The sequence below is a fragment of the Hypomesus transpacificus genome, chromosome 26 (genome assembly GCF_021917145.1).
Source record: "Hypomesus transpacificus isolate Combined female chromosome 26, fHypTra1, whole genome shotgun sequence".
In the NCBI taxonomy this organism is placed as follows: domain Eukaryota; kingdom Metazoa; phylum Chordata; class Actinopteri; order Osmeriformes; family Osmeridae; genus Hypomesus; species Hypomesus transpacificus.
The window spans coordinates 1,824,305-1,968,483 of NC_061085.1; the positions used below are offsets into that span (position 1 = coordinate 1,824,305).

Here is a 144,179-nt window from a genome sequence, read left to right on the forward strand (position 1 = left end):
AATAAAAATATATAGAGAGATATATAGAATTCCACATGACTACATTTTTAGTTAATTCTATGAAGCGCAATTTGTATGTTATGACATTAGCAGCAACAATAGCCTAATTGTAATGGTAAAATGAAGTAGTCTGTTTTGTAAAGTGGATACACAAATGCTAAAGGAGGCCTATTGCTGAAGTGGTGAGATGTGTAAGCATTGGAATGTTCGGAATGTTGACGGTAACTGACTTGAGTAGACTGTGTGGCGGCCTGCGTAAACCCTTCACATTGTTCTTTATGTGTATTATACATATTTGAAAACTACAAACTATCCTGAATACAAATCTGTTTAAATCACTCAGATATCTTTATCACAACTGAAGTTACATCATTTTAAAGTTGACCTGTGTAAAAAAGTGATAAGGGAGAAAACTGCTTTTAAGATTCCACTCCGTTTCATAATTCGATTTGACATGGCTTGAAAATCTTGCTAGCTAATGTCCAAAAAACGTAAGTAATTATGCACTACATTACAATGAAGTTTAGGGTGTTAACTATACAAAACATCAAAAATCTCAATTTTGACAGAAGACTATCTTCGATCCTTTATGGCTTATAGCCAACAATGAGCGGCCACGACATCCGATGGGTTTCCGCAGGACGCCACACATATGTTGAAGCGATTGATCATAAGAGGAGGATGCGATATTGCACCTTCCAAACATCCTGAAAGATGTATTCTCGGATTACCAGGTCATCTCAATACGGCCAATGTTCTACAACTAGAAAAAGCACTTTCTGACGAAATGCAAAAATTAAGACTAAAAGTTAAGAGATTAGACTCTGACAAACAAATGTGGGCTAGGCAAAAGATTGCATTCCACAAAGAGTTAACAGAGCTGCAGAGTCAGCTCCAAAAAGACAAGTGCTATAGGACTAAACTAGAAGAATGTTGCATCAATGTAGGTTATCCTATAGCCTCGCTCAAACAAAGTATTGATGATTCTGTGCACCGTGATGTGACATTTCCAACGGTGATATGCTAGCTTCAGCAACTTTCACCCCTGCCACAAGGGCCAGGGGCAGACGTGTCAAGAAATGGGAAGACAGTAATGTAACATCATAAAGTAAGCGACAACATTTAGTCATTTTACATGTAGCCTAGCCTTACACTTCATATAATATATAATAAAAGTCCTTTATAAAGTCTGAACATCCAGTTGTCAAACATCTCATGAATTAACCTTTTAATCAAGAATAAACAATTTGCAACTGTGTTAATCAAATTGTGTATATAGACCTTCACCATTTCATCTGTTATTATAAAGTGTGACCTTTACAATGTAATGTCCTATACCCACTACTTCAGAAGTTATTAGCTACCTATGAATTTAAAAAGTCTAGACTGATTTTGATACGCTACAGCTAAGTCATTACTTTATCGAAGTAATGACTTCCCTCAATAAAGATATAGTAACATTAATTCATTTTCAATAATATCGATAATGTCGATAGAGAATAATTAGGAACAGCAGTCCATTTAATTTCTGTGATGCAGCAGGAGGTTGCGGAGAAATGGTAGCCTATGTACGTTTACTAAAATATACTGACTGAGCACCTCGAGTGGAGTAGCTAATGTCAACCGCGGAAAATCAGTCTTGTTGCCAAAAACAGTGGCAGCGATAGCCAATGGCGAGGGAGCAACTTCCAATTAAGAAATTATTGATAAAAAGGGTTTGTCTTCTTCAGTTATTTGGAAGTGGTTTGGCTTTTTGAAATCCGACAAGAGCAGAGCTATGTTCGGTGCAAATTGTGTAGTGAACAGGTGGCTACCAAGTCTGGTAATAGGCCTACGACAAACCTTTTTTACCACCTGAAGCAAAATCACTCGTTAGAACATGCAGAAAGTGTGAGTTTGCGCCAAGTTCAGTGTTGGGTAAGTTACTTCAAAAAAAGTAATTAATTACTAATTACTTCATCAATATTGTATTTAAAATACTTTAGTAATTACTTAAGTTAATTAGCTTTAGTTAATTCAATTACTCAATAAGTAATGTAATGCATTACTCCTTACAATCCCTATAAACCTTGACTGGATGGACAACAGAAAGGAAAGTCTTTCAAGAATAAATACAAGTCAAACTTGCCTTTTAGTTTTTTTAAACATAGCCTACTAATACTTAACATTTTAGTAACACATGTAACCTTCTTTCATCTTTAGTTACCAAACAATATGTGCATAACACAAAAGCTTAACTTTAAGTTAAACATGACATCACAGCAAGGCCGTAGCCATGGCGTCAACATTGGGGGGGACAAATACATTTTTTTATGATAATTTCGGACAGCGTGCGTGGTTGCCTGTCGTAGCATAGCAACCCATATTTTTTACCCATATCACCCTGCCCTAGCTACAGCACAGATTACTTCATGTTCAATTCAAATTACAGTCCACATTTCTACTATAATTTATTGCTAGTATTTTTGTACAAGCATTCATGGTGTATCTGTTCCAGCAGATTCTTCAGGCGTTTATCAGTAGAAGTTCTTCAAGTGAATCCGGAATTCTGCTTTTGCTTTATTTATTTATTTCCTTCATTACCGTCAGTGTACATGTTGTCCCTGTTGTCCCTGTTGGCCTGTATGACAAAAGACATCAAAAGTGAAAAATTCAGCATTGTGGTATTTGATGAATGCTAACAACAATATTAATTTACACAAGAACACTTCTTATTGCGACTAAATGTGTATTTACTCATCCATTTACCAGATGCTAACAGATAATTGCACTGGCTCACCAAAGCAGGTGGATGGCCTTTGTTGACTGTGTGAAGGATATTGTTGACCCACAGTATAAAATGTCAATTTCCACGAACCAAAAACACTTACCATTAATCTACGCTGGGCTCAGTCTATGGAGTAGACATGAAACAGAAGGTGAGAAAGCATGAAAGTGTTTATTTTTGTGTGGCAAATCTAGAACTTGGAAAAGTATATTATCTGAAGATGTGCTGTCAAAAAGTGAAGTTAATAAATATATATTGTCACAAAGAAAGCTGTAAGGTTAAATGTGACTTTAGGCATATCTTACATAGACATTTTTCCACTAATAATAATGTCAATATTAGCATGTCAAACCAAACAAAATAAATTGGTTGTTAAAGTACACACAAAAAAAAATTGTATTCAAGATTAAAATAGTACTTCCATATTAATTATGATAGATTAAGAGGAACTTCCACTAGTGGATAAAGGTTGTTTTTTTTCTGTCATCTGGGGATTTAATATATTGACAATGGAAGGTTTATTTGTGGAGGGAGCTGGGGTCTGAATTGTTATTTATTATGGGAATATGCATGTGTACTGATTTACCTACAGGTCCAAGTCCTATTTTTTATTTATTGTAGAACAGTGATTCCCAACCTGTGAGAAATGCAGGTGGGCCGCCAAACCATTGAAAACTAAAATATGAAAAATGAATAAATATCAAAAGATTTTGTATTCAGACTCAAAAGGGCTTTCTTTAAGTATAATGTTGAATTCTTTAAGTATAATGTCGAACCACGCTAAAAAGTTGTAAAATAATGATGTTATAAGGTTAAGTAAAAGTAACATATTACGACAGCTACATTTGGACTAATGGATAAATTATGACTTTTCAAAGAGACTAATGTAAGTAAATATTACATAAGCGAATCTGGTAATACTTTAGAACGAAGAAAGTATAAAATGAATATGAACAGACAGAACTACAATTCCCAGAATTCCACCAGAGCGTTTTGACGACAAACATGTGCCATAATTGTAGTCCGCTTAGTCACATTCATGCAAGTTGCTACTGCTAGACTCCATGAATCTCTCTCTCTCCCTCTCTCCCTCACCCTCAGCCTCACCCACCCATGTCTGGGAGTAAGATACAGTAGTATTGGATAAGAAGGTAGAAGAACCTAGCCTGGAGATGGAATAAATACAAGGACATCCTATTTAATACATATAGGCTTTCATAGATCGTCTAGTGATGGTGACTGAAGATTTTCCGCTATATCCAAAACTTTTAAATTTTTTCCAGAATTGATGCTGAATTTCTGAAAACTGGATGGACATAACATTAACCCATTTTGTTGTGAATTATCAAGGAGACTTTCGTGTTTTGGGGTTGAAAAATATTCAACCATATAAGAAAATATTAGACGATATAAGAAAAATCTTCTGTATACAACGGCATCCCACCCTTCCTTTATCCAATGGGAATGGTGTTCAAAGCGTCCAATATTGCCGCGGATGGGTTTACATTGGAGTTAGTTGAAACCCCAAGACATCTCATACCAAAGGGTAACCTGTGCGTCCGGATCCGATGCCTAGGGCCGCGACAAAGCGTCGGTATTTGACGAGTTGGGCATGAGAACGGGTTTTTATATGGCTCTTGGATCACTATATGAAAGGGGCGATTGTAAACTACTGCCCCTTCTGCTTGGTCCAGGGTGGCTCATTATTAACACACACGGCTTAGCATTTCATTAAGCAAATCGAGTAATTCCAACCTTCTAAACTAGCCCTACTAGTAGGTCAGGAGGTGCCCTACTACTTGCCCTACTAATGGGTGATTTGTGATTTTCTGCGAATAAATAGACAGATTCATACTGTATCGGGTGTACTGGGATATGACATGCTTTCGGGCAATGATTCGCTTTATTCACTGCCATATAGGCTATATTAGGATAATAGCAGTCGCCCCCAAAAATTGCATTGTCCGAATAAAGCTAGATTCGAATTGATACCACAATGGAAATTTACTGAGTTTGACTCAGCAGGTGGGTTAATTTACCCGGGTATTTTGCATAACCTGCTTTCTGGAATACCCCCCTGGACCTATGTGTCCGTGCAGCAGTGCCTGTTTGACAAACTCAGAAGAGCGCGCTGAAATGGAATTCGGAATGCATATAGGTTTGGGTTTTCGGTTAAACACTTTTACAAGTGTTGATTGGGATACTGCATTAATTTTCCGGGATTATCAATCTAAATTAATGCACTGACTAATAAAGTAAATTGTTAAAACTCAAACTTCTGATTTTACTGGGGCACAGCAGATTTATACTTTTATATAAAATATACAGAAATATCAGTTGTAAAAATGTCTGTAAAAAAACGGACCCATCTGCAACCGACGCAAGCATACCCCACAATTTCCCCAGAAATTGTACCCTCTCTAGTTAATATTATCCTTCCAATCCGTTCAATGTGAACTGCAACTGCAATCCCAAAAGTGTAACACAACACAGCAAGAAAGCAAGAAAGCCCAGGCAAGCAAAACAGACCATAATCCACCAGTCTTTCAACTCGGGAAAGAATGAAAAACGGTACAGGACATTAAAGGAAAAAAAATCGAATTTAAAAGGGGTAAATAAATAGTTATGTAGACACAAAGTATGTGTAAACTTCCTGATACACACCATTTAGACATCTGCCCCGTACTGCAGGCAAACATATTTAGTAAGGCCTTTATTTCCGATAAAATAGTAACATACATGTCAAATATTCAAATGGAAGTAGTTATTTGACCATTCTGTGTCTGTTTTTAATAGAGGGGTTTTCTCCTTAATCCAGAACAGGGGTTTTCAACCGGGGGTCCGCTGCCCCCCATAAATCCGCAACACAGATTTTTCTAGATCTGTTTGAGTTTTTTAAGCACGCACGCACACACACACGTAGGCGCGCGCAGCGCAGGCACATCAGTAGGCCGCGGATTACTTTCTAAGAATGGTGGTCCCTGGGACAAAAGCCAGTTGAAAACCCCTGATCCAGAACATCAAGATGTTTTTCCTGGCGGCAAAGGTTATGATGTTAAAGAGTCTTCTATGGTCTTTATTCAGGATCTTTGCAGTGTGAAGTCCTGGAATAAGTGTACATGGATCAGGATCCAGATTCATATCTAGAACATTTTTAATTTAGTGTACAATCAATTCCCAATACAATTAGTCAGCCAACAATTTATACAGACATACAGATTTAAACACTATGTTTTTCTTATAAAAGTATTTCACATAATATTTGACCCAGTTCTAGTGCTATTAGGACTACTTAGGTGATGAGAAAAAATGTGTTATTGTTTTACGTACTGATGTATCTGTGCTGGGTAGGCCTTTGGCAGTTTGCATCTGTGCTGCAGACAGAGTCTTGTTTTTCACCAGTGTTTGAAGGACTGCAGCCAGAGAAGAGAGAAAATACATACATTAAGTACATAAAAGACAGTTTCCTACAAAATTTGGCCATTCTGTTGGCGGCATTGTGGCACACAGTAATAGCACAATAGTTAGGATGATGGAAGAAGGTACATCTTTGGGGGTTATGCTGCGTTCCATTTGCCTATGGAGTCTGAACTGGAATTTTGTCACACCCGAGTTAACCCTAGTTGCTCTCTTTCCAGAATCCAAAGTCGGGTTCCTCCGACTTTCCGAGTTGGGATGTAGTAGCCTCTGTCCTCACTCTATGCTTCAGCTTGTGCTGTGAGGTGTCAGATGGCTGAGAGGTTAGGTAATCGGGCTACCAATCAGAAGGTTGCTCCTAGTCTAGGTTCGATTCCTGGCCGTGCCAAATTAAGTTGTGTCCCTGGGCAAGGCACTTCACCCTACTTGCCTCGGGAGAATGTCCCTGTACTTGCTATAAGTTGCTCTGGATAAGAGCGTCTGCTAAATGACTAATTGTAAATGCTTCCTGTAATGTAAGCTGTCAATCAAGGTTGGAGGATTTTTCACCGCTGCCCCTCTGCTGCTGTGTGTGAAGTTGTGTGTCAACTGGAGGAGGCGAAGATGGCACTGTTGATATCGATACTATTGCAAATGAGTATCTAATCCAATTAAAATGCAATTGTACCGATTAGTATCCGAGCATCGTTTTTTTGACAACTGTATTTTAATTGATTCCACTAGCATTGCTTTGGTTGACCCTTCTTCAAGTTGAATTAGCTTGCGATGTTTTTTTCTATATTTTGACCCGTCTTAATGTAGTTAAGATATAACATATATAACATAAAGTTTAGGTTATGTTTACTCAAATATAAATTAATATCCTGTGCTCATTTACAAGTAAATGCAGCCATGTTGTAAGGCTCACACGATCTATGGTCACACTACAATGGACAGATGTAAGCCTGTCTGGATAATTAGTGTCCAATTAAGATAACAGATGAGCTTTGATCATGCATTTCAAATACATTTATTAGGGTTCCTCCGGTAGTATTCCTATTATTATTATTTTTCTTCTCCGTTAAATGGCTCAATAGCTCAAAATGTCCTGGACCCGATTTTTTTCCAATTTGGCCCAATGATTCAACAGGTCACTCATTACTCCCAGACGGCTAGTGGCCCATGTACGCCCATAGGTGGCGCTATAAAACACGCCCAAAGTCTATGTTAAGTCCCCAGCGCCCCATTATTCCAAATTCCAGAAAATTGGTATACATGCCTTATTCCTCATGGGGAACAAAAAAGCCTCAAGAACCCAAGGGTCCGCCATGATGGATTTTGCTGTACTGTCCACATTTGGTCCAACCTTCAGAACCCTTCTCCTTATGAACCATAGATCCAATCGACTTGAAATGTGTTACCGGTGTGTAGAATACATGTCTTTACATAGGGTGAAATGGAATAAGAAATGCAATACAAAATGGCTGAAAGGGGTGTATTTATGTAAATGTCCACATTGCCTCAATATCTTTGTGTCAATAAATCGAATATAATTTTGACTCATGGTTTTTCAAACCCAATAGGGTTCAAGACGACATCACTCTGAAGTACCATAAACAATTTCACCTTGGTATGTCTATATATGATTGAATTCAATTGAATTGCTCCACAGGGCCCGCACCAAATTCTCACAGGCTCATCATGCTCCTTGACACTAGGGTGACCACGTGTCCCGCTTTGCGTTGTGTCGCACAGCATTTTCACCCCTTGTCCCGCATGTCGCATATCGCATATGCTGTGCAATACAGCGCAAAGGGGGACAGGTGGTCAACCTACTTGACACACGCGCGAGCTTGGCGAGACGCACACACATCCTTTTCTGGAAAGGGTGTGCTGACCAAGCCCCCACCCTTGGTCTTTAGCTCCTGTTTCATTTCGCTTCCAATCGCAGCTTGCCGTTACGAATACAAATAATTTGTTGGCGGCCATTGTTGTTTTCAACTGGAATCGCCTGATAGCCGTGTTGGAGGCAGCCACAATCGGTAAGTCCTATTTTTACCCATTTTAAGCTAGAATCAATTATTGGGTTTGTGAAAATACACTGCTTTTGAATTATGGTGAAGGTTTGAGCACTTTGAGACCTTTAGATCGTGAGTTTGAAGTGACAGAAAACCAAACTCGAAAAGTAGCTAGCTTTTTCCCTCTGTGTAATTAGTGAATCATGTAGCATCTCGGCAAATTCATCAAAAAGGTAGAGGGCAGCTTTTAGGAGAACAAGCGATTCCCCACAGACCTGTAGGCTCAGAATTTTGATTTGGCTCGTGAAAGTCTTTGTAATAAGCTGTGCGCCAGGGAGGCCGCATAGGCGTAGGCATCCATGTTTTGGTTGCATCATGTTCATAAGTTCACCATTTTACAGTTCAGTCGACACCAAAAATGTTGAGGAGGGTAGCTTTTAGGAGATGTGGGAATTGTGCTTTTAGCCAGATGCTCCGATTATTTTTCTGATTTGTTGAAAACTTGCAAGTGGAGTGAGACTGCGTCCCGGCGGTACATTGTTCTAACTCAGCCTCAGAGATAGACTTGGCTCACTCACTGGCAGTGTGTAAACAATAGTCTTTCACTCAGTTCAACTCAGGAAGGGCTGCTTTTTGTAGACAAGAGCCTGCTGAAGATAGCCAGTATATATGATCTTTCAAAACAAGCCTATTTGCCTGAGAAAGCGACCTACGTTAGCCAGGCTAGTTTCACTCGGTCAGCCTATTTAAAGGTCTCTGACAGTCAGAATCACTGTTTACAGGCAAAGGTCGAGCTGGTCTTTAGTCAGATGTGTATATATTGACCAGTTTAGAGCTAAATACTCTTGCTAGAGCCTGTGTTTTGAGTGACTTTGCATGGGTTTCCAACACATTTGGATTCAAGTTCAAGTATTGCCAGTGCATTCCACAGTCAAAACTGAAGTCTGTATCACGTGTATATGGGAAAAGCTTTATTTTTCACCCCTGACATGGACCCTTTTTTCACTTTTACAGGTCATGCAGAGGCCTGCTCAACAGAGTGCAACAGAGCATAATGAGAGCAACAAGAGAGGATGCTGAGTGTAACAGAGGATGCAATAGAGAATGCTGAGCGCAACACAGACCCCTTGCTGGACTACCCCTCTCTACCTGGGCAGCTTCTCTTCAGCCCTGCCCCAAAGACAGCTTCATCCAGCTGGCCTGCCCTGCCTGCCTGCCCCTGCCTTGATATCTCAGAAGATCACAGAATTACAGCTGTTTAAACTTCAGCCAAATCTTATAAAGCTTGCCACAGAACAAATAGCTTACTTTTCTATAGAGTAACTGACCACAATGGTTCTCAACACTGAGAATAGCTCAGTAGGCTAAGACAGTGTACTGCAAGGAGCAAGGTCACAGATTCGAATCCACCTGCAGTTTTTTGGCCAGTCATATTTTTGATTATCTGTTTAGTTAAACAGGATGACATCATTCTGATATACCATGTTCAATTTCACCTTGAAATGTCAACCGTTTCTTAACTTTTGTCCCAAAGCTAATACTCAAATCACAGTTGGAGCACAGCTAGATAATCAGCGTCAGTGCCCCTTGGGTACCCAGCATGCAGTGCGGTATGTCAAATAGGCAAAGACTTAGGAAAATAGTGCGGTTACAACAGCCGTGCGAGGGATTTCAGTTGTTGTGTTTGTTCAGTTAGATGTTTGTAATATTGTTGTTTAACAGTTAATATAATCTTGTTGGTCACCCTGATTGTGCATGTTTTGTATTTTAATAGGACCAGAGAGTCCAAGAGTGTATGCATGGAACCTCCCGCCTCCCGCCTCATGCCCTCCCGCCTCATGCCCTCCCGCCTCATGCCCTCCCGTCTCATGCCCTCCCGTCTCATGCCTCTTCTTTTCCAAATAAAAGCTTGTCTGGTCTGCTATTTCTCCCTCCTACTTTGGTGTTTTTTTTAATAGCTAGACTACAAACTAAAATCCATTCTACAGCTGCAGCCTGGAAGGCCCGGTTGATTTTAGGCGCCACAACGACGGTTGAGGTTAGGATTAGTTTAAGGCCAGGAGTCGTAGCAGAGGTCGAGGTTAAGGTTAGGCACAACCACGACGGTTGGGGGACAATGATGGTCGGTACAGCACACCGTGCATTTTGTCACCTGCGGTGTGTTCTTTTTTTTAAAGACACTGATGTGTACCTTAAGGAAAATCACAAAAAGAAACCATCAAAGTCTGCAACCATAAATTGCTCTAGGTAACGTTAGCTAATATTCGTTAACAAATGTAAAAATATGACTGAATTACAGCTGTTTAAACTTGGGCCAAATCTGACCATGCGTGCCACAGGAGAAACGGCTTCCTTTTTGTATTCAGTAACTGTACACAGCAATTCCCAGCGCTGACAATGGCTCACTGGGATAAGACGGGCTCCGTTGAAGTGCAAGGTCGTAGGTTTGAATCTAGCCAAAGTCTCAGGCATGTCATGATACTGGTTTATCTGTTTAGTGAAGCCAGGTATGCGACAGTAGCTGTCGAGCAGTATAATCATAATGGCCACGATAATGTTTAATTCTCAGGGGATTTATACTCACGCCAACCACTCTCCCAACTGAGCTGTGTGGCACCTCTTTATTCACCTAGGCAATACCATATGACGTGCGTCACAATCAATTAACATGCTCACCCGGTTTTCCCCCTTTGACACCATATTGACATGACACATTTCACACATACATTATGTCTTTATCAAGCAATGTCATAAAATCACTTCATACAATAGTTCTTTAAAACCCTGAGCACCCCTGCTCCCCGGATCGCTTTCCGCCCCCTGTACGCGACACACAGAAACACCTGTTGAAACTGGTCAGTTCCACGAAATCGGCCGAGAGCCACCGACCCATGTGACAGACGCATTAAGCTTTAGGTAGGTAATAACTTTTGCCTTTTCAGATTTTAAAAGTATTACCTTAAACTAATAGCTAATAGTAGCGGTCTGAAATACGTCTGTTGATTGTTTTAATTCCATACATTGTGTTGCATATTCATTAGCTTGTCTTCCAACATTGTGGGACCAGTCCTAACTTTAAACTTTGATTTCCTCCATTTACCGCATTACAGAAACTCAAAATCCTAACTCACATATGTTTGAATTTGTGACACGCTCTGGTGAAAATGGGTGGTTGTCGGAAGAGGTAATTTCTCATATTTTTACATATTGTGAAAATGTAGATTGTATCTTTCAAATGATGTGTCATACATCGAAATCTGAAAATAGAAGATACGCGTATCTGAATGTTGATAAACCTGGAATGCTCTAAAAATCCCCCCTTCACAGATTCTCACGCCTTCAGACAGGCTGTGATTGTCGAAAGTAACTTCAAGTCTTGATAGCAACCGATATATCTAAAGATTTGACGGTAATATCAAATCATTCCGACATCTGTGGGCACTGCACTACTGTAATAAACACGACCAATCATTAAGGGGTACCCTAACCATTGATTGGACGGGCTACCTGTCTGTCTGCCTACCTACCTGCGAGGGCAAGAGGTATAAATGAGTCAAGTGACTTACAATAAATTAGTAAATTAGTATTCTACAACATCTTAGAAAGCTAAAGGAGGCCTATTCTTGAGGTGGTGAAAGAGTTGTGTAAGCATTGGAATGCTTTTAATGTTGACAGTGATTTGAAGGGAACTTGAGGGACCAAATACAGCGTTTCCCACACAGACTAATTTGTGGCGGTGTGCCACAGAATCAACACCGGCCACCACATATTGCGCTTCGTAAAACATTTTTTTATCGCTATTTAGGTTAAAACACGCAGCGTATTCGTTTAGATGCATTTCCTTTCCCCTGCTCTCCCTCCGTCTCTCTGTCACTCATGCGTCTTTCTCACATATGCAGTCACAACGTCAGCACACGTTAGCAACAATGCATACATACGCCGTTCTAGTAAGACCGACAGCTATATCAGCGAGCCTTCAGCATTAGTGCCATAGCTAAAAGTCGAGGAAGGTTGAGGTTACTTTTCGCTAGGTACCTTACTCGAAGGTTCCCCTTCGTTCTTTTGGTGAGAAGTCTCAGGAGTTAGCTACTTACCTGGCGTCATGGAGCCGACCAGTTAAATAGCTGTTTAGCACTAGCGTTGCTACATGCATAATGCAGAAATGATATGTTAGTTGTGGTTAATTTTGTGAAGGTGTGAATCATTTTGGATTAATATTTAATGCAACAAATTATTAACAAATTAACTGTGTAACAAATTATTAACGAGGGAATTATTACGACCCCCCCCCCCCCCGGTCGGACAACCCCAACCACCCACCCCCCACCTCCCTCCCCGCCACAACTAGATTTCTAATCTGTGGGAAACACTGAAATACATTGATTCACTCCACAATCAATTCTTAGAAGGGGGGATGGAAAATTGCACCTTCCAAAAAGCAATGAAAGACGTAGGCTTTTCACGTTTACCAGTTCAAATTCATCCTGTGGACAATGCCCAAAATTAGTCTATTCATTCTATTTAGTTCATGGATGTATACTAAAACGACCGTGTGACAAAAATGTAAGCAGAAGGTGTGTTCAGTTGACAAAACTACTTGTGAAACATAGGAATGGGATATTGCACTTTGTACAGACAAACACAGCATACATATGAAACATTACAGCTATAGGCTGATCGACCTCAATGGAAACTGCGCTAGAAAGATATAGCTTACTGAAGTTGGGAAATAGGGGTTTGCTTCTGTTATGACATACTCTTCACTGTTGATTATCTGTCCCTCTAGTGGTTGTAGATAGGCTGCCAACTTAGGCCCCGTTTACACAGAAGAAAAACGCATATATTTTCATGCGGTTTGGCCTTTCATTTACACGAAAACTGAGGTTTTATCACGGAAAACGATCATTTCTAAAAACTCTGGCCAAAGTGGAGATTTCTGAAAACTCTGTTTTTGTGTTTGCGTGTACACTAGCTTAAACAGAGTTTTAGGTTCTCAAAGCTCACAGTATGGGACTAAAAAAGCATCACGTCATGAGAGCGTCCTGTTTATAGTAACACGTGCGTTCGACTTCATCCAGCGCCGGCGTCGCCTGCAGCCCGGCTGACTTGACGCAGCCAATGGCTTTCTCAGCTTCAACGCAGCCGGCTGTCGGCACCGCCGGTCGTGCATGAAGTCGAACACAACGAGCATAATGGGGTCATTTATTTGTGAATTGCGTTACATTTGTGAATCACAAAGTACATTTGTGAATCATTCAAACAAATGAACCTCGCGCCTGAAAGGTAAAGGAAGTCGGTCGTGTTATTCGTAGTTGTTGATTTTGAAAATTGTTATTGGTTTGCATGGCTTTATCCTTCACATTACACTGCCGCCTACAGGTTTGGCATAGTTATGATGGCGCTCGGGGGCGTATATGCGGGTTCATGTAAACAGAAACATTTTTGAAAACGTACTTGTGTGTACAACGTTATTTTAGAAAACGTAGGGGCAGAAATATTTGTTTCTGTAAATACCCGGCTATGTGTAAACGTGGCCTCAATTTATCAAATGCCAAATTTGTTTGCACAAATAATGCGCTACTGCTCATGCGTAACCCAAGATCCATACTGGTTCCAGTGTTACAGTAAAAAAGTGGAAGACACATTTTTCAGACAATCGCATTGTTTTCTTGTTTCTCGTAACATAGCAACCATGGTAAACATTTTTAGCTTTCAGTTTTTAAGATGGAGGAGAAGCTAATCGCCTGTGTGGCTGCATATCCAGTCCTGTACGATATGTCCCTGTATTTGTACAAAGACATTAATACAAAGAATGAGGCCTGGCGCAGGGTTAGGGTTTTTTGTACTTTCAAATTCAGTCTCTCGTCACATAACGTAACCTTGTTCTAGCTAGTTACAGTGGTAGCCCGGCTGGAACTCCCTGGTCGTATCAACAGATTAGCAGACTTCAAGTAAAATAATAAAAAGTTTTTACACATGTCAACGTGTACGATAATTAAACAGTTTTGTATTTTGTATATAAGTTGTATTTTGATCGATGTTGCGATTACGTAAACCCAAGTCTGCACGCTTGGCCATGACAACTACAACAGTGACTTTAGAGAACTACATTCTACATAATCTGTTTGAAACGCCCCCCAGCGTGGTGAACTGTGGGAAGGCAAGCGATGGCAAGCGATTTGCGTCGCTGCAGTGTGAACGCAATGGGACGTATGGCACTGACGCATCGATGCTTGTATGCTTCTGTAGGGCTGTTTTGTCAGGTGATCTCAACAGGTGAAGAGGAAGGTGGCCAGAGTAAGAGTGAAATTGGCCGGGTTTCCCAGATTCGTTAAGAAGCTCTTAAGCGCTAAGAGCTTCTTAGGAGCGCTGTGAAAGAAGGACGTGTTTCCCAGAGTCATTCTTAGCTTAAGAAGATCTTTCACTAAGAAGGAAATGTAAGATCAGCCGGACCCACTCTTAACAGCCTTCTTGGCGACCAAGCGCTCACTGCAGCCGCGTCAGGGAAAGTTATATCTGACACTCAAAGGAATACTAAAACCATGCGTGATGATAAATGTGCGCCCACAGCTGCAGAACACTGACGCAAGAAAAATAATAGCATAAGAAGAAAAATAACGACATAAAAATAAAGAATTGCCCATGTGTTCCTGTAGCTACATAAATAAAATGAATCATCATTACTATCACTCATTACGTTTTCACAAACATTCGGTATCTGCATAAGTTTACGTTAGCTATAAAAACATCAACAACTCTGTGGTATTTCACAGAAATCAGGGAAACTGAAAGGTGTAATTGATTGAACTCGGCTAGAACCTCATCAAGAGAGGCTCCACCTGCCGGCGTTGCTGAAGTCCACGCGAGTGAGACACCATGGCTGCAATACAGCATATTCTTGCTGCTAATCAACAGCGTCGCCGTGCGCGAAGCCAGACAGTTTATATAAATGCCTATGTGCGTCAGCACTTCTCCCCACTGAATGTGCTGTCAGACCGGGCTGTCCAGTCCAAGTACCGGCTTCCCCGTGTGGAGATCCAACGCCTCGTCACGCTAGTGTCACCACACATCCGGAGGGCAACCCGCTGCAATTTTGCCCTCAGCCCGGAGGTGCAGCTCCAGGCCGCGCTGCCGTTTTACGCAGTGGGGAGCTTCCTGGAGGTGGTGGGGGACGGCACCGGCCTCAGCAAGGCATCGATGTGGCAGCCGTGACACCGATCCTCCTGCGCCATGCCTGGACACACATCCAAATGCCCACCACACGGGAAGAGGTCCGCCAGGTCCACAGTGGATTTCATGCCATGGCTGGGATCCCTCGGGTAATCGGTGTCGTGGATGGCACACTGATCGCAATACACAATCCCTCCCTGGTGGATCCGTGCTGGATTGGGAGGAAACACTACACTGCCATCAACACCCAGGTGGCAGTGGACCACGATGGCCTCATCAAGGGACATCGTTGCCAGGTGGCCAGGAGGCACACACGACAGCTTCGTGTGGGCCAACTCAGCTGTGGAGCAGATGGCTGGCAGAGGAGAATTCGGCAGGAGCATCTTCCTCGGGGACAGTGGCTACCCTCTCCGGAGTTACCTTGTGACACCGATGATCAACCCAGCAACACCACAGGAGGAGAGGTTCAATGAGGCCCACACACACACACACGAGGACCCACATTGAACGGGTGTTTGGCAGGTGGAAGGGTCGTTTCCGATGTATCCATCGTTCGTCGGGGGGGCTGCGCTTGTCACCTGTAAAGTGTTGCCGCGTGATTGTTGTCACAGCCATGCTGCACAACATTGCAGTGCGCGTTGGAGCAGATGAGCCGCCTCCTGAGGATGAAGATGGGGAATCGTCGGAAGATGAACCCCCAACCTCGCCCCCCGCGAATCCCGAGCAGCACTCCACCAAGCTGGAGAGGAGCTTGTCAATCTGTTTTGATGTCCATCAGCCCCTACCCCGTCACCACCAGTCACCAAGCACTGATATCAGCACCACCCTATTCCCAACAATAAACCACCTACCACTACCATCACACAACCCATATCAACTATCATGTATAGGGCTCAAGGCCGTAGCCATGGAGTCAACAATGGGGGGGACTAATTAAATTTATGATAATTTCGGACAGCGTGCGTGGTTGCCTGTCGTAGCGTAGCACATTTGTATTTTCATATTAATATATTGGGGTGGACATTTTGACCATATTTGAATATTGGGGGGGATGTATCCCCCTACATTTACATTTATTCATTTAGCAGACGCTTTTATCCAAAGCGACTTCCAAGAGAGAGCTTTACAAAGTGCATAGGTCACTGATAAAAACAAAAAGATAGCCCCAAAGCATTGCGAGCAGCCAAAACAAGCACACATTGTGAACAATCCAAAAATACGTGCCAAAGGGAAAAACCATAAGAGCATGTAGTTAAGCAAGTTACAATTTAAACAACATGAATCTGTAAGTGCAAGTGTACCTGAAGAAAAACAAGCAACAGTAAAATAAAATAAAAATATATGATTAACTAAAATAGAATACAACAGTTTAAATCAGCTACCACTAACCAACAAGAGCAGGGCAATTCCATGCAAAGGTCACCCTTACCATAGAAAAAAAAAAGTTGTGCCCACACAAATATAACTGTTGTTAAAATGTTCACTTAGTTCTACATTTTTTTGCATGTAACCACTCCGATCTAAATTTATAGACAATTGCAATATTTTACATAATATACAAGTTGTGCACTCATGCAAAAAAAACATTTGTCAAATGGCCGTTTTGTACCATTTCAAGAACGGGGTAAATGGACTCCAGTTTTCAATAAAATGTTACCATTTAGCATTTTCCTGATTGAAAGGAAATGATAGAGCATTGTGTATGCTCAGCTTGAGTTAAAAGCACAACTCCTTAAATGCATTAAGCCTCTTGTTTATGAGTCAGTGAGTTCCATGGCCAAATCACGTCCGTAACGATTTGTAGAATACGTTTATGCCTATCAAACAGTGCCGATGCTACAACATCCAAAGTTTCTGTGCAAAGCTTATTTATACCAATGGTTGTTTAATTAAAAAATCTTGCCCCTTTGTTACTTTTAAAAACTTTAATGATGTGTTATGGACGTGACGTTACGGACGCTACACAATGTAAATCTTCACAATACACTGTTCACAACACAATGGAAATGTTCTCAAATGAAACGGCAAAGCTAACAATCGTGTTTTCGGCTGTTATAACCCCTTTCACCGACGTGTTTCAGTGAAACAGACATTCCAATCATGATTATAGTCGGAATCATGGGTAACATGATATAGCCTAAACATCTTCAACGATCGACATCTGCTCCAGTGATACTGACATTTCGAGTGGCCTAATTGTCTTGCCGTAACTGTCTTTGCCATAACCTCGATCCCTTCTCCATGTTTGTAATATTTACTTCCTACTAGAGAGGCAAATCGAAAGTTCTCGAGGGACTTCATTGGTTTAGGCATTTAAGGCTCTGTAATTTGCTCGCGCTACCTGTCCGATCAAGCTGAGGTAGAGTGGACAGCTTCGATTAAAGATGTCTTAAAGGGGTCATTGACTGTGTTTTGGGGGTATTTCACACAGTTTATTTGTAACTCAATGTTTTTAATTTCAGTGCTTAATTCATAGATTAATGTTGAAAATCACTATTCATGTAAGCGTTTTATGTAATTTGCAGAAGACTGGTCCAGACGCGTCACATCCATGACGTTCAAACGTCATATCCGAAATGCTGGTTTCCCAAAAACGACAAATATTTTAAAAAATACTTTTTTTGTGTTCATTACTCAAAATCATTTGTAAGACTGTGTGAGAGTATTCACAGCTAAAGATGATTAGTGACCATTCTGAACTTTTATAATAGTAATTTGACAACAACTCCATCTAAAAAAAGATAAGGGGTCCTTTTCTTGTACCCAGAGCAATTGACTTTGTACACTGACGCAAGTATCATTCCTATTTTGCACTCAACGGAAAGCAGACTTTTCCCTTCACAGACGCACGTCGGTAAATTAGGGAAAGAACTTGCGCTCCCAGTGCAGTTCAGCGAAAAGAGGGGGCGTGTTCCGGCGCAAACGTTCCTTGGTGTTATTTAGCAGTTTGCAAAACACAATTCCGCCACAGACCAGGAAAAAGTTAGTCTGAAGTCAATGGCGCGTTATTCAGATGCTATTTTAAGGGTGCATGCTTGGCCCGTGCGCACTACTGGCGAGACCAGGTTCCTTTTCCTGCAAGCTACGTTACATTTCTTCCATGTCAATGATTGAAAAGAGTTTCATGAGTCTCTGTATGTGAATTTGATTTTTAACAATTGTGGCAAATTCCGTTATAATAGCAATCCGCAAGATAACAAGCGCGCCTGCTCTTAAAGGAAATGTGAGATGTTGCTCTGATTGGTTTATTGCACGTTACGCCCAAACCACACCTATGAGTAATGTAGCTACTTCAGACCAACCCATTTTAGATTTGCGCTAGACGCAGAGTCATTTATCCCGCCGGTATAATAGCAACAGCGCCGGAGTCCTGCCCACAAAGTCACTTGCGTTTCACTTTTTTATACTTACGTTTCAGATTGTTAAAATAGGGTTTTTATTATTGCTATTTTGGTGGCCATCTTGAAAATCTCCAGTGACATTTCAGATGGTTTTCTTAATCTTAAAACTATTTCACAAGTTATTTTAGATGTTGAGAAAAGCGCTGTGAAAGTTTGATTCTTGATTTCCCAACAGATTCTGTGTGTATTTCAGACACGTCACATCCATAACAGAATAATGTCACATTCATAACGCAGGTTTTTCCTCATAAAATTCTGCATAAAAGACTAAGGGCCGGTTTCGGAGACAAGGCTTAAGCCTAGTCCCAGACTAAAATGCTGTTTGAGCTGGCTTAACTGAAATTCACTTGCACAGACGTAGTTTAAAATATTCGTGGATTAAGCCTGTTCTGGATTAAACAAAGCCGATTGCAAAATTGAGCATTAGAGCTACTCCAGGACTAAATTGGACTGAATTGAAGCTTAAACTAATCTGCCAAGGAGGCAGGTTTAACTCCCGCTTAGTAGGCTAGGCTACTGTTTGTGAAACTGAGCTTGGATTGTTTGGGAGCATGGACTATTTGGAATATCTAAATGAGGACCAACATGCACGACAAAGGCCAGCCAGACGAATACTGCTGGATAGGAGTGATCCATTGAATCAGTTTGATGAAATAACTTTTCAAGACCGCTTTCGTATGCACAAGGAAAATGCACTGGAGATAATTACTTTGCTTGAGCCTAGACTTTCCACTCTGTCTCAAAGAGGAAGGCCTGTGTCCAATCAACTGCAAGTTCTGATCACTTTGAGGTTCTTGGCATGTGGAATCTTTCATCGTGAAACTGGTGATTTTTTGTGGTGTCAGTGAACCAACTGTATGTAGAATAGTTAGCAAAGTCTGCAGTGCCATTTGTGAACTGAGGAGTCTTTACATCAAGTTCCCTGATGCTGCTGGGCAAGCCAACTATAAAGTGCATATTCTATGAATATGGGCACTTCCCAGGAGTGATTGGCTGTATAGACGGATGTCATGTTCCCATCAAGTGTCCATCAACTCCTGATGCAGAGGAATACAGGAATCGTAAGAACTGTTTTTCAATCAATGTTCATGGTGTATGCACTCCTAATTTGGAGTTTTCAAACATTGTTGCCCGTTGGAAAGGTGCAACCCATGATTCAATGATTTTTCTCAACTCTTCATTGTGTGCACAATTTGAGAGAGGACAACATAGTGGACTACTACTTGGTGATAGTGCATATGGTCAGAGTAACTATTTATTCACACCACATCTAAATCCCACAACAGCTGAGCAGCAAAGGTACAACAGAGCTAGTACTAGAGGGATGATCGAGCGTATGTTTGGAGTAAGGAAAACTCGATTCCAGTGCTTACGAAATACGCTTCGTTTCAAGCCAAGAAGATGCTGCAAAGTGATCATTGCTACAGCTGTGCTGCACAACTACCTGAAGCAGCATGGCTGTCCTGATCTGCTAATGGAAGATCAGGATGATGCAGATCCATGGTGGCAGAGGCAGCCAATGACCAGCGAGGACTTGCACACTGAGCTGCTTTCACAGTGCAGCACTTCAGCATTTAAATATGGAATGTATTCATTATGGTATAGTTTTGCTTGCATACTGTTTCTGTACAAAATTACAATAATGTAGCAAAAGTAAACGAGTGAACCAAGGCTGGTTAAAATGTAGTTTGTGATGATTAATACTCACTCACGCCAAATGACAATACATCTATTTTTATTTTTCACAATTCCTCATATTCACCATGGCTACTGGTATGCAGAATTATTTTGGAGCATAGCCCTCTCTCCCAATTTCATATCCTGTTCAACCTCTAGAATTCTCATTTTCATTTCATGTTCTTCTTTTAAATATTCAATTTTACGCTCATTAAATTCTCTGGCTAACTTTTCATGCATAGTTATCTTTTTTGGTCTCTGTTGGATGGTAGCAGCTTCATCTCCCAGGGGTGCCATAGCAGATGTGGAGGGTTCAGGCTCATTGTGAACTGGCTCTTGATTGGTTTCCTTTGGAAAAAAAGACCTCTGTTTCAAACTCAAATCAACTAATATGGTCCTGTAACCAATTTACTTCCTAAGGTATATTTACCATTTGTGCTCAGTTCTCGATGTTCACTGTCCAAATGGTCATTGTCTGGTATACCATCCAGAGGTTGCTGGTGCTCTATTATACCAGACAGCAAGTCACCCAATTCATTAACATGTGTCCTTTATTGGTGGTCCACCACCTGTAATAAATCGCTCTCTTCTGCTTGCTGCATTCTCTTTTTTTAATCCCAGTTTAATGTTCTTCCATAGAACCTTTGAAGGCAGATATCGTTCATTAGTTTTCTTTTTTGATGTCACAAAAATAGTAATATGGGAAATCTGAAATACTGGTACTGATAAGGCATAATAAAAATAAGTTTGTCTCCTGATAATTTAGGTCATGGTGGAGAAATGATTTTATTTTATATTTCTTTCCCCCTCACATATAGGTATGGATTTTCCTTTGTGCAACATATCTTACTCTACCACCATGTTTAACATGCATATGCCCCTTTAAAACAGGTTACTATCCTTTTAAACAGGATATTCATTCAATGTGAATGCTACAAGCAGCAGGAGTATTGTATTTGGGTAGGCCATAAATAAGCAGGGTATAGGCAACAGGAAACAAACACATATTTTTGTGCCTAATAATGAAGATTAACTCACCTGCAGTTGTTGTACTGTTCTTGTGGTGACATCTTCATTTGCATTGAGTTCATTGCCAATTGCAGTCCAAGCACTTCTTTTCTTCTGTTCAATAGCAGCAGTATGGATTTTGCTTTGAACTGGATGGTTCGATACAATTCGTTTTAGTAGTGTTTTTTCATGCTCATTATAATTTTTGGAATTCTCTTTGCCTCTGCCATTGTGTTGTCTCAGAATCCACTGCAACAATGGTGTTTCATACTCCATTTCAGGTTTTCATGAGCACAATTGGACCAACAGCCTGTGCTTCCACTTAGTCTAATGAGGCTTGAACCAGGTGTTCTCATTAAGCTTACTCCAGAACTCAATAGTCTCAGACTAACTAAGTAAAATGTATGACATGTTCATGCAAGCCACTTAAATAGCCAGGATTAACTAGTCTGATTTAGGCCTACTCCAGTCTTGATTTAAGCCCTGTCTCCGAAACCAGCCCAAAATGTTTTAAAAATTGCTATTTTTATGTTCACCTAAAACTCCATGAGCATATCAATATCAAACTTTCTACATTAGACTTAAGGGTTCACAGAGTTACAGAAAAAAGTACAGTCTCCAGAAAATTGCTGTCATTTCTCGTCACATCCATAACGCAGGTGTTTTTGTAATAATTTTGTGCCCGAGAAATATTTTTTGCAAAAAATTGTTTTCCTCCTTTCTACCCATTGAGTACTTTCAGAATATGCATGACTAATTTAAATATTGTAAGAAGCTTTGTTTTACTGATACATTTTTCTTGTCATTTTGAGTACAAATGTCACATCCATAACTCTGGAATTGCCCAGCAACAAGTCTCTAAGCAAGAGTCATTGTGATCCTTGAGGAAACTAGCATTGGGTTCAGCAAACCATTCCTAAGTACCGTTGTACTCCCCCTCAATATGTATTATGATTACGGCCTTGATGTAAGCTACATAAAAAATTAGCATCTCCCTAAAGCATGACTGGACAGTTCAGAAATGGTCAAATGTGTGTTCAAACCTATAGTCTTTTTCACAGATCACATCCTTAGGATGTAAGCTTTCAGAAAACACAGGGTTTAGGTGGTTGAATTAGTTTCCCTAAATGGCACAGCCCAATTTATTATGCATGGGCAGCATACTAATACGGAGAGAAGGACGTGTCTCTTGTCTCATTAGATAACATCCTGAGGGTATAAGCTTTCAGAGGATATCTGGTTTTAATGGTTGAATCAGTTTTGCCTTCACAGACTAACATGTAACTAGCTAGCAATGAAATTCTGCGAATTGGCAAAATTACACGTTGAGCAACCTTGTTTCATTTGGAAGACAATTCTGAAATAAAGGGTTTTTCTTTCTTCTTCTTTTCGGTCTTTAGAAAAACTAGCATGTTTTCTTTTGTAGCTACTTGGAAAAACCATCCTTGTCATCTGTCTCTTTCTGCCTGAAACAGACGCCTAGGTCTGAACACGGCCAAAAGCACAACATATTTCAGACCCAGATTAAGAAATCAACAAATGTTGTTCCACTTGTAATGGGTAAACAAAGTATGGTATTGCCTAGTGCTAGATGTAGGTAAAAAGCTTGCTTATCTCAGAGCTGCCAACTGTTACGGTTTCGCCGTGTAACACACGCATTTCAACCATTTGGCGGGGGGCGAGTTACCAAATATCTCACACCAAGGTTTTTTGAAAGTTGGCAGCCCTGTTATCTAGCTAGCTAACATAATGTTTGCATAAGGATCTTTGTGACTTAACTAATGCTATTATTGTCAGAAAATGTCTCATAAGGGTGCTTTGGCCACTAAAGGGAAAACTTGGGAAAAAGTTACTTTCCTCTTCCTCAAAAAAAAACCTCCTTATGTCCATCTCGTCTGTGGAACAGTCATCTCTGAAGTGCTAGCTGCAAGTGCGATGCGTCTATCAGAGAGTATGGGAGTTGAATCTGTGTGCGTGATGCTGTTTGTCTAGAAAACGCGGAGTGGAATTCTATTGCTATGGGTATTCTCCCTAATGATAAAGTGGAACGGATTTGATTGTGAAGCAATGGAAAGATCACTGGACTAGTAGACCAGTCATTCACTAATATTTTGATAGCAAATGTGGGGGGGTCCAAACGACTTTTTTTTGGACCCCCCCAAGTTACATTGCGGTGACGCCCATGCATGTAGCCTTAATTACAATATTAAATAACGTAGGGTAGCCTACCGTTGGAGACAACCACTACGCCTCATTCAGCCAGTTTAAACGGCTGCTAGATGACGCTGTTCATTTTCAATGTGCCGATAGTTCGGCTCTTTGGGCCGGCACAATCCGGAAGAAACCTAGCCTGGCTGCCAGCTCCAACTTCTCCCCGCCCACTAAAAAATTTGGTCGGGAAGTTGGGTCTGGAGGGTCTCGTATTTAGCCTGGCTGCCAACCCAACTTCTCCCCGCCCACAAAAAAATTTGGTCGGGAAGTTGGGTCTGGAGGGTCTCGTATTGGGGACAACTAGGCTACAGAAAATCAGAATCGGGACGGACCAATGAAATTGCCAGGGCGGGCTTTATACTATGATGGACAGATGATCAACAGTAACGTAATCAACAACGTCACGAAAGAGCGCTTGGGTTGAATTCGTTTTCAACAAACAACATATTACGTTGCTCTGATTGGTTGTAGGTCTATCCAATTGTGCGAAGAGGCATTTGTTTAACGAGTTCGGTTGAAACACGCCCCGTAGTCACAGCCCAACGGAGAGTTTTCAGACTCATATTCTGACTAGAATTATGAGTATGACAACGTCAGGCTAGAAGAAACCACCAAAGCTTCAGAAGGCATTGTTTGCCCATCCCTAGCAAATGTGTAATTGAGGGCCGAACTGCGGAGGGATCTTCTACACTACGGTATAGGCAAACATCAGCCATGCCCGTCGGGTCAATGTTAGCTAGTAGGGACATCAACATTTGTTTTCTGGGCACTGTATAGACCTACCTAGTCCGATGTTATGTTTCATTTAAATAAAATAACACAACACTCAAGTGCAGGGATTTATAATTATTACAATACGGATTTGGCTAAATAATAATGACTGATAGAGGAAACTCGAGCGATGCCTGGTGCTGCTTCCCTGGCAATGTGTTATTTGTCTTTAAAGGTCACATGACATGAACACTTCACTTTTTTTATTTAACATAAAATTATTTAACATTAATATGAGTTCCCCTATCCTGCCTTTGGTCCCCCAGTGGCTCGAATTTTCGATAGGTGTAAACCAAGCCCTGGGTGTTCTTCTCCGCCTTTGAGAAAATGAAGGCTCAATTGCTCTGTTTGAAAATCTCCTCCTTGTGACGTCACAAAGTGCCAGGCCTCTCTGCTTTGCCCGCCCAGCTAATCTGGCCCGCCCATGAAAATGTGAGTTACAATCGTGCAAAGGCAATTGCGATATCGTTTTTTTCCTGGAGAGACATCATGGCTATCAAACGAACGAAGCAGAACAGTTGCTCAGTATTTGGGTGTACAAATCAAAACAAAAGTATTTTTTTAGTTCCTTCATCCAAGCCTCTGCACAACCAGTATCTTAATTTTATTTTCGCTGGAAATGCGCCGACACAACTTCCCAAAGTTTTGTATTTCTCCGCCAAACATTTCAGCCACTACTGTTTCCTCAACTTGAGCCAACACAAAGCTGGCCTTGCTGAAATTAAATTCTGGATCATTACTAACTCTCCTTGGTCAAGCTACAAACCTTGGACTAGTAAGTTAACGCTATATCATTTTGTTGCTTTACTGTATATGGTTACCTAGCTTGCTACCCTTAGAATGTTGTGTCTGTAACATTAGCTCTGCAGCTAACAGCTGAGTTACTGTTGCTAATGTAAAGGTAGATGGCATCAAGTGTGTGTGTGAATACAAACGCTGTAACGCCAGTGTTGTACACTTCTTTGTTATTTAGATAACGGTTCTGCTGTTGGTGTTATGGCGCGCGATATCCGCCTTTCTACTCATTGAAATTACTATGAGTGTGCACCCCTGCAAACCAGGGTGATCAGATGAGAATGGCTAAATTCGAGGCATCTTACAGCAACGGGGGCTACGAGCCCAGTGGCGGTTCTGGCACATTGTGCGCCCAGGGCGAGTTTATCACTTGCACCCCCCCCCCCCCCCCCCCCCCCCCCGGGAGGAAGAAATCGTGTACCGCCCCCTACCCCGTCGGCCGCCCCCCGACAGCAACCTCAGAACGAGCACCGCTACTACCTGGCTGCGACAAACGAAAACGAAACTGCTGCATGGCAAGCAGGGGTGCCTGCAGCTGCCTGAAGGGGGCGCCGATATGCCAATTCCCCGCAAACTGAAATGATCGATAAGAGAAAACCGCGCAGAGATTTCTTTTTTTTTTACATGCTCGGATGCGATACATCCGTTGTAAACATTAGCGCATGTTGCCGCCCCTCTCCTCCTCATTAGCATTTAAAGCTACAGACACAGAAACAGCGCGTTTTGAGGAAAGCTCATTGTGGGACTGCTCGTAGTGGCTGTAATTATGCACCAAGGCTGAATTTCGGGAAAGATACTTCAGATACAGTAATAGGGAACCACTAAGGCCCATATAAAAGCATCCAAAAACAGCATATCATGTGACCTTTAAAGAGTCAATTGCAAGAAAGTTTCCCAGTGCATTGGTCGTTAACATGACAAACAAGGTTACCATATTCGGTACCGACTATTGTGTTGGGATGTTGTTACCTTTTGGATCAACAGGAGGATTGTCGAAATTTGGAGAAATACTCAAAATAATAATTGTGCATGAAAGCCCTGTCTTTGTTCTGAAGTTGCTGAGTGGGTGGTACCATGAGCACTTGAGAAGCTTCAAAGTAGAGCCCACAGCCAAGATCGTAGTCATTCAGCACGCAGAAATGAAAGATGCACACCCTTTGGCTGCATACAATACAGCAGATGGTCGAATGGTGTCCCTAAAACACTTCATTTGCACATCAGAGTAGGTAGGTTTTAGACTTCATTGAATTATTCTGTTATCATGCCATAACAATCATGTGTGTCTAACATTGTTTACATTTCAAATTTTAACATACTACAATTTTTTGTCTTTCTTTCTCGCTACAGGTGATGACAACACATACTCCAAACATGTCAGTTGTGTTGCGAGTCATTCTTGAAGAACATCCGTCCGTCCGTCATCTACCGCTTGTCCGGGGGTCGGGTCGCGGGGGCAGCGACCTAAGCAGGGAGGCCCAGGCTTCCCTCTCCCCGGCCACTTCCACCAGCTCTTCCTGGGGGACCCTGAGGCGTTCCCAGGCCAGCCGAGAGACATAGTCCCTCCAGCGTGTCCTGGGTCTTCCCCGGGGCCTCTTCCCAGTGGGACGTGCCCGGAACACCTCACCAGGGAGGCGTCCAGGAGGCATCCTTATCAGATGCCCGAGCCACCTCAGCTGGCTTCTCTCGACGCGGAGGAGCAGCGGTTCTACTCTGAGCCCCTCCCGGATGATCAAGTTTCTCACCCTATCTCTAAGGGAGAGCCCGGACACCCTGCGGAAAAAGCTCATTTCGGCTTGTATTCGCGATCTTGTTCTATCGGTCACTACCCATAGTTCGTGACCATAGGTGAGGGTAGGAACGTAGATCGACTGGTAAATAGAGAGATTCGCCTTTCGACTCAGCTCCTTCTTCACCACGACGGACCGATGCAGAGCCCACATCACTACGGACGCCGCACTGATCCGCCTGTCGATCTCGCGCTCCATTCTTCCCTCACTCGTGAACAAGACCCCGAGATACTTGAACTCCTCCGCTTGGGACAAGATCTCCTCCCCGACCCAGAGATGGCACTCCACCCTTTTCCGGTCGATAACCATGGCCTCAGATTTGGAGGTGCTGATTCGCATTCCAGCCGCTTCACATTCGGTTGCGAACCGCTCCAGTGAGAGCTGAAGGTCACGGCCCGATGAAGCCAACAGGACCACATCATCTCCAAAAAGGTGCGACCCGATCCTGAGGTCACCAAACCGGACCCCCTCAACGCCCTGGCTGCACCTAGAAATTCTGTCCATATAAGTAATAAACAGAATCGGTGACAAAGGGCAGCCCTGGCGGAGTCCAACCCCCACCGGAAACAAGTTCGACTTACTACCGGCAATGCGGACCAAACTCTGGCACCGGTCGTACAGGGACTGGACAGCCCAGATCAGGAAATCCGGTACCCCGTACTCTCGGAGTACCCCCCACATGAGCCCCCGAGGGACACGGTTGAACGCCTTTTCCAAATCCACAAAACATGTGTAGACTGGTTGGGCAAACTCCCATGTAGCCCCTTTTTAAAGAGGGGAACCACCACCCCGTCTGCTAGTCCAGAGGCACTGTCCCCGATGTCCACGCGATGTTGCAGACTCGTGTCAACCAAGACAGCCCTACAACATCCAGAGCCTTAAGGAACTCCAGGCGGACCTCATCCACCCCAGGGGCCCTGCCACCGCGGAGCTTTTCAACCACCTCGGCGACCTCAGCCCCAGAGATAGAAGGGCCCCCCCCGATGTCCCCAGACTCTGCCTCCACGTCGGAAAGCGTCTTGGTGGAATTAAGGAGGTCTTCAAAGTATTCCTTCCACTGATCCAGGACGTCCCCCGTCGAGGTCAGCAGCGCACCATCCCCACCGTATACAGTGTTGACAGAGCACTGCTTCCCCCTTCTGAGTCGCCGGATGGTGGTCCAGAACCTTTTTGAAGCCGTTCGGAAGTCATTCTCCATGGCCTCGCCAAACTCCTCCCATGCCCGGGTTTTTGCCTCCGCGACCGCCAAAGCCGCGTTCCGCTTGGCCTGCCGGTACACATCAGCTGCCTCTGGAGTCCTACCAGCCAATAAATTCAGATAGGCCTCCTTCTTCAGCTTGACGGCATCCCTCACCTCTGCCAGCGAGGTGACGTTCCACGTCCCTAAAGCTAGCTTCTGCAGCCGAGGATCGGACCGCCAAGGCAGGGGCAACTGAGAACCATTGTTATTTTTCTTCATCGTAGGTTTTTGAAGAACATGATATACGAAAAATAAAGCTTCCATCCGGAATTCCAAATACGGTGGAAGATCTTGTTTCAATCATCGTTGAAACATTCCAATTACATGGAGAGTTTGGATTATTGTACGAGGACCAAGATTTTGGAAACCAAGTTTTCAGTGTCACCTCAACAGCCGACCTGTACGACAAGGCCACTGTGAAAATTGTAAGAAAAGAGCCTCTGATCACCCTTGACCTGTGTCCACTAGATGAATCGTGTCTGTCCTCTACCCTGAGTTCAGCAGACAGCTACCCTGCAGATAATAGTTAAGTAAACACCAATGCTGTAGATGACTCTGCATCATCCATTTCACAAGACACCATTCTTCTCCCTGAGTCATGCCGCTCTGCTCCATGGGCAGTGACGTTTTCCCGCGATGTTGAACTTATCCTCGCAGAGGCAAACAAGACATATCATGCCAATGGAACACACTTCCATGATGACAGTGTTAAATCAGCAATAATGCAAGACCTTGCCAAAGCCATATTCTCTTACTCAGCCTACCCTTCAAGTCAGCAAATTTGCTCAGTGGCTGAAGCCCTTGTTGAGAAGTTTCCATGCCTTAAGGAGCTTGGGTCCTTTGCAGGGATGTATGGTTGGCAGCAACGCCTCAAGTATAAGATGCACAACTACCCTGCCAAGCTGGCAAATATGCCTATCCTGAAATAGAAGTAAACACATTAAAGAGGAAGCAAATGAGCGATGCAGCCCCAGCCCAAAATGTTAAAAGGCCCAAAAAAGCTGAGGTGAACTATCTTCCTCCCCACCCTGTTGGAGAAAATGATGACACGTTGGAGAAAGAGAGGCTTGAGTTAATTGAAGAAAGGAAAAAGAGGAACATAATAATAGAATTTAAAACCTTTTCAATGCGAAGAGTGGAGGTGGTGACCCTCAGCCCAGCTGTCAGTGTATTCAAAGAGAGGTGGCCTGGATTATTCAGTGAGGCTCAAGTAAAAATGTTTTGTTAATATTTTTCAGTTCATCTCATTTGTCTACTTAAACTTTGTTTTGGGGCTTTTAGAATTGGTAACTATCATTGAGAAAGTTGTGTGAATTGAGAATGGCCGGGTTTCCCAGATTCGTTAAGAAGCTCTTAACGCTCAGCGCTTCTTAACAACGTTCTAAGAGCGTTCTGGGAACCTGGGAAACCCGGCCGATGTTCCTTTACTCATTTCCTAGATCAAAGAAGAGTTCCGATGTATAACAATTTCCCTGGAACAGACGTTCATGCTGAAGCTTGATGGGTACACACCACGTCTTCTGCAGTTGATGCGGGCCAAAGGAGGAACTGCTGGTACCAGGATGCTAAATCATTTGAACACTGTTTATGAGGTATAGTTGTTTTTTCACAAAAAGTGTTAAGAATTTGCAGATATAAGTTAAGTCACTAAAATGCATCTATTTACAGTCCCAATATGTCGAGCAAAAGAGGGATGCAGTTGTCTGTTGCCTAACTGAGTACCTTGGGGAACGTAAAGAGGAGCTCTTCCAAAGACTGCCAGGTATGGTATTAAATTATCGATCGACTAAGGTATCACATGGCTTGCCGTGATGTAATTGTTTAGTCTTGGATACCAGTCACACATGGATATATATGCGTAGATATGTCATCGGCCACTGGTGTTTATTGGAGTGATATGTCAGCAATGTGGCCATTTTAGGACTGACATGCCACGCCTCCGCAAGTGTTGTTTTTGTGTCTTTTTTTAAGATGGAGGACGTACATGAGGGCCACATGGACCAAACAATGAAGGTCCTTGTGATCCACAATCCAGCAGGTGAGGAGGATCCAGCAGAAGTGTCAATTGTAATAGAGGGAAACCAAGTGCACACGTGTGGATACCGAACCAAGGCATGTGTGCTGTTGATGGGCTTGATCTACGCCCTCAACCTTGAGTATCCGAAGAAGCTCAAGTATACTTTTGAAGTGTTTCAGAAACTTTTTTGGGAGCTTGATGGAGCAAAACTGCTCAAGAAGGTCCAGAGCGTCAAATAAGCTACTGATTGCAGCACAGACTATTTTCTTCTTCGTCCCAAAGGACTTTTTGGATCTTGGAACTTGCGTTTGATTTTCTTCTATCTTAAATGGGTTAGAAATGTACCTCATTGCCTATGTAAAAGCATGTCTCTCGAAATGAGTTTAAGTGAACCTTGAGTTAAATGCACAAAACTCACATTTGAAGTGTTAACAATGTTTTGTGATTCAGTTTTCCAGTTTAGTTGAAACTGTTGGTCAATAAGACCGTGTTTACTATAGGACTGAATAGTTGTATTTGTCATTGTTCAGATACACAACGAAATCTGCTTGTGCAACCACAAAAAAAAACTAAAAACTAATGCTTACATACACCCTTCAACCACACTAGAGCACATTGAAGCATGCTTGCAACCCCACACTCAAACATGAATATATTAACAACATAAATTGGGAGATCATCAAGACATCATATATATTATATTATTTGGAAATACATCAAATGGATTGCACATATAATTTACTTGAATGTGGAGAGGGCTTTTTTTGAACATTTGATTGAATACAAAAAAATGTGTTCAATCATATCCTGTGTCTGACAATATTTTTTTAGGTACAGCTTACTTTCCCTGAATAAGTAATGGTTAATAAGTCATATAGTTTGATTGTTAATAACAATTATTAGGTATTAAATGGTTACAATCTAGAGTTAATATTACCTACTTTTTGTAAGTAATCAGTTGTATAAAGTATTGATAAATGTTAGGTAGACTTTACCTAATTTCTTTTAGTGTATCATAGTTGTAAAATGTAGGTACACTTTACTTTAAACATGTGGTGAAATCTACATAAACAAACAGAGTGCAAATTGTTACCTCACATTTATTGAGTAGATTCTATAGGTTGTTTTTACAGTGTTGTTGGTTCGATTCCCGGCCATGCAAAATGATGTTGTGTCCTTGGGCAAGGCACTTCACCCTACTTGCCCCGGGGAGAATGTCCCTGTACTTACTTTAAGTCTGCTAAATGAATACATGTAAATGTAAAAGCCAGATGTAAAAGTTTGGAAAATGCTCTTTTACTCAATTATACCTCACAATATTTCAGAAATGCTATTGTACACAATTTTATTGCGTGGGCTGTTATAATGTTAGACAGGAATTAGAAAAGGGGACTTTGATTGTGAAGGAGGAAGTCGTGTGCGGTGAGTAGAGACAATAAAGTGTGGCTGGCCGATTCAAGGAGTCACGGAGCCCTGTAGTCTGTCCGTGTCACTAATTATTATATATTATAAGCCTTCAACAACGATCGGTTACACTATTGTAAATCCAATGATCATAACAACCCCCACCCATGCCGTCATCTCCTTTTATTAAGCTTACCATATTGTAATCAGAAATGGTTTAGCTTACCATTTTCAAAATAGATGAAAACTATCAAAGTCATATAATTTGATTAGTTTTGCTAATATGGAAAATGCATTTATTAGTTATGTTTATCCGTTTACAAAACATATTTGCATTTTGCAATTACAATTATTGTTCCCACTATGTCATGACATAAGATTTGCGCTTACCAGTCAACACATACACGTGAAGCTAATGCATTTAATATAATTCACAAATATTTTTGTCATAATTTTTCACATAATTATAGACTACGATATATAAACTATACATATTTAGGTTAAATAAATGTTGTCTCAATGACATACTTGTTCAAGGGAATCCTTGCGACATCTACTGAAAGGTGAATTGCAGCCTTGAATGGCAGGGCGAAAGATTTCCAAATGTGATACAATATGTCATCAGTAAAGATGTATGCTCAAACAAGGGAAACACCACACTGCCACATCTATAGAGGATGTACTGAATGTCCTGCACTCCTGTGCACATACCCCTGCTCCATCCCCAGACAAACTAAAAATAACTCCACATGAGGTAACAATGGTAACATTGTTTATTTCCTGTGCTAATGTGTGGGCTGTGATTTTTATGTCCACCGCCATGTTACCCTTTACATATTAAGGGCATTGTGGGAAGGAGCTAGTAAGAACTGTGTACAGTGAGACTCTCGCCAAACTCACCTAGCAAAGCTTTATTGGAACCAATGACACAATTTTTATACCTTCTCTGGTTACGGTTTCTGCTGCATTCCTGGCCTTTCCACTCAGGTCGCTGACCATGCTGTCCACTGTGGCCTCGTGGCGCAGGAAGATAGGTCTTACTACACGGTTGTACAGAATCTGAGACCCGTTCCATGTTACTGGGGCCATGCACCACAACAAGAACAAGCACTAGACAAGAATAAGGAGAGACACAAGATAATACACTGAAAAACCAATCATTACTTGTCATTCTAATGGCAAAAAATAATACATTTATCTACACCAACTAGATCCTTTAATTTGATTCTTTGGCAAAGAGGCCTGAGGAGCTAGCCTGACGTTGTCAAACTCATAATTCTAGTCAGAATATGAGTCTGATAACTCCGTTGGGCTGTGAGTATGGGGCAAACAAATGCCTCTTCGCTCAATTGGATAGACCTACAACCAATCAGAGCAATGTAATATGTTGTTTGTTGAAAACGAATTTAACCCAAGCGCTCTTTGGTGACGTTGTTGATTACGTTACTGTTCATCATCTGTCCATCATCGTATAAAGCCCGGCCTGACAATAAATAGTTTTTCCCCAAACGAGCCACCCCAGACCCAACTTCCCGACACATTTTGTGGGCGGGGATAAGTTGGGCTGGCAACCAGGCTACTGAGGAGCACAAGCCTGAAGTTTTCAATGTGAACACATCTCAATTTGGTTGTGATGTAACTTAAATAGATTGATATTGGCCCGCCCTCTGTCTGAGTGGAGATTTGCAGAAGAGAGTTGTCTTATCCAACCCAACTGTTTGACATACAGTAAGAGAACACTGGTATGTTAGCTAACATCTTTGCCAGAATGATAGACAACATAGCATCAAAGTTTTTTTTTACAAATACAGAATTAGGCTATATTTTCGTAATTATATTATTGGTGAGGGTCTATCTTGTTTTGTGGGCATCATGGTAGGCTAGTTGATTTTGATTCATAAAAGGTTTTTACAGTCGCTATGACAAATTGCTTTGATGCCATTTTTTCAATCCTTCTAACAAGTTTCCTAAACTCTTGACGCATCAACACACCTACGACACACAATTGGCAAAACAGTTAATTTCATGCTCAAAATCACACATTGTAAACTAAACTCAAACACTAATTGACATAACACAAAAATTCCCCATCTCAGAGTAGCTTTATAGAATGTATGGTTACTGTATTGAAGACAGAAACATAATTGATGCAGTAAAGGCTTCATTTGCAACAGGACATTACTGCAAGAAATATGCAATATAGCTGCCATTTACAGTATTTCATTATCCTAGCTCAGGCCCTTCTCTGAGCGCCACCACGCATTCTAAATCCTCTCCATCTCCCTTGCCCTTGTCCCTCTCCCTAATGCAGGCAGCCCAAAGGGGTCCTCTTTACTGTATATACCATATGGTCATGCGATTAAAAGAACCTCAAAACCTGGGTGTTTCCTAGTTGGGAATCAGCTGTGATTTACAGTATTTGCATAACTTCAACCAGCTGTTTCTCAGTAGCAATGGAATAAAATACAGGGGATATATTTATGTTTCAATTCACAATATATACAGCTGTTCACTTTGACTTTGGCCAATAAGTTAGGTTTTGAACATGATGTTATCTGTTCTGACATACAGGGCCCTATCTTGCACCCAGCGCAATTGACTTAGTCAACAACGCAAGTGTCATTCCTAGTTTGCACTCGACGCAAAGCCGACTTTTCCCTCCACAGACGCACGTCGAAATGACTTTGCGCTCCCGTGGGCGGTTCAGCGAAAAAGGAGGCGTGTTCTGGCCCAAACGTTCCCTGGTGCTATCTTGCAGTTTCCGAAAAATTATTCCGCTACTGACCAGGAAAAACGTGGTCTAAAGTCAAAAGCACATTATTGAGATGCTATTTTAAGGGCGCAAGCTTGGTCCGTGCCCACTGCTAGCGAGTCCAGGGTCTTCTATCTGCGAAGCTACGTTACATTGTTTTGATTTATGGCGTGTTACATTTCTTCAATGATAATAAAAATATTTCCATAAGAAATGTCTATGTATGTGAACTTGATTTGTAACAACTGTGGCAATTTCCTCCCATGACTGTTTAACCAAAGCTAATTTGGTTAGGTTTCTTCTCCCATGCCCATCAGAATCAGAATTTGGTTTATTCGCCATGTAGCCTATGTTACAAAATTACGCAATTTACTGTGGCAGGAAGGTGCAAACAATAAACATATACGGGTATAAATTAAGTACAAAAGTACATTAGTTAAACCAATTCTAAGAACTAAACAATAAAAAAATCTGCCAGCCATCTGAGGGAGTCAGATCGATTCCCCGCCGTGCCATTTGACATTGTGTCCTTGAGCAAGGCACTTCACCCTACTTGCCTCGGGGGGAATGTCCCTGTACTTACTGTAAGTTGCTCTGCATAAGAGCGTCTGCTAAATGACTAAATAAACCGAATTCTGATTCTGATGGAGATGCGAGAAACAAAACCACCCAAATTAGTTTTGGTTAAACAGGGGTGGAAGGAAATTGCCACAATTGTTACAAATCAAGTTCACATACATGGAGATTTCTCACGAAAATATTTTTATAATCATTGAAGAAATGGAACAAACCATAAATCAAAACAATGTACGTTGCTTTGCAGAGAAAAGACCCTGGCCTCACCAGCAGTGCGCACGGATCAAGCTTGCGCCCTTAAAATAGCATTAGAATAACGCGCCATTGACTTTAGACCACGTTTTTCCTGGTCAGTGGCGGAATTGTTTTTCTGAAACTGCAAAATAGCACCAGGGAACGTTTGCGCCGGAACACGCCTCCTTTTTCACTGAACCGCCCACGGGAGCGCAAAGTCATTTCGATGTGCGTCTGTGGAGGAAAAAGTCGGCTTTGCGTCGAGTGCAAACTAGGAATGACACCTGCGTCGTTGACTAAGTCAATTGCGCTGGGTGCAAGATCGGGCCCTAAGTCTTTAACTGTTATATGTCAACAAGATTCAACAAAACATTTTCACCTGGCTATAACCAACGTTTAGATCTGTTTTGGTATTTATGAAAATTACCACATACCTAATTAGATTATGCACCATTTGCCCATGTTAACAAAAACATTCAAAATACTGTTTGTCTTAATGAAAGTAATCAACTCACTAATTTCATGGTAATATCTAAAGGTTAAAAACTTTAGCCTATTCACATGAGAAAAAGAATGAATAGGCATATGAATAGGCTATATTTGGGTCTTTTTCTAAACTTTCCCCTAATGGGATTCTTCTGGGCTTTTTTTTCCTTACTCAGGACATAGAGGATACAAAATCAGTTGAGTTTGCTTCTGTTGCAATTTGTTCTAGGTTGACCCCCATTGTGGCTTAAAATGACTGGACTAACAGTATATTTGTGCAAGATATCACCATATTAAAACAATGACTGAACTATTACATTGAACTCGCTTTTTTCTAGAGAACCATATCATGTCACATAGCAGCATCACTCAGATGATGGTGTAGTAATATGTCTAAAAGCCTTTTATTTAACAGTTCTTATATATACAACTGTTTTATATAAGGCTATGTACTGTATGAACTGTTTAAGAAAATCTTTTGTTTTATGATAGATGCAAAAATAGGCTTTATAAGCTGTGTATTGCACAGATCATAACTGTTACCAAGCATTAATATGATTCTACATAACAATTTTTCTCCTTATATAACAACACAGCTTACCTTGAAGGCATAGTAAAATGGGAACCAGTAGAGGAAAATATCTGAGAAGAATTCTCCCAGACTGAAGATTCCGTAGACCACCCAATACGTCAACCATTTTGTGTCATCCTCTTTGTTTTCGCTTTCAATGGCTTTAATTCTACAAAGAAATGGTAGAAACAACAACCAAAACTGTTATTTTACACTAAATTCTGGGTAGTGTACGTCGCTACAGGCACCAGTCAAACTCGCTAATTGCAAGCAAATTTTACCACTGTGCCATTGAGCGACGATCAAATAGTGTCTATGTTCATCTCTTTCCACCATTCCTTTATGTTGTCAAATGTTCCTACCTATCAAAGAACATAAAGTTAGTAAGCTATTACTACATTTGTATAAACAGCATGAACATCTATCCAATGCTATCCAATTACATCCAGAGACTTAAAAAGATAGGTCTGGATAGCTGTACCTTTAAGAAAATATTACATTACAGGAGCTGTGTTTGGTTTCATGGAATTTACAGTCCCATCTTAATTTAAATTCAGCCGGTAAAAAAAATACATCTGTCTGAACTGTGCTGTAATTAGATGTAACTCATTATGAATATTTTCAGAAGGTATACGGACAGGAAAACACATAATGGACATGGTCCATAACTCGGTGCATTGGCGTGCCACGCTTTGTAGTAGTAGCCATGTAGTTCCCTGACAACCCTCCTTGTAAGGTTTCATGAAAATTATTAAGTGTCCGTTCCTTTTATATTCTGTGTTGTGAGAAGTGTGCTGCATGGCAGGGCACTGGTCTCATACATATAAATCTATACTTGATAAAGGAACCAACATCTCATTTTGTAATTTGGGGAAAAAATCCTTTTAAGTGACTGAAGATGAATATGTTCCCTGTCAGGATTGGATGGGGTGGTAAACTCTGTCGTAGCTGCTCTGGATCCCTGTGTTTTGCCTGTCTGACCCAAGGCCGTATTCATAATACATATTAGGGGGGACACATCCCCCCCCCAATATTCAAATCTGGTCAAAATGTCCCCCCCATATATTGATATTAAAATATAAATGTGCCACGCTACGACAGGCAACCACGCACGCTGTCCGAAATTATCATAACAAAATTAATTCTTCCCCCCCAATGTTGACTCCATGGCTACGGCCTTGGTCTGACCCATCAAATTTGTATTAAGTTAGTCATAAAGTTTTTTTTACATTTGAAGAAGGAGTGCACCCTCACCATTTGCTTCTCAAAACAGCTCCCATTTTCAAATGAACTTCTGATGCAGGAAGAAATAGGAAAGGATGTAATACCAGTAACATTAACCTTTTGCTGAGTGAGTTGCAAATATTTCCAACGATCCCCACAGCGTAAGTAATTTTTCAGAAACATTAGCAAGCTAGCATTATTACATTTACATTTAGTCATTTAGCAGACAATACAGTAAATAGGTAATTCTCCCCGAGGAGAGTTTTATTTTTTCCCATTATCGTCCACCTAGTTCTCGACGCTCGTTAGCAATGTTACCAAAATGTCGTTATAATACAAATTAAAAACGTTAGGCCTATGTCACAGCATTATACTTTAATATATAGATACACACCTATATTATAACATTCCGGTATTGAAATCCAATCCGGATATGCCTAGAAATGTTACTTTCCTGTTAGCCAGGGGGTCCCATTATCGTCCACCCAACCACTTTCAATGGAGAATTGTCAGTTTGACGCTGCGGAAGGCAGATGCTACACATACGGTTTGAGAGCGTATTTACATACTCAAATCTCGAAGTAAGAAGCTGTAATTTGGTGTGCAGCATGTGTACATATCGATGAGTTACTTTCTTTCGTTGCTGCTGCATATCTTCTTTAAGGAATTAACGGAAGAAACGGTTGTGGACGATAATGGGGCCCCGAACGTTGGAGATTTAGAGTGGACGATAATAGGGCCCTTTACACTACAGATCTCAATGCGGAAACACGCTGTGTTTTTTCTATTTTCACTGCATTTTAATATAGCCTATAAATTGTGAATTTTAATATAACATTTTTAATGATTAATCGAAAATCGATCGTTAATTCTCCCGACGATCGATTAAGACAATTTAGTCGAATGCCCATCCCTAGTACCTGTGCCAAACAAAAATCACAACAGAAAACAAGAGCAGCCTACCTAGGAAAAAGTATGTGGTTACTGGATAGAAAATCAGAAGGATATGTAGGCTATCCTATATTATAAAGTCTATTTATCTCAGCTTTCGGAGGAAATTAGTAAAACTGCTTCGAAAGTTAGGGTGAGCCCTGTGCCCATAGTTGTCTGCAAGTTTCTTCACTGTGGGTTGCAGAGAAGTTAGTTTCGGCCCTGGAAACTAACGGCCTATATCGGCCTGTATCTATCAAACATACAATGTTTGATAGATACACATAAATGTATGACCATGCTTTGACCCGTCGAACGCAAAAATGTCATCGAGGGTAAACTCAGAATCCGTGATTTATCATGAATAATTTTGCATTAATTTGAGCGCAAATACAATTTTGGGACTAGTCTACATATATAATACAAACATTGTTTCACTCCTACATTTTTGGTAGCAACAATTCGTGTTTTCGTGACTGTGGTAGGGGCATGTCCCTATCATCCCTATTCAATTCTATGGCCAAACGCCGTTCCAAAGAAAACTGAATAAAAGCATTGTCTTTCGCATTTGACTGAAAAAAAAGCTTTAGAGGATGGTGGAAAAATCAAGTCAAATGCAAAAATTAATCAAGTGTGGCAAAAAGAAAACACACAAACCACCCCCCAAAACACCTCAACACCCCCTTTAAATTGTTTTGCTTCCAGCACCCCCTGATGTACTCTGAACTACCCCTGGGTAAGGTTCCGCCCCCTTTGAGAAACTGTCCATCATCTCCATGTAAATCATTTTTTATATTGAGTTGATATTTTTGAGTAGTCCACTAAATGACTATCTTTTCCTTTGGATTATTGCTTTAAAAGGGGGTTCAAAATAATCTTCACTAAATGGTCACTAAACCATGACTAAGGACAAGCTAATTCGATGGTACTGATAGTGTGTTATGACATATGCTGTCCCTTATTCTACCTGTTGCCTTTCTCAGCATTTCAGGATACATACACAGTTGTATACACCAATTAGCCATAATATCATGACCACCTGCTAAAAAATGTTTTAGGCGCACCAGCTAAATCTGCATTACATTTTTGAACGTAAAGATTAAGTTTAATTTTGACACAGTCGTGTGAAAAGGGGCTGTTGTCGGCATTCCGTATTGTCCGCTAGACAATTGTTTACAGGTCGAATTTTCTCGCATATTACAACATCTTAAGTGTTGAAGATGTGACTCTATAATAAACAACATGTTTTGGATCACTAAATACTCATTTGTTGTTGTTTACCTAAGCTTTGAGTTGAGTTGTGGGAGCATCAGGCGTGATGTGATTTGATACAATTGTATCACGGTGCAGACGGTTTTTCCCTGGTTTATAGCGCGGGGGTAATGTTACATATGTGTTTTTCTGTACAAAGTATGATCCCATCCCCCCAATCAAGCAGTGAATCTGCAGATTTTGTCTTGAGTTAAGTAGGCCTACCCTTAAATATAATGTTTCACAAGTTGTGTCAACTTTCAAACATGCATTCTGCATGTTCGGCGTTCATTTTCATCATACAGCCTTTGTTTTAGCCTACATCCACAGACTAAATAGAATGAATAGGGCTAATCTTGCAAATTTACAATCTGCACCTTCACAATCTGTCGAAAAAGGATAAATGACCTCGGCCGACACATCCCCTTTTTATCAGACCGTATCACAATTGGTTGTAAAACGTTGGATAGAATGGTCGCAATTTAGAGCCCTGGGAGTACGCTGTCCGTGGAGCTCACTGCTAAACCTTGATACAAAAAATGTATAATCAAATAATGTTGTCTCAATCAGTGTATCATTACACTGTATTCATTCATCAATTGAGAAAACAAAATCAGATTTTTCAATTGAGAATCCAAAACCAAACTAGAGAGTGGGTTGTGCTTGAATCGGTTGCAGCTGCTTTTTACTGACATTTTTACAACTGATATTTCTGTATATTTTATATAAGAAAGCATACTTATTATTTATAAAGATAACATAGATTTAAAAGTATACGTTTGTTGCTGCTGATTTACAACTCAAAATACTAAGAGTGCAATGTAGAATGAAACAGTTCTCATTCCCCCTGCAAGAGGGAATGGTGATCGGCTATATAGCAGCGTCATAGTTGAATCAAAACGAATAAATTGGGAAGTCCGGTGTAAAAATTGTCTTAATCTGTATGATTTAAACGTCCCTTAAGTTTTTTCCTTCAAGTGATATTTTCAGGCATTTAGCCTACTCATATTGCACATGAACAACGTTGTCACCAGCAGTATCTCAGATGGAATCGCGATTCAAACAGTACCATCTGCTAACTGAAAATATGCCTCCAAAAACATAAATAAAATGTTTAACATATTTTCACATATCAAGGTGAAAGTTTGCATGGTACTTCAGGGGGGTGTCAACTTAAAGCCTATTAGGTTTGAACCATCCTTCAAAAATACATTTGATTTAGTGACACAAACATATTGAGGCAATGTGGACATTTACATAAACACACCCCTTTTAGCCATTTTGTATTTAAAGGCCATATATAGGTTAACCACCACTGTCGATTAATGGGTACATAAAGCACTCAAGATATGTATATTATACAAGAAATCTCAAAATGGTGTCTCAAAATGGTGTTTAAGACCAGTTTGTGTCATTTTTTGTGTTAGCTTTAGCATATTAGCGCAATTCGACGATAACGTCATGTTGGGGAGTCATGGAGCAGAGAAGCTTCAGTCTAGTACTAGAACTATGGCGACACCAAGGAGAATGAGTACCAAGGAGAATGAGTGGAGAGTTGATGAAGTGTCCTCCTGGTGAGTTGCTATCATTTAGCAACGCAGAAACGACCTCTGGAGCTCGTCTACAAACAGCAGTGCACATATACAATTTATTTTTACTGTCAGTGAATAGAATCGAGTGGAAGTCAACGTTTACTTTATATATAGTGATCATTCAGGGCCTGATATTACTTTTTGAGGCACTACACTAGCCTACATTTACGTTTCACTTTTCCATGCACCAAAGTCACGTCTGTGGTAAAAATTGTGCCTTTGACCAACGAAGATGAGCTGTAATATTATACAAATGATAACAATTGAGGTGTTATAAAAAACGGTATTTGTTACATTAAACATTTACACAATTTGAATGAAAGACTTTCTGTTATGTACCGTATTGCAGCTTTGTCCCAATATCTCTACAGACCGTGCAGCTAATTTGACTTTAATGGGGGCTTATTACTTGAAAGAGGAATCATTTACTGAGTCTTCTCAGTTACATTATCAGGGCTTGGAAATACTGTCACTTGCTAAAGTAGGCAAATGGCTAGTAGTAGAACATAACATTTGATAATAATTACAGTCAATCAAACAGCTGCAAGACCCAGTGAAATGTTATATACAGCTAGCAAATTAATGTTAGCTAGCATCGCTAACGACATTGGCTAACTCAACTTCGGTAAGTTATCCTCAGTATTTGCAAGCTGGCAAGTAACATGCAATTTTATTTTGTTTGAGTTTAAACTTGTCCAGTGGGGCAAGTACATTCTCTTCCACTTGCCCTACAAATCCACTTGTCCTGGACAATCATGTCGTTGTAGTTCAAATAGACTACCGGGTAAACGTAGCTCTATCTAGATCTAGAAGACATCATGCTAGCTATGGGCTAGCTATGGGCTAACTTGCCAGTCCCACCTGTAAAATCCCCCCAAGATCATCCCAAATTAAACATTTTCCCCGACAATGTAAAAACCTTGTTTTTTTTTTGTCCCACGTTTTGATGGTACTAGCAGAGCCCATATTAGACATTCTCTGGTACTAGCCTAGTGTTTTTTCTAATCGATTTCAATGGTCTGAAAGCAGACTTTTGTCTGTTGTCTCCCCAACGTGACGTCATGCAATACATTGTGGGGGATAGAAAAATCATTGCAAAAAGTAGGTACTTTTTCGTATTATATTGTGTTTTGTGACACCCAACAACATCAAATACAATGGATAACAGTTTAAATGCTTATTACCAACAAGCAAAAAAAAAATTAACCTGCCATATGGAATTTAAATCAATCGTCTCAAGTAAAGTTTTTAAATACATCAATTATACATATCTGTACAACATTTCAAGTCAATTTGACCTTGTGTTTAAAAGGAAATACATTTCGAAGGTTTTCCCAAATTATCACTGTACAGGAAAATCCATCATGGCGGACCTTATGGGTCCTTGAGGCTTTTTTGTTCCTTATGACAAATGAGGCATGTACACCAAGTTTCAGAAGAATTGGAGCAATGGGGTGGAAATGCCATCACTTTGAAAATCAGAGTTTAGGGTGTGGACTGTGGCGCCCCCTACGGTCGAACGTGTCCTATATTTGGTGTGGGGGTACCCACTTGGATGTTGTATTATTGTGCCAAATTAGAAAATGTATGACCAGGGACTTTTTGAGATATTGGGCTGCAAGGAGAAGAACATTTTTAATAAGAATACTAACAAATATAGCTGCAAGCAGCAATGAAGGAGCCAAGCAGCATTCGATATGGAAATTCGGTAGCTAAAGAAGCAAAGCAATACTTGTAATAAAATATTAAGTTTTTTCTTTTATCGCGTTATACTTTTCGGCAACGCAGTGGCGCTACCCCGAAACGTCTGATTACCTTCAAGGAGTTGCGCAAAAGACAGAAACCGAGTTTTGTAACGATAAGCCGATGCGTTCGGGAAATATGTCATTTTGAGACTAAATGCGCTGGCTAGATGTAGCAGCGTTATATCTACAAAGCACAATAAATCTGACTCTTCTTGAGTATAAATCCTCTGAGAATTAAACATTACCGATATCATTATGATTATACTGCTAGACAGCTGTGGCGCACCTGACATCACTAAACAGATAATCCGTTATCACGATATGCTTGATGACAGTGGCTGGATTCGATCCTACGACCTTGCATTTCAAAGGAGCCCATCTTATCCCAGTGAGCTATTATCACTGCTGGAAATGCTGTATTAGGTTACTTTCTAAAAAAAGGAAGCCGTTTCTCCCGTGGCGAGCGTTGTCAGATTTGACCCAAGTAAAACAGCTGTACTTCAGTCATATTTTGACATATCAAAGTGATTGTTGTAGGAAAATGATTAGCTGACATGTTCGTGATGACATTTCCAAAGTTTCGTCTCCATACGGTAAACCGTCGCAGAGACAAGGCCTCACGTCCGCTTGGCCTGCTCTTTGTCAAAATCGTTTGCGCGTTATTCGTGAACGGTTTGACTTATCAATACAATTCTAACAATTTTTTGTCGACATAGTCTGAAGATTATCTGTTACAATATTCATGAAAATCGAAGCAACGGCCAAGGAGGAGTTCGAAAAAGTAGGCTTTTCAGAAAATACAAATGACGGAAAAACCATCATGACGACAATGACATCACAAAGTTCAGTCGAATCGTCAGCATCTAAGGAATCCAATGATCCCTCAATTAAAAAAGTTATGGGCGTAAACACACTTCCAACTTTGACCCCTTGGTGGCCCTTTAGTGCTTCGGTGGTTGACATGAAACTTGGTGACAATAATCAGGAGACCGTTCCTAATCAGCATGCCAAATTTCAAAACTTTGCACCAATCGGTTGTATGGGCTGCCATAGACTCCTAGTCCTAAGTATAATAATCAGAGCTGTCAAACGATTCAAATATTTAATCGCGATTAATTGCATTAATGTCATAGTTAACTTGCGAGTAATCGCAATTAATCGCACATTTTTTTCTTTTCTAAATGTCCCTTGATTTCTTTTTCATCCATTATTTTTTCAAATTGTAATGCTCTTATCAACATGGAAAAGTGGTTCAGATTGATTCATGCAAAAGTTTTTTTTAAATTGAAACCAACATTGCAATCGCCTGGCTTTGACGAGCGGGTGGAGAATTCGCATCAGCTGTGTGCTTGGCCATCAAAATTGTATTTTAGACTCCACAACGTGCTGCGATGATAGCTCGGTTCACAACGACAGAACACACTGATCACTTTGGTCTTGTCAATGGAACCATTTGCCAACCTTTTAAAAGTAAACTTTCCATTCAGAATCTTGTTGGCATCCATTTCGGCGTCTGGCGCTGGCAATCAACTCAAAATGTAACGTTAGCCTACTACCAGAGAATGTCTAATATCCGTAAAGGGGCTCTGCTACTACTCTTTAGCTGGCTCGAGCCCAAACAAGTGTGTGGTGTGCCTGTTGTTTTGTTTCCGGTCTAGCTAGATCCGGTGCGGTATTGTAGTTTTTCTAACGCCAGTGGTTGTTGCAACGGAATGTGAAAAAAAAACTACAAAGTTTGCTAGGTCAAAAAGAGCGTTAATCGCGCGATAAAAAAATTGACGCCGTTAATTTGGGTTTGCGTTAACGCCGTTAATAACGCGTTTAACTGACAGCACTAATAATAATACAACTAACAATTCCAATAGGTGGAACAGCTTCGCTGCTGCTTGGCCCCTAAATACAATAGGTTCCCCCTACTGGAGGAACCCTAATAATAAGAATAAGAACACTAACAAAAACAATAGGTTCCCTCCTACCGGAGGAACCCTAAATATAGCTACAAGCAGCAATGTGGAGTATATCAGGGGGTGCGTAAATGCAGGTCTACCAGAGGTCATTTTAGGTCATTTCAGATGGCTGAGCGGTGAGGGAGTCGGGCTAGTAATCAGAAGGTTGCCGGATCGATTCCCCGCCGTGCCACATGATGTTGTGTTCTTGGGCAAGGCACTTCACCCTACTTGCCTCGGGGGGAATGTCCCTGTACTTACTGTAAGTCGCTCTGGATAAGAGCGTCTGCTAAATGACTAAATGTAAATGTAGACAACCCAGCAGTCAGCCTACACATGAGATTGACAAAGGGTGTGAAGGGACCGGAAGGGATATCTCCCAGGGAGTTTGGGAAATCGGGGGGGCAGTCGGACCCACAGCAGAGGGAGCCACCACAGGCAATCTGCGGTGACGTCCAACTCCAAAACAAAACCCTGGGTCAGCAAAGAAAGATGGAGGGAAATGAGTCACGAGGAACGTAACATTTTGAACCAGCAGAGAGCTGCTTGGGATCAGGCGAATCCCCAGGCACAGGAGCCTCAAGTACCCCCAAACACAAAGTAAAAGAGCTAATTGCTAAAAATAGCTATATGGATGGTGGTTGGCTAAAAACACTAGTTTGGGTGGGACACGAAGTAAAGGAATTTGTTGTTGATACCGGGGCTGAAATAAGTGTAATCCAACGTCAAAGGGTGAAAAATTTGACTGGGAACAGGAGGTAATTTTTGCAGACGGAATGAAACGGAAGGTGGATTATATCAGGACGGTGATTTAATTGCAATAAGAGGAAATAGGGTCCTATTAGGACTAAGGGATCTGAATAAGTCAATACCTAGAGCAAGTGAAATTAACTCAATTGAACAAGGCAACATGTGGTCAAAACCGATTGATAACGAAATGGTTATGGAAAATGTCATTAACGAGAGCATAATGGCAAATAAAAACGAGCTAAGACGCATACTAAACAAAGGTAGTTATTTGGTAAAGAGAAAGAATATTCAATCAGGCCCGAAGAAAAAGACGAGATTTGGAGAACAATAAAATAACTTGAAAAGTTAGGAATTTTGACTAAAATGAATGAACCTCCGTGCACCATGTCAGTATAAGCAATTCCTAAGCCAGACGGGACATACAGGCTGGTGCATAACTTAAGAGAACTAAACAAAAGAAGCCACAAGGACCACAGAATATTAATAGATCCACAAAATGCTGTAAGAACAGCGGAAAAAAAGAAATACAAAACTTGCATCGATCTAGCGAATGGGTTTTGGTTGGTGCCGATATGCTAACTATCATCATTAAAAACATGTTTCACATTCGACAGACAGGGATATATGTGGACAAGGCTGCCACAGGGATTTTGTAACTCACCAAATGTTTTCCAAAGTATGGTAGAACAGACATTCGAAGGAGAAAATATTATTATTTATATTGATTACATATATTTTTCTCATGATACGGAATCAGAACATTTGGAATGTCTATACAGGGTTATAAAAAAATTGCCACAACGTGGTTTTAAAATTGGGTTAAAGAAATGTGAGATCGGGGTTACGGAATGCAAATATTTGAGGTTTCAAATAGGAGGGATTGACGATTCTGATTCTGACATTGACTCTCCCTCAGAAAATTGTGAAGTTAGAGATTAGTTAGAGATAATCAAATTACACCTGAAATTAATTATAGGCCAGAATCCCTGGTGAGTAAATCCCACCCAGGGAGAGGGAGCAGGACCGAACTCAGGCCCAGGAGGAGCTCGGAGAGTACCATGGGTCTAAGGATGGTCTGCCATCTAGACGGATGGGGAAGTGGGGCCCTCCGAGTGAGAAACGAAAGAAGTAACTTCTCTGACAGTTTTGTTAGAGCGGGCACGCAGAAGAGCCAGCCCTGAAAAATAACAGAGTAATAAGGACGTTTGCAATATCGTGGTAGGTTGGGTGCAGGGATTCTCCCTGGTGGGAGTCTCTGGCCAACTCAGAACTAAACGTGTGTTCTCCGCACACACGGCCTATGTAGATTTGTGAGACCCCGAGCGTGAACTGGGTGGCGGGCGGGGTTTTTCGGCTGATCAGCACTCTGATACCAAATCAGAAATGCAATACCACCAAGATCCACAAGGGCCTTTGCTTCGACATTTTGGCCTGATAGGGTGAAAATGCCATCCTTTTGAAATGGGCAACTTTGAGGTGTGGTCTACAGCAGTGGTTCCCAAACTTTTCTGGCTCACGGCCCGCCTAAACATATCTCTCTCCATCCACGGCACCCCTATTTTTAACTTTTTACTCTCAATCTCCTTTGTGTCATATTTGTACTTTATGCCATTAGATTTAACCTTGTGATATGTTGAATAAGCTTTACCCGCTTTTATTATAGGCATTACATTGAGAAAGTGAGGTTTATCTCACTCATTCAATTAAAAGGGTTAAAAGTTGGGCTGTCAAAGTTAACACGTTAATTACGCGTTAATGCAATCTCACTTTAACGCAACAAAAAAATAGTGCCATTAACGCAGGTTTCTTTTTGACCCTGGGAATCAACTGTCGTCACATGACTTCGACTGCCGACAGTAGCTGAATAATAGAGAGGGCTTTTAGATGGGAAGTTTCATTTCAAAAAGTTGCAAGACGGCTCGGTTGACAAAACTAAGGCTGTGTGTACTGATTGTCAGGCTGAGTTTAGTTATCACCGGAGTACTTCCAGCCTAAACTATCATATGCAAGCAAAGCACACAGTTAGCAGCGTTAGCAGCGTTAGCAGCGTTAGCAGCGTTAGCAGCGTAAGCAGCGTTAGCAGCGTTAGCAGCGTTAGCAGCGGTAGCAGCGTTAGCAGCGTTAGCAGCGGTAGCAGCGGTAGCAGCGGTAGCAGCGGTAGCAGCGGTAGCAGCGGTAGCAGCGGTAGCAGCAGCTTTCGCTGCGGTAATGTATGGCAGACAAGCGCACTGCTGACTGGGTTCAACAAAATAGAAACTATTGTTCAATATTAAGGTCAATCTGTAGTTGCTAAAGTATCTAAAGTATGTTTGAGTGAGATTTTAATATTATGGAGCAGGATATGGTAGTAGGCTATGAGACAACATGTCTTAAATGTATTTTGTAATCCAGAACAAGTCTAATTTTGTGGATGATTATTATAGGCCTACAGCAGTCCATCTGAATTTGTTTTATGGACATTATCATCCAGTTGGGCCTATTTGAAGTTTTTAAGTAGGCCTACACCATTTTAATGTTATATGTTTTTTTAAATCAATTATTGGGGTAACATTTTAACAGATTAAATAGATTGAATAATTTTGCGATTAATTGTGATTATTCACGATTAATCAAATGAAATAATGCGATTAATCGCGATTAGATATTTCAATCGCTTGACATCCCTAGTCTAGTTAAAAGTATTAAAGAATGAAAGACTGAGATACAGAAAAAAGTTTGAAATTAGAAAAATGAGCAAATATAGTGAGGAAGAGTATATTGCATACCAGTTATCAATATCATAGCAGACAAAAGTATGTCAGCAGTATGAAGGTAAAAAAAAGTTTTGCCATGAAACCAAAATGGTGAGACAGTGTTAAAAGTATATCTGTCATTTTTATGCATTGCAATATTTTCTTGTGGAGAAAAATGAGTGATGAAAAGGGTATCTTATTTTATTAAATTTGCTTGCGGAGAAAAATTAGTGATGAAAAGGGTATCTTATTTAATTTCATAAATGTGAAAGCGTTATGTTAGAGCTCAATGCTCTTAAGACTGTCACCCCCATCACCCTGTGCGACTCCCCAGTCAACACTGTGGAGTCCTTCCGCTTCCTGGGCACTATCCTCTCCCAGGACCTCAAGTGGGAACTGAACATCAGCTCCCTCACCAAGAATGCACAACAGAGGACGTACTTCCTACAGCAGCTGAAGACATTCAACCTGCCAAAGGCAATGGCCGGGTTTCCCAGATTCGTTAAGAAGCTCTTAACGCTCAGAGCTTCTTAGGACGATCTACAGCGTTCTTAGAATACTCCTAAGAAGCTCTGACCGTTAAGAGCTTCTTAACGAATCTGGGAAACCCGGCCAATGATGGTGCACTTCTACACAGCCATCAGAGTCCATCCTCACCTCCATCACCATCTGGTACACTTTTGCCACTGCCAAGGACAAGAGCAGACTGCAGCGTATCATCCGCACTGCTGAGAAGATGATCGGCTGCAATCTGCCTACCCTCGAGGACCTGCACACCTCGAGGACCCTGAGGCGAGCAAGGAAGATTGTGGCCGACTCCTCCCACCCTAGACACACTCTGTTTCAGACAATCCCCTCCGGCAGAAGGCTGCGGTCCATCAGGACCAAACAGGGTTTTTCCAGGGTCAAAATGGGTCTTCGGTGCTCAATTTTTTTTTATATATATATATATATTCCTTTTTTCTAATCAATGTATTTATTCCCAAGTGTTTTGCACCCCCCCCATGCCTGGCTCTGCCCTCCTACGTACTTCCGCTCAATTTGGATTTTGCTTCTGTACTAGGTCTGGGATGTCGGTTCTGAAGTCAGTTTTCAGAAACACATTTTTTGTAGGTCCAATCAGCGAACAGAGGGAGTGGCTGAGAACGATGACGTTAATGTCGTGCACTTGTTTGAGTAGTTCAGTAATGGCGGCGGAGAAAGATGCGAGCGAAACTAAAAAAAAATTTGGGGGCAATCAATTTGAGCGCAAAATAGTTTTTTTGAGCTCTATGTAAAATTAACCGCCGCCGTTTTCCAATTGGTAAAAAACCTTGTCTATGAAGGTGATGTCTTTTTCATTCTGGCTCCAAATTGTCGACAGGGGAAACATAAACATGCATGTAGCTTGGCTAAGTACTCTAACCAAGTTTGAGAGCGATGCCTAGGCCCTTGGCTGAAAATGCGCATGGGGTACGTTTGCAGAACAAGCTGCATTGGATTGCTGTCATTCAAACCATGCTTGCTTTCACCCACAGCAGCGGTAACGTTGGTACCGAGTTTAATATCCCTTGTCGCAGGGGCAGTAGTAGATGGTTTGGGGATCAGAAATCGATGCATGATAAAAAGGTTTTTCTTTGTAGGTACCAACACGCACGCAAAGAACAATCCATCGCTAACGAAGCTAAAAGACTGTTAATGTCTTTAACCCGTGTATCTTCTATGAAAACAAATACAGATTACAACTGAAACTGAAGTATGAAATTCCAGGGTCTAACATTAAACACCAATGCTGCACTTTACTATTCGTCAAAAGCCCTCCACAGAAGACCGATATACAATAACTTCGAGACCAAGTGAGTGGCAAGAGATTCGAGGTTGATTTCACTTTTTTCTGTAAACGTGGATGCGGAGCTCTAACCTACGTTGCCCATTATCAACCAGACAATCACTGGGGAATCTTTTAAAAAGATTGGTTGAAAATTACTGAAAGCACTAACAGACTTTTTCATAGCTTCAACGTGTAACTATTTGGGCTTAAGTCAGAAGCGGCAGAAATCTGGGGGGGCGCGGCAGAAATCTGGGGGGGCACAGCCCACCCCAGCCCCCCCCCTGGATCCGGCCCTGAGAACATATTCACTGACATGCATTGCACGCGTGATGAACACAGGTTTTTTTTTTTTTCTTCATCGCTGACTTTTTTTGCCTTTGGCGCTTGGGATTTGTCATTGGCGCTCGGGAAAGCGGCTTTGGCGCGCGCCAACATTTTCTCTATGTAGGAAAAACCATGCCAAAACCTCACGCCACACAAACAGTTTTTTCCCATCCGCTGCTGGCCTCTCCAACAAGGTGAAGGACTCATACTGACTTGACCACTTATTACTTTATCTGCACAAGACACCTTGCCATATTGCACTATGTTGCCCTATTTGTACTATAGCCATTTTATATTTTATTTCATTCCAACCCTTTAAAAATGTTTGCCCCTTAATATTAGTTAGACTTGTACACTTCTTATTTAAGATTCTTATATGTTTAATGTGTGCACCTTCCTGCCACAGTAATTTCCTTGTCTGTGTGATGTTTCTTGGCGAATAAAACCCATTCTGAAAAGTATTTGTAATCGAAAGATGTTTGAACAGTGGAACAGTGAAGAGCGTTTGCCAATCGGATTAGTTCCTTGTTTCTTGTAACGTAGCAACCGTTGGTGATTGTCAACATTTCTAACCTAGAATCTAGGTTTTAGGTTCAAGGTGGAGGATAAACTAATCATGTGTACAACCAGTCCTGTTCAGACACTTAATTTAAATATGACATCAAAATAATACTCCATAGTGCAGGGTTGCCGATGTTGTCGTTGTCCCTGGTGAGTTTTTATACTTTTAAATTCAATCTGGTCACATTACGTGACTTTGTTGTGCAACTGCAAAAGCTACTCTAACTCAGAATGCTGCAAAAGAAAAGCTAAACTACTGTATTGTGGGTGGTAAATAAGATCATGCTACATCTAACCAGCGGATCATTTATTGCAAGTGTGTCAAAGTGGTATTTTTACAGACTGTATTAACAACGTAGGCGTGAATAATGCATGCATCGTCATTGTCGTCCATCTTTAGCCGAAGAAGCTAAAGGAAAGAGAGGATGCAATGGGAGATTTCCTAAAGTAAGCTAGATACTGCTTCAAATTGAAAACGGAGACAAACTTTTGATCAGTTCTTTAACCTCTGTTGTCAATATCGCAGATAAGCATTTGTTTGTAGGTAACGAACGATAGACGTAGCTAGCTATGTGACCTGGTTTTGCCGTTCTATGGCAGCTATGATGACAGTCGTAGGTAGCACGTTGTAAGCACTCGTCTCTATAATGGCCATAACTTTAACACAAAAGATCATATTTCAAATCTGTCTGCTGTTCTACATTGCCCACACAATTATGTATATATATCGACTCTAACATGGCCTCTATCTTGTATTGAAAGTGCTCGAAAAATAGCTCGTCTAATGTATGGTGGATTGAGAAAACATATTTGCTGAGCGAGCGGATGACGTGGGAGGATTCCTACTGTGTTAAGATTTACTGCTTCAAATTGAAAACGGAAAAGATATTTAGAGTAAAGACAAGTTTCTTAACATCTGTGTTCAATATCGTCAACTAAAAGTAACAACTTTTCAGTTACGAAGCATTTGTTCGTAGTCACGCCAGCCGCAGTAAAACACTTTTCAGTAGCGGTTAGAACCGAAACTGTACTGTCCTGTAGCTAGTGATCCAGGACAGTGTAGCTAGTGGTCCAGGACAGTGTAGCTAACCGAAACTGTACTGTCCTGTAGCTAGTGATCCAGGACAGTGTAGCTAGTGGTCCAGGACAGTGTAGCTAGTGGTCCAGGACAGTGTAGCTAGTGGTCCAGGACAGTGTAGCTAGTGGTCCAGGACAGTGTAGCTAGTGGTCCAGGAAGCGCCTCCACTGGTACATGACAATAGCTAGTGGTCCAGGACAGTGGTCCAGGAAACAGCGCCTCCGCTGGCACAGGACAGTAGCTAGTGGTCCAGGACAGCGCCTCCGCTGGCACAGGACAGTGGTACGTGACACCGCCGGAGACATTATTGTGGCGGGTAAGGCGACATTTTCTGATTCTGATTTCAGATTTTAACAATCAATTAGGTTTTGAAATAAGGTCAAAATATAGGCAAATTAGATAGGCTATTTGACTGTATGATATGTTTTAACACAAATGGTATATTTGTCCATAGAAGTGTGGCGATTTGTAAGAGCACAAATCCCCGCTGTCCTGTTACCGTTGTCTCTGCAGTAGTGATGTGTCGTTCGTGAACGATTCGTTCATTTTGAACGAATCCTTATAAGGACTCGGGAGTAACGAGTCCTCTCAACGAGTGATTCGTTCATTTCCCGACTAGGTCTTTCTACGAGTCTTTGGATCATTTTTCACGTGACCTGCATAGGCTCTGTAGCTAGAGGAAACGAACGATTAGTTCCTTTCCCGACTCGGTCTTTCTACGAGTCTTTGGATCATTTTTCACGTGACCTGTATAGGCTGTAGCAAGAGGAAACGAACGATTCGTTCCTTTCCCGACTCGGTCTTTCTACGAGTCTTTGGATCATTTTTCACGTGACCTGCATAGGCTCTGTAGCTAGAGGAAACGAATGATTAGTTCCTTCCCCGACTCGGTCTTTCTACGAGTCTTTGGATCCTTTTTTCACGTGACCCGCATTGTATTTTTTAGTAGAGGAAACAGTTTCCTTATTCCCTTTCGCGTGGCCGCTGTTTTAGTAAGACGTGAATGAATGATATTCGCTCAAGTCATCATACTGACTGGTTTTGTTATTTTCACTTTACATTTACACTTACAGTGTAGTGCAGTGTAATTGTTTGACGTGATAATTAAATGCTAGTGTGATAATACATGACCAAATCATACAAACTCATGATACATTATTTTAATGCAGGAATTTATTTTGAAATAGTATTTGCTGGTGCACATGTCATGCACTAACCTACAGTGGACGTATAGGGGCTATACGTCCTTTGCAGTGGACGTATAGCCCCCAACCCCCCCCCCCCCCCCCTGAAATGAACAAATGACTCGAAAAAAGATTCGTTCATTTTACTGAACGAGATTCAAAGAACCGAATCAGTAAAAAGAACCGAACTTCCCATCACTACTCTGCAGACTGCCACTGCTGCACGACACTCACATGCTATTAAGCCAATCTCATAAAATATATTTTTAGCACAAACTGTATATTAGTCTATTGTAGGCTATAGGCCTATGTATTTGGGTTCGGGTTAGAAGCGTCGATTACCGGTCGTATGTTTACATTGAAGAGTGAAAAATATTTGCACTCGACAAAAATTCAGGAGCTAGCTTTCTTGAATTTTCATAGATATGTTTTATCATCCAGTATTTTTCATTTTCAAAATCACACTGGGAAAAGCAGTAGGCAACATGAGTGTATGGCGGCTGACCTGAATGTCTTTGTTTTCCAGAAGCTGGGGACAGAGGGGTAGGAAATGTATTTACTGAGCATATGCCTGCATGAGGGAGTATGTGTTGGTTGTAGGTGTTGTGATTTTCTTATATTTATTCCACCTGCAGTTCACTCTATTCAGAGGTAAAGACTCTCCTCTGGCTACAGTGTGAAGACTGCAAAGGATGGCTGCACACAGATTGTGCTGGTGTCGCAGAGCAATCCATCAGAGATCCCTACTGGTGTGGTTGCAAGAGACCTTTGCCTTTGAACTTTGATGGGTATGTGGCTGGTTTGGTATACTTTCCTACTTTCACATTACAAATTAAATGGATGTCAATGACTTGTTATTCTTTGTAGGACACTAAGAGTTCTGCAGCAGGATGGAGTGCAGGGTCTCATTGGTGACGATGAGCTCCAGGTAAATCTGGTTCATTAAACAATAGTAATCAACAATAATAATAATAAACACACATTATTGTATTGGCTTGTGTGTCTTATGGTCTGCAAAAATATGTCCTCACAGAAAATACATCAAGCACTGGTGTCTGATGAAATTAAGTCGAGCCGGATGTATCTTTAGAGAAATCCCGGAACCTCATTGAAACTGAAGCAGCTTTTAAGACCAAAGTGTTTCCTTTTCAATGAAGAAAATGTAAGTTTAATGCATTTGGTTATTAACAAAATATTCCACAAGTGACCGGACACACTTGATTTTCTGATTGATGTGATGAAGCCTGAAGTAAGGAAATATCAAGTCAATTCATTTCACACCTTTTATGTAATGTATATGTCTAAATTGGCCCTGGTCAAAATAATTGTAATAATATATTCTGTTACCGTTGTTTTTGATGAGCATTTCAATTGTTGATGTCTTTGTTAAGGTCACCATCCACATCATCAGAAAGAACGACAGCGTTTGCCGGTTAATGGCTGAGATGTGCCTTGCCTCAGGAACTGTGTTTGAGTGAATATATAGTGTACTACAGTGTTTTGTACATGTACAAAAAGTGTTTTGAATTGTATTATTTATGTTTTCAAATACATCTATTTTTATTGAAAATATTAATGGTATGTGTTGATTTTTATTTTATTGAGAGAAATGCTTGTAAACAAAGAAAACTAATGTAACCTGGCTGTGCTGACTGACAGGGAACTGCAATTTAACAGTGTATTGGAAAATGAAAATACTCAAACCTTGTTATTATAAACACATTCATATTTCATTTTGTCTTTAAAATAATAAAGAAAACATAATTCTTCATTATTTCCATATGAAGAACAATGTCAATAAATGACACCCCTTGACTGCAAAATGTAGGTAACCTATAGCCTATGTTGACTTTAATCATTAAAATTAATGATATACACGCCGTCACTAGGAGGCGCTGATAACAATAATGCAATAATAATGTCTCCGGCGGTCGCTCATGTGCATTCAGTTACTCTGAATAAAATACGTTTTTACTAAGTCAATACGTAACAGTCTGCTTTACATTACACACAATGTAAAAATTGACTACTTTGTATGGTAAGCTTGTAGCGACACGTCAAGCATGGTTTAGAGACAGTTTAACTTATATTTAAAAAAATAATAGTTTATAGCCTGTTCTCCCATTCTAAAATGTTATGCGACAGTCAACAAAAATGCTGCAAGACAACCAATGCAACTGTTACGAGACAGTTGCGTACCACTATCAACAGAACAGTAACTGTCATGTACCAGTGGAGGCGCTGTCACGTACTACTGTCCTGTGCCAGCGGAGGCGCTGTCCTGGATCACTAGCTACTGTCATGTACCAGTGGAGGCGCTGTCCTGGACCACTAGCTACTGTCCTGTGCCAGCGGAGGCGCTGTCCTGGACCACTAGCTACTGTCATGTACCAGTGGAGGCGCTGTCCTGGACCACTAGCTACTGTCCTGTGCCAGCGGAGGCGCTGTCCTGGACCACTAGCTACACTGTCCAGGACCACTAGCTACAGGACAGTACAGTTTCGGTTCTAACCGCCTCTCACACTTTTGTGACCCCAGTTTGGCTGTTCGTGATGGTGTTGAGCCTTGATTTTTGCAGATTTTTGTGAAACTTGCTTAAAGAAAAATTATCTAGCTAGATTATGTACACTTTAAGCTCAATGTACATAACTTGTTTGGCCAATTTGGTCGAAAAAGTAGAAACCGTTTTTAGTTGTGGAGAGCCATCGCGCTAACTTGGAATTGCGTTTTCCCACTCATCACTTCAGTGGTCATAACTTGATCACTTGGTCATAACAAAATAGTCTATCTTAGATGTCTGCTGTTCTGAATTCACAACAAAATTACGTTCATTTTGGGACCTCCTGTGACATCATGGACGCGCTTGCTGTAGCTTGGCTCCGCTGGACGTTATTAAAAATAAGAGTGACAACTAAAATAATTTGACGCTGAAACATAAAAAATACACTCACGAAATATGACTTCCTCTGCTGGGCAAAGGAGACTAGAGAAACTTGATCCCTCACGAGGATATAAACTAAATCCACCGAGCCCAACTAGCAAGAACACGGCTAGTAGCAACATGTGTCAGTCGGACTCAACGGTACTGGAAGAACTGAGAAACTCTGAAAAGACAATCAAGACAGTCATAACCACACTGAACTGGCCCTCGGCTGTGTGGAACAATCTATTTTGGACATAAAAGACCAGCGGGTGGAACACGAAGACAGAACGGGAAGAATGGAGGAGAAAATCAGCACAGCTGAGGATACGTAGATGCGCCATCGTAGGGCATTGAGGTACCTACTGCACCGTGATGTTGAGCTCTCGACACAGTGTGGTGACCTCCAAAACAGGCTGAGAAGAAATAATATCAGGATCTTTCAAATACCAGAAGACAGTGAGGGAAGGCATATGGCTGGTTTTGTTTAAGTTCACATGATATGCTGTTTTTAGATGCTTTTATATAGGCCTTAGTGGTTCCCTATTACTGTTTCTGAAGTATCTTTTTCGAAATTCTGCCTTGGTGCATAATTACAGCCACTACGAGCAGTCCCACAATGAGCTTTCCTCAAAAAGCGCTGTTTCTGTGCCTGTAACTTTAAATGCTAATGAGGAGGAGAGGGGCGGCAACATGCGCTAATGTTTACAACGGATGTATCGCAATGGCTCGTACAGGGGTGGTTTTAGGCACGGGCAGACCGGGCAGCCGCCCGGGGCAGAATTTTTTCATGTCGCGTGGGGGGCGCACGAGCATGTAAAAAAAAAGAAATCTCTGCGCGGTTTTCTCTTATCGATCATTTCAGTTTGGGGGGAATTGGCATATTGGCGCCCCCTTCAGGCAGCTGCAGGCACCTCTGCTTGCCGTGCAGCAGTTTCGTTTTCGTTTGTCGCAGCCAGGTAGTAGCGGTGCTCGTTCTGAGGGCGCTGTCGGGGGGCGGCCGACGGGGTGGGGGGCGGCACACGATTTCTTCCTCCCGGGGGGGGGGGGTGCAAGTGATAAACTCGCCCTGGGCGCACAATGTGCCAGAACCGCCACTGGGCTCGTAGCCCCCGTTGCTGTAAGATGCCTCGAATTTAGCCATTCTCATCTGATCACCCTGGTTTGCAGGGGTGCACACTCATAGTAATTTCAATGAGTAGAAAGGCGGATATCGCGAGCCATAACACCAACAGCAGAACCGTTATCTAAATAACAAAGAAGTGTACAACACTGGCGTTACAGCGTTTGTATTCACACACACACTTGATGCCATCTACCTTTACATTAGCAACAGTAACTCAGCTGTTAGCTGCAGATCTAATGTTACAGACACAACATTCTAAGGGTAACAAGCTAGGTAACCATATACAGTAAAGCAACAAAATGATATAGCGTAAACTTACTAGTCCAAGGTTTGTAGCTTGACCAAGGAGAGTTAGTAATGATCCAGAATTTAATTTCAGCAAGGCCAGCTTTGTGTTGGCTCAAGTCGAGGAAACAGTAGTGGCTGAAATGTTTGGCGCAGACATACAAAACTTTGGGAAGTTGTGTCGGCGCATTTCCAGCAAAAATAAAATTAAGAAACTGGTTGTGCAGAGGCTTGGATGAAGGAACTAAAAAAATACTTTTGTTTTGATTTGTACATCCAAACACTGAGCAACTGTTATGCTTCGTTCGTTTGATAGCCATGATGTCTCTCCAGGAAAAAACGATATCGCACTTGCCTTTGCACGATTGTAGCTCACTTTTTCATGGGCGGGCCAGATTAGCTGGGTGGGCAAAGCAGAGACGAGGGCGGTAGCCTTCAAACAGAGCAATTGAGCATTCATTTTCTCAATGGCGGAGAAGAACACCCAGGGCTTGGTTTACACCTATCGATAATGCTAGCCACTGGGGGACCAAAGGCAGGCTAGGGGAACTCACATTAATGTTAAATAATTTCCTAAAGTGAAGTTTTCATGTCATGTGACCTTTAAAGGCCTGCTCCAGAAGGAACTTAAACTACCACCAGACTTGGACATTAAGATTGAAAGAGCACATGGCGGCTAAGCCTAAAGATCCAACAGCCCCTCCAAGATCAATAATAGTGAGGTTTCTGGACGCAGCGGTAAAGGACTTAATCATAAGGCAGGCATGGAGCCAGGGGCCAGTTCTCTTTCAGGACAAGCGGATCTACAGTGCCCTCCAAAAGTATTGGAACAGTGAGGCCAATTCCTTTATTTTTGCTGTAGACTGAAAACATTTGGGCTTGACATCAAACAATGAATGTGAAACCAGAGATCAACGTTTCAGCTTTTATTTCCAGGTATTTACATCAGGATCTGATGCACAAATTAGAAAATATCACCTTTTTGTTCGAACCCACCCATTTGTCACGTGAGCAAAAGTATTGGAACATGTGACTGACAGGTGTGTTTTGTTGCCCAGGTGTGTCCTATTACATACATTATTCAATCAATAAATACCACTGAATGTCTACACTCAGGTTCAGATTGGGTAAGATAGGTTTTGTCTATGCAGACTGTATTCAGAGGTGAAAACAACATGAAAACCAGAGCGCTGTCTTTGGGTGAAAAACAAGCAATTGTGAGTCTTAGAGAAGATGGAAAATCAATCAGAGCCATTGCAGAAACATTGGCCATAGCCAGTACAACCATTTGGAATGTCCTGAAGAAGAAGAAAACTACTGGTGTACTAAGTAACAGACGTCGAACAGGTAGACCAAGGAAAACATCAGCAGTTGATGACAGAAACATTGTGAGAGCTGTAAAGAAAGACCCTAAAACAACTGTTAGTGAGATCAGCAACAACCTCCAGATGGCAGGAGTGAAGGTATCACTATCTACTGTTCGCAGAAGACTTCATGAACAAAAGTACAAGGGCTACACCAGAAGATGCAAACCACTCATTAGCAAGAAGAATAGGAAGGCCAGGCTGGAATTTGCCAAAAAGTACAGAGATGAACCTCAAAAATTCTGGGACAAAGTTTTATGGACTGATGAGACAAAGATTAACTTTTACCAAAGTGATGGAAAGGCTAAAGTTTGGAGAAAGAAAGGAACTGCTCATGATCCCAAACACACAAGCTCATCTGTGAAACACGGTGGAGGTAATGTCATGGCTTGGGCTTGCATGGCTTCTTCTGGGACGGGCTCATTAATCTTCATTGAGGATGTAACACATGATGGCAGCAGCAAAATGAACTCGGAAGTCTACAGAAACATTTTGTCTGCCAATTTAAGGAAAGATGCAACCAAACTGATTGGCAGAGCCTTCATCATGCAGCAAGATAACGACCCAAAACACACTGCCAAAACAACAAAGGAGTTCATCAGGGGCAAGAAATGGAAGGTATTAGACTGGCCAAGTCAATCTCCAGACTTAAACCCTATAGAGCATGCATTTTACCTGCTTAAGAGGAGACTGAAGGGAGGAACCCCACAAAACAAACAACAACTGAAAGAGGCTGCAGTGAAAGCCTGGGAAAGCATCAAAAAGGAAGAATGCAAAAGTTTGGTGACGTCAATGGGTCACAGACTTGCTGCAGTTATTGAAAGCAAAGGATTTGCAACTAAATATTAAGTCTTATTCACTTAAATATGTTTTAAGTATATCTGTTCCAATACTTTTGATCACATGACAAATGGGTGGATTCAAACAAAATGTGATATTTTCTTAGTTGTGCATCAGATCCTGATGTAAATACCTGGAAATAAAAGCTGAAACGTTGATCTCTGGTCTCACGTTCATTATTTGATGTCAAGCCCAAATGTTTTCAGTCTACAGCAAAAATAAAGGAATTCGCCTCACTGTTCCAATACTTTTGGAGGGCACTGTATTTTGATCAGGACCCCGATCTACAGAAGAAACGGATGAGGGTCCACAAAGTTATTAAGCAGCTTAAAAAGAAGGGCACACAGGCAAGGTGTTTGTATCCAGTGCAATTGAGAATTAAGCTGAACACCGGGGAGAAAACTTTTGCATCCTTGACGAGCGCCGCAACGCTGCTGAAGGAGCTGGGGGTTAACGGAATTAGCAGCCAATTGTGGAAAGATTTTGACTGGAAGGTGAAGATCAGATATTTTAATACTCCTTTTATCATCTCTTCATTTGTGAAAGGTCCCCATGGAGTACTATGTTGGCGAAACTGCGGAAATATTGGAGATGCCACACAAATTTTCTGGCCAGTAATACAATGATTTTGGGTCAATATTAAAAAGGAAATAGTATTTTGGAAGTAGATGTTGTTCCAGAACCTATGTTGTATTTGTTGAGAGCCATACCTAAAGATCTGTATAATGCAGATCAGCAATACGTACTGAGGGTTCTACTGCTAGTTGCAAAGAAAATGATTACGGTGAACTGGAGAGATGTAAAATCGCCTAATATCGGTCAATGGGTCTAGACTCTAGAGACTGAAACATTTTTACACGATGGAGCGAATGACTGTAAGTCTACAATTAACTGGCGAAGATGGACCTGTATTTCACGATATTTGGGTGTCTGATGGATGGAGTGATGTGATAAAATACTGCCGGAAAGAAACACCTCTTGGATTTCCTCTTAGATACAGCTTGCTTAGCCATCATTGACAGATATCGTCCCCTTTGCCTGTTGTTGTTAATATTGTTAATACCTCTGTACTTTTTATGTTTATTATGATGTCACTTAGCACAAGTACTATGTCAGGAAATGTTATGTTATGTAAAATGTTTAAAATGCTTAAATAAAAAGTTTAAAAAGTATATAGGGTATATGAGGCGCGAAGCAAGATGGCTGCAAGGCACTGAGAATTGAAACCCCCTCTTTATTTTGTTTAAAAGTATTTACACATCACACTGATATACATTTAGGTCAAAGAACGCTTTATTTTCATTATGACTTCCAAGAAAGACCCAACTTCGACCAAGAAAGACTCGAACAAACAAATCAAACAGCCTAACGATTCTACGGAGGATATTGCCATGCTAATCAAGCGTGCAATGGCGACCGAGATGGAATCATTTCAAGAAACTGTTGCATTTATGCTTAGCGAATCGCTAGAAAAGGCCATGGATCCTATACAAAAACACATGGCGGAGAACGGCAATATTCTCCGGGCGTTAAAAGAGCAGGCCGAAATTCACGCTAAGAAATTCAGCACAGTCTTCAACCAAATGGATAATATATTGATGGGGGAAACAAAGCTTTCCGAAGCGATGGGGGAAACAAAGCTTTCCGAAGCAACGAGCTATTTGACACAATTGTCTCGAAAAAGTATCGCTTTTTCGAAGCGTTCGATACATCTTCTCCATAGGGACATCTGCTGATCAGTTTATGGTATGGCGACTGTATCGAGCGAAGGAAGAAATCAAGTGACGTCAAGTCCTCGAGACGACAGTCTCACAATCGTCATTGACATCTTGATAAATAAAGGTGATGTGACAAATATTTCGATTTGCAAGTGTCAAAAATATGTTATCATATATCTTGTTGTATTATAAACAACGTAACGTCTTTGCTACTTTACGTTTATAACATTTATTTTTACGTTCTTATAACATTGATTACATGAAGTGCTCAACTAAGTATGGCCTCGTGGTAAGAGCGCAGCCTCTCACTCAGAAAAAGTGAGATTGCATCCGCTCACCCCGTTTTAGTGGAAGTATATGCTAAATGAATACATTGTTATATGATAATGTAGGCTAGCGGTAAGGTTTTGGAACTTGCTTTTGCAACCGGGAAAGGGATGGCCACATTTGAAGGCTGGTAAAACTAGAGAAATATGTAAGCTATGTGCTTGTGTACGATCTCATATCTGTATCCATCTCTGTCTATATAGCTCTGGCATATGGAAGCAAATCGTGACCAAAATTCAAATGAAAATGCATTTCCAGAAATGCATTTTCATTTTAAGAATGTGGCTGCATTATTTGACTCATAAATCAAATTAGTATTCAATCATCCTATTTGCATTTTCATTTTCTTCTTTAAGACTGCTCATTCTTTCCCTTAATTAAAATGAAAACGAAAAAGACATTTGAAATTTAATTTTCAAAATATGCCCCAGCAAATAGATACCAAAATTCAATTTGAAATGTAAAATTTGAAAATGAAAATGCATTTCCAGAAATGCATTTTCATTTTAAGAACGTGGCTGCAAAATCGTGACCACAATTCAAATTCAAATGCATTTCCAGAAATGCATTTTCATTTTCAAGAACGTGGCTGCAAAATCGTGACCACAATTCAAATTCAAATGCATTTTCAGAAATGCATTTTCATTTTAAGAACGTGGCTGCAAAATCGTGACCACAATTCAAATTCAAATGTATTTCCAGAAATGCATTTTCATTTTAAGAATGTGGCTGCATTATTTGACTCATAAATCAAATTAGTACTGATTAGTACTGAGCGGACATTGCATTTTCATTTTCATGTTCTGCCCGCAAAGAACTGCCCATAATTCGAAAACGAAAATGCATTCTGAGCGGCGCAGTAGAGTGACGTCAGTAGCCGCTCTTCTTCAGCTCCCTGCTGACCGAGCTACCCATCTTGTTCGGTAGGGGGCGGTGTGCACATACGCATTGCATTACATGACAAATGTGCCGGGAAATTGATTGAATTGCCGGGTCTTTAGAGGACGCATCACAGATCATGGCGCTCCCTCAAATTGTGCAGACACTGATAGAATTAGCTGAGCTGGTAGAAACTAATAATATATCTGAGTCTGATGCCCGTGACCGAGTAGAACAAGTCACAGAGAGCTTGGCTGCATACTCTGCCGTCACAGACGTACACATTAATGAGGTTGCCATAGTAAACCTCTCTTCAGTCCTGGAACGGCTGGATGCTGTGGAGCCTCAAATGGGACGGGGACGACCAACCATCCACATCCCGTTCGAGTCCATCGAAAACTATTTATTAAATGGTCTACTTTTTCCTGTGAAAGCAAGCTGTTTCACCTTTGGCCTGGTTCAGACAAAATCTGAATTTCCGCAATCTGAATTTGAATTTCCGCAATCTGAATTTCAAGAATCTGAATTCCTGCAATCTGAATTTTAGAATGTTTTATTTTTGGATCAAAATAATTCAGTTGTATTAAATTTGGCATACAAATAATTCAGATATTATATATTCAACAGCAATATATTTCAGTTTTATGAAATTCGACACACAAATATTTCAGATCTTTCATATTCAAATTCAGATACTTTTGTCAGCTTTCTAGCTCCATAAATCCGTTGCTTTGCATCCTCCGACGGATGGTCTGGTGGCCGACAACAGCTCCGCTATGTCCTTTATTTTCAAACAATTTAATAAATAGTTTTCGATGGACTCGAACGGGATGTGGATGGTTGGTCGTCCCCGTCCCATTTGAGGCTCCACAGCATCCAGCCGTTCCAGGACTGAAGAGAGGTTTACTATGGCAACCTCATTAATGTGTACGTCTGTGACGGCAGAGTATGCAGCCAAGCTCTCTGTGACTTGTTCTACTCGGTCACGGGCATCAGACTCAGATATATTATTAGTTTCTACCAGCTCAGCTAATTCTATCAGTGTCTGCACAATTTGAGGGAGCGCCATGATCTGTGATGCGTCCTCTAAAGACCCGGCAATTCAATCAATTTCCCGGCACATTTGTCATGTAATGCAATGCGTATGTGCACACCGCCCCCTACCGAACAAGATGGGTAGCTCGGTCAGCAGGGAGCTGAAGAAGAGCGGCTACTGACGTCACTCTACTGCGCCGCTCAGAATGCATTTTCGTTTTCGAATTATGGGCAGTTCTTTGCGGGCAGAACATGAAAATGAAAATGCAATGTCCGCTCAGTACTAATCAGTACTAATTTGATTTATGAGTCAAATAATGCAGCCACATTCTTAAAATGAAAATGCATTTCTGGAAATACATTTGAATTTGAATTGTGGTCACGATTTTGCAGCCACGTTCTTAAAATGAAAATGCATTTCTGAAAATGCATTTGAATTTGAATTGTGGTCACGATTTTGCAGCCACGTTCTTGAAAATGAAAATGCATTTCTGGAAATGCATTTGAATTTGAATTGTGGTCACGATTTTGCAGCCACGTTCTTAAAATGAAAATGCATTTCTGGAAATGCATTTTCATTTTCAAATTTTACATTTCAAATTGAATTTTGGTATCTATTTGCTGGGGCATATTTTGAAAATTAAATTTCAAATGTCTTTTTCGTTTTCATTTTAATTAAGGGAAAGAATGAGCAGTCTTAAAGAAGAAAATGAAAATGCAAATAGGATGATTGAATACTAATTTGATTTATGAGTCAAATAATGCAGCCACATTCTTAAAATGAAAATGCATTTCTGGAAATGCATTTTCATTTGAATTTTGGTCACGATTTGCTTCCATACTGGCAATCTATCTGTATCTCTGGCTCTGCCAATGAATGTATTCTATAGCGTCTGTAAATAGGCCTGTCTCCTCTCTATAACCTACGAATATTAGTGATTTCTGATGTCTTTTAAGCGTTTGAATAAAACGCCGTTTGTCTCAGCTGCTCGTGTGACGTCTGATGCTTCGGACGTCACTTCGACACTTCGACTTTGATCACGTGGTTTTTGCCCATTTGAAGCCACGCTCGACACGTTTGTATCGGTACCAATTGTTTCGAAAGGTCGATACCGCTTCCCGAGCACAGTATCGAGCGTAACATCACTAATAATATACAGGTTAGCTTGCGCAAGACTGAAAATGAGACGAGTTCCTGTGTTGCATAGGTTACAAAATTACAAAAAAAGTTTGACGATCTAGAAGACCGTTCTAGGAGGAATAATGTGAGGCTGGTGGGTCTGCCGGTGGGAAGTGAGAGGGATGACCCAAGAGGCTACCTTCAAAAAATGCTTCCTATCTGGATTCCTCAGCTAGATAGATCTGTCCCACTGGAGATAGATAGAGCACACAGGATCTACTCGAACAACACGGCAAGACCGCAAACCATGATCTTTCGACTACTACGATACACCGACCGCCAGGTTATCCTGGAGGGAGCGAGGAAAGCGAAACCAACTCTACCTGATGGCACCAAGTTACAGTTCTTCGCTGACTATGGCCCCGGGACGATGCAAGAAAGGCAGAAATACAGGGAGATTCGGGCTAAACTGTGGCAGAAGAGGATAGATGCGTATCTCATATATCCTACGATCCTGAAAGTAACCTACAAAGGCATGAAGATGTTGTTCAACTCAGCGGAGGAAGCGTAAGAAGCCCTGAAAGTTACAGTGCTAGCAGATGGAGAAGACGACGCATAGCTGGACTCACTTGGTTCACAGGAACAGGAGACAGAGACGGCGCAATGAGAACTTTGCTTGGATGGGTAGGCTAATCTTTGGGCATTGTATTGTGCTAACTTTTCTGTAGAATCCACCTGGAAGATTACTTCGCTAATTTGTAGTACAGTAAGTAAGGATGATGCAACAACTAAATTAGTATAGTCATAACTTTGTTCGTGGCTAAGGATACTCGTTTAAAGTTTATTGCTAAGGCAATATTTTCAGTTAGCTTGGTTAGTTATCTAGCATTCATGGTACACTCTTGCGAGAGTGATGCCTAACTTCAGCCTATTAGGGCAACAGTTGGAATAATTTCAGGTTTCCATAAATATATATATCTTGGTTTGATTTGGATTTCCAAAATGATTCCATACTCTTTCAGTAGACCTATTATTTTTATAAGACTATTTGCAATGATAAATATGATAGTTAATAGTTAATAGTTAACCTCTCCTGTTGGAGAAAGGTACGGAGTTATATGTTGTTATAGGTGTACCGGGGTTTATATGTACTGTATGTGCTTGTGTGTATGTATGTATGTATATATGTGTGTGTATGTATATATATATGTGTGTATATATATATATTTTTTTTTGCATTAATTTTTTTCCTTTAATTTGTTGACTTATTTTTATTTATTTTTTTGAGATGACATCGATGTTCCCAGTTAGAGGGGGGACGAGCTGAACGCCTTCTACGCTCGCTTTGAGAGAGACAGTGACCCCCCTGCAGTGGAGCTACCTGAAGGCCAAGCCAGTGGTGTGCCTACACTAACTGTAGCTGAGGTGAGGCTGTGCTTTAAGAAGATCAACCCTCACAAGGCACCTGGCCCAGACGGCATATCAGGTAGGGCCCTCAGGGGCTGCGCTGACCAGCTGGCAGGGGTCTTCAGTGACATCTTCAACCTCTCCCTTAACCTGTCTGTACTCCCCACCTGCTTCAAGAGGACCACCATTATCCCTGTGCCCAAGAACACCAAGGTCACATGTCTGAACGACTATCGCCCAATAGCACTGACCTCTGTCATCATGAAGTGCTTTGAGCGGCTAGTCAAATCATTCATCTGACCCTCGCTGCCCCCAACCACTGGACCCTATGGGGTTTGCATACCGGTCCAACAGGTCTACAGACAATGCCATCGCTCTAACTATGCACACCGCTCTCTCCCACCTGGACAAGGGGAATACATATGTGAGGATGCTGTTCATTGACTACAGCTCTGCATTAAACACCATCATCCCCTCCAGACTGGTCTCCAAGGTTGTGGACCTGGGACTGAGCACCTCCCTCTGCAAGTGAATCTTCCACTTCCTGACGGGGAGGCCACAGGTGGTGAGAATCGGTGACCGCACCTCATCCGTTTTGATCACCAACACAGGCACCCCCAGGGCTATGTGCTCAGCCCTCTCCTGTTCTCCTTGTTCACCCACGACTGTGCGGCAACGCGCAGCTCCAACCTCCTTGTCAAGTTTGCTGACGACACAACCATCGTGGGCTTCATCTCTGACAGTGACGAGTCAGCCTACAGAGAGGAGGTTGACACCCTGACATCATGGTGTCAGGACAATAACCTCTCTCTTAACATCAGCAAGACCAAGGAAATGATTGTGGACTATAGGAGGCGGCAGGAGGAGGAGCATGCACCCCTACTCATCAATGGATCGGAAGTGGAGAAGGTCAGCTGCTTCAAGTTCCTCGGGGTGAACATCAGCAATGACCTCCCCTGGTCTGTTCACACGGACAAGGTGGTCAAAGCGGCCCGTAAGCGCCTCTTCTTCCTGAGGAGACTGAAGAAGTTTGGTATGGACTCAGTCATCCTCACTAACGTTTACAGATGCACTATAGAGAGCATTCTGATTGGTTGTATTACAGTGTGGTATGGGAGCTGCACAGACTGGGACCGCAAGGCCCTACGAAGTGTGGTCCGTTCTGCTGAGTTCATCATCGGCAGGAAGCTCCCAGCCCTACAGGACACCTACCACACACGTTGCCTAAGGAAAGCCGGCAGGATTCTAAGAGACTGTTCCCACCCATCTTCAGTCTCTTTACCCCGTTGCCTTCTGGCAAGCGTTACCGCAGCATCCGGTCGCGCACACGCAGACTGGACAACATTTTCTACCCAAGGGCCATTAGGCTTCTGAATGGAAACTGATATGGACATAGTTTTTCTGCACACTAGTCACTTATACACTGTCACTTTCAGCTACTGGTTGCTCTATCAGTAACTTGCACTACTGTACCTCACTGTACCTTGCCAACAGGCTCCTGTATGGTCATTGACATTGCACTATTGTACTGTACTCCACTTAGATAAGAATAGGTTATAGGGTTGGAACAGGTTTCTGGGGCATTTAGGGTTAGTATAGTGTACTATCTATTGTTATCTGTAATTTAGGAAGTTTTAGTATTAGGGTTAGTAAAGTCTATATTTATTGCTATCTGTATATGTAGGAAGTTTCACTTATTTAAGCTCAGCATTGATGTAAATTGTGTTCCGTGTACTTATATGTTATGTTATGCCAGGTGCTTGCATTGTCTTGTCTTAAGAATTTCAGTGCCCAGTCTAACCTTGTGTTGTTCTGTGTACCTGACAATAAAAGACTTGAACTTGAACTCGAGTGTTCAGTTCTTGACATTGCTGAGTGACACTCACGGATGGCACATTCTAAGGGGATGAATGGGAGGGGTTCGGGGTTAGGGATGGTAGGGGGAGGGCAGCGCAGGGGGGGTTAGGGATGGGTTCCACCACCAATGTACTAATGTCCCAAGTCAGCAACACAGACAAATAACTTTTTTGTTATGTCATTCAATGTTAGAGGTCTTAATTCTCCCTACAAACGCTCTAAAATACTAGACTTCTTACGCAGAAAAAAAGTAGATATTACACTACTTCAAGAAACACACCTAAAACCTGATGATGTTAACAGATTTCAAAATCGATTCTATAAACCAATGGTAGCTGCAACTGATGGTACTGGCACAAAAGGAACCTTGATTTTAATGAGACGTGGTATCAACCTGACAGTTGAAAAAACTGGCTCTGACAATTGTGGAAGAAATTGCGATTTCCTGTGTGCTTACATTATTCACTAATCAATAGAACTAGTCATTACATACTAGTTAGTATGTTCTCATGTAAGCTTGCTATTAATAATAGTAGATTGTGTCTATGTGTCAGGATTAATAGATGTTCGGGATCAGGAGAAAGTACTGCTGAACTGTAGTCTGAGAGTTGTCATGTGTTGGGAGCAGTGAATCTCTTTCTCTGAGACTGTTGTAACGTCATTACTGCCTGACTGTCACTATCTATGTTTACATTCTTGTGCCCTATAAAAGATGGTCCTCCGGCCTTCAGAGCTGAGAGAGACATCATTGAGACCTAAGCCTGGTGTTGTGTGGTAATTTATTGTCAGAGGTCTGGTTTTCTCTCCCAATCTGCATATTGATAAATACTTATTAAAATCCAGAACTCAAATGAACTTAGTCACTCCGTTTATGAAGAGACGGACAAAACACTTTCTTCATCACAATGAAGGACGAATGGCATTTTGCTGTACGTCCATTCGGGGTAAAAAGGTTGCCTTTGTAAGCCTATATGTCCCAACTGCTTTTGAACCTGACTTTCTTCCCTCAGTCACCTCACAATTACTTAAGCTGAATGATTATCAACTGTACGTTGGGTCAGACATGAACGCCGTTATACACTGCAATCTTGATAAGTCCTCCTCAGCTGTATCAAGCTCCCAAGATTCAGCCTCCAAAGCACTTAACCTCTTTATATCCGACTTGAATCTAACTGATGTGTGGAGGGTGCACAACTCCTCTGTTAAAGACTACACTTTTTTCTCCACGAGGCATAAGACCTTCTCACGAATAGACAACATCCTTGTTTCATCCAGTCTCTCACACCTAGTAGCTATAGAATTCTTACCCAGACACCTATCTGATCACAACCCAGTGATGTCCACTTTTCATTATGGAGGAATCAAGAATAGGTTCAGTAGGTGGAGATTTAATGCTTCCCTGTTAAAAAAAACGAGCAATTTATATTAAAATCAGGCCTAGAGGAATTCATACATTTCAACAAAGATAGTGTTTCAGATAAGACGGTGGTTTGGGCATCTATCAAGGGGTTCATACGGAATAATGCAATACGGTTCAGCTCCTATCTACATAAAAGTAGATTACAAAAGATAAATACCCTAGAGGAAGAATGTAGGCTCTTGGAGAATGACCTTAAGGGAAATTACAATTTAACAACAGAAAATCAGCTTAAAACAAAACAGGCAGAATTAAATGACTTACCGAGACGGAGGGCAGAATACATGATACACGTAACAAAGCATAAGTATTACGCAGAAGGCAGCAGGCCAAGTCATTTGCTGGCATTGACACTCAAGCAGCAGGAAGCAAAAAGAGCGATACCAGCTATCAGATGTGCTAGGAAGGGAGTGGTGACATCAACAGAGGAAGTCATTGAGACTTTTAAAGATTTCTATCAAGACCTCTATACAGGTGGACCAACACCTTCAGAAAATGACTGTCCAACTTCTTTAGTGGGCTAGAGCTTCCTTCATTGACAGCAGAGGTTAGCGAGGATCTAGATTCTGCCATTACATTAGAGGAATTACTTAATGCAGTAAAAGCTACAAATAGAGGCCGTACTCCCGGCATAGATGGGATAGAGGTTGAGCTGTATCTTGAACTATGGGACATTCTTGGACCAATATGGTTGGACACTTTAAATTATGCTATTGAAAAGGGTGCCTTTCACAGGGACTTAAACACAGCCCAGGAGTGGGTTGCACCAACTAGTCTTTGCTAAGACTGTCTTAAGTCCTAAGTCAGTCTTAGTTAAGAACGGTCTTAGGCCCATATCTAACGCCTGTTGCACCAACTGAATTTACGACCAGTCTTAACTAAGACTGGTGGTAACATGCGCGTTCATGAAAGTGCCCGTTGAATTCTAGAATGGAACGTGCGTTGCCATGATACCCATACATTTTTACCATGATGATACCAGGGATGCCAGACGCCTGGCGGAAGCGCTGCTTGACAGCGATTGCCTCGGCCTCGTTAGGCAAGTTGACATAATGCGGTAGGCGTCTGGCATCCCTGGTACCCTACGAATAACTCTACGAGCTGTAGATTTATGCACGCCGATCATGTCCCCCACGGTGTTTTGAAATGCAGCGTTTGCATAAAACCTCAGTGCAATTAAAAGCTGTAACGTTGGCGTCAGGGCAGCATTTCGGTCTGCCTGAAAGCGCAAATCGTCAGACAGTTCGTCCACTAGAGAAAAAATCTCAACCCTACTGAAACGAAACCTCTGAAATAACTCCTCATCATTGTACATATCCAGCGGGTTAGTTCTGTCTCGCACTACTCTCTCACGTCTTAAAGAGCGTTCATTTTTACAATCTATAAATTAGACGCGCCATTGTTATAGGCTACTTGTTGTTTTAACTGCACTCAACGGTTTTGTGAAAATTAGCCTACTATAGAAACCAACACAGAAAACGTTCTGTTTTAACATAAGACTCTTCTCCACAGGGCGTAACATTTAGGACTAGACTTAGGGAAAAAGCAGCTTAAGTCAGCGTGGTGCAACAGGCGCAACATCATTTTAGACATAGAACGTTGAGTTTCGCCAGTCTTAGTTTAAGACTGGTCCTAAATCCTGTTGGTGCAACCCGCTCCTGATCACAGTCATTCCTAAACCCGGTAGGGACCCCTTGGAGTGTGCAAATCACTGCCCAATATCCTTGATAAATGCTGATCTCAAAATATTTTCCAAAGTTTTGTCCAGAAGACTTGAGTGAGTAGTAGGGGAAATTATTAGCCCAGATCAAACTGGTTTCATCAAGGGGCGCTTGGCCTGTGATAATATCCGTCGGCTATTACACATACTTAGTGCATCCCATAAACTACCACCAGACAGTGGCCTGCTTTTTCTATACGCTGAAAAGGCATTTGATCGCCTGGAGTGGCCATTTCTTTGGAGGACAATGAAATAATTCAAATTTGGTGATAAATTCATGAAAATGATTCAAACACTTTATGCCAATCCTTTAGCCCGAGTGTGTGTCGGGGGAGGTATGTCAGAGTTGTTTGACATAAGACGGGGCACAAGACAGGGGGACCCCCTGTCTCCCTTACTTTTTACCTTGTCCATAGAACCCCTGGCACACTTGATCAGAAACTCTTCCACGATTTCCCCTATTACAATTGGTTCAACATCACATTCAATATCACTTTATGCTGATGATACATTGGTTTATTTGGCAAATGTCCAGCAAACACTTCCATGCATCTTGACAACACTGGAGCATTTTGGATACCTGTCAGGGTATAAGATCAATCTTTCAAAATCTGCCCTTATGCGTATTAATACAGATAAAGATAAGATATCTCTCCCAGCCAAGATTAATGTCATAAATGTGGTCCTATACCTGGGTATTAAAATAAATACCTCCCCTATGTCTGTGGCAAAACTTAACTACTCAACAATTCTGGAAAAAATAGAGGAGGATATAAATAGATGGAAACATTTGCCAAGCTCAGTAGCTGCCCGTATTTCAGTCATCAAAATGAACATTTTACCCCGGATTAACTTTGTTAACTCAATGGTCCCAATGGTCCCACTTGCACCTCCAGTGGGATACTGGAAAAAATTGGAGGCCTTACTAAGAGGTTATGTGTGGAATGGTAAACGACCACAGTTAAAATGGTCAGCTCTTCAGGTTGATAGAATGAATGGGGGACTGGCGTGTCCTAATTTCAAATTATACCACTGGGCGTTTGTATTAAGAAGTTTCAGGTACTGGATAGATGAGGACTATAATTCCGCATGGAAAAATATAGAAGAAGAAATAATAGCACCTGTTAGATTAAAAGACTTCCCTCTCACAGGCGTGCATATCAAGAGATGTACTTTACATTATGGTCCAATTTTGACATATATGATTCAAGTGTTCAGGGCAGCAGAAAAATGTATAAACTTCAAAAACATATGGTGTAAATCATCCCCATTATGGAATAATAGTCACCTTTTGACTGGGGGAAAACCTTTCATTAACAAACAATGGGAGGCTAAGGGCATCAACACACTGCAGGACATTAATGGGGCTGATACAATACTTAATTTTCAAGAGTTGATATCTCAATACAATATTGATAAGCATTCTCTTTTCTTTTATTTTAGAATAAGATCGGCCTGTAGGGCCTACAGGGTTCCTTTGGGGTCAGAGTTAAAGGAGCATCCCATTCTAAGCTGGCTACAACAGTTCCCTAAGCAAATAGTGTCATACCTCTATGATAGATTCAACTCCCCAAAATATACACCCACACCAGGAATGAGAGCCTGGGATAGAGACATAACGAATTTGGGAGAAGAATCAGACTGGGAAACCATGTGGGACAACGTCTCTGGTGCCTCAAAAAATCCAAATCATAGATATATACATTTGAAATTCTGCCATAGGGCATATTTAACGCCAAGAATAAGACATCTGATGGGATTTGCCCCTGACCCATATTGCTCTTTTTTGTCACGGCCACAGCCGTGCCCCCCTATTGTTTTTGGTTTTGCCCTGCCCTAGTGTTTCCCTGTCATTGTCGTCACCTGTCTCGTTCAGTTGTCGTTAGTTTCATTGTGTTCACCTGTGTCTTGTTTGTTTCTGTGTATTTAGGTTCCTGCTTTGTGTCCAGTCTTTGTCTTAGCATTACCCTTTGTCACTGCGTGTACCCTGTCTGTTTCCTGTTTTGAGAATTAAACCTGTGTTCCTCGCTATGCCTCGGTACTCCCCTGCATTTGGGTCCAACCCCACCTCACGTCGTGACACTTTTTGCCCTCATGGAACCCTGGGCTCCTTTTTACATGTAATATGGGAGTGTCCAGAGGTATCTAGATTGTGGATAAAGGTGATCGAAATTATTACGGACGTAACAGGAGTTCGGTTTCCTATGGACCCTGCTGTGCACCTGTTAAATGATGACTCCCGTCTTTCCCTTGTAGGGATGGGCATAATTAATCGACGATCAATTATCGATCATTAAGAATTTCGTCGATGACATTATTTGTTCATCGATAAAACTAATGAGTGTTCCGTTGCATAGTTGAGTCTTGAAGGAATGCAATGGATTTCGCTATGTGGCAGGATTTAAACATTTTACCAAACAAAGCCAATGTTTGGAGAAAAAAAACGCCACAAGCCTACTCAGTTACGAGTTTCCATGTATTTCAAAAGTAAGCATGAAGAGGTCACAGCGAAGTGTGGCGTGAGACCATTTTGACTTAAAAATTACTTTGTTCATTGCCAACACTGCAAAGCTAAGTATAAATACAACTCCTCCACGACTCAAATTATGTAGCTACCACTTGAAGAACGTAGCTACATCCGACCCTGGTTAGCGGCGGTGCATCCTTCTCTCTGTGTTAGCACGGAGGAGCTGCGATGCACAACGAGCAGAGACAATTACCCAACGGATCTGCAAGTCCATCGAGATGGATATGCTATCCTTAAGTATTATTGAGGGCAAAGGTTTTTATGAAGTTTTGTTAATTAGCCGGAAAAAAAATAGGGTCAGTTGTGTTTGAGCACCGGCTTCTAGCTGTCGGCTCTGCTTCTAGGAGTTACAGAAATAGTTGTTCTTCTTGTAATACAGATCTCAATGTGGAAACACGTTGTTTTTTCTATTTTCACTGCATTTTGATATAGCCTATAAATAGTGAATATTAATATAAAATGTTTAATGATTAATCGAAAATCGATCGTTAATTCTCCCGACGATTGATTAAGACAATTTAATCGAATGCCCATCCCTATTCCCTTGCGGCTTGCAGGCCTCACTGCGGCCAAAAAGATTGTGGTCCAGCGCTGGAAATCCCCCCATGACATTTCTATTGTCCACTGGCTGCGGTCATTTTTGGACATATCTTACATGGAACTGTCATCTGCAAAAGTTAATAATGCTCAGTCACATAACTAGCAATATGGGAGAATTTGATATTCAAGCTGAAGGATCTACTGTTGATGTAGACATGATTTGTCTGTGACTGGCTCAATGGTGGTGGTGGTGTGGGGGGGGGGGGGGGGGGGGGGGGGGGGGGGGGGGGGATGGGGGGGTTGTGTATATCTATATCTATATGACATGTTTCCTGATATGTTTGGTTGTATGTCTGTGATATGGAAATAAAAAATGAATGATAAAAAAAGTTTTAAAAAGTATATATATGTTCATTTCATACACTCTAACCTGTCCATTATCTTGTATTGAAGGTGGTTAAAAATGAGGTTTTCTAAAAAAGTATTGCAGACAGAGAAGATTTTTGTCAGAATGGCTCCGTGAAATCGTCTTGATAAAGGATGATTTGCCTAACATTATCATACAAATATTCATATCATTAGAAAGCCCTACTTCTTGTCTTCAAAATTGTATAAACAGTTCAGGTATAAAATTTGAAAAAGTATGCATATTCAGGCAGGAAAGTGTTAAACAGTGTCAAAATTGACGCGCTGAGAAACAGTTCTGTCAGTGCATGACATCAAAATGGAATTTGACTTGAACATTCTGAACCATTAAAACCCATTCTTTTTTTTTAGCACTTTAAACTTTAAAAGTTATCAATGAAAAAAGTGATAACACACTAGAGCAGTTCAGACTTTAACAAATGAATTTTGAACTAGGGCTGGGCGATAAATCGATAAAAATAATGATTGAATTACTGACTTCCCTCAATAAAGATATCGTAACATTAATTCATTTTCAATAATATCGATAATGTAGATAGAGAATAATTAGTAACAGCAGTCCATTTAATATCTTTGATGCAGAAGGAAGTTGTTGAGAGATGGTAGCCCACGCTCTAGGGATGGGCATAATTAATCGACGATCGATTATCGATCATTAAGAATTTATTCGATTACATTATTTGTTCATCGATAAAACTAATGCGTGTTCTGTTGCGTAATGTGAGTCTTGAAAGAATGCAATGGATTTCGCTATGTGGCAGCAATTAAACATTTTACCAAATGAAGCCAATGTTTGGGAAAAAACGCCACAGGCCTACTCAGTTACCGGCGAGTTTCCATTTATTTCAAAAGTAAACATGAAGAGGTCACGGCGAAGTGTAGCGTGACACCATATTGACTAAACAATTACTTTGTTCACTGCCAACACTGCAAAGCTGAGTATAAATACAACTCCTCCACGACTCAAATGATGTACCACTTGAAGAACGTAGGCTACATCCGACACTGGTTAGTGGCGGTGCATCCTGTTCTTGGTGCTAGCACGGAGGAGCTGCGATGCACAATGAGCAGAGAAAATTACCCAACGGATCTGCAAGTCCATCGAGATGGATATGCTATTCTAAAGTATTGTTGAGGGCAAAAGTTTTTGTGAAGCTTTGTTAATTAGCCGGAAAAAAACGAGGGTCAGTTGTGTTTGAGCACAGGCTTCTAGCTGTTGTCTCCGCTTCTAGGAGTTACAGAAATAGTTGTTTTTCTTGTAATAGCTACAGATCTCAATGTGGAAACATGCTGTGTTTCTTCTATTTTCACTGCATTTTAATATAGCCTATGAATAGTTAATTTTAATATAAAAATGTTAATGATTAATCGAAAATCGATCGTTAATTCTCCCAACGATCGATTAAGACAATTTAGTCGAATGCCCATCCCTACCACGCTCACTAAAATATACTGAGCACCGCGAGTGGAGTAGCTAATGTTAACCGCGGAAAATTAGTCTTATTGACGAAAACAGTGGCAGTGATAGCCATGGCGAGGGAGCAACTTCCAATGAATAAATTATTGATAAAAAGGGTTTGTCTTCTTCAGTTATTTGGAAGTTGTTTGGCTTTTTGAAATCCGACAAAGAGCAGAGCAATGTTCGGTGCAAATTGGTGTAGTAAACAAACAGGTGGCTACCAAGTCGATAATACGACAAACTGCAAATGTGGACTCGTTCAAGCCTGAGTTTGATATTTCCAGGCATGACCGAACGGTCGAGGTTAGTAAGTTGTTTATTATATGGCATTTTTTACTCTTTTCATTTTGTAAATGAAAATAAATGGTAGGCTAATTGTAGTTAGCTCTCAAGTCTTCTCACGGTGTGTTTCAGGTGTTGCCTAGCAACCACTTACTTTTGATAGAAATTTGACCAATGATTTGTGACCAATAATTTTATATTTAGATAGTTTCTTAAGCACGCTCTTATCTCCACTGTTGTCAGTGGCCGATTCTCGTGAAGTCTCTCCACAAAGTTTCGTGCGAGTTGGAGGCTCGTTCGGGCGAGTGTTGGCGAAGGAAGAGTTACACGTTCTTACAAATTGCAATAAATCCAAGGTTTGGCAACACTTGGATTTTAAAAGAAAGATGGGCAATTTGACAAGATCCATGCAATTGGCAAGATATATCATACTGCTATAAAGTACACAGGCAGCGCACGGCTAATTTAGGTAGTCACCTGAAGAGGCTACATGGTATCTGTGCGGAGACGTCTGCCTCCCCCTCGGATTCAGCTATGGCTACAGTCAGTGGCTAGCTCCAGCGGTACCCCTAGCAAGAATAGGAAGCTATAGACAAGTTTACACGCCAAAACTAGGGGGCCGCCATAACTCTACAAATATGCACTTTATTTCCGCCGGAAGTGGTTTGCACAGCGCCTGCCAGTGTAAACACAGCGATGTCAATGCTAGCTTGGGGTCACGGTTCTACTACTTTGAAATACTTGTCGTTCGACATTTACTACTGGATAAGTTGCCAACGTCATCGCCATACTTTAAAGTACATTTTAGAGTAGATTTATAGTAATAAAGCTTTTGCCAGTCCATCATTTTGGAGCTTTTAACATGGAGCAAAGGCAATGTCAGAAGATGACTTTAGTCAGTGATTCATTAGAACATTTGTTGTCTAGCTCTTCAATCTCTCAGCAAAATGTAGGCTAATTATTTGGCTAAAGGATTCCACACGTATCAGTTGTTCAATAAATTCGTAGCTCGACATTTAAAACAATTATAATCGGTTGACTGATTGCGTTGTTGTACCCAGTCAAAGGAATAAACACACAGGAACATCATGAACATTCAATGGTCTTGCCAGTTATCCTGGCAAAACATGTAGCATAATGTTCTTTAGTTATTGCCAGGACACGGTACAAGTAGCCTAGGCGTACGTAAAATTGAAAGCTAACGCTAAACCGTTTCTAAGCTATACTTCATGTTACATGTTGATGTTCAGCCTATTCAATTTAACAACTTCAGAAGGAAAAGACAGGCAGTACACTTTCATCCTTATTTACGTGGGTTGTCACTGCCTGAAGTTCCTAGGTATCTATTCTTCCTATGAACCCGGTTATGACTGCTTTAAACAAGCACCGGTTGGCTACACACCTCATGCCGGGCTTATATAGATGTGTGTATTGGCACTTTGAAAGGTTTGAATTATTATATCCACATATCAATGTATAATTATTAAATCCACTGCAACAATAGGACAAGGAACACCAACAAAATGTGAATAGTCTACAAACAATAAGCATACTACTGTAGTATAACTGTAACAGGCTAGAGGCGATTCTAGAGGCGATTCTAGGTTTTAAAACTGGTCGTAGCACTCTCCATCTAACGACTCGTTCAGGTGCTTTCTAGAGTGTTTGTAACCAACTACCGCACACGTCGTTCCCAAACCACTTTTCTTATGTTGTAAATTTTATATCCTCTTTGTCACTGCAATATCAGTGCTTTGTCGGCACAAATGACTAAATGTAATGTAATGTCGGCACAACTGAGCTAGCTAGCAAAACAAACCCAGCCCGCCAGAACGGAAGTGGATTGCATATAGGGGATAGCTGACCATGCTAAAAAAGCTGAAAATTGTGTAGAAAGTTATAATCTGAAGCTTCAAAGCACCCGAAAGATATTTTTGAAAGGGGCTGGAGCTGGACGAAGGCATAAAACTACAGAAAAGAGAAGAAATAATTCTGAAGAATTTGAAAAAAATTTAGAAAGTAATTTGCTCAGGTTTCAAAAGGCCTGAAATGTATGTTAGTAAGGACCTGCAGCGAGATGAAGACAGAAAAGTACAGAAAAGATCAGTGTGCCACTCTGCTGATTGCTCATTCATAGAAATCAAGAAGGAGCTAAAATGTTCATGTATTTGAAACTGTCATAATTCAAAATTTGCAGAATATTTGAAAATGCTGAATCATTTGGGAATAGCTGAAAATAGAAGTTAAGTTTAACTTAGAAGTGAGAAAAACAGTGATAAAATGCCATCTGCTTGAAGGTGGAGGAAGCCTTTTAATGAGTTGAAAGAATTTACCGTTACTTTAAAAGGGAGAATAATTTGCACAAAAACCTTAATATTTTAAAAAGTATAAAAGTAAGAAATACCAAAACACATACATAAAGCACAGGAGCTTAACGTTTGGATACCAACATTTTGGGAATCGGTGAAAGTATGCAGGAGTAGTTAAAGGACAAAAAACCTACGGAAGAAATTATAATCATAATAATAAAGAGAAATACGAATAAAGAGAAACAGGAAAACAATAGTGTATGTATTCTGCACAATAAGTATGCAGAATAACAATAGGGTTTTTGCTCTCAGCAAACACATTAAAAATAATAATAAGAATGCAGAATAACAATAGTGTTTTTGCTTTCAGCAAACAAACTAATAATAAATATATATGTGATAGAACAAAGGTTGTGCCCTTGCCGAAGGCAAACACCTGAATGGCATCCATGGGCTCATCTGTAAATGTAACTGTGTTTCCTCTGTATACATGTAAACACCACTGTGATTTCCCCACTGTGATTTCAATAAGACCTACATTTGTCTAACATAACTCCTACAATAACTTTGATCAGTGCATTAAGACAAGCAACTTATTGACAGTGTCGGAAATACCGTTTACATGTACACAGGGTGTAATGTATTGTGCTATAATATGTATAGTACATAATGATGAAATTGGTATGTGGATACAAGAAAGTATTTATGTGGTATGTAATAAGATGGCTCATTAAAATAAGTCAGGTTCTGTTGTCGTCTGGCTCATAGAAACAACAAGAAGACAGGGGATTGCATGAGTTGAGGAGCGGGAGGGTGTAGGAGACGTTAATCAAATTTCATTTTATGTCCAAGTCAATCACAAGGTCGCCGGTTCAATTCACGCTTCCAGGTTATTGTATTGAACTTCAGAAGGTTGAATTTGACAGTGTATTGCATGCCGCACCATGACCATGTGAATGCTGCAGATGTCATGTGCTGTTGTAAACAATGAAACGAGTGGAGGCGGCAAGGTGCACAGTGTTGCCAGATTGGAAATGGCGAAGTATCGTACCAAAGGCTCAAAATGAAATTACGTATTTAGAGGATAATTATTGTGCATCTGGCAACACTGAGAAGGTGGTTGACCAATGACAGTTCTCTCTACAGTCTAAGCTCGTACAAGAAGGTGGAACGTAAGGGAGGTACCAGGGTCCTCAAGTTTTATTAAAAGCTTGGAGTGAGATCACATGCGTTAGCCCCCCCCCCAGAATGAAAAAATATAATTTAGCTTCTTGCCTGACATCTTTAAAACAGATAAAATGCTATGGTCAGATGACTGAGCGGTTAGGGAGTCAGGCTATTAATCAGAAGGTTGTTGGTTCGATTCCTGGCTGTGCCAAATGACGTTGGGCAAGGCACTTCACCCTACTTGCCTAGGGGAGAATGTCCCTGTACTTACTGTAAGTCGCTCTGGATAAGAGCGTCTGCTAAATGTAAATGTAATGTAAATTATTTAAGTAGGCCTATGTTTTGACAGGATATGAAACATTATTAGGGCTGTCCCCGACTAAGATTTTCTTTGGTCGACCAAGACTCGACTGAAACGTCTGAAAATCGAGTAATTGAACTTTGAAATGCTTAAAAAAAACTTACATTTTCGCGATCTGATCCAATGGCAGATTCAGCCGCCAAGCCTACTAAATAATAAGACTCGTATCACCAGTCCTGTTGTAGCCGAATGCCGATGGTATTTAGTATCTCTTACAATGTACTACAAATTAAAAATATTGTTTGTTTAACATGCCCATCATCAGTGCGCGCTTATCACTGCCTTAAAATTTGCAGCATGCGAACGAATATGCCAATTATGCGAATAATTGGCATATTCATTTTTCAACCCAGCGCGTTAGCATGAGCGAAGTAGGGCTAGACCAACGTACGTTTTTCAGGTGGTAGGCTACATCATATTCGACGTTGAACTATGAAAAATAAACAGTTGTTGGCAGAGTTTGCATTCAAAGTTTTTCGAGTCACCCAGTACTTTGTAAATGTACTTTAATGAAATGCTGCCATACCACAGATTTCTTTGCCATTTTGACTAATAACACCGACAAAGTAGGCTATGGCAGTGTTTGTAGTTCTGCAGCCAATTGTGATTGTGCCGCATGCAAAATACCAAACCAAAACAAAGCGCAGATTAACGAAAGGGAAAACAGTGACACCTTTTCTTTTAAATTATATTTTTTAGAGTTGATTTATTTGTCTTAAATAATATAATCAAAAATGTATATCGAACATTTTGTTAATTCAGCAATGATGACACAAGCGGGAATCAGATCTCACACTGCCATATGGCAGCTCGGAAAATTGACTAGTCGACTAAGTGGGGACAGCCCTAAACATTACACAAATAATATCCTGAGCTAATCCTGCTTTAATAAATGTAATCTTAATGTAACTACTAAGACTATTAATAGAGTATAATTCGAAATAAAATGAAATCTTCAGTCCTTCCCATACCCTCTAACATTTCCCTTAGTTTCAGTTATACCATGGTCTGGGTGAATACTCGATTCTGATTGGCTGCAGGGGTGTCCATTATTTGGTGATAACGGACACCTATGGTGTTTCCTGCAATGGACATCATTGCAGCAAAATTATCTTTTCACCGTTCTAAATTATTCCACTGGCAACATAGTACAATGGGGACATGGCTCGATAGCTGGCTAGTCATGTTGTTAAACATATTGTCAAATTATAATTACTGTTACGAGACTGGAGAACTTTGATGCGGTCATCTCACATCCATTTGCTATTCAACTCGCTCCACAGGCTGCAGTCATACTGTAGCCTATATACGACTGCATCCTATACAGTATACGGCCAATACTTTTGTGAAAATCTTAATATTGATTTTGGGACTGTGACATGGCTGGTTAGCTAGCAAATCTCCTTGTCAAACATACTGTAAAATTATATTTACTGTTTGTCAACCGTACACAATGTTATTGCCTTTGAATCCTGCTAGCATAATGTTAGCTTTTGGGCTCAGCCAAAGGAAAGCCGGTGTTGGTTCTATGAGCTGAGCGGACTAGAAATAACAGAGTTGGTTAACGTTGAAAAACGTTAGATTTCTATTGCAAAACGCCTTAAAATTTATGTTTGTAAAAAAAATCGTTGGCAAGTGACCATGGTATAAGCGGGATAATGCCCTTCGAGGTGTCCAATATCACCTGATAATGGACTCCGCGGAAGCAACCGTTAAAGCCTCTGCATCGTCCATTATCAGGTGATATTGGACACCTCGTCGGGCATTATCCCTTACATAACATAGGCCTAAGCCAGCCAAACTGAGCCAAAGTTTCTGGTTGCAAAGCAGTTGTAGAGTTTTTGACTGCATCAATAATAATTTAGACAAAAATGGGCTATATTATCAAATGTTCTAACCTCTCTGGAGTAAATATCAAAAATGTTAGACAAGCTTTCTTCCAACTTACCTTCTTCATCATGTGTTCGCACGTCTATGTTGCTTACCTAGTAACGAACGTACAATGGCTGAGACTGTTTAACACAGGAGAAAACGATACATGCCGGCGGCAGGAAACGTCACTCCATGTGCCTGCGCATCGTCCATTAATGTATGCAACGTTAGCAGGACAACTTGATTGGCGTTGCCTTCTCAGCGTGAGAAATACATTAAATTACAAGGTGTGGCGTGTGAACTGGTTGAACATGGCGTTTTGATTTTCTCAACCGTTTGTTAGTTACAGCCAATCAAATGTGGCCGAATTGATGTAGACGCCATTTTGTATTAATGAATATAACGTTTTTGTTTACCTCTCCTAAAGTTTGTCCAATCTTCACCAAACTTGGCACAGATCATCTTCAGACCAAGCCTCACAACAGACATCACATGTTCTTTTTATTTTCTAAAACCTTTTGACTTCAACAGCCAATCAAAGTCGTCAACCAAGCCACCATAAAAGAAGTGAGGTCATATCTCAGTAGGCCTACCTCTTTACTGCATTGACACCAAATTTGGTAAAGGGACTAGGGACCCTGGTCTAAAGAGGTCCAAAATAGGTCATACCATTTCACCTCTAGGTGGCGCTGCAATAAGCAAAATGTTGGCACCAATTATCTTCAGACCAAGCCTCACAAACATTTGAAAACATTTGTTTTCACATGGTTTTTGATTTTCAAAACTGTTTTAGTAAGATTATGTCTCAGGAAATATTTGCTGAATTGACATCAAACTTGGTACAAGTGCTCAGGACCCTGTTCCAAAGAGGTCCACAAAAGGTTGTGTCATCTAACCGCTAGGGGGCGATCCCGTGTCTGACACATGTTAACGTGTGATACCAGCTGAATAGGGGTTATGCGCAACATTCTTGCGGGTTCTACAAAACAGATGTAACTACTTCCAGCCGGCCGCTTTTGAGGTAAACACAGCGTAGTAAAGGCCACCTTCTATAGCCGGTGTTTAAAGGAGCTACCCTTAATTACAATTTCCCATGTACACAGGATTGCCAAACGGACTTCCAGATCCCCGAGTACCCTGGGGAGTAGCCTTTTTTTTGTTGCTCGCAGACGATTAAAACAGTCAAACAAAGACTGTACTGTAGAAGTCCAAGTGGACTCAAATAATGCAGTGTTTGGCAATCAACTGCAACAACTACCCGTCTGACAGTATTTATTTACAGGTCAATTTTGTCGTAGCGTAATCTTATACACCTGCTAACTTTAAAGTTTTTTTGGGCCTAGTATAGGCTAGTAAACGTAATTCCTTCTAGGAACGATAGGTCCTAGCTATAGAAACCAGAATAATGATATGGATATGACACTAAATTAAAATGAGCTTCTTAAATTAATTTGCTGAATTCATATATTTCATTGATAACTTAGCACTAGTTGTGTAGCTATGTAGCCTATTGTAACGTTGTAGTTAATGTGTAGAGCTAGTGTTAGTGCTACCTCCTGGGAAACGGTCTAACGTTAGGCTATTATAACGTTATATGAACTCATCACTTTATTCCTGTCACACTTACCCCAATGTAGAGAGTAATACAACTTATAAAATCCTTGAACTTCCCTGTCAATATAAGTTATTTGGATCACCTAGCGCTGCAGATGTGTACAGAAGTGAGAAGCGGAAACGATTACATCTGTTTTCCGGTTCGAACGCTGAGCGCTCCGCATAACCCCTATTGATGCGGCCGCCATTTTGAATTAATGAATACAACTTTTTTCCCTACTCCTACAAAATGTATCCAATATTCACAAAATTTGGCACAGATTATCTTCAGACAACAATCACCTTGACATGTCAAAATAGGACTGAATTACAGCTGTTTAAACTTGGGCCAAATCTGACAACCACTTGCCACAGGAAAAACTGCTTATATTTGTAATTTCCAGCACTGAGAATAGCTCACTAGGATAAGGTGTCCTGGCAAGGGCAACGTAAAATGTTCGAATCCAGCCAAAGCCAACAAGTCATGTCACTGGTTATCTGTTTACACTATTAAACCTCTCTTCACTCTATGAAAAAGATTTCAGATTTTCAAAACCGTTTGTCCGGTACAGCCAATCGAAACGGCAGCAGAAGATTATGCTTTCCAGTCCTAGTATTAATTAATTATGGATCAAACGAAGACTAACAAAAACAAAAGGGAAGTCATTGTGAAAAGTACTAAAACCCAACAATGTTGATCTATTACTACCCTAAAGTAGAACAACTAAAAATTTTACATTTATTATTTTGCCACTTAAAGCAATTACAAATCAGGTTTGTCCAATTCAGTCTCGCTCTGTAGGCTACACATGGATACAATGAATGCTCTTATCTCCAATCCACTATCATAGCAATACTTACGAGTAATATGCAGGATACACAAAACCAATCATGTTACATAGAAGGGCAGCTCCATATCCATACACCAGATAAAGTCCCGTTAGAGATACAGTACCTGTTAATAATACAAGTAATAGTTAGTTAAAAAAATTATAATCCTGACATTTTGCATCATTCTGGGGTGTGTATCAGATTATCTCGCTTTTTCATGTGTATCTTTACACATGGACAGGGGCAGGTAGGGAAGGATACAAGTGCAATGTGTACTGTATAATTTTTCTCAAAAGCGTCTGTATTTCAGTTTTTATTGATATTGCAATAATGTTTTGTCATCACATTCAAATATGTTACGACATTGGTAAAATATTTTATTCTATTTGAAGTGTTGAAGGCCTATACTGTTGGTATACAGTTGTTCAATTTGTATAGTAATAATAAAAACAAAATATTACATACACAGTACCAGTCAAAAGTTTGGACACATTTTCCCATTCTTGTCCAAACTTTTGACTGGTACTGTATATAATTATGCTATAATTATATTACATAATTTCAATGTTACTACTGAATAATACAATAGTTATTTGTACCAATGTAATGTTTATCTGTGACCTACTGACCTAAACAACTTAATGTAGTAACACAATTTATAGGCTGTAGTATGCTTGTATTGGTAATCATTATTTTAGTTTGAAGAAAAAATAAAGTGTAATATTAGAGAGGTGTCAGAGTGTGAAGTAGGCTATATGTCCTCCTCCCTTGAACAAAATATACACATTTGTGAATACCTATTCACAATGCAATTGAATCCTTTGTCAATTTTATAGTGGATGACGTTTTGATTTCAATCACATAGCTGGGTCCGTGTACCTTGTGGCCATTGGTTTTTCTATTTTGCAACCCGTGTTGACAAACGCAAAATAGGGCCGTAATATTGTTTTGTCATTTTTGTAACTCAAACACACATTTAAGTATTACGGCTTATTTTTGGTTGTTTCGTTTTTTTTTAAATAATGAAATAACCATATAACACAAATGGTATTACGAGCCATTAATCGTTGTTTTGATTATTCCATATCCTTTATGCTAATATCTGCAAAAAAAATTAAATAGCCTCGTAATATCGTTTTGTCCATTTTGGATGTCAGAACCAGATTATGGGGAAAGTCTTGGTTTCCGTTGTTTTGTTTCATTTTGGAATTACGGAATATCCATATAACACAAACGGTATAACGAGCCATTTACTCGTTTGTTTGATTGGCCGTATTGTGCATACTGGCACAAGTGAAAAAGAGAGAGAGGGAGAGATGCTAAACGATTGGGGGTGTTATTACTTCCGAACACCAGAGGGCAGTAACAACCTGTGATCTGTAGGCCTACACTCTTGACGACATAGCAGCAGGTTCTTTAATAGAAGACACACACCAAACTGGAGGCACACGTTTAACCGAGTTTGCTAGTTGCTACTTAGTTAATAAATCTTTGATGAACCCAAGTTTCTGTATTATATATTAGAAACATTACAAGACGGGGCTCCAGTGTGTGTTCAAACAAGGCCAAAAGGGCCCGATGGTATTAGTTGAAAAAGACAATCACACCTGTGCAAGAAACCCTCCCCAACCCTCCCTCCCCCCACCTAAATTACCTTTCAGCTCTGTTGTACGTTTTAATGAAGTGCATTGAGGCAATCAGTGAGCAAATCTTCCCTTTTTATTGATAAAAAACATATATTTTTCCATCACTGTACAACACGTTTTAGCCAACATCAATGCAATCATACGCTGTTACACACCATTTTAAAATGTCCTTAGAAAGAAAATTACTGTTCTGCTTGTGACGATTCATATATTAGCCTATACTTCTGTGCTTAAAGTTAGTATACTAGCTTGAGACCACCGTAGCCACGGGAATGAGAATGAATGCAATTAGAGGGGCGGCTGTGTCTACATACAATTTTTCTTGTTGTTTGTTCATAATTTAAATATTAAGTTAGTTCCAACCAAGTAGGCATACTTTAATTGTACAGGAGGCATTCCATCAGTGCTGATATTTGACAGCCTCAGACAGCATGTCTGCCACTGGGCCTTATGAAAAGGCTCTTGTCTCGATTTGCAATGTAGCTAGGCGAGGTTCTTGACCATGGAGGGGGGGGGCAGTTACATTGGGGCCAGTGGTGCTGTTAGAGGGGCCAGTTACATTAAACATTATTGTTGTCATATCGTTTTCTTCATTGCAGTGCAAGCATAAACAGGCAAAAGCAGTGGCACCCACAGAAATGTTTTATAGGAGTGGCCAGATGGGGCTACTGAAATCTTGGGGTGGCACTCCAAAATCAAAAGCCATATCTGAATTTCAGGGATTGTTATATGCTGTTGTAGTATATAAGTTAGTTGAAAACAGCAGTGGGCTGGGGAACGGTGATGGGATCTGAGTGTGGAGATATATGCATTTAGTCATTTAGCAGGCGCTCTTATCCAGATGGATTGATATGCCGGATTGTTTTGATATACAGTACACAGTCATCTTTTATGCAGGATACAGAGAGAATAGAGTATAGAGACTTAAACAATTGGAAAGCGTGAGAAGGTAAAGTGAGTGGAGAAAAAGAGAAGCAGAAAAGTGCAACACCCTCCCATTACCATTATCTCTAATTCACTCTCCCCAGTCTCATCTGTGTTGTATGTCAGCAAACTGCTATAGTATGGGCCTACACACAAGTTATTAAAGTCATTGGACTTGTGTGGGGAGGATTTGACAAGTGTGATGACTGTATTCCTCCACAGATACCATGGGCTTGGATATGGAGTTGGACCAGTTACTATTCACTTTGACTTGATGCCTGTGACCTGTGAAGAATGAATGGCACCATACAATGGTGAAGGGCTATAACCCAGGGTTGATAGCAACTGGTGTTGGAAAACACATGTAGTAGGGCAGAATAGAGGAACTGGTTTGGTCCCTGGTTAGTCCCCCAAAATGTTGCAGAAACAGCAGAAAATATGACATAGCATTGCATCAAGGCCCAATTGGAGCAGAAGTTATAGGTTATTTACAATTGTAGTAGGCCAAAAGATTTGTTTTAAACGTTCAGGGGTGTAATTTGATGGATATAAAAGGTGTAGCACAGACAAAGGAAATCTGATTTTCCTGGGAACCCTCTCGTTGCTGCTCCGTGCTGTTTTTGGACTTTGAAGAAGTTGAATTTGGACATTGAATATGATCAGAACTTTGAAAAAAGTATCCAAAACAGTGCCTCTGTCAGCTGTGTGTCTATGTAAAATGCAAAGGTAGCCCACAATACCTCAACTTGCTCACTATGATTGCCTCAATGCACTTCATTAAAACGTACAACAGAGCTGAAACCGGTAATTTAGGTGGGGGGAGGGAGGGTTGAGGCGTGGAGTGTTTCTTGCAAGGGTGATTATCTTTTTCAACTGATACTGGAGCCCCGTCTTGTAATGTTTCTAATATATATTAAAGAAACTTGGGTTCATCAAAGATTTATTAATTAAGTAGCAACTAGCAAACTCGGTCAACATGTGCCTCCAGTTTGGTGTGTGTCTTTTACTAAAGAACCTGCTGGTAATCCGTCAAGATTGTAGGCCTACAGATCACAGGAAAATGTTTTAAAAAGCTAGTCGTTGCTGCCCTCTGGTGTTCGATAGTAATAACACCCCCAATCATTTCACGTCTCTCCCCCTCTCTCTCTTTTTCACTTATGCCAGTATGCATAATACGGCAGATCAAACAAATGAGTAAATGGCTCGTTATACCGTTTGTGTTATATGGTTATTCCGTAATTCCAAAATGAAACAAAACAACGGAAACCAAGCCTTTCCCCATAATCTGGTTCTGACATCCAATCTGGACAAAACGATATTACGAGGCAATTGTTCATTTTTTGCCGATATTAACATGAAGGATATGGAATAATCAAAACAACGATTAATGGCTCGTTATACCATTTGTGTTATATGGTTATTTCATTATTCCCAAAAAAACAAAACAACCAAAAACAAGCCGTAATACTTAAATGTGTGTTTGAGTTACAAAAATGACAAAACGATATTACGGCCCTATTTTGCGTTTGTCAACACGGGTTGCAAAATAGAAAAACCAATGGCCACAAGGTACACGGACCTAGCTGCTATAGTAATAACCTACCTAACGTTTGAAGGAAGTTAAGACAAATGCAACAGTGCGACACAAAAACATCATTTAACAGCACATAAAGGATCAACCTAGTCAAGTATATCCAGTTGCTAGTATGAAAATACAAACCCAATGCTATTATCTTTTTCTTAATTCCTGTTTTCTCTTCTAGTTTCCCAAGGCAGTCTGTAACAATATTTTTCTCATTTAAGAAGTTTTCGGCTCGATCTTTGACTTTAGTTAACATTTCTATCAGGCCCATGCTCGAACGGCGTCTTGAAATTGCCTAGTATGGATATTCCGTTTGGTCTATCAGTATGATTTGAATGAAATAGGTGCTGTGAGGAGATCCTGCCTGTCGGCAGGTAATCCGCTTTACTGCGTACTGGACAGACGCGTCATTTGCGCATGTGGAGGGAATATTCAAGGATCATGACTGAAACGTAAACCAAGAGGAACGTTCTGTTGCCAACAACGCTTACATAACCCCAAAAGGTGTCGCATAGTTTGCATGTCGTGTTTTTGATAAATCGTCTAAAAGATTTATTCGAAGCTGAATACGGAGATGGTCCGTGTATGTCAGTGTACGTGAGTTTAATTCCTTATATCATTATAACGGAACACGCATGAATACGAAAAACGTTTGTGATTCCGTTTTTTCGTTTTTTTGCGAAAACAGAAAAACGGATTTTGACGTGTTATTTTGTTTTCTCGTTTTTTAAACACAAACCATAAAACAACTTAATATTTGGATTTTTCCCACGTGGGTGGAGCTAAGTGTGAAATGCCTGTCATTGGCCGAATGTGTCGTCAGCACTACCTGTTCCTTCAAAGTAAAAGCTTCCCCCATCTAACTCGATTAGCCTAATATAGGTCATTTATCAGTTACATTTTAGGGTATTCACGTTTATAAACTTGCCAATTAATCTTTATTGACTTGGGAGTTCGCCCTTCCAACTTCATTCAATGCATCTACTTGTTTAGGGCCTACTGATATCTACAGTCTAAATAAACTAATGTCAAAATGCTGTAGGCTTAGTCGTGTTTTTCCATTTATATTTGTATAAGTAATATTATAAGATCACATCAATACATTTTATTGGCCCATTAGTGTGGTGGTGTTGCTGTAAATTGTTAGCTAACTGAGGGTGCTTATAGATTCAACATTCCATTGAACTTCTTTCACACAACTGTAAAAATATATACATCATGGCAATTCTAAATGGGCAGAGGAAAATGGAATGTGCAACTGAAATGCAGGGATAGCAGCATGTAAGGTTCTTATGCACTGATGATCCTGTGCACCCTGCTCAGACACAGCTTGTGCATGTGAGGTTCTTATGCACTGATGATCCTGTGTACCCTGCTCAGACACAGTTTATGCATGCCGCCAGGCGCTTGACCTCCTCCCTATAGTCTGTCACTGACACAGAGTTTCATGCATTCAAATCTCCCCCCAGTCATCTACACACCATACTCCACTAATTGAATGGTTACTTTTAAGTGTCAAAAATAAGTTGCACTATTAATAATACAAAAGCTGTGTCAAGTTGCATGGGTAGTTTTCATGGAGAGCAATCTCAAAGACATGCCACACATCTTTCATTGGATATAGGTTGGGGCTCTCACTGGGTCACTCAAGGATATTGACCTTTTTAATCCTTAGACTAGTGGTCACCAATCCTGTTGCAGGAGAGCTCCCTTTGTGTATAGGTTTCACTCCACACGGCCTTAGCTGCCGTTAGTGAGTGGTTGCACAACTAACTAGCACACACATGGTGTACTTTTCTCTGTTCCTTTGGGATGCAACATTCAAGTACCATACAAAGTCAAATACATTTCAACACCTAACTGCACCTTCTCTTTCTGCATGAAATACTGTATCTTAAATATATCCAGATACATGTGTCAGTTATACTACATTCATTTAAGAACTCTGAAATCCAAACAAACATTCATGCACTTAAACTTTATAAAAAATGTCATTTCTGAAGAAGGGTCATTTCAGGTTTCAAATCAATTTGATTACAGACAAGTGCAAAAGGGCAACATGGCGTTAAACTTGGAGCTTTTTTATATACAAACTGTATATGTCAACGCTTAATAGGGCAACAAGAGATGTTAAGGGTGTTAACTTGTGTGTGTGTGTGTGTGTGTGTGTGTGTGTGTGTGTGTGTGTGTGTGAGAGACAGACCCTTTATAGGTCTTTTATTACGGCCAGAGCAGTTGACAGACCAGCCACCTGGATGAGGGTCTCAAGTGGGCAGTCGGCCCGGCACTTTAGGCACTGGATGGATGTCAGTGCCCATTCATCAAAGCATGCCCTTCACCCAAGCAAGCTCCGGCAACACCCAGACAGCATAGGCTCGTCCATTATTTCTGCAAAAGATATAGCAAAGATATCCAAACATTTATATGATAGTGCTCTATTTCCTAATTCTTTAAACATAAAATCAGTCTATTCAGTTGCTGAACTTCACTGATTCCATACATATAAATTAATCCATTGTTAACATACTTCTGTGACATCACAAACTTTGATTATGTTTTTATGTTTGTCTGTGACCTGTGTGGTCCAGGCATACACATACTATGGATAAAAGGATAGTAAGATGTCACTGAGATGTGTTTGTATGCTCAATGATTAAACCAATGACTTGCCAGATCATAAAAAAACAAGTGTGTGGGGCTCTGCTCCACCAGATGTCCATTAAAAGTCTGGTATTGAGACCAGCCACTCCAGAATATATCAAATACCTTAAATTTGTTCTGGCCTATTTGCATGCAATGTACAATAAACAAAATAGTTAACCAACACTACTTATTTATAAAAATAAAAAATTTCGGTTTTCTACCTCTGCAAATCATGCAGGTAAAGGACTCTTTCAGGTGGGTTGCCTGGGGGCGCGGGATGTTGATGGAGTCTCTGGGGACCAGAGTGGACAGCTCCCTCATCTGGTTAGCTACAGCTTCAAGACCTTGGGAGGCCTCCAGCACTTCCTCAACTTTGTCCAAGACCTCCTGCAGTCCAGAATTGTCATCTCTTTGGGAGAAGTAACATAACAAAACAGGACAAAGTTAATAATTTAGTTGTTTTTGATATCTTGGACAGTGACAACAATGTCAAACAACATTTTACATAAAGTTTTCATTCGTTTACAGCATAAGTCTAAAGTCGGGAGAAAACTACAAATTTCCTTGCATGAGAGAATGTGTCAAAGCAATTGAATGGTAATATATACACTGCTCAAACTATTGAGGGAACACCTAAATCACACATTGTGTCTTGATGAAGGAAACATTTTCAAGATGAAAATCGTTATTGTACATTGTGTTATTCAATTGAAACAAAATGACATAACAAACTTCAACGGAAACCAAAATCACCAAATTGAGGCCTGGATTAAAATGAAACAAAAATTTAAGTAAACAATTGAAATCACAGTCTGTTCCGACTTATAAGGTGACTTATATCAATAATAATGTGGAAAGTAGTGTGTATGGCCCAAATGTGTCAAGCAAGGGATACCATAGATTGTAAAAAATGTGAACTATTGCCAACGATATGTTTCTAAAGAGGACCCCAACACATACCTGGTCCTTTTCCTTCTCAGTCGAATAAAAACTGAGTTGGACATAGCATTTATTTTGCGGGAATTTTGCTTCCAATACATTGACCCTGGGAAAGACATAGAAAACAAACCACACAATGAAATGTATACTCAGTTCTGAAAAAGTGTTTTACCACCATAGCCGTTATTGAATGACTCAATGTAACATAATGTGATAGGATACTTCAGGTAAAATACAGAATAATAATTTTATTGAATCGGTATTTAGCATTATTGAGTTAAATACCTCTCGTTCCTTCGGTGTCCAACACTTCGCACCAATTGGCATCAGTCAGCACCAGTGAGTCAGTTGTGTTCAGACCCAGCATCACTTTTTCAATGATGCTCGGTACGTTTGCCTCCATTTCTGTGAAATGTACCGTCACAACACTTACTGCGACTGGCTTTCCATTCTGTACCTCACCAATGCTGATTGCTCTATAACACAAAATAGAATAAATATTATACTTCATTAGTATGTGATCCCATGGTAAAGTGCCAGTGATTTGGAAAATATTTATTGACACCTATTTGTATTATATATCAAAATACTAATAAACAATAGTATATCAAATGAAGGTAAACCTTGTCCAAGAATTCACAGTGCTGGCACAGGGGGTACTAAAGGCAAAAGCAGAGCCAGCTGATACTGATGGCAGCGATGAAAATGTAAACCTTGGTCCCGGTCCTGAGGTAGGAGTGAAGGATACTCCATGGTGGTGGTGGTGGGAATTTCACTCTCTCCATGGACCTCATAATTGGACCTGTAAAAAGGTCAATGGCGCTGAAATAGCCTGGCTCTCCAGGGAATATGGCAACATTGGCATCGTCAGTCAAGTAAAGACTGCTACCGGTGACCTAATAAAGAAGCACATTTTGTTATAGTAACTACAAAGCTGGGGCAGCACGATAGTGTACTGTAGCTACTAAACACTAGCCTGACGTTGTCATACTCATAATTCTATTCAGAATATGAGTCTGAGAACTCTCCGTTGGGCTTTGACTACAGGGCGTGTTTCAAACGAGCCTGGAAAACAAATGCCTCTTCGCTCAATTGGATAGATCTACAACCAATCAGAGCAACAGAGTATGTGACGTATGTTAAGCACCGCATAGTTGTTGTCAACAGAACTAAACTACAAGCAGACTTGAAGTATGCTTGAAGAATGAATACAAACGATTTTTGCCGGTGTTGTAAAATTAATTTAAGGGTAGGGAGAGTACTTGTTCACACGGTCAACCTTTTTGAGCGAAACAATAAAGGGCAATGCATATACGAACAAGTTCTCCGTTTAGGATTACAACTCCATCGGGGCCAGCTGATAAATTAAACTTTTACCGAATCCCGTAGGAAGGACGGCAAAAACATATTTTCCATTGACAAATGCCTTGATTGCGTCTCTCTGTTCCTCTTTCAAAATTAATGCGCTGTCGATGTCTTCTAAAACAGACTCGATGGCAGAATCATAACATCCCAGATCTCCAGCGGTAGCCATGTTTGTTCAAAACAAATTCAACTTAAACGCTCTTTTGTGACGTGGGTGATTACGTTACTGTTGATCATCTGTCCATCATCCTATAAAGCCCGCCCGGCAATTTAATTGGTTTGCCCAGATTCTGGTTTTCTGTAGTTGGTCCCCAATACGAGACCCTCCAGACCCAACTTCCCGAACAAATTTTTTTGGGGGCGGGGAGAAGTTGGGCTGGCAGCCAGGCTAACTAAACACGTGACTAGCTACCAAATGGATGCAAAACAAAAGCGTATGTTCTTTACATACTTCATGGGTAAAAAAAAAAACATTTACTATTCTTTATAGGCTACTTTCTTTAACAACATTGTGGACATATTTTTCTGAAAGAGCAGTGGGCTGGGTTGGACCAACTGGGTCTACGATGTATAATTACTAAGCTAGCTAGTAGTTATTTCTGACACCCGAGCCCACGCTGAAATTAGAGGTTAGTTAGCTAAGCAAGTTAGCTCTAGCTAACTTTAGCTAGCAACTGCCCCTTCATTCAAAATCCAACGATTTAACAAAATACCTGAAATATGCGGCTGATCTTCTCGACCTGCATGTCCTCCTGTTTAAAAGTCAGCCTTTTGCTGCCACGGTAGAGGATATATGTATCCATATTACAATTTTTTATAAAGGTACAGGGCTCTCAAGTTTTTCATTGTTTGTGTCAAACAAGTTGTGAATTTGTTGTAACATTAAAACAGGAAATCATGACTGTGCTCAAAGTGATGCTCGAGCTCCAGCGGTTTGCTTTGTAGGTGAACAAAACTTTCGGAAGACGTAGCAGAATCCCGAAAAATGACAAGATATGCTTTTTTTCCATTGGTTGTTGCATTAAATCTTACCCAGATGCTATTTTCCGATTGGCTATTGTATAGAACCTTTCTTTTTTTTAAGTGGAAGGCTCGACTAAGAACTCCAGGGGAGTTCCATAGTGAGAGTGGGGCAGCCAGAGGAATTTTGGTTGGGTGCTGCGGCATATTAAATATATTATAAATATTTTTTTTTGGCTTGAGAAATACAGTGTGTGGCGGGAGGGCGTGACTAAAGACCAAAATGAGTGACTGTCACTCTCAATGTGTGACACTTGAGAGCCCTGAAAGGTAGCTAGCTTAACTTTTTTGTTGCACGTTGACGATGGTGAGTTCTTGCCAGTGTTGCGCGGTCATATTCGTCACGTGTTGGAGTTTTAACTACTCACTATATTGAGGGGGCACGTTCGGTAACTTCATACACTGTTTTATTTCAGTACACATACATTAAATTAATCCAATAGAAGGCTACCTTAATTATTTTTTAATGTTTAAAAGATTTAATTAAAAACATATTGAGCGGGAGAACCATGGTTGAAGTACATTTTTAGCAGACCCTGTGTCAGTACAGCGTTTCTACTGAATGTTTAAGAATCATATTTTGGGCTGGGAATCTGATCTTAGATCTGCAGCTATAAAACAATAATAACAATTAACACAGTTAGCTTTGAACAGGCGACCGGTTACGTACACTACATACAGGAAGGTCATGTGACACTAGATTTGACGTACCAGGCTCTGAACGTACCTCAAGTACCCCTTTTCCACCAACACATTTTGGGAGCCGGTTCAGAGCCGGTGCCTAATCGCGAACCAGTTTTTCCTCTTTCGACAGACTGGGAACCGGAAAAGTGGTTTGTACGTGGTTCGTACGTGGTTCGCAACGAGCACCACTTCGGAGCTGGTCTAGTTTACGAACCAACAAAGAACCGCTTGGGGCGGGGTTACCGTGACCAACAAAACGCTTAGGCCGCCATTGCAAAGTTTTTACAATTCATATTTCAGCTGAACGGTACTTGTAAATAAGAATCTGAATGAAAATGTATCGAGAAGTGGGCAGTGTAGTTGCTGAAAATGTGCTTATTTTATTGATGAAACTGCTAATTTGTAAATTTGCTCCGACTTTTATTATTCTCGATTGTAATGTAAACATTCGGGACGCGCGCGCAATGTGGCTGCAGAAAACCGGGAAAGGATAGAATTTTTTGTGGCAAAAGGACCACACGGATAATACAAATAGTTAAATTTAAAAATACCAAAAAGGTCGAGGAGTACAGCCTTTAAAAGAGAAAGCGATTACCCATTGATCTGTCGCATCAGAATTTTGATTTGGGTCACGAAGGTCTTGAAAATTGAGGTAGAATGTTGCCCGGTACAGACCGCATAGTCGAGTGGCAACCATGTCTTCGTCATGTAACTAAGTTCATAATTTAACAGTTCATAATTTTACAGTTTAACAGTCAATTTTACATTTTAAAAGTCGAGAAGGACAGCTTTCAAGAGATATGGGAATTCTGCTTTTAGCCAGCTGGTCCGATTGTTTTTCTGATTTGTTCAAACTGGCCATGAGTGAGACTGCGTCCCCGTTACACTGTTTTGACGTTAGCCTCAGTTAGACTCGCTCACTTGCAGTGTGCACAATGTTGTGATTCACTCAATTTTACACCAGAAACGTCAGGGAGGACTGCCTAATGTAGATACGAGCCTGATGAAGATAGCCAGAATCTCTTTAACCCTCTTTAACCAAGCCTGTTAAATTCGTCATTTGCCTGATAAAGCGACCTCCGTTAGCCAGGCTAGTTTTGGCTGATCACTTGGTCAGGCTATTTAAGGGTATCGGGGTCAAGTGAATTTTGTGCATAGACAAGTGAAACGTAAATGTATTTGTCCAAAGGCCAAGATCCTCAAAGTTAATATCAAGCCCTGCAATCCAGTGGCCAGAGATATATGATGACCTGATCGACACTCCAAGTGTAATAGACCGGGGAGAAGTTCGTCTTTTACAACCGAAATGCGCAGTTGAGACTGCTTGACAGTTGTGTGACGTAGGGTGATAATTGCTCTATACAATTGGCGAGTTGAACAAACACGTCGGATGCGCCGTGTTTGGATGCCAATGTAGGTTCGCAAAACCATGAGCAACAACAGCAACGAAACGTCCGCCATTGTTGATGATGTGTTTGGCGCTACCGCGCTAGCGTTGCTTGGAAATATGAGACGTATACAGTGACGTAATGACGTGGCTCTGTGGTGGCTCTCGCCCGTGGAAAAGCAAACCGGTTCTTAGTAAGCTCCGTTCTTGAACCAGCTCCGAACTGGCTCTAGCACCAGCTCCGAACTAGCTCCCGGTTCACTTTGGTGGAAAGGGGGTAAAGTAGGCCTACTGTTACGCACACGCCTAGTGGCAGGGTGAGAGGGAGGTTTAGATGTCTCAGGAGTAACTTTTAATTGTAACCTTAGTGGCACGGCGGCCTTGCACATGGCGGTGATTGGAGGAGACTGGAACGGTGTCCCGATTGGGGCCCGGGTAATTAACCGGAGGAGTTTATTGTTTTTAAACTCCCGGATGGCGGAAAGAAGGGGGGAACCTGAGAGTTGTTTTGGAGAGTGTCACCATCGACGCGACCGGTTGTCCCCCGTGTTTTCTTTTTCCCCACATCTGCGGATCCATATTACGTTGCACACGCCGTGCTTAACATACCGACTAAATCTATATACCTTGATCAACCCAACCAACCGAGAGCGAGCTGTCCGCCGAACCGAACGGCGGCTTGGGCTGTCCTGGAGACCGGGGTGGGAGTCTACTGGAGTGGGGTGACTGTTCCCGTCTTCTGTTTCCACTTTCCACCTGTCAGGGCCTGCCACTGCTTCATGTAGCCTTTGGTTTAGCCTTGATATTGCCCCTTAGACAACGACGAGCGTAACACTACCTATGAACCATAGATAACGGCAACATATTGAAGCCAGCAATATGAATTCACCAACACTTGAACCCTTCCGCGAAGTTATTCAAGAAATGAAGATGAAAGGGAAGACATACAAAGACATTTCGACATTCCTGACTTCCACTGGTGTCTAAAGAGGGTGTTCTAGACAACATAAAGTGGTTTTGTGCCGACAATAACTTTTTAAAAGGAGTTGTGTCGGCCACTCATTTGGAATTGGCAGTGGCCAAAGGTATACAGGAGGTGGGTACACAAGAAGTATGTTTCTCTGTGTCATGAACCACAGAACTAAATGTATATACTGTATAGTGGTGATATAAATATTTACTTCATATTCAATAAAAAATCTAAACATATATAAAGTTGTATTTCAATATACATATTCCTGAACATATTTACATATAAGTTCATATTTTTATATCTGTCATATACACACACATACATTTTGCATAAATGTATTGAAACAAATTACTTTTAGGGTCTTTAAGCACCAGGTAGTGCGTCCATCATGAAAAAAGGTCACAAGGCTTCTGTCTAATGTCTGTTGGTGTGTTTGTCACTTTGTCACAACAGACCGGATCCACATTTGGACGTAAAATGACGACTGGGTACCTATCCACCAAGGGTATTCATGCGTCTGAGGGTCGAGTTGGGGCTGCGCTAAGATCAGTCCAGCAACCAAACCACGAAGCACGTTGTCATGTAAGTATTTTGCCCAACGGGCCTTAATTGTTATCCCACATGTGCTGATGCAAATGGTTTTTCTTTACAGAAAATGGTTATGCTTCAACCTAAATAAATATGGTTGTTTTAGGGGGCACGGAACTTAAACTCATTTCCCTACCATGCTAAATACATGGGACACAAGCTTCACATGGACCAGAATGAAAAGTTGGTGATGTATGGGGCCACACATGTCTTGCCCATTGATGGCTTGACTAAGATCATTCAACCATGCCTGTGAAAAATAACCTCATAATTTATGAGAATGTTTACAGGTAAGCAGTTATTGATGTTGTATACATTTTCAATTTGTATTTAATATACATATATAATTATTAGTGGTATCTTAAAAAAAATCTTTTTATGTGCTTGTGCTCTTTGTGTTGAACATTTGTTTTAACAGACCAGCGGTTTTGGAATATGGAATGGGGGATCAAGTAAGGGTAGACAACGGGAAAGAGTTTTACTGACTGTATTTATCCAACAACAACTGTCAGGTTACAGAAACAACCTGGACAGAGCACCTTACCTACAAACCAAATCAATAAGGGTAGGTTGATATAGCCATGAGTAAATAACTCACCAGTACATGTGATGAATGAGCTGCCATTCCAGAAACCCCCACACATATACAGAAACCTGGAATTCATCAGTATCATACCAGAGGCCTGTTCCATAAAGCGAGTTTACCGAATAAGCCAGACTTATGTCAGTTAGTCGGACTCATTTCTTGTTCATTCGGTTCCATAAAGCTAGCTCAACGTAGTTTGAACTCGGTTACTATGGCAACTTAGGCTGCGAAACTAGTCTGGTCAGGGTCAGACTAACTGTCAGGCTTAGCGTGACTTGGTGCTTAACCAGACGTTCCTGTAACACTGACCCAACGGAAAGATGATGATTTACCATGTATATTCTCATTTTCTTAGTCTCATCAGTTCAATATATTCAACATTGATAGAAAATCAACGTAAATAGCCTACATAGGCTACAACATTTAGCCTAATGCATTAAACAATGATGAACAATGCTTTGATAGGCTACGCACCATAGCCGTTAAATGTGATTTCAAATGTTTAGGCATCAGGCATATGGAGGATTATAGGGGCCAAAACTAAATAAATAAATACTTGGATAAATAAATAATTATATAACACAAAGCTTAAATAAATGACACAAAATATATAAATGTTACATGTATTTGTGTATATATATATATATATATGTTTACGTTTTCATGTGTTTACATTTATTCATTTATACTTACATTTATTCATTTATACTTACATTTATTTATTTATACTTACATTTATTTATTTATACTTACATTTATGTATTTATACTTACATTTATCCACGGTGAAACTTCCTGCAGCAAAATAAATCTGTCGTCCCCCCCGTCACCAAGTCAGGGGGCGGGTCAAAGCCTCTGATTGGTGGTTCAACTTGAATCGACTGCTTTTGACTATTCCAAGGTGGCAGCACCTTGTGCGGATTCAATGAATGAAATATTGAATGCTACAGTGGTCGAAATGTTGGCGGAAGCTGAAGAGATGGAGGCACCTTCCAGTTCACTTTTTTTTACATCACATTGAGAGCTTCGCTGAAATTATAGGAATGATATTGGCCCTAACTGACACAGACATCAATGAAAATGTGTTCACGATCCTCAGCGAGATGATACAGCATAGGGGTGGGCATATCGATCTTAAGACCGACATTGGCCGGTTTGGGAAACCCGGCAACTATCGATACCAACGTTGGTATCAATAGCCTGATTGATAGCGTGATAAGATCGATACTTAAGTTTCATTCCACACTGAGTACACAACTCCCTTTACATCATAGTGGTTGTGCAAACACAATCTAACTTCGCTCAAACTCACTTTGCCCCTCCACTGCTTTTCTCCTTGGTATCGGATCTATACCACATCGTGCAGTGTCGCACACCCCTAGCAGCTGTAGAGTGAGGCGATAGATGATCCCTCTAGCTTGAAGAGAGCTTGATCGACTGGTTGAGCCTGCCTGGTGTGTAATACTGTTCATTCACCAATCAGAGGCTTTGACCCGCCCCCTGACTTGGTGACGGGGGGACGACAGATTTATTTTGCTGCAGGAAGTTTCACCGTGGATAAATGTAAGTATAAATACATAAATGTAAGTATAAATAAATAAATGCAAGTGTAAATAAATAAATGCAAGTATAAATGAATAAATGTAAGTATAAATGAATAAATGTAAACACATGAAAACGTAAACATATATATATATAGGCTACACACAAATACATGTAACATTTATATATTTGGTGTCATTTATTTAAGCTTTGTGTTATATAATTATTTATTTATCCAAGTATTTATTTATTTAGTTTTGGCCCCTATAATCCTCCATACTCCACACAGGGGCAGGGCTATATTGCATTTTGCGTTGTTACTGACAATGATCGCTACCAGTGAGCTTTTTATGAATGAGCGATTTTCCACTAAATAAATGTCAAGCTCATTAACGTTTTTGGGGGCATATTTTCAGTTAGCAGATGGTACTGTTTGAATCGCGATTCCATCTTCTACTGCCGGTAACGTCGTAGAATAATCTTCAAAGGGGGCCCAGCTAACACATGACGTTGCGGCAACGTTGCCAGTAGGTACCTTGGTCGGCTGGTTACGTTATTTTTAGACCTGTGGGCAACGTTGCCGCAACGTCGTACCTTGGTCGGTTGGTTGCGTTATTTTTTATACCTGTGGGCAATGTTGCAGCGACGTCGCACCTTGGTCGGCTGGTTACGTTATTTTTAGACCTGTGGGCAACGTTGCCACGACGTTGTACCTTGGTCGGCTGGTAACGTCATTTTTAGGTCCGTGGGCAACGTTGCCGCAATGTTGTACCTTGGTCGGCTGGTTACGTTATTTTTTGGTCCCATGGACAACGTTGCCGCGACGTTGTACATTGGTCGGCTGGTAACGTAATTTTTAGGTCCGTGGGCAACGTTGCCGCGACGTTGTACCTTGGTCGGCTGGTTACGTTATTTTTTGGTCCCATGGACAACGTTGGCGCGACGTTGTACCTTGGTCGGCTGGTTACGTTAATTTTGTTCCCGTGGCCAACGTTGCCGTGACGTTATCACTTGGTCGGCTGGATACATTCATTTTGGTACAATGGGTTAAGTTGCCGTTAAGTCTCTCTTTGGTCGCAGGACAACGGATCTCGAGTGCAGTGGTTTATCCATGGAGAGATCACACTGGACTGCTCTCAGTTCTGACACTTTTGTAATGTACCCATAGTCTGCATGAATTTCAATCACACAATATTAAATGTTGCACCCAGCACGTATAAATGTAGACAATGTATGTAATTCATGTGCAGCTCAGCCCCAGCATGGTCATCAATTTTCTCATATGCAGGAACATAGCTTTAATAAATAAAAGACTGAATTTGGAATATCATTCTTAGCCTTAGGCCTATATTAAAATATAAGTATTTCATTCTTTACATGTACAAAAGCAATCAATGTGTGATGTGTAACATGATTAAGCAAACATTCTTTTTCCAGCACACCAAAGCTGTATGACACACAGATTTGAGCTGCAATAATTTTGTAATACAAAATTGTTAAATGTGACCAAAAGGCAAGCAAAAAATTCTTAAGTTTCATTTCCAAAGACAAGTCATCACAGAATATTACAATTCTTCCTTAGCAAACCTGCCCCTCAGTCTGCCCCTGAGCAACAACTTTGCGCATGCCCATTTGAACGCATCTCTGAAAATGGGATTTCAGAAATGAGTTTGCAGGGATTCAAACGTCTTGAACGCATGGATTTCAACTGGAAATTAGCTACTTCAAAGGTGAGTTTCTTTACAGAAATAGATTTAAATATATAAACATATTTTCTGACATTGGATGGAGCATGCTATTACGTATAGGTTTGACATTTAGGCTATTCAGCCTGGTTAGCACTAGCGTCACTGTGTCCAATTCCGACCGCTGTAAACTACTATTGTCCAAACCCGAACGGTGTTTGGACACCTAGTTTCCGGTCTTTTTGCCACCATTTTCTTTTGCAATCGCTAGCAAAGTGTAAGTAATATTATTTTAGGCATACCAAACAATCTACGTGTCAAATTTCATAAACATATATGGACGTTTACGTGTCTAAATAATTTAGGAAAGTTACATCGATGAGAGAAAGCCAAAAGACCACTCGGGCGACGCTCGGGCGACGCTTTTTACTCTGACATGAGAAGAGTTCAATAAATCATCCAGCAGGTGGTGGTAAACAGTCAAATTCAGATTTTATCGCATAGTTTGGAGATGTTGAAGCGTGATACCTTATTTTCCCCGTATATATTGACAGCATTATAGTCAGTTTGGTGACCCTGGATCAAGTTAATATCCTCTTAAAACAGCAGCAGCGAGTGTTTACTACGAGTATAAGTGCGGTCGGGTTTGGACAAGGGTAGCGTACGGCTAATTTACCGACGCCAGGGTCTTTTTACCAGCTCTAGTAAAGGATAAGCCAACTCTAATTTTGTTTACAATATTTAGCTCGAAAGGTAAGAAGTTACAGCTTAACGTGAAATCAGTAAATCAGCTGAAAACGTGATACGATTATTTTTATCAATATTTGAAGTGGCATTTTATCAGAATCTTAGCTAAAAACTGGTCGGGATTGGACACAGTGACGTTATCTGTTTCAGATTCACATTGTTTACGTCAGGATTTCGCTAGCTACTAGTAGTAGAGCTAGTATAATGTAGAGGTAAGGCTAAACCCTCCAGAAAGTTATGTTTAAATACTGAAAATACATACATCAAAGTTTAGCATCTCACAAATCACCCTCAAAAGAATCAGTGAAAATAAACGTTCAGAACTGTTAGAAAAAACCTTGTCCGAAAATACTTTATTTAGCCCTGGATTTTCAAAGACTGTGGAGCTAGCGCGTGGCTGATCACGTTTTGATCAGTCGGTCATGGCATGAATTCTTCCAATTTGTACATGACATCTGTTTTTGAATAAGTTTATTCGTTTTAACCTTAAGATGCGTGAGTTATAAATATTTCCGACGCTTCCACGAGTGAGTTTTTTCCAAAACGGCAGTTTTGGAAAGTTTTTGTTACAGCTATGTAGCATTAATTAGCTTCCGTTACCCAGCAACCTAGTATAATACTCGTAGCAATGCTCCTATCTGCTAGTGTTACTTGTTAGCCTACTAATTGTAAATTTTGAAGCCAAACTATAGCGTTTGTCACATAGTTTGTTTATCGGAAAATAGTCGGTTGTAATGTTCAGAATCACACAAGTGCGACGCTACGCTGTGGGTAGGGTTGCCACCTCCAATGTGGTCAAATAAGGGACGCCTTGGCTTTGGCCAATGTCGGGGGGAAATATTTAAGCGGGGGTCTGGGGGTTGTCCCCCCAGGAGATTTTCGGTGTTAAATACTTCATTTCCTGCATTCTGGTGATTGTTTTCTTAACCAAATTGTGCCTTTTTATGCATCAACAAATTCCTCTGCCACTCTAAACATAACATTAATGCAGACGCTCTTATCCAGAGCAACTTAAAGTAAGTACAGGGACATTCCCCCTAAGTAAGCAGGGTGAAGTGCTTTGCCTAAGGACACAACGTCAATTTGCACGGCCTGGAATCGAACCAACGACCTTTTGATTAATAGCCCAACGCCCTTACTGCTCAGCCATCTGACCCATGACTAAACATAATAATAAACTGGCATCTGTGCAATTTGAAGAGTTTTCTTTCACAATCTTATACTGAATCCTATACTGGAAGTCTACTGTTGAACAAAATATGAATCACAGTTAAGTATTTTTTTGATTGTTTGTGGGGGCTTTAAGGATTAAAACACCAGATCCTGGACATGTGAAATTTGTTTGGTCTGTCAAAATTTACTATTTAGTTTGGAAGAAGCAAGAAACCATTGATAAACTCAAAATTAGCAAATGACCTGGTTGACCACCAAAGACCACTATGATGGATATTTAATTTATTTGTGAAATTAAATTAACAATACAATTAGTTGTGAAGATAAATGCATCAAGCTGATCAGAACAATTGTTAAAAGAGCAGGGCTCCTTTAAGAGATCGAGGCAGGAACTTGATTATAAGAATGCCAAGTCATTACAATCATCATCGACGTGCTACACGTGGGACTATCTTATTTTGATTATCAGAATGACAGGCAGTCACTGTTACTCAACGTCATTGTTACCATGTCTCGTGAAACTCTTGGTTTTATGATATTATTTCTCATGTAGGAGCATGTGAAAACGTAACATAAGCATTAGAGTAGGTTTAGCACGAAAATACGGGACATATTGCGTCCCGTATTGACTCAGTACGGGACGGTAAATTGTATTGTTCAATACGGGACGGTCCCGTATTATACGGGACGGGTGGCAACCCTAGCTGTGGGGCCCTGCTTTCGAACGATCACACATGTGCGATGCTACTCATTTTATATCAATATCAAAATGCTAATACTATGTACTTAAACTACATTCCACTTTCATTTCTGTACAGAGTATCCTACCACCGTCACACGGCCTAGCACTGTGTCCCTGGGAAATTATGGTAAAGTAATGAATGACCGTTTATAACAGTGACAATAATTGTATGAACCATGGCAACCCTAAAGGCTTTGTTTTGAAGCAAAAGCATGACTTAAAACTTTTGCATCACCAGACCCCTAGGTGTCAACTCTGGTCTGGTGGAGGAGAACCCATATGGGGTCCAGGAAAACAGCTGGCAGCCAGGCAAGTGCAAATATAAGACACTCAAAGCTTCTCAATAGCATTGCCAAACTCATTGTAAGGCATACTTAAGTTGTTCTGATCGTGGCAGGGGGATACATATTTGTCAAAAAACAAATGTTGTCTAACTAATGCTTTGTATACAACCATTCAAGGTAACATGTGTTATTTACATCAATGTTACAGCTAATCTAGAAGAACCACAGTGTATGCCAATCATGTTAACTCTTGTAAACTTGTTTACTTGTCTTTACTGACAGACACATTACAGGTTATGTTCCAGAAGATGGAGACATTGGAGGAAAACCAGCGAGAGGCTCTCCTATTCAGGCGACCACAGGGCAGACACGCTGAAGAGGTGCCAGTGATGGACCTACCGGTGGCCCAAACACAGGCTGAACTCCAAGACCTTGAGGAGCGCCTTAAGGTGCTGGAGAACCGAAAGAGTGGTAGGTGTTTTGAGATGCTGTGAACTATGGCTTACACGCAGCGTTCAACGTTCAAATTGGTGCTAACAATAAGTTCATGACTTTTAATTGCAGATGCTGTGATGAAGTGGAAGACTGGACTGGGAGAGAAGGCTGTGGAGCTCCTCACAGCGTAGACACTCAAACACGCCCCGGCAGTCCATTCAAGACAAGCCAGGTGAATGAATCATGGCTGTGACCAAAAACTAGAATCCCATAATATTATTTTGATGATGTATATTATTCTAGATGTGATTTTTTAATGACTTGTATAGCCCTTTTCATACGTGCAATTATGTTGATAGGACACTAACTTATTTTGTGCTTCATTGTCAGGGCCAACAGGCAGGACCTGTAGCGGGGACTGGCAGAAGATGTTAATTCACTGTTTGGCACTTTGTTTGAAATAAAATGACTGAATGTTACATGGAAATGCTGCCTTGTTTATGATTAGCTTGAGTATGCTACACACCACACAAACATAGTCCTCCTGAAGTTGTCTATGTAGTCTATTATACAAGAACAAGTAGCATTTGGGGCAAATGAGGTCTGCATATGAACCGCCCACATATAAGCAATAGAATTGAGAAATATAGGTTAGTAATTAACGTCGCAGTTACGGACTGGCAACGTCGGAAAATTACATTGCTAGGAGGTTGCAGTTACGGACTGGCAACGTCACAAAACAACGTTGCTAGGAGGTCGCGGTTACCGACTGATCACGTTGCAAAAATAACGTTGCCAAGACGTCACAGTTACGGAATGGCAACGTCAGAAAATTACGTTGCTAGGAAGTTGCGGTTACGGACTGGCAACGTCGGAAAATAACGTTGCCACGACGTCGCGGTTACGGACTGGCCACGTCACAAGATTACGTCGCCAAAGACGTTGCGGCAACGTATGTTTGGACATCGCGTGAGGTTGCGACAACGTAAGGGCAACATAAATGTGTTAGCTGGGGGTTCTTTACTCGTGAAAGAATGCAATGTGAGTAGATTAAATGCCTGAAAATATCACGAGATGGGAAAACTTAAAAGGACGTATAAATCATAGAGATTAGGTCAATTTTTACACCGGTCTGCCAAATGTATTCGTTGATTCAGCTATGAGGATGCTTCTTGCATGGGAAATGAAAGACATCATATTTCATTCTACACTTCACTCGTATTTTGAGTTGTAAACAATCAATCAGAAAATATAAGAATACGCTCACACGTCGAATTGATAAGCTCCCAATTTGATAGGAACTCTGAAAAAGAGCAGTTCTGAGCAGCAAAAAAGAGATGCTTTTAAATCTATATAATTTTTCTAAATAATAAGTAGGCCCTATGCATTTTTATATAAAATATACTGAAATATCAGTTGTAAAAATGTCATTAAAAAACGGACTCTTGTGCAACTGACGCAAGTAAGCACACCCTACAATTTCCCCAGAAATTGTACCCTCTCTAGTTTATAATTGATTTGGCTGCGAGCTTCGCAGATTTTGGGTGTCCAAGATATGATGGATTCTGAACAGTCTAGCCATGTACAGGCAGGGGCGGATTTACCGGGGTGGCATGGGGTGGCAACTGCCAACCTAAAAATAGGCTTGCCACCCCAGCTGCCACCCGAGTTGGCAGCTTTGAAAACAAAGAAAAGTTGTGGCTCATCTGACATTTGCGAGAGCGAATTTCTAATATCCGACTGCAAGCGAATGCAGCATGAGACGACTCCACCCCCCTCCCCACTCCGCCGAGTTGGACATTTGCCACAGCGAATTTCTAATATCCCAGTGAAAGTGAATGCAGCACTACACGACTCAAACACTCCGACCCACTCGTACATTTGAGAGAGCGAATTTCTATACAAGCCCCCAAAAATATGCTGAATTTTTTTACATTTTCTGCAGTTATTCAGACAAAAAATATGCGGAATTACGATATCCTTCCTGTTCTTTTGTCGGAGCGACCGAATATGTTCCACAACAGTTTGACGCGGAATAGGCAATGTCAATAGGCGTGTCAATTCTTCAGGGCTGAGCATTTTTGACTAACGTTTTAATATTGGCTATAATCTAACGTAAACGTTACGGTATCAGTTTCAGGGTTGACAGACTTCCTTTGATTGCTATCACAGAACCAGGGGCGATTTTAGGCACGGGCAGACTGGGCAGCTGCCCGGGGCGATATTTTTTCATGTCACGTGGGGGGCGCACAAGCATTTCAAAAAAAGAAATATCTGCGCGGTTTTCTCTTATCGATCATTTCAGTTATTGGGGAATTGGCATATTGGCGCCCTCTTCAGGCAGCTGCAGGCACCCCTGCCCCTTGCCGTGCAGCAGTTTCGTTTTCGTTTGTCGCAGCCAGGTTGTTGGCTGCACCAGTGGCGAAACCACCGGGGTGGCAAGGGGTGGCAGCTGCCACCCTAAAAGAAATGCTTGCCACCCCACTTGCCACCCAGGTTGTCAGAAGTGTCTCCTATAATATACTATACATTTATTGAATGGTATAATATTTTTGCTATTTAAGCTGTTGATCTCTTTGGTAACTTGTTCTAAAATCGTTAAGTTCCCACTCCCCTTTAAAATGGTTGAGTCCATGAGTCCGCTTTGCACTCTTGTCACAGTGGTTGCCTATCTCCCGCTCCATTCCAGTGAAGAAAGAAACGGTTTGAAAGCATTTGAGAAGCCAAAAACAAACTGGAGACAAGCCTACTGTAGGCTTGCAGTGATGAAAGAAGGTACAGTATTGCTGAATTGTGAATAAAGAAAATGTGATGGGTGGTCAAATGTGATCGACAGTTCAGTTGTAATTTCAATCATATATTTAAATGCTAGCTTGCAAAAGTCGGTAGCATACAGTAGCTAGCTCGCTATACAGCTTGCTTGTGCTACAGTAGCTAGCCTTGAAGTCTACCACTGTTACAAGGAGCTTAGCTAGCGTTAACCAACGTCTTACTAACGTCTTTAGTACAGAAAGGTGGACTGACAGAAAATGTTATATCACTTTTTTCTCAGTTTTTATTTTCATTACGTATGTAACCTAACTGTTAAGCTATTCCGAAATCAGATTTTAGATACCACTAACCGTTTTCTCACTAAAAACCTTTTTCTGGCTGTTTTTAAGGTACTCCATCATGTAGCCTACAGTAAACTCAGCAACAGTAAAAAGTGTGCGTGGTTTTTCCACCCTATCTTTCGCTACCTAGTTAGTCTAGCTTTGGTATGCATTATTTTGTATGTGATAACCTAATACATACAGAACAAGCCATTAGAAATTCAATTGGCCATTTCGAAAAGTATGTGTCATTATGAAGGGAAATGTGTCATGAACATTTTGTGCTGTGTTCTGAATGCAGTTTTCTTTTTTAGAGAAATCAAAGTTGGATGTGGAAAACACTAAATGTAAGTGTTTACACACACATCTAATGGGCTCCATTAGACCATAGCCTATTTAACTTACCATCCAAATGCCAGTAAGCACTAAATCAGTTGTAAATCAAACTGATAGCACTGTTCAGATATCAGATCATCTTTAAAACTAAACCACTAGTAATATTGCAGTTTCATGGCCCAAAAATGAAGAGAAAAGGTCAGGACATCAGGACTTTTTTCAAGAAAAGGTCAGTCAACCAGAGGGAGACAGAAGTGGTGGAGCCACAGAAAGACAGCCAGAGAGTGGAGGTGGAGCCACAGAAAGACAGCCAGAGAGTGGAGGTGGAGCCACAAAAAGACAGTCAGAGTGTGGAGGTGGAGCCACAGAAAGACAGCCAGAGAGTGGAGGTGGAGCCACAGAAAGACAGCCAGAGTGTGGAGGTGGAGCCACAGAAAGACAGCCAGAGAGTGGAGGTGGAGCCACAGAAAGACAGCCAGAGTGTGGAGGTGGAGCCACGGAAAGACAGCCAGAGAGTGGAGGTGGAGCCACAAAAAGACAGTCAGAGTGTGGAGGTGGAGCCACAGAAAGACAGTCAGAGTGTGGAGGTGGAGCCACAGAAAGACAGCCAGAGAGTGGAGGTGGAGCCACAGAAAGACAGTCCGAGTGTGGAGGTGGAGCCACAAAAAGACAGCCCAGAGGAGACAACCAGTCTAACAGGTCCACATGGTATGTCTCAGATTAGATAAAACAGTAATTTATATTGTTGCATTTACTATTTTTTAACAAAACAAAACACTTAAGTATTTACCCTGACCATAGTATACCTAAACAAAGTGATAAGTATGATTTCTGTAGAGGAACCACGTCAACTTATTTTCACTGTAAAATTGTTCTAACCTGTTTTCTCTTGTTCCAGATATATCTAAGCATCACAAGACAGCCCAAGTCAAGCAGGCAGGGATTCCCCAGAACTCTCCAGGGTGGAGCTTGGAGAAGTTTCCACGCAGAGTGGTACCAAGAACATCAATGGCTTGCGTACTCGCATTCTAAAGATGCAGCATATTGCTATCCTTGTAGGCATTTATCTTTACCTAATGTCCTCAAGAGCGTTTTTACGTCAGTGGATGGTTACTCTAATTGGAAAAAAGCAACATTTAGGGATAGTGGATTTTGTCGTCATGCTAAATCTGAGCACCATGTCAATACAATGCTTGCATGGGAAGAAAATAAAAGGAAGGACAAAAACACATCAATGGTAGTATTGATGGAAGCAGAAAATAGGAAAAAGATCATTGACAATCAAAAATACATCAAAACAATAGGTGAAATACTGTGTCTTACAGCAACCCAGAATATTGCCCAGCGAGGGCATAGGGAGTCTTCTAACTCAGAAAACAGGGGCAATTTCCTTGAGATTTTAGGACTCGTAAGCAAACATGACCAGTTAGTAAGGAAAAGATTAGAAGATCAAGCCAAGACTGCCAAATACACCAGCTGCCTCATTCAAAATGAAATGATCAGCATTTTAGCAGGGATGGTCAGGGATGAGATTATTAAAGAGGTCAAAGGAAGTGAACAATTTTCTATCATAGTAGATGAAACCAAAGATGTAAAAAAAAAAGAACAAATGTCTTTTGTTCTAAGGTACTTTTATAACGGCATGGTGCACGAGAGCTTTTTAGAGTTTCAGGAAGCAGAAAGGCTGGATGCTGCAGGTTTGACAGAAAAAATCATAGACTGTCTAGAGAGGCATGGCTTGAATTACAAAGAAAACTTAATCGGGCAAGGCTATGATGGAGCAGCCGTTATGAGCGGGAAACACTCAGGTGTACAGGCTAGAAAATACATACAGTAAAATACTGTATGTATTTATGTCAGGCTCGTATGTTCATGATAAATGGCTGAAGGTGCAACAAGAAATGTTTAAAGGTGCTGGACCAAGGGAGCTTCAGCGTCTTAGTGATACAAGATGGGCGTGCAGGTATGTTGCTTGTCGGAATGTGATGGATAGGTTGCCTGCTATTGTGTGTGTCCTTGAAGACATTTCACATGAAGACAACGCAGATAGAGCTGTGGAGGCCAGAGGAATTCTGTATCAGATAGATCTTAATTTTATTGGATGTCTTGTAGTGTTCAGAAAGACTTTAAGTGAATCTTCATTTTTGTCAGACATGCTACAGTCAACAAAAGTTGACTTAACAAAAGCCGTTGAGTTGGCAGAAACACTCCAACAGACTCAGAGAATATCGTAGTGAGCCCTCTTTTGAGACTGTCTGAGGTGAAATACTCAATATATGTGAAAGTAACAGCATCCCTACATCACAGCACACCTGTAAACGAGCAAGACAGGTAGCAAGTAAATTACAGAGTAGTGTTGTTACATCCACTCTAGGACAGCACACAGAACCAGATAGCAAAGTGTCTTTCAGAGTTAAAGTATATTACTCCATAATAGATTGCATGATTGGGGAGATGGAAAGGCGTTTTTCCCAAATCATGAAAGGCATACAGGTCTTTAATCCATCAAGTCCTAGCTTTCTCAGTGAGGAGGCTGTTCTTATGTTGGCAAATTCCTATGGGACAAATTTAGAAGATGTTAAGCATGAACTGTGTCAGATTAAAAAACGTTTTGAAAGAACAGCAAAAAAGGAGAGACCGACAAGTCTCATGGAACTATAACTTTTTTTGGATCCCATTAAGACTGTTTTCTTTGAACTACATCGTTTGTGTAAAATAGCTGTAGTTTTACCCGTTAGCAGTGCTTCATGTGAGCGGAGTTTCTCAACTCTAAAGCTGGTCAAGAATCACTTACGTTCTACCATGGCTGAGAATAGATTGTCAAGTCTAGCTATACTTAGTATAGAGTCAGCACGTGCAAAATGTCTTGATTTGGATGAGTTTGTGAGACGATTTGCTGTCGAACATGGCAATCGCCGTATTGTTCTTTTTTAGCTCCATGACCTGCGGTTTAGAATTGAATATACATTAATTGTTTGTGAAATTAAATAAAACTAAATTGTTTTGCTGCTGAATATGTAAATATATGTAATATCTGACAGTGTTTTAAGTCTTATTAAAAAAGACAAATATTTGTTTTGGCAACAATATTTAGACTCTTGGCAAGACATTGCTGTTGTCTGTTTTCACGATCTGGATTTGTATAAATAAATACATATAGACACCAGGCATGTGCGTGTGTGTGATATGCCACCCTTGAATTTCAACTTGCCACCCTTCTGCCACCCCATGTAAAATGTTCTAGAATCGCCACTGCACTGCACAGACCTAGGCTACTACCTACACTGGTGGAAATGGTCTCTGTTAAGACAGGTTAAACATTTCGAAAATAATACAGACATAATATGAGTTGACAAGCTTAATTAAAATGTGCATTTGACCAATTGACCAATTTGCATTTGACCAATGCATTCTATTTGAAATTCCACGGGTCTGCTAATATCCCACTGCAAGTGAATGCAGCACTAAACGACTCCAACCTCCCCACTGCGCCGACTGAGACCGAGGTGAAATCAGTTTTATATTCGAGATTCAACAGACATTCATATTTGTAACTTTGTTCAGGCTCCGTGTCATATTTAGGGAGCGGGTAAAAGAGTAGACAGCCTGAATGCCGAAAAAATCTAGCAGCCATTTGAATACACACCATTTTCAGTGTTTCTTCAAATACTTTGTCAAAATGGACCATACAAACTTCAAACTTGTGGCACATTCTTCTACTACTAGCCGTCCAAACTTTGGTTGATGATACAGTTTATTATGGATTAGCCAATAAATCAATGAAAACCCTTTGGAAATTTGTGTTCGGTGTTTCCTCAATATCTTTGATTTGAGGCTTAAATAATGTGCCATAATAATGTAGCCTTGTGTTTTTGAGTTAAAATGTCTTAATTTGGGGGCATTCCAAAATAAACATTGATTCCAAAAAAACATTGATTAATATGATTGCGATTAAATCAGCATATATATTTCATTTTTCTAGATCCGCCCGTCTGGATAAGAGCGTCTGCTAAATGACTAAATGTGTACAGGGCTCGACATTAAGGCTTGTCCGGGGCGAGTGGAATTGTTCTACATTAAGGATTAAAAAACGAACACCCATCTTTGTTATAGGATGTTTAAAGGGTAAATTGTAGGCTTATATTGCAGTTTGTCTAATAATGTGTCGGACCGTGTTTCTCAAGTGGTGGGTCGACCTAAAAGTGGATCGCAAGCTGGTGTAGGACATATTGATTCATAAAAGCATCTAAATGTATCAACTCCATATATTAATGTTTTTTATTTTAAAGCAAGCTCAGAGACGTAGTCTATGAATGTCAAAGGCATAAAAAGCATCTTTGTAAACCACTCTGATCAGTTGTAATGTGTGTGTAAACCGAACTTTTCCCGTAGCTACTTGTCTGTAAAGAATCACTTATTCTAGCTGACCCAACAGCGCAAAGACAGCAAAGCTGACTAGACTAGCTAGATTTTGTTGTTGTTGCTAACTGTCTACCACTACGGCACTAGCTGGAACGGAAGACTAACAAGGTAGTAAATTAGCTGTAGCTAGGTCTAACACTTTTGGTAAAAGACCGTAGCAGAGATGTGCCGGGTAACAGCTGTAGCTAGGTCTAACACTTTTGGTAACAGATAGTAGCAGAGATGTGCCGGGTAACTGCCTAGAGCTAACTGCTCTGTGAAATAGCAGATCTACTGTTTCCGAAAGTAGATCTACTAGCTCTAATAATTTCAGAGTACAGAGCTATCATATTTAGGTCAATTTCATAATTGTGTTTCATATCACAATGTTAAATGAGTAAATACAGAAGCTATCACCATGGTGTCTTTGGTTGTGGCATTACAAATCTCATGTCATAATAAATCCCAAAACAAACATTTATTTGTGAGGAATGGTTATTTTAACGATTGAAAACAGATGTATCACAGACCGCAGTTATGTGTTGCATGTCGCCCAGGCAACAGAGCAGGCTAATGTCATGATGCTAATGCTTCAGTGAAATAGTAGACTACTGTTTCCGAAAGAAGATGTACTATGTACTTCCTTAATAATATTAGCCTATATTGTACATTATACATCACAATTGTGTGTCATATCACGAAGTAAAATGTGCAAATAGTTATCACCCAGGCCTCTTTGCTTGTGGCGTTTCTGCAGCTGCCTTGCAGTAAAGCAGTTAGCCTAGCTATCTCCCTGAAGTTAACAAGCTGCTAAACTAATGTTCTGCTAGAGAGAGTCACGCGAGTTTTTGTGACGTTAGTGACGTTAGTGGCGTCAGTGGCTGTGTTCGAAAATTTAGACAGCTGTCTTAATCCTTGATGTTTTACTAGACAGGTGTCTAACGAGACAGCTCTCTTCGGGGTAAGGTATCTTAAAAACCGTTGTTTTCGAACAGCCTATGAAGACAGGATGTACGTAATCGCGCTGCGTGTATTTATGTGCTCGCACTAGCGCGCTTTGTCAGACGGCAGTCAATTGCATTGAGTTTATTGTCACACTAAGGCTGGGTTGCACCAACATGGATTAAATTAATCCTGGTTTAGAGTTAATCTAGGGTTAGTAAATCTATGTTTAAACTGGTTTATAATTAATCAGAGATGTGTTGCACATCTTAATTTTAACCCTGGATTAGCTAAACTAGTTTAAACAAGGGTTAAAACGGGATTAGTTTATGTTCAATGTCCGCCATGATGGATTCCGACGAAATGTAAACAAATTCACAACGTATGTTTAACATATATGGAACTAAATAGCCTTAAATGAATGAATGCACTCTTTTTCCTAAACTAGCTGCTATTTTGCCTGGGTCTCAGAGTTCAAAAGTGGAGTCATCAGGTATGGGCGACATGCATAGCCATTGTCCCCCACTTGATGTCCACGGATCTCCCCTCTCTCCAGCAGTGCACAAAGTTGACTGTTGTCAAAGATTCGGCTGTCATGTGTGGATCCTGGCCATATTGCAACAATGTGTGTGATCTGGGCCTGGTCATCACACACAACTTGGACATTAATTGAGCAGTAGCCCTTTCGATTCCGAAACAGCTCCCCAGTCTCACCACCTGGGTTGGTAATGGGAATGTAGGTGCAGTTGATAGCCCCAATTACTCCTGGAAAACCTGCTCTCCCATAGAATCCAGCTGTTGTCTCTCTCCTTGGTACAAAGTGAATGTACTGAGCCTTTAAACTTGCAATTGCCTTGGACACTCTGCTGACAATTCTGCAGACTGTGGATTTATGAACTTCGAAAAGATCTCCATCAACCATCTGAAAAACTCTCTGTAGCATAAAATCGCAAAGCAACTAGGAGCTGGAGAAGCGGTGGCACAGCAAAATTCCTCTCACTTCCATGCTTGATTGCTGGTCCAACCTTCCCATTTAGGTATATGACAGACTCTTTTGTAAATCTATACCGCTGTGAAAACTTGCTGTTGTCATAGAATTCAATTGGGTTTAGCCTAACTCTAATTTTCCTGCGAGGAACTCTTTCGTCTAACCCCATTCAGTGAAGATATGCAGCCATGTTGTCAATAAAACTGAGATAAACCTCCTCCAGGGGTGGTTTAAATATAACAGCTAATCCAGGTTTAGACTAGGTTTAAAAGGACTGGTGCAACAGATTTAAATTTAATCTAGATTTAAATGGAAATTAAACAGAGATTGTCAAAGGGTTAGATTTACCCAGGATTAATTGTTAACTAAGGTTAAACTAGGTTTAAAGTTTGGTGCAACTGGATAAAAATACAAACCTGGTTTAAACTCAATTTAAGAGTTAATCCTTGTTGGTGCAACCCAGCCTAAATGAAGAAACGAGTAGTGGCGTAACAGCATGGCAGCTAGTGATGGGAAGTTCGGATCATTTTACTGATTCGGTTCTTTGAATCTCGTTCAGTAAAAGGAACAAATCTTTTTTGAGTCATTTCAAAGGGGGGGGGGGGGGGGGGGCTATACGTCCACTGCAAACACTTATCATATTCTCATTAGGGATGCACCGATCCGACTTTTTCGATACCGATACCAATGCCTGGGCTTTGTGTATCTGTCGATACCCGATACCGATCCGATACCGTTGTTGAATTAATAATAAACTGTATACCTCCCACCTTATACCTTCCTTCCACCATGTGGAAAAGACTAAAGGCACCAGACTTTCCTAACTAAGACAAAATAACAGGTGTAATATACTGCATTCTTATTTATTTGTTATTTAAAAAACAATTGGGCATTCAAAATGCGAAAATAGAATGTAATCAAATGTAGGGCCTATTAAAATAAATAAAATGTAGCAGTATAAACAAAATAGTGTATTGGTCAAACATACAATAGTAATCAAACAGCAACCAAACATTGTAAACATGTAAAAATCTATATATATATATTTGAATTCTTACTTATTTGTTGTCGCTGGTGTGTAAACCATGGACGTTTTTAGCTTGAAGCATTGCACCATGCGGTGTACAGCTCGTGTCCAACCAGTGGACACAAACTTAAAAGCAACATGGAGCAAGCCAAAGAGTTGGCTGTGTGGAGATATTTCACGCTTGCAACGCCAACTAGTTCGTCGGCTGTTTGCAATGTCTGCAAAGTTAATGTTTTGAGGGGTGGTGGTAGCACTGCAAAGTACAATAGTACCAATTTAATCAAGCACATCCAAAAGCACAATGCTAGGAGCACGCCGAATTCCTGCAGCTCAACGACTCTACTATACTGTAGAATCTACAGTGTAGAACGAGTAGCTTCGCACATATGTGATCGTTCGAATGTGGGTCTCACAGCGTAACGTTGCATATGTGATTTTGAAAATTCCAACTTAATATTTTCCGATAGACAAAAACTATGCGACAAACGCTGTATGGCTTCAATATGTACTAATGAGAAGGCTAACAGGTAATACTAGAATGCTAGTTGCATTGCTTCGAGTATTATGCTTGCTGTGGGCCGTCGGGAAATATTTAGAACTCTAGGTTGCATGGATCGGCCAGTGGATCGGCTAAATTTTCCGATCCCCGATCCAGATATTTTGTCAATATCGGGGCCGATATCCGATCTTAGTATCGGATCGGTGCACCCCTAATTCTCATGTAGGTTAGTGCATGACATGTGCACCAGCAGATAGATACTATTTCAAAAGGTACAGTCCTGCACTTTTGTGGTTCATGTTGTTTAATTTGTAACTTGTATAACTGCATGCTCTTATGGGTCTTCCCTTTGGCACTTGTTTAGCTTTTCACAATGTATGCTTCATGTTTTGGCTACTTGCAATGTTTGGGACTATCTCGTTGTTATGATCAGTGACCTATGCTCTTTTGTAAGCTCTCTCTTGGAAGTCGCTTTGGATAAAAGCGTCTGCTAAATGAATAAATGTAAATGTGTAAATGTAAAAGAAATTCCTGCATTAAAATAATGTATCATGACAGTTTGTATGATTTGGTCATTTATTAACACACTAGCATTTAATTATCACGGCAAACAATTACACTCCACTAAACTGTAAGTGTAAATGTAAAGTGAAAATAACAAAACCAGTCAGTATGCTGACTTGAGCGAATTTCATTCACGTTTTACTTACTTATGCGAAAGGGGTTGAGGAAACTGTTTCCTCTACTAAAAAATACAATGCAGGTCACGTGAAAAATGATCCAAAGACTCGTAGAAAGACCTAGTCAGGAAATGAACGAATCGTTCGTTTCCTCTAGCTACCAGTACAGAGCCTATGCAGGTCACGTGAAAATTGATCCAAGGAAAGACTGAGTCGGGAAATGAACGAATCATTTCTGTTTACTTCGACGAGCCTATGCAACCGTCCCAATGCGCGGCCACAAGAAAATGAACGAATCACTCTTTGAGAGGACTCGTTACTCCCGAGTACTTTTAAAGGGGCGATTGACTGGGTTTTTTGGGTATTTCACACTGTTCCTTAAGGTCTCCGAATAGGGTATGTAACATTGGTTGGGTTGAAAATGGCCCGGGTGCTGTTCTATGCCCCATTAATCATTAACCATCTTCATAATTACAAAAGTATGGTGTTTTTTCCACAACACCCCCTGATAGATCCTCTGAAATGTTTCCGGAAAAAAACACTAGGTTTTCTCCTTTTCTGGTATGCTCATTAATATTTACATAAGCTGTGCGCTGATTGGTTGGTTTTCAACGAGTGAAGCTGGAGCTGGGGAGCAAAAACGCAACACGGCCAACAGCCAATAGTATGAACCTGCCGAGCCGGAGACCCCGGAGGGCCGGAGAGCTGCAGTTTCAGGACCGCAGTTTCAGGACCGCAGTTCGAGGGCCCTGAGAGCGCCACCCTAGCGAATTGAAAGGCAGTGTCACTAGATCGCATCAAGATATTTGCATGGTTTTCGAGGCAAGAAACAAGGAAAAGTCATGTGATGATGTTTGATGACACAATTATATAGAAAGGTATAATATTTGAAAATATGTTCTAATAATTTAGAAAGGTATAATATTTGAAAACATGTTCGAATAATAAATATTGGATAATTTAAGAAATTAAAATCACATAAAATTTGAAAGAAATTGCATATTATATATATATAAAATATATAAAAAAAACAAAATAAATATTTCATAGATGTCAAGATCCAGTGTAATTTTATAAAATGAAGTAAACAAATTAAGGAAGATAAAATAGTCTAAAGAAAAGATGGAAAATATATCAATGTGGACAGATGTGTGATGTCTGGAGTGGCCTTAAAGGTTTTCTGGGACTACAGAGAACCAATGTACACCCTGCAACATGAGCCTTAGGATTGTGGCACCTTTGCAGATACTCTGAACTCGTTCTAGAGGGCTTAACTTCACCAAATAGCCAAAGTCAACAAAGCATTATGTCCTGATAACATCAGTAATAACAAGCTCCTGGAGACCTGCTACAAACAACTGGCCCTGTCTTCTGTGAACTGTTCAACTGGTCCTTGGAGGAGCTGGAACTCACAGTTCCAGCTCTTTGGAAGACCTCTGCCATCTGCCTTGTTCCAAAGAAGAGCACACCCAGGCTTCCTAATTACTTCCAACATGTACCTCTTACATCGGTGGTGATGAAGAGTTTTGAATGTCTGATACTTTTGTAACTACAAGGGACAACCCGGAACCTGGCAGATCAACTCCAGTTTGCCTACATGAAGTGTAGAAGTCTCGATGATGCTGCCCTTACTTTCCTGCATCATGCACTCCCATCTGGAAAAACTAAAAGCACATGCTAGGCTTGTGTTTGTGGAATATCTCTAGAGCCTTTAACAGAATGTAACCACATCTGTTGGGAATACAACTACTAAACATGAGTAAATCCTTGATTCATACTGCAGATAATTAAATTCCACACACACACAGGGTTCTGTCAAAATACTTATGCAATGTACGTATTCTGTGATTCATTTCATTCTTAAATGTTATGCTCTATTATACATAAATATCAAAGTTATCTGAGGAAATACAAGTTTATTTTAATCTGTTATACTTTATTTTATGTCATCATCACAACAAAAACATTTTCTTTGAGTAATGTGGGATGGTGGTGCTGCGGAGGATCCACCGCTTCTTTCTCTGCTGCTGGTGGTGAACCTCTATGGTGGATGGGCTGCATGAGGATGCTTCCTTTGGTGTGGATGGGCATGCTAGATGTTTTGTGTTGGAAATGACTCAAAACATTGATCACATCAGTGGATTAGATCATCTTTCATATTCCTGTAAATACTGCACATGCCTGTGTGCATGCTACATTTTGGATGTGTCTGACACTACAAAGTTCTGGAAAAGTGAAGTTATATTCTATTCTATTTGCTATGGCTTTTGCAGTCACTCAATCTCAACCACAAATGTGTAATGTTAGGCAAGACACAAGGTTGACTCTCAGGGCAGATTCAAGATATACATTGTTTATTTTGAATAATTGTCAAACAATGACAATCACCCCTCCATATCACTCCATCCCCTCCATATCACTCCATCTAGACCTCCATCTAGACCTCCATACAACTTCATCCTTCAATGAGAGATAAAAGCAAGAAAAACAAATACAAAAAAACATTATGGATATTTGACTTTTCCTGACCTTTCAATATTCAAACCCCATATTGGGATGTCGGTAACAGCACTACTTACTAGTTGAATGGTCTCCCTTCAGTGCGCAATTGTTTAGATATCCCCTTATCAAACTCCTCCACTTCACTGAAATAGTACAGACAATATAATTTCTAAGTAAGCATAAATATCAGTTACCCTAAAAAAGTAGTGTACATTAATTAGCATTACTTAAGTGGTTGATAATAAAGGTATTAATAGTAGATTATGAAGTTGTATGGCATTGTGCAGAAAATGTACATTCTCTACTTACCTCCGATGATAAACTGGTCCAGAGATGAAGACATTTTTTGCATCCTACAGGGACAGATTCCTCAGCATACTCAGGCCGTAGCCTATATGATGGCCTACAAAAATTATATGGTTAATTTTTAAGACAGTAGGCTGAAGATTTCGCTTAACTGCCCAGCTAACACATTTACATTGCCCTGACGTTGTCGCAACGTCACGCGATGACCAAACATACGTTGCCGCAACGTCTTTGGCGACGTTGCGGGACCGTGCATCTGTGGGGCGCCAGTAGGTTGCCGCAACGTCATCTTGTGACGTTGCCAGTCCGTAACCGCGACGTCGTGGCAACGTTAATTTTCTGACGTTGCCAGTCCGTAACCGCAACGTCGTGGCAACGTTATTTTCCGACGTTGCCAGTCCGTAACCGCAACCTCCTAGCAACGTAATTTTCTGACGTTGCCAGTCCGTAACCGCGACGTCGTCGCAACGTTGTTTTGTGACGTTGCCAGTCCGTAACGGCGACCTCCTAGCAACATAATTTTGTGACGTTGCTAGTCCGTAACTGCAACGTCAACAGTTTACTTAATTATGAAGTAACCTATATTTCATATGCAGACCTCATTTGCCCAGAAGGCTACTTGTTTTGGTATAATAGATAGCCAACGTTAGGAGGAATATGTTTGTGTGATGTGTAGCCTGACTCAAGCTAAATCATAAACGAGGCAGCATTTCAGAATCATAAAGTGTTTTAATCGCCATGAAAGTTTGCACAGACAAGGAATTTACTTTGGCAGGAAGGTATATACATTCACCATATAGGAATCCTAAATATGTGGTCTACCTATACTAAAGGGGAGTCAGATGGCTGATCGGTTGGGAAATCAGGCTATTAAATCAGAAGGTTGCCAAAAGATGTGTCCTTGGGCAAGGCACTTCACCTTACTTTCCTCCAGGGAATATCCCTGTACTTACTGTAAATAAGAGCGTCTGCTAAAATGACAATGCACAAAGTATGCATGTAACATTTACAATTAGAAAACTAAAATGGCCAAAATATATACATACGTGATAAAAAGTGCCACTGCAAAACAAACACTGCAAAACAAACACTGCAAAGAAAAAAACACTGCAAAACAAACACTGCAAAACAAAAGTGCCAAACAAACAAAGTGCAAAAAATGAATTAAAATCTTCTTCCAGTCCCCGCTATGAGTTCTGTCTGTTGGCCCTGACAAGGAAGCACAAAATCAGTTAGTGTTCGATTAACATAATCGCACGTGTGAAAAGGGGCTATACAAGTCATTAAAAAAATCACATCTAAAATAATATACGTCATCAATTAAAATATTATGTGATTCTAGATTTGTGTCATAGCCATGTGAAAAATTGGATATGGAAGTTGCAAACATGATTCATTCACCTGGCTGGTTTTGAATGGGCTGCCGGGGTGTGTTTGAGTGTTTCCTCTATGCGGAGCTCCACAGCTTTCTCTCCCAGTCCCGTCTTCTACTTCATCACAGCGTCTGGAATTAGAAGTCATGAACTTATTGTCAGCACCAATGTGAACGTTGAATGCGTGTAAGCCATAGTTTGTGGGATCTCCAAACACTTACCGCTCTCTTTCACAACTCCAGCACCTTAAGGCGCTCCTCAAGGTCTTGAAGTTCAGCCTGTGTTTGGGCCACCTGTAAGTCCATCACTGGCACCTCTTCAGTGTGTCTGCCCTGTGGTCGCCTGAACAGGAGAGCCTCTCGCTGGTTCTCTTCCAATGTCTCCATCTTCCGGAGCATAACCTGTAATGTGTCTGTAATTAAAGACAAGTAAAACAAGTTTACAAGAGTTTGCATGATTGGCATACACTGTGGTTTCCTTTAGATTAGCTGTAACATTGATGTACATAACAAATGTTACCTTGATTGGTCTTTGCCCAAGATGGTACAGCTGAATGGGGTATACAAAGCATTAGTAAGACAACATTTGTTGTTTTGACAAATATGTTTCCCCCCACGATCAGAACAACTTAAGTATGCCTTACAATTAGGTATGCCTTACAATGGCAATGGTATGAGTATTTTTTTAAGTGTCTTATATTTGCACTTGCCTTGCTGCCAGCTGTTTTCCGGGGCACCCTATGGGTTCTCCTCCACCAGACCAGAGTTGACACCTAGAGGTATAGCATCTGGTGATGCAAACGTTTTAAGTCATACTTTTGCTTCAAAGCATAGCCTTTAGGGTTGCCATGGCTCATACAATTATTGTCACTGTTATAAACGGTCATTCATTACTTTATCATAATTTCCAAGGGACACAGTACTTGTGATGGTGGTCGGATCACCTGTACAGAAATGAAAGTGGAATGTAGTTTACGTACATAGTAGCCTATTAGTATATTGATATTGAAGAAGCATCGCACATATGTGATCGTTCGAAAGCAGGGCCCCACAGCGTAGCATCGCACATGTGTGATTCTGAACATTCCAACCAACTATTTTCCGATGGGCAGAAACTATATGATAAACACTACAGTATGGCTTCAAAATGTACAATTAGTAGGCTAACAAGTAACACTAGCAAGTAGTAGCATTGGTACGAGTATTATCTTAGGTTGCTAGGTAACGGAAGCTAATTAAAGCTACATACCTTCCGTTTTGGAAAAATAACTCACGTACTCTGGTGAAAGTGTCTGAAATATTTAGAACTCACGCATCTAAAGGTTAAAACGAATAAACTTATCCAAAAACAAATGTCATGTACAAATTGGAAGAATTAGTGACATGATACTTTTACAGACGCCATTGCTGTGCATGCCATGACCGACTGTGAACGTGATCAGCCACGCGCTAGCGTCTTTGAAAATTCAGGGCTAGCTAACTAAATAAACTATTTTGGGACAAGGTTTTCTAACAGTTCTGAACTTTTATTTTCACTGATTCTTTTGAGGGTGATTTTTGAGACTCTAAACTTTGATAACATGTATGCATTTTCAGTATTTCAAAACAACTTTCTGGAGGGTTTAACCTAGCTAGCGAAATTCTAACGTAAACAATGTGAATCTGATATAACGCTATAAACAACTCAATTTCAAACCTATATGCCCCATCCAATTTCTAAAAATATGTTTATATATTTAAAACTATGTCTGTAAAGAAACTCACCTTTGAAGTAACTTATTTCCAGGTAAAATCCATTGTGTGAAAGACGGTAGGACCCCGGCAAAAACTGTTTAGGAAGCCCAGTTTCAGCTATGCCTTGAAATGGGCATGCGCAAAGTTGTTGCTCAGGGGCAGACTGAGGGGCAGGTTTGCTAAGGAAGAATTGTAATATTCTGTGATGACTTGTCTTTGAAAATGAAACTCTTAAGAGTCGCTTACCTTTTGGTCACATTTAACAATTTTGTAGGCCTATTACAAAACTATTGGAGCACAAATTTGCATTGTGTGTCATACACCTTTGGTGTGCTATAGCCTACAAATAATGTTTGCTTAATCATGTTACTCATCACACATTGATTGCTTTTGTACATGTTTATAGTAAAGAATGAAAGACTAAATTATATTCCACATTCTGTCTTTTTTAATTTACGATGTGTCTGCATATGAGAACATTGATGACCAATGACCTGCTGGGGCTGAGCAGCACATGAATTACATGCAGTGTCTACATTTATATATATAAACCACTATATTGCACTCAAGATCCGTTGTCCTGCGACAAAAATAAGGTAACCATCCGACCAAGGGACGATGTCGCGGCAACGTTGTCCACGGGTCTAAAAATAAGGTAACCAGCCGACCAAGGTACAACGTCGCGGCAACGTTGTCCACGGGACCAAAATTAACGTAACCAGCCGACCAAGGTACAACGTCGCGGCAACGTTGTCCATGGGACCAAAAAATAACGGAACCAGCCGACCAAGGTACAACGTCGCGGCAACGTTGTCCATGGGACCAAAAAATAACGTAACCAGCTGACCAAGGTACAACGTCGCGGCAACGTTGCCCACGGACCTAAAAATGACGTTACCAGCCGACCAAGGTACGACGTCGCGGCAACGTTGTCCATGGGACCAAAAAATAACGTAACCAGCCGACCAAGGTACAACGTCGCGGCAACGTTGCCCACGGACCTAAAAATGACGTTACCAGCGGACCAAGGTACGACGTCGCGGCAACGTCGCCCACTGGTCTAAAAATAACGTAACCAGCGGACCAAGGTACGACGTTGCGGCAACGTTGCCCACTGGTCTAAAAATAACGTAACCAGCCGACCAAGGAACGACGTCGTGGCAACGTTGCCCATGGGACCAACTGGCAACATTCCCTTTATAACGTTGCTACGACGTTGCCACGACGTTGCCAGAAGGTAACGTCGCGGGTTAACTGAGCACTTACTGGCAACGTTGCCGCAACGTCATGTGTTAGCTGGGTGACAGATCGAATCCACTTACTTTTAACCTATCATTTAAAAAAAAAGTTTTATTAATGTGCTGGCTTTATCATGAGACACCGTAGTGCTTGCCAGAATCGCACTATGGTTTCAATAAAACAAAACAAATAGTCTAAAAGTTTGTATTTCATAAAATTATCATAAGTGAAATAATTGTACCAGAATTGTTTTGAACGTTTAGCTAACTTAAATATGTTGAACAATACTTGATTTACATAAGCTACGTCGCGCTACTGTTTCATTAAACAAATAAACAGTAACAATTTACAGTTCGTTTTGAAAAGCTATGTGTGTAGAGCTAGCTAGCTCGTGCTATAACTACTGATTGTTAGCTCTGGCTAATCAAGTAGTTTGTTTGACGTTGAAAACCACTCCAGTGTCTTGAAATGATTTTGACAGCAAAGTTGAAGTTAGCTAGCTAACGTTGTCCAATTCAAGACACCAGAATTGTTTTATAAATAACCATACGTGATTCACATTTGCTACTTACACTCTGATTCTAGTCCATCTTGTTCTGAGCCGTAATCCTACAATATTCTAGCCTGGTTGCCAGCCCAACTCATCACCGCCGACAAAAGAAATTGGTCGGGAAGTTGGGTCTGTAGTAGCTTGACGTTGTCATACTCATAATTCTAGTCAGAATATGAGTCTGAAAACTCTCCGTTGGGCTGTGACTACGGGGCGTGTTTCAACCGAACTCGTAAAACAAATGCCTCTTCGCTCAATTGGATCCGTCCGTCCCGATTCTGGTTTTCTGTAGTTGTCCCCAATACGAGACCCTCCAGACCCAACTTCCCGACCCAATTTTTTTGTGGGCGGGGAGAAGTTGGGCTGGCAGCCAGGCTAGGTCTGGAGGGGCTCGATTGCGGAAAAACTATATCCGAACAGGAATGATCACACATTCTACCTATGCTCTTGTGTTAGCAAGCTAAACTAGTTTAGTCTACATGCCTACAGTCTAGTACGCCAAAGGAAAGCTAGCTATTCGTTGACGCGGGTGGCCCATTACATACCTGAGAAGTGAGTTTCACAGGTTCACACCCGTTACATTAGCAATAAGCCAGACTGCTGTTCGTTTTCTGGCTATTTTTTCGGAAGCTTCCCTTCTAATGCCGACTACTACAGCTAGTCTAGCAAGAGTCATTTGATGTGTGTAGAAACGTATTTAGCATTCTACCTATGCTATATACAGGACACGTTAGCATTGCTAATGACTGTTAGCACAACATCATAGTGTCCTTACAGCTTGCGGTTGCAATGAGCATACGGTCGGAACAGCACCTCTTTCCAGGTTCAGTTTGGCTAATCCTGCTTGAAATTGTCCAAGGTTGTCAACACTGTCTTGGGTGAAATGTTCAGAGCAAATGAATGATTGAGTGTCAAACTTCACCGGGATCTTCTCATAGACAACAGCAGCCATGCCTGTCAAATTTTTGGCTCCTTGGGAAGACTGTGAATGTTATCCTTACGTGGTCCATTTTCAATATCCTTGTTATAATTCAAAACATTCTTCTTTGTAATTCCTTATAAGTAGCCTACACAGAGCAGCGCACAGATAGACGCTACCTCGGGCTGGTCTGGATGTACATTTTGGGGCGTGACAAAGATACAGACCAGAGCCAAAAAGGGTGGTCCCCCGTCCTACGTCACACCGGTGGCTTTGTTGAAAAGCTAGCAGTTTACAGCCAAATTTCTTTTTTAGATTTGTATAGAAAAGAGGTGTCAATGGACTTTGATATTCACTGTATGTTCATTTTACCCACCGAACTGTCATTATTCAACTATGACAAGGTAAAATCGGTTTTGCAATCTATCGCCCCTTTAAGGGATTCGTTCAAAATGAACGAATCGTTTACGAACGACACATCACTAATGGCAGCTATAGGGTTAGAGTGACATGCATTTCCTGAGTGATTTTGTCGTTTGTTTGACACCCTCAAGTTTAACAGAAGTTATTAAGTGGTGGCGGATTAAACAGAAGGCTATATAGCATTTCCCGTTTTGGGTTTTTGATGTGATCATCCACATTAATGATTTAAGTTTTATTTTGATGTTTTTTGAATAGTAAACGTCATAAACGTAGTAGTGGAAACTTTATTTTTGTAATGTTTGGTGAGTTTCTGCACTTTTCAGTTTGCGGAGGGTCTGCACATTCTCACGTCTGCTCAAAACTTTCTGTGACGGCCCGCACATTCTCACGTCAAGTAAATCTTTATACATCACAAAGTGTGCGTGAAAACCAGCGTACGCAAGCTTATTGTGCGTACGCAGCGTTTATACATGAGGCCCCAGGACTCTAGATGGCCGACCTCCCTCCGGTAGGCAGACTCATTGTTGATACTGATGAGACCCATCATGGTGGTGTCGTCTGCATACTTGATGGTCTTGACAGACGGGTCACCAGAGGAGCAGCCGTTGGTGTACAGGGAGAACAGCATGGGGGACAGCACACAACCCTGGGGGGCAACAGTGTTAACTGTGCGGAGCTGTGACAGATGCGGGCCCATCATGACATACTGTCTCCTGTTGGTGAGAAAATCTATAATCCATAAGCAGGTGAGGGGGTGAATGTTCAGGTGGGTCAGTTTGATATGGAGGTGGTCGGGAATGATGGTGTTAAAGGCAGAACTATAATCCACAAACAGGACCCTTGCAAAGGTGTTCCAATTGTCCAGGTGTATGTTGATTGCATTGTGTACTGAGCGGTTAGGTCTGTATGCAAATTGGAGGGGGTCCATGAGGTGGTCAGTGGATGCTTTGAGATAGGAGAGAACCAAGCGTTCAAATACCTTCATGACTACAGAGGTGAGGGCGACCGGTCTGTAGTCATTCAAGCAGGTATTCTTGGTCTTTTTCGGCACTGGAATGATGACAGCAGATTTGACGCATACAGGAACACAGCATAAATTAAGAGACTGATTAAAAATGCCCGTAAACACTGGAGCCAGCTCGCTGGCACAGTGCTTGAGGGTAGCAGGTGACACTGTTAGTAACACTCTGGAAACCTCAATAGTTTTGTAGGGCTGTTTTGGCAGCCCCTTTGTCACTGGTCACCCAGACACTCATCTGGGACAGTTGTTGATTTGCATGGATGCTAAAATGACAATCACACCTTAATGACACACCTCTGGAGAGGTGGTCTCAATAGTTGAAGAGGAAGGTGGACAGAGGAAAACTCTGAAATGATCATTAAAAGTTGTGTTCTTGAAAATAAGGTTCTAAACAGCTTTTAATGTCATGTTTGATATGCTTTTGTTTCTTATTTTATGTATTACATGCTAGTAATAATTTTAATACTGTAACATGTACAGGGTTTACAGAGTTTGTGCCTGCAGCAGACCAACATGTGTTTAACATATTCCCTTGTCTTGCAAGGGCACCACTTGGTCTACTGCAGCCTTGATTAATGATCCAATTTGAATTTGTATGCGTTAGACAACTTTTCAGTCATGTGACCGGTGTCCCCATTTTAGTCAGGTTTGGGTGTATATAGGAAGAAGTTTTACCAAACACTTCGAGTTCTGTTTACGATACAGCTCCGGTGCGTTAGGCACCTAGTCTTCATTGTGAATGCCTTTGTTAACCATTGCTCAGAAGGTATGTTTTGTATTTGATGATATTTCATTATCATTGTATTGATTATCTTACTATTTAGATAATAAACTATTATTGTGCATTTTGACGTTACTTGTTCTCCTTGAAACGTATCTATCAAGCTACAGCGGTGAAAACTTAGATCTAGTCTGGTTGATGCGGCTAACTGATTATAAACATAGACTTTTGGAGTAGGTTTTAACTTAAGGCTTCTGAGTCACTTACAGTGGATCTCCACGCTCCGAAGGAATTTACCGGAGCCTCTGAGTGATCGATTACATATCCTACTAGGTCTACTATGGTTAAATCTATATTATAGTAGAGATAAACGACTGTTTAGTGAACATGCATACTTTAGAGTCGGTGCTCTGATCAAGCAGACGATTTTTACCTACGTCGGAGTTTCATGTCATTAACTGTTAAGCGCTCGAGGTTACAGGTAACGCACTTGTGCACATGTCTTAAAATTGGAGTCAGATATTAACGAGTCAATTATCTCCCTGAGAATCTAACCGAAAGTGAATTGTGGTTCCCAAGCCAGGGACAAACACCAAGCGTCTCTGGCCTTTCGATTCACCGACTACAGTTTTTAGAAGAAAAAAAAACTATATTAAAGCTAATGACGGTCTATGAGAAGCACAAAGCATTAGAGTCTGTGAACTTTGTGAGTCATCAAGTAAAAGGTTAAACTAAGCTGGCAGCCCTCATTTAGCTTATTTTCTTTACAATGACCAATGAACTTCTGTGGTTTACCCTCCTCATGGCGGGTGTCAATGAGTGTCTTCTGGACAACTGTCAAGTCAGCAGTCTTTCCCATAATTGTGGTTATGTGTACTAAACCATACAAAGATCTTTGCAGGTGTTTTGAGTTAATTTGCTGACTAGAGCTCTTCTCAGGTTTACATTTCAGTATTATAAACTCTTTATTCTAATATTTTGAGATACTGGATTTCCATGAGCTGTAAGCTGTAATCGTCAAGATTAAAACAAATAAGGCTTGAAATATTTAACTTTGTGTTATGATTCTAGAATATATGGTGTCACTTCCGGGAAAAAAACATTTTCACAATATTTAAATTCTTGGAGACGCACTTACACATAATTGAATGAAGAACCAAAAGTACAAAAATTTTTTGGTGCAAGTATGCTGGTTATTGTACCCTAGGTTATCAGTTGTTTAAGTAAATGTAAAAAATAAATAAATGTAGACCTGTAAAATCTTTGTCCTCAATGCAACCCTTGTGTCTACAAATAATACACCAGAGACAAAAATTGTGACTAGCAAGAGAAAGCAACAAGTGGCAAATGGGTTGACTCAATTAATAGTTTATGTTGTTTTTTCAACCATTATCAAATGCAATTTCAAATCAGTTGACAAATCTCCCAAAACACAGTACTCCATTCGAAGTGGAAAAAGGAAACAGTAAAAGGATAATGTGGAGCTGCATAGGAATAAACATTAAGGTGTTTATTTTATTTTTAAATTGTTTCTAAAAAGTTAATCCTGGGTGTATGGTTGATCAGCATTGAGTACAGTGAGCTGGATGTGACTGGTCAACAGGCACATGGAGTGCCTGACTCTATATCCACTGTCAGTCCTTTGCTGAGAAGGAACGCTTCCTGCTTTGGTTCCCGACCTAAGAAGTTTTTGAGCATTTCAGCAGCGTCCTCAGAGCCACCAGGCTTCAGAATACAGTTTCTGTAGTCCAGACCAACCTGTAAGAATAAGGATAATTTGAGAAACATTTTAAGGAGACTATTTGGATTTCCTGTGGTCAAAATATAGGTTGATTTACCTGTATTTTGATGGCCAATGTCTTGATTCCATTAGAGTTAAATAGTGAAACTAATTAATACAGAGTTGTGGTATTGAGTACAATACATTACTTTATGATTACAAAAGGGCCAGGAAGACTATAGTTTTTTAACAGTATAACTAAGGCAAATTAAATTAAACATTCTACTGTAGAAGCAGAATAAGGGCATTAAATAGTTAAATAACATGGGGACAGTTAAGCAGATGGGCTTGAAAATGCAGACGTTGTTTTTGTCATGTTGGACATATTGGCCTGGTTCTCTACTTTTTTGTGTCTTAAGCAACCAGGAAAAAGACCAGTTTGGAGATGGTGCATGTTCAGGCGAGGTCAGTCTCCATCTCAAAACATGTATTTTTCCGGGTAGTCTAAGACATGAAAAGCCAGAAAACAGGGCCACCAAACTGTTACGGTCAAACTTGTACCAAATTGCCCTAATTTTAATTTAATTGTGTGTTGGAAAGTGATTTGCGTAGTAACAATTCTGAAAAAGATTTAAAAATTCAATATCCACTGCATCCACAAATCTTTTACACAGGAACTTTCTTTAAATCATATCTGAATATGCTCTGCATTTCTTTCTTGACACAAGCAATGCATGTGTTCTAGAGTAAAAATATCTGCCTAGCTATCAGTCAAGCTTGAGTCAATACAAACAACAACCCAAAACAACACTGAGTTAAGGCACACTGAAAAGCATGAGACACAGACTAAACCTTGTCCTCTGCCTGAATAGGTAAATAGTAGGGGTGTAACAATATATCGTGGAACAATATATTGCAACACAAAAAATGTACAATATGTATCATAGAGTTATGGCAATATTTTTACAATATGACGTCCGTTTGATGCTATTGGTTGAGCTACCTTGGGTGAGGCTGGGCAATATGCCGATATATATTGTTTGTAATATAATATGAAATGATAGACGTTTATATCGTCAAATCCCACTTGTTACAGCAATATTTACAAATCGAAGCGCAATGAAAGGGAGTGATTGACGGGTTAAATTAACCAAGTAAAATATGCATTAGGGGTGGGCGATATGGCCAAAATCTCCTATCACGGTATGAGTAATTTTATATCACGGTTACGGTATAAATCTTAGATCTATAGGTCTTAAGTTATGTATGTGAGAAAGACGCGTAAGTGACAGAGAGACGGAGGGAGAGCAGGGAAAGGAAATGCAGCTGAAAGAATTTGCTGCATGTTTAACCTAAATAGTGTTAAAAAAAAACGTTTACGAAACGCAATATGTGGCGCCCGGTGTTGATTCTGTGGCGCCCGGTGTTGATTCTGTGGCGCCCGGTGTTGATTCTGTGGCGCATCGCCACAAATTAGTCTGTGTGGGAAACACTGAAAAGTATACCGCGGTTGAAACGGTATAGCCAAATCTCTCCCGGTAGACACATTTCTACCGTTGCACGGTATATACCGTCATACCGCCCAGCCCTAATATGCATAGAAGTTAAGAATCTAAAGATTAAGTTTAATTGTTTATGTAACGTTGGATGGACCGGCAGGCCTGGACTGGTAATCTGGCATACCGGGCATTGGGCCGACGCACTTGGGGGCGATATGATATGTATATATTTTTTATAAACTTCCAATTGGCCAACGACCGGCCCATAAAGCAGGGACAGCAGCCCATTAATTCATTTTCCATACTGACACTGGGTTGGCCAAATCACATCTCTTAACAGGCTCCACCCCTCCCCCTCAGTTTCTTGTGTCAGATGCAGTGGCTCAGTCTGACCAATTGTGGTGGGCCGGTCTGAGCAAAAATGCCAGGGCCACGGTCACTATCAGCTCACAGCAGGCACATACTGTGCAGTAATTAGAGAAATTAAAACAGGTCGCACCACAATAATAATTTGTAGTTTGCACAAATGCTCCTAAGGAATTGGAAGGACGTGAAGTCGGCAAACAACTTTGCATGTCGTTTATTCAAGAAGGCAATACTTTTTTTTAAACAGAAAACATAGCTAGCTATCTACAGCATAGCCCATAACTCACTGAGCCCTTAAAGGTGCAGTGTCCACTTAAACTTGTCCAGTGAATTATGTACAAGTCGGCCGCTACACTCCCAAATATGTTTTGAGGTCGCACAAATAACATTTTGGGAGTAGATTTGACCAAAATTGTCAACATTTTTACCCTTGAAAAAGAGAAAAATCAACCATGAGTTGAGTACCACATTTTTCGGAAAATAATCCACACCCCACCAGAATGGGAGCTTCGTGTTTGTAAATCGGAGTACAGGCCGCACTGGAATATAGGCCGCACTTGAAACGGGAACAACGATACCATAGCGCAAACTAGCGTTGAGCAGAATAATGCTCACAACTGTTTATTTCCCCAGAGGCACTTTTCCATTGGACAACTTGGATAGCCATCAAACTACACAACGTTCCCAATCAGGATGAACACTCAAATTATCTAAATTACAGACTATAGCATTACACATATCAAAACAGAATGAACACAACAATAGTACTCCAAACAATGCTTATCTAACTAAGGTAATGCCCTTAACTTAGTAGCTTTTCCGCTTGCCGCAGAGCATTCTGGGTACCAAGAGCATTGTCGCTACAATACCAAGCAATGCACGAGTATAAGTGATCTTACAGCATTGTGTAACACATTTCGGTTGTGGTTAGTATGTCCAGAAATAAAGCCAAGTCACTCATTTAGTGGCAAAATCCATTGTTATGTCTACAAAATTATTTTAGATATAGTATACGTTTAGCTAGCTTGCAAATCCTGAGGATACAGTAGCCTACTGTAGCAGACCTTTCTATGTTCAACGGACAAGGGTGTTTTATCCCTCGGGAGTTGCCGTAGGCATGATACAGATATAAGCATTACGTGAAGTCAGTGAGGGCTGTTCAAACGGCGATGTCAAGAAGAGAAGTGGGAAAATACAAGTTGTGAAAAGAGACCGCGTCCGTGTCTTATTGTCCACAACACCATATACAATTATATCTAAAACGAACCTACAAAGAGCTTGGTTACACTACCGAAGTTGAATTAGCCAATGTCGTTAGCGTTGCTAGCGTTAGCTTGCCAGCTGTATACAACATTTCACTGGGTCTTCCATTTGCAAGTCACTGTATTTCCAAACCCTGATTTGTTTTTGATTTTGAATTATTTCTACAGTGTCAGTTACACTTTCAAGTAATAAGCTCAAGTAATAATAAAATAATAAAACTGGGCTATAAGACGCTTCGAAATATAAGCCGCAGCTTTAAAAATACAGTACTTTTATTTGTTGAGTATATCATTAAAAATTTAATTTGAAACTGGCCTCTCCATGTGGTCATTTCATTTTATTCAGTGAATTTGCAGAAAATATGCCAAATCGAGATATGTATTGTTATCGGGATGTGAAAGGATCTATCAGGATATTAGATATTGGTCATATCGCACAGCTCTAACCTTAGGGTTCATGATGCCCTCCTGCTTGAAGCGAGCGTAGAACATATCCATGGAGAAGACCTCACTCCATAGGTAGCCATAGTACTGGGCATCATACCCACCAGCCAGATGGCCAAATGTAGCAGGCATGTTGGTCCCTGTAGAACGCAGTGGGTAAAGATTGGGTTGGTAAGACAACAATTGATCACTACTTTTCCTCTTGGCAATATCAGTGCTTTTGCCAAGCTAGACCACAAGAATGTGTGTGTGTACATGCACACATGCGAGTCCCTCTGACCTGAAGAGGCGGGCACTCCTAGGATCTCCTGACACAGTCTGGCATACTCCTCAGCTGGGTCCAAACCATTCTTGGTGTGCAGTGCCTGGTCCACCTTGGCCAGTACAATCTGCCGCAGGTTGAACAGGCCTAGGAGGTTAACAAATTATTGAATTAATCCTTTAATGTGTAAAAGTTAATAGTTAAAGTACTTAAATGTAACAACACCTAGCAACTGATAAAAGTATGATTAATGGCCATCAGGGTTTCCCACAGAAAATGTGTTAGTCAAGGTGGTAGGGTGAGATTTACTGATGGATGGACGAACGGGGGGAACGTTCTCTAGAGAAAGTTCTCTAAAACGAAGTTCTCTAGAGAAGTGAGACTGCCGTTGGAATGAAAGGGAGAAAACTGGCGTAGTCAAGGCGGCAGGCGTGTTGCTAAGGCGGCCGCCTTTGCTGCAAAGAAGCTGCGGGAAACCCTGGCCATATTCTCACCCCAAAAGGGACTTCTGTCTCTGCCCAGGCAGATTTCTGTAAACCCACTACAGTATAATCAAGTCAGCAGTGCTCTTTGCTGTCAGATTATTGAGACTTGCTGGTTCCCCCTGCATTATTGAAAAAATGATTAGTGCTGTCAGTTTAACGGGTTATTAACGGCGTTGACGCAAACCCATTTTAACTGCGTCAATTTTTTTATTGCGCGATTAACGTTCTTTTTGGCCTAGCAAACTTTGCTGTTTTTTTTCACATGCTGTTGCAACAACTACTGACGTTAGAAAAACTACAACAGCACACCAGATCTAGCTAGAACGGAAACAAAACAACAGGCACGCCGCACACACTTGTTTGGGCTTGTGAGCTGGCTAAAGAGTAAAAAGGTAACGTTACGTTTTGAGTGGATGGCGAGCGCAAGACGCCGATATGGATGCCAATAAGATTCTAAATGGAAATGTTGCTTTTAAAATGTTGCCAAATGGTTCCATAGACAAGACCTAAGTGATCTGTGTGTTTTGTCGTTGTGAACTGAGCTATCATCGCAGCACGTCACGTCTGAAATACCACTTCATGGCCAAGCACACAGCTGATGCAAATTCTCCGCCCTCTCGTCAAAGCCAGGCGATTGCAATGTTGTTTTCAATAAAAGAAAAACATTTGCAAACAATTCCGAACCACTTCTCCATGTTGATAAGAGCATTAAAATGAGAAAAAATTACTGGACAAAGAGAAATCAAGGGACATTTAGAATAGATACAATTGTGCGATTAATCTCGATTAAATATTTTTATTGTTTGACAGCACTAAAAATTATACGAACGCTATCCTCAGTTCTTTTATGACTTACAAAAACAGTAAGGTAGGAGGAGTTGACAGGATCTAACTGGTCAAGCGTTCAAGATCGGCCTGGTAATTCAATTGTATCTTTCAGCCCCTGTAATTATTTCAATGCAAAACATACAGTATGTTTTATATTACGCATGCCGAGTTAAAAGATCAGTTTAAAGTTGCAGTAGGTAACATTATAAAATTAATGCAAATATTAGACATGGCACCCCGAATTATTGTCTAAACTTCCCCATGCTTTCCTCCGCTGAGTTTGATTGACAGTGGATTCACAAAATAAGCCAAGGAGAAAGACTGCGGTGATTGGCCGAAACAGCACTGCTGGAACATAAATGTCAGGAAAGTAGCGGGCAGCTTCCAAACTATAAATTGACATTTCCGTTTCCGATTTTCTGAGCTGTGTGTTGTTAAACAACTTTCAGTGGACCTTATACACAACTACGTCATTATGGACTGCATTTATATGGACTGCATTTAGTTGTATATACTTCACAGGTAGATTTTTTGGGGAAAAAAAATACCTACTGTACTTTTAATGGGAGGCAAGAAAATCTATATGCTTAAGGCCAGTCATGTCAGTTTTATTGTATAGAGCACATTTAAAAACAGCCAATGCCGACCAATGTGCTTTACAAAATCATTGAATATGGCAGAACAACAATAAATAAAAACAACAGACAAACAACACAATTACAGTGAGCACGAGTGACCCTAAACTAACTCGAAAGCCAAAGAATATTTTTTTTTTAAGACAAGACTTAAATGTCTCGGTCGTGGGGGATGACCTGATAAAAATTGGCAGTTTATTCCACAGAGTAGGGGCTACAGCTGAAAAGGCACGATCACCTTTTGTTTTCATCCGAGTCTGTGGAATGGCTAAAAGGGACTGGTCATACTAAAATTGTGGACCGCAATCTGTGTCAATAGGGAAGGAATATCATCAAATGTAATATTAAAGTCAACATAAATTTAAAAAAGCTTAAAAATGTTTTTGACTAAGAGCCGTTTCCCCATATGTAGCACAACCTCTTTGTCTCTAGCAGCGTATTCTATCAAATGAGGTGTTGCCCAAAACATCTCACCACAAGTCACTATTGGCAAATTTCTATGACAACACAGAAGTACAATTACCATGGTTTCCCACACATAGACTAATTTGTGGCGGTGCGCCACAGAATCAACACCGGCTGCCACATATTGCGTTTCGTAATTTTTTTTTTTTATCGCTATTTAGGTTTAAACAAGCAGCGTATTCGTTCAGCTGCATTTCCTTTCCCCTGCTCTCCCTCCGTCTCTCTGTCACTCATGCGTCTTTCTCACATATGCACACAGTCACAACGTCAGCACACGTTAGCAACAATGCATACATATGCCGTTCTAGTAAGACCGACAGCTATATCAGCGAGCCTTCAGCATTAGTGCTGTAGCTAAAAGTCGAGGAAAGTTGAGGCTACTTTTCGCTAGGTACCTTACTCACATTTAGTCATTTAGCAGACGCTCTTATCCAGAGCGACTTACAGTACTCAAAGTTTCCCCTTCGTTCTTTTGGTGAGAAGTCTCAAGAGCTAGCTACTTACCTGGCGTCAAGTCCAGAGCCGACCAGTTAAATAGTTGTTTAGCACTAGCGTTGCTACATGTATAATGCAGAAATGATATGTTAGTTGTTGTTAATTTTGTGAAGGTGTGAATCATTTTGGATTAATATTTAATGTAACAAATTATTAACGAAGGAATTATTACGACCCCCCCCCCCCCCGGTCTGACAACCCCCACCCCCCTCCCTGCCACAATTAGATTTCTAATCTGTGGGAAACACTGATTACAGTTATTTTGCTGCTGCTCAACAACAAAAACGGAGATTGCTAAAGTAGCAGATAGTCAGCAGATTTGTCGGTAGTCGTTACATGAGAATTTGTCACCAGGGGAGGTGAAAACTCGCCTAATCTAGCAAAAGAATCTCTTAATTGGCAACACAGATCCAATGAGTCGTGTGAATTTGCATTTCTCTCATCCAATCGAAATACAACAAATCGCATAAATTAAACCCTAACTCTACCGATGCACAAAAAGGTGTTTTTTGATTGGAAGTTAGAAGTACATTAAACCAACATCTATGACAGGTGTGGTAGCTGTGTACTGGAATAAACCTTGTTTGTGGATCGGAATTTTTTTTTACAGGCACTTTCCAATAAATATTCAAATCACTTAACTAGTTTATGAATCCTTATAATAGGTTGTTACCTAGACATGTCATTTTGAAGTAAGAGGACTCGTTATGATTCACCCACCAGTGTTGGCTAGCCGGGACTTAATGAGTTTGTCCAGCAGGTCATCGGGAATGGGCTTGCCAGTCTTGTAGTGTTTGGACATGCGTTGTAGCGGTTCCTTTTCCCACACCCAGTTCTCCAGCATCTGAGAAGGTGCCTCCACAAAGTCACGCTCTACATGGGTCCCACTGAACATGGCATAGTCCGTCTGAGGAGGATGAGAGGCAAGAAAATTAGGACACTGTTACAGATCTTTTTACCAAACATCTATTGCCTCAACTCAGCAGCAGATAGGTCATTGCAAACTTAAAAGTGCAGATTTTTTTTTAAATGTGTTACAAATGTATGTCTGAACAAATTCATAATATAAAACACATGTTACTGTAAATGTGACTACCAGAGTTTATAGAATTCAAATTATCTTTCAACAAAATTTTTGAACTAGGGAGCAAACAAAGATATGGTGCACATGTTAAAAAGGGGTCATTGACTGCAAAACCGAGTTTACCTTGTCATAGTTGAATAGAAAAAATTCGGTGGGTAAAATGGACATACAGTGAACCTCAAAGTCCATTGAAACCTCTTTCCTATGCAAATGTCACAATTGGCCTTATTCGATCAGCGTCACAATAGCCTGCCGCGGCCATTTTGTTGTCATAGAAAGCCCCCACCCCCCACGTAGCTAGCCCTTTCCTGCCGGACCATGCCCATGGTTCCCGCCTTAATATCTTTTCCGTCCAATCACCGATTTTTTTCTGAAAACTGCCAGATACTCATGACAACTTAAGCTCAAAGTACATATCATTGGTTAAGGGGTTACTGAGAGGGGAAAATAAATGTATCGTCAGCAACGGCAGCCATTGTTTTCCGAGGCGGAGCTAGAGCGGAGACCATGGGAGATTGCCTACATTTACATTTACAATTATGCATTTGGCAGACGCTTTTATCCAAAGCCACTTCCAAGATAGAGCTTTACAAAAGAGCATAGGTCACTGATCATAATAACGAGGTAGTCCCAAACATTGCAAGCAGCCAAAACATGAAGCATACATTGTGAAAAAACTAAACAAGTGTCAAAAGGGAAGACCCATAAGAGCATGCAGTTATACAAGTTACTAATTAAAACAACAAGAACCACAAACAAGTGCAGGACTGTACCTGTAGAAGAACAATCAATGGTAAAATATTTCACAGCGAGTACAAGACTTAACTTCGTTATAACTAACCTACAAGAGCAACAAGTCACTCAATAAGAGTCATTGTGATCCTGGAGGAAACTAACAACAGGTCCAGCCAAGCATTCCTAAGTGCCGTTGTACTCCCGGAACCTACAGTGTTAGATTTACAGCTTCGAATTGAAATCGGAGACGATATTATGAGTAAAGACAAGTTTCTTAATATGTGGTGTCAATATTGTCAATTAAAAGTCTAAACCTTTTACTTACGAATAATTTGTTAGTGGGAGTGACGCAAGTTTTTTCAGGAAAGAATTACGTCTCTGGCTTGGCCGTTCGTGACAGGCAGCTATGACGGTAGTAGCACTGTTTAGCCTCGATTTGAGTAGATTAAAAAAAAACTTGGAAAAACAACATTAACTAGCTAGATTATATACACTGTGAGCTAAATGTACATGCCTTGTTTGGCCAATTCGGTCGATTGTGGAAGAAACTCGAATGTTTTTTAATTATCGAGAGGAGAATCCAGCCATAGTGCTAGCTTCTTTTGGGGGAGGATAATTCCGGTTCCCCTATGTCTCCACTAGTCACTAGAATGGTCATAACTTTTAATCAAAATAGGATATTTCTAATCTGTCTTCTGTTCTACATTTCCCACAGATTTGTGGATATTCCACCTACTCAAAGTATTTCTCCATCTTGTAATTAAAGTGGTTAAAAATTAAGTTGTCTGATGAGGTATGGTGGATGGAGAAGTTTTTGTAAAAAAAATGGCTGCCTGAAATCACCTTGATAAAATATGATTTGCCTTAAGTAATCATACATTTATTCACATCATAAAAATCCCCTAGTTCTGGTCAGAACAGACTGCTGTGAGGAGTAGGCTGGAAATTCAGTCTGTTAATTCTGAGCAACCATAGTTCTCTCCTACTCAGCTCCTCGGTAGCTTTCCCTTCGTTTTTTCTGACAGTAGGGATAGCAAAATAGTGAACTCCTTTGCTTTTGCTGCTGTTGTTGGTACAGCCGTGTATGACACAGTTCACCATTTGAGCGTCTCGATAATTTTTTGCTAACGTTAGCTAAATATAGTTTTTTTTTTGTTGCTGTCAGCCTCGGTTTGTCAGTTAGAGCTAGCACCCTCTGCTGTTGCTTTCTATGACAACAAAATGGCCACGGCAGGCTGATCGAATAAGGCCAATTTGAAACTGCTGCTGTAAAACGGTTGGTTAAAAAAAAATCCACCTTTGTGACGTCACAAAGGTGGATTTTTTTTAAACCGATTTTTTTTTTACCAACCGCACCACTTTTTTTTGGCTATGGTCTGTACCTTTGTCTCGCCCAGAAATTTGCTGCGCCCTGCTCTGTGTACTTCCACGGGAAATACAAAGAAGAAAGTTTGGAAGTTGCTTCAAGGATATTGAAAATGGACTACAGTCGTAAATGCAGTGTTCCAGGCTGTACAGGGAATGCTGACACTTTTCATCGTCTTCCCAAGGAACCAAACACTTGACGGGCATGGCTGATGTTTGTCTATGAGAATATCCCTGTGAAGTTCGACACTCAATTATTAATTTCCTCTAACTATTTGACCAAAGACAGTTTTGAAAACCTTGGACATTAAACCAGGATTTGTTCAGCCACTGTTGCTGAAAAGAGGTGCTGTTCCAACCGTATGCTCATCACAACCGCAAGGTTTAAGTATGATTTTGTCACTAATTACCAATGGGTAGAATGTGTAATGATTTGGTTTATTGGCAATGGGGTTAACGTTATTTCATTTTCCTGACTGTGTTTCATTCGAATAAATAACCTGTGTTGTCATGTAAATCTACAATTCACGATGCATGTTTGGCTAAGTTGCTGTCTTTGCTCTGCAGCTTCGCTCGTTGTAAACCGACCAATCAGCGTGCAGCTCATCTATATATTCATGAGCATACTATAAAAGGGAGAAAACCTCATTTTATTCCAGGGCTATTTCAGTGGGTTAAATTAGGGCGCATAAAGCAGCACCCGGGCCATTTTCAGCCCAAGCCCAATGTTACATACCCTGGCCGGGTTTCACAGATTCGTAAGAAGCTCTTAACACTAAGAGCTTCTTAGGAGCGTTCTAGAGCGTTCTAAGAATGCTCTTGTGTGTACCATGCCCAATTCAACACTTACATTTTTACACATTTCATAACCTGCAACATATGGGTCTGTTACAGGGTAGTTGAACATCGCATTAAAGCCATTGTTTTCCCCAACACGGTTCACAACCAGAGGCAGAGCATTTTAGCCTCATATTTTTCGTTTTATAAAACCTCTTCATAAACTCCTTGTAGTCCAAGGCCTCCTGGTCTGGTCCATCAATGGCCACATACTGATTTAGATTATTTCCAGGTCATAAGTTCATAGTACATTGCTGTAATGATAAAATGATTTGGCTTCCTGCATTCTTTTATTCTGTGAAATGGTAGCATCCTTTGACAAAATAAGACCAACCCCAACATGCCTATATGAATATTTTAAAGGGGTGATTGACTGATAGGGGCCGGGTTTCCCAGATTCTTAACGCTAAGAGCTTCTTAAGAGATCATGCATTTGTGGAACGAGCAACACAGCTAACCGTGTGGGTAGTGACCCCAAAAAACTGTAATAAGGAAAAAAACATATTGGCCATTTTTACACAGTCAGGGACCTCAGTAGCGTGTGGCAGATCCATACGCAGCCACAACAGTTTGGCACCTCCTCCTCATGCTAGTCACACCGCTGTGGGATGGCATCCCATTCCTCAACCAGGATTTGTCGCAAGTCAGCCAACATGTTTGTGTTGGTCATTAAGGCACGTAGAGCATGCCCAAGCTGATCCCACTTGAAGCTCAAAACGAGAGTGAATACCAACAGAAGAATATTGCAGGGGATTTTGGCACATTTGTTTGGGCCGCTACCCACACAGTTAGCTGTGTTGCTCATTCCATGAATGCACAATCCTTACAAGTTGTACCTCGTTGTAAAGGTGACTAATCAGGCTTTCCAACGATATAAAATACAATACAAATTGGTATTATTGAAGGGGAGGAAGTATCGACCGAAATAACGTTTCCGAACTTTTTTTTGTTTAGTTTTCTTCCCAGCATTGCAGGCACTAACAGGCAAAAGCAGTGGCGCCCCATAAATGTTTCATAGGAATGACGTAAAAGAGAAGCAGAAAAGTGCAACACCCTCCCACTACCTATATCTTTAATTCATTCTCCTGAAGGCCGAAATATGCTTCTGCGTTACGGATGGGCGGGCGCACGGATACGCACGGATACGGACGGATAGACTGCGTTTATGGTTCTCCGTAGGCTGTGGGTGCTGAAAACAATTCACCGCCAGAAGAGTAGGTGGCGCAACGTTTTTTTGTTTAGACGTCGTTGAGTGTTTATTTACCTAGGTTACCGAAAAGTCGGAGCAAATTTACAAATTAGCCGTTCCATCAATAAAATACGCACATTTTCAGCAACTACACTGCCCATTTCTCATCACATTTTAATTCAGATTCTGATTTACATGTACTGTTTAGCTGAAATATGAATGTAAAAACTTTACAAGCAATGGCGGTCAAAGGATTCTGTTTGTCCTGCTATCATGGCAACCCCGCCCCTACCCCTGACGCAAGCGGTACTTAATACTGACCAATCACAGCCAAGGGGGTCTCCGTAGCTCTCCGTAGATACAAAATTAAGGAGGTGCACGTCAAGCTGTCCGAGGCTCTACGAGGGCTGACGGAGAGCTTTTAGAGGGCATTCCACGGAGACGAGGGCATTCCCATGTGTCCGTTTTTCGAAAAACGCAGAAGCATGTATCGGCCTTGAGTCTCATCTGTGTTGTATGTCTGCAAACTACTATATTATGGGCCTACATGAAAGTTATAAAGTAATTGGACTTATGTAGGTAGGGTTTGACAAGGCTGCAACAACGAATCGATAAAATTTGCTAATTAAAAGAGTTGGCAACAAATGTCATTATTGATTCGGTGTTGTGCGACTATTACGCCACTCAATAAGTCGCAGAGATGTTATATACTGTATATATCAGACCTGCAAACTCCTCAGAGTCGAAAAGGTGACAGTGGGGGTGGGGCAATTTATATGCAAATGACACATTTCTGAGCATGACTTACAGGCCATATTGCAGGTTAATAACTGTTGATAAAGGGTTACATGAAGCAATCAAGATATTTATATCATTTAAAAAATATACACATGGTGTCTCTAAATGGTTTTAAGGACCAGTTATTGTCGTTTTTGGTGTTAGCATTAGCATATTAGCGCAATTTGGTGATGACGTCACGTTGGGGGGATGTGGAGGAGACTAGGCATAGATATCCAAAGACATAATAGATATCTATTGGAGACTATCCTCAGATTAGTACTAGAACTATGGCGAATGACTGCAACTCACCAGGGCGCTTCACCAACTCCACTCATTCTCCTCCGACCATCTAACTACATAAAATATGTACACAATTTCTACAGATTAAATGGACGTTAGCTAGCATCGCTAACAACATTGGCTAACTCAACTTCGGTAGGCAAGCTGGCCAGTGCAAGTAACAGTTGACGCTGTGTGCTTAAAGATTCAAATGCAAGTGCTAAGATTCCGATTGGCCATGAGGAAAAGTGCTAAGATTCCGATTGGTCCAGAGAAATGTCAATTATAAGAATTATCCAATAATGTTTCACAATCCTAAGCCTGCATGGCATGCAGAAGAAGGGCAGCCTACACCCCCCCCCCCCCCCCCCCCCACCATAAAAAACTGTCCGGTTCTACACAATTCACGTAGATGATCCAATTGACCAAGAAAACGGCGATTGTCGCCGAAAAGCGTCAAGTTTGCAGGTCTGATGTATACAAATTGTTTTAGTTGAGAAAAGAGCGGAGCAGAGCGAAGGTAGAGGAAAGACCATCGGAGAGACCCCTAACGTTGTTCTGAAACACTTGGCGGAGGTAAATCAGTACGACCCAAGTCATCCGAGGTGTGGGAGAATTTCACACTAAATAAATTGAAAAGGTGTGTTAATTATAAGATATGCAAAAGCGACATGGCATGACAATGAAGCACCACGGTGATGATTCAGCACCTAAAACTTAAACGTTGGAGTCCTAGATGAAGAGGAAGGGAGTTCAACAGCAGGGTAAGTAACTACAGAATCCTACTTTTGTTCCGTTTTGAAGTAGCTCTTCAGGTGCTGGTGTTTACTCGTTATCCAGCTTGACAAGCATGACAAGTTAGCGTTAGCTTGTTAACAACAGTACCTTTACACAACTAGTAACTAAAACAACAAGTATGTATGTAAGTATGTATTGAGTTGATTTAAATTGTGCTATTACACA

The 144,179-nt window shown here is 40.8% G+C and overlaps 2 protein-coding genes and 3 long non-coding RNA genes across 8 annotated transcripts in view; 2 read left to right on the forward strand and 3 right to left on the reverse strand.

Annotated features, from left to right (window-relative positions):
- Nucleotides 1–2,378: 2,378 nt before the first annotated feature.
- reep6 (receptor accessory protein 6) lies at nt 2,379–89,293 on the reverse strand. The gene is made up of 7 exons (XM_047049993.1): nt 89,081–89,293; nt 84,821–84,914; nt 36,312–36,450; nt 32,604–32,772; nt 6,098–6,180; nt 2,871–2,893; nt 2,379–2,620 (listed from the first exon to the last, which is right to left on the reverse strand). Exons 1-6 carry the CDS (start codon nt 89,211–89,213, stop codon nt 2,873–2,875), a joined length of 639 nt encoding a protein of 212 aa, XP_046905949.1. The 5' UTR covers nt 89,214–89,293; the 3' UTR covers nt 2,379–2,620; nt 2,871–2,872.
- LOC124487568 lies at nt 51,144–54,975 on the forward strand. Of its 3 annotated transcripts, none has more exons than XR_006958408.1 (5): nt 51,144–51,593; nt 54,044–54,196; nt 54,276–54,336; nt 54,442–54,570; nt 54,800–54,975. It is a non-coding gene; the product is annotated as an uncharacterized LOC124487568 (long non-coding RNA). The 3 variants fall into 3 exon arrangements; XR_006958407.1 differs by lacking the exon at nt 51,144–51,593 and adding an exon at nt 52,439–52,540; XR_006958406.1 differs by lacking the exon at nt 51,144–51,593 and having other exon boundaries at nt 53,578–54,196.
- A 16,441-nt stretch (nt 89,294–105,734) lies between the features above and the next one.
- Nucleotides 105,735–106,240, forward strand: LOC124487639. Its single transcript, XR_006958410.1, has 3 exons — nt 105,735–105,770; nt 105,864–105,966; nt 106,125–106,240. It is a non-coding gene; the product is annotated as an uncharacterized LOC124487639 (long non-coding RNA).
- Nucleotides 106,241–119,639: 13,399 nt separating this feature from the next.
- On the reverse strand, nt 119,640–125,574 carry LOC124487481. Of its 2 annotated transcripts, none has more exons than XR_006958389.1 (4): nt 125,425–125,574; nt 120,511–120,604; nt 120,279–120,344; nt 119,640–119,791 (listed from the first exon to the last, which is right to left on the reverse strand). It is a non-coding gene; the product is annotated as an uncharacterized LOC124487481 (long non-coding RNA). The 2 variants fall into 2 exon arrangements; XR_006958390.1 differs by lacking the exon at nt 119,640–119,791 and adding an exon at nt 120,141–120,159 and having other exon boundaries at nt 125,425–125,560.
- Nucleotides 125,575–129,838: 4,264 nt separating this feature from the next.
- thop1 (thimet oligopeptidase 1) overlaps nt 129,839–144,179 on the reverse strand; it is a 73,427-nt gene continuing 59,086 nt past the window's right edge. The window contains exons 8-11 of the mRNA XM_047050005.1: nt 137,668–137,854; nt 134,058–134,186; nt 133,781–133,917; nt 129,839–130,244 (exon numbers count right to left, since the gene is read on the reverse strand). Coding sequence (XP_046905961.1) covers nt 130,083–130,244; nt 133,781–133,917; nt 134,058–134,186; nt 137,668–137,854 — 615 coding nt within the window. The 3' untranslated portion in view covers nt 129,839–130,082. The remainder of the gene's footprint in view (nt 130,245–133,780; nt 133,918–134,057; nt 134,187–137,667; nt 137,855–144,179) is intronic.

Excerpts from the sequence above, each read along its gene's own strand:
- reep6 (XM_047049993.1), bottom strand. The coding sequence starts at position 89,213 with ATGGGCCTGATAGAAATGTTAACTAAAGTCAAAGATCGAGCCGAAAAC. Across the intron at positions 36,451-84,820 it reads GTGTATCCTGCATATTACTC|AATTAAAGCCATTGAAAGCG; the intron begins GTAAGTATTGCT and ends ATTTCTTTGTAG. Across the intron at positions 32,773-36,311 it reads CATTTTACTATGCCTTCAAG|TGCTTGTTCTTGTTGTGGTG; the intron begins GTAAGCTGTGTT and ends ATTCTTGTCTAG.